The 126,782-nt window shown below is 40.8% G+C and overlaps 2 protein-coding genes across 2 annotated transcripts; both read right to left on the reverse strand.

Moving 5' to 3' along the window:
• Positions 1-33,027: 33,027 nt before the first annotated feature.
• TERB2 (telomere repeat binding bouquet formation protein 2) lies at positions 33,028-72,330 on the reverse strand. Its single transcript, XM_068991610.1, has 7 exons — positions 72,267-72,330; positions 72,071-72,152; positions 71,188-71,327; positions 69,154-69,215; positions 66,865-66,950; positions 42,689-42,777; positions 33,028-33,170 (listed from the first exon to the last, which is right to left on the reverse strand). The coding sequence occupies exons 1-7, from the start codon at positions 72,328-72,330 to the stop codon at positions 33,028-33,030; spliced, it is 666 nt and encodes a 221-aa protein (XP_068847711.1).
• Positions 72,331-78,353: 6,023 nt separating this feature from the next.
• TRIM69 (tripartite motif containing 69) lies at positions 78,354-98,197 on the reverse strand. Its single transcript, XM_068965586.1, has 7 exons — positions 98,126-98,197; positions 93,764-94,240; positions 92,857-92,952; positions 89,982-90,215; positions 89,205-89,227; positions 88,998-89,122; positions 78,354-78,895 (listed from the first exon to the last, which is right to left on the reverse strand). Exons 1-7 carry the CDS (start codon positions 98,195-98,197, stop codon positions 78,354-78,356), a joined length of 1,569 nt encoding a protein of 522 aa, XP_068821687.1.
• Positions 98,198-126,782: the final 28,585 nt, after the last annotated feature.

Below are 126,782 nucleotides of genomic sequence, written 5' to 3' on the forward strand. Positions count from 1 at the left end.
CTCTAGGAGTTGGTGGTGGACAGGGAGGCCTGGTGTGCTGCAGTCCAAGGGGTCGCAAAGAGTCGGACATGACTGAGCAACTGAACTGAACTGGACTAGTTACTTTACACTGTTGTGTTACTTTCTGCTGCATAGCAAAGTGAATCAAAGCCCAAGTAATGGGGGAGATAGAGTGTGTTAAGGAAACATAAAGGACGGGCACTGCCTGGAGAAATTTAGGTTGAACTAAGATCGGATGCGACCGGCACACATAGCATGGCCGAGAGGAGCTACCCCACGTCCGAGGTCAGGGGCAGCGGCCGAGAGTGCCAGGCTGCGACGGCACAGGAACGGCCGGGAGGAGCTACCCCACGTCCAAGGTCAAGGGTGGCAGCCCAGAGTGCCAGGCTGCAACAGCGCAGGAGCAGCCGAGAGGAGCTACCCCATGCCCGAGGCCAGGGGCAGCAGCCAGGAGGAGCAACCCTACGTCCAAGGAGCGGTGGCTACACGGGCACAGGAGGGCCTAGAGGAGCTATTCCACGTTCAAGGTCAGGAGGGGTGACGGTGAGGAAATACCCCTTGCCCAAGGTAAGGAGCAGCGGCTGCGCTTTGCTGGAGCAGCCATGAAGAGATAACCCACGTCCAAGGTAAGAGAAACCCAATTAAGACTGCAGGTGTCACAAGAGGGCATCAGAAGGCGGACACACTGAAACCATAATCACAGAAAACTAGTCAATCTAATCACACTAGGACCACAGCTGTGTCTAACTCAAACTAAGCCATGCCCGTGGGGCCACCAAAGATGGGTGGGTCATGGTGGAGAGGTCTGACAGAATGTGGTCCACTGGAGAAGGGAATGGCAAGCCTCTTCAGTATTCTTGCCTTGAGAACCCCATGAACAGTATGAAAAGGAAAAATGATAAGACACTGAAAGAGGTACTCCCCAGGTCGTTAGGTGCCCAATATGCTATGGGAGATCAGTGGAGAAATAACTCCAGAATAAATGAAGGGATGGAACCAAAACAAAAACAATACCCAGTTGTGGATGTGACTGGTGATAGAAGCAAGATCCAACGCTGTAAAGAGCAATATTGCACAGGAACCTGGAATATCAGGTCCATGAATCAAGGCAAATTGGAAGTGGTCAAACAAGAGACGGCAAGGGTGAACGTTGACATTCTAGGAATCAACGAACTAAAATGGACTGGAATGGGTGAATTTAACTCAGCTGACCATTATATCTACTACTACAGGCAGGAATCCCTCAGACAAAATGGAGTAGCCATCATGATCAACAAAAGAGTCTGAAAAGCAGTACTTGGATGCAATCTCAAAAATGACACAATGATCTCTGTTCGTTTCCAAGGCAAACCTTGGAATATCACAGTAATCCAAGTCTATGCCCCAACCAGTAATGCTGAACAAGCTGAAGTTGAACGGTTCTACAAGACTTTGTAGAACTAACACCCAAAAAAGAAGTCCTTTTCATTACAGGGGACTGGAATGCAAAAGTAGGAAGTCAAGAAACACCTGGAGTAATAGGCAAATTTGGCCTTGGAATACGGAATGAAGCAGGGTAAAGACTGATAGAGTTTTGCCAAGAAAATGCACTGGTCATAGCAAACACCCTCTTCCAGCAACACAAGAGAAGACTACACATGGACATCACCAGATGGTCAACACCGAAATCAGATTAATTATGTTCTTTGCAGCCAAAGATGGAGAAGCTCTATACAGTCAGCAAAAACAAGACCAGGAGCTGACTATGGCTCAGATCAGGAACTCCTTATTGCCAAATTCAGACTTGAATTGAAGAAAGTAGGGAAAACCACTAGACCATTCAGGTATGACCTAAATCAAATCCCTTATGATTATACAGTGGAAGTGAGAAATAGATTTAAGGGACTAGATCTGATAGATAGACTGCCTGATGAACTATGGACAGAGGTTCGTAGCATTGTACAGGAGACAGGGATCAAGACCATCCCCATGGAAAAGAAATGCAAAAGAGTAAAATGGCTGTCTTGGGAGGCCTTACAAATAGCTGTGAAAAGAAGAGAGGTGAAAAGCAAAGGAGAAAAGGAAAGATATAAGCATCTGAATGTAGAGTTCCAAAGAAGAGCAAGAAGAGATAAGAAAGCCTTCCTCACCTACAGTGCAAAGAAATAGAGGAAAACAATAGAATGGGAAAGACTAGAGATCTCTTCAAGAAAATTAGAGATACCAAGGGAATATTTCATGCAAAGATGGGCTCGATAAAGGACAGAAATGGTATGGACCTAACAGAAGCAGAAGATATTAAGAAGAGGTGGCAGGAATACACAGAAGAACTGTACAACAAAGAGCTTCACGACCCAGATAATCACGATGGTGTGATCACTCATCTAGAGCCAGACATCCTGGAGTGTGAAGTCAAGTGGGCCTTAGAAAGCATCACTATGAACAAAGCTAGTGGAGGTGATGGAATTCCAGTTGAGCTCTTTCAAATCCTGGTAGATGATGCTGTGAAAGTGCTGCACTGAATATGCCAGCACATTTGGAAAACTCAGCAGTGGCCACAGGACTGGAAAAGGTCTGTTTTCATTCCAATCCCAAAGAAAGGCAATGCCAAAGAATGCTCAAACTACCGCACAATTGCACTCATCTCATACACTGGTAAAGTAATGCTGAAAATTCCCCAAGCCAGGCTTCAGCAGTATGTGAACTGTGAACTTCCAGATGTTCAAGCTGGTTTTAGAAAAGGCAGAGGAACCAGAGATCAAATTGCCAACATCCGCTGGATCATCAAAAAAGCAAGACAGTTCCAGAAAAACATCTATTTCTGCTTTATTGACTTATGCCAAAGCCTTTGACTGTGTGGATCACAATAAACTGCAGAAAATTCTGAAAGAAACGGGAATACCAGACCACCTGACCTGCCTCTTGAGAAACCTATATGCAGGTCAGGAAGCAACAGTTAGAACTGGACATGGAACAATAGACTGGTTCCAAATAGGGAAAGGAGTACATCAGGGCTGAATATTGTCTGCTTATTTAACTTATATGCAGAATAAATCATGAGAAACGCTGGGCTGGAAGAAGCACAAGCTGGAATCAAGATTGCCGGGAGAAATATCAATAACCTCAGATATGCAGATGACATCACACCACCCTTATGGCAGAAAGTGAAGAGGAACTCAAAAGCCTCTTGATGAAAGTGAAAGAGGAAGTGAAAAGTTGGCTTAAAGCTCAACATTCAGAAAACGAAGATCATGGCATCTGGTCCCATCACCTCATGGCAAATAGATGGGGAAACAGTGGAAACAGTGTCAGACTTTATTTTTTGGGCTCCAAAATCACTCTAGATGGTGATTGCAGCCATGAAATTAAAAGACGCTTACTCCTTGGAAGAAAAGTTATAACCAACCTAGATAGCATATTGAAAAGCAGAGACATTACTTTGCCAACAAAGGTCCATCTAGTTAAGGCTATGGTTTTTCCAGTAGTCATGTATGGATGTGAGAGTTGGACTGTGAAGAAAGCTGAGCGCCGAAAAATTGATGCTTTTGAACTGTGGTGTTGGAGAAGACTCTTGAGAGGGCCTTGAACTGCAAGGAGACCCAACCAGTCCATTCTGAAGGAGACCAGCCCTGGGATTTCTTTGGAAATGCTAAAGCTGAAACTCCAGTCCTTTGGCCACCTCATGTGAAGAGTTGACTCATTGGAAAATACTCTGATGCTGGGAGGGATTGGGGGCAGGAGGGAAAGGGGACAACAGAGGATGAGATGGCTGGATGGCATCACTGACTCGATGGACGTGAGTCTGAGTCAACTCTGGGAGTTGGTGATGGACAAGGAGGCCTGGCGTGCTGTGATTCATGGGGTCGCAAAGAGTCAGACACAACTGAGCGGCTGAATGAACTGAACTGAAAGTGAATCAGCCACATATATACACATATCCCCTCTTTTTTGGATATCCTTTCCATCTAAGTCACCATAGCACTGAGTAAACCTTTCTGTCCTATATAGTAGGTTCTCATTAGTTATCTGTTTTATACATCAAGAGCCTTGTCCTGGCGAAGGGGCTTGCATAACTCAGTGAAGCTATGAGCCATGCCACGCAGGGCCACCCAAGACTGACAGGTCAGTGAAGAGTTCTGACAAAATGCGGTCCACTGGAGATGAGAATGACAATCCACTCCAATAGTCTTGCCTTGAAAACTCCATGAACAGTATGAAAAGGCAGCAGTCCATGGGATCACAAAGAGTTAGATACAACTTGGCAATTGAACAACAAAGTGAATATAAGACTCAATTAGAAAAAAAAAATTTTTTTTTCCTGTTACTTTTACCCCTATCAGTAGGCTGCTAATTAGAGAAAGCAAATGTCTCAAAACTCAGAGTGGCACCAGGCCTCTCACCAACAACATGCATTTTGAGATAACATTGGCACAAGGTGAGTCATCCTGGGCCATAAAACGATTGACATGAATCATGAAGAAAGGCAGGTTTCCAAGTAAATATGTAGTTTCATTAACGTAGATTATGTGAATAATGTATGAGTAAAACATACTGGTTTGTTGAGCATTTATGGATTTTGAGTCTTAAGTGGAAACCAACTTGAACAAAGACCGAGCCTAGGGTAAATACAGAGTTCATTAACATAGCTTAAGAAAAACATTTCCATAAGAAAAACGCATTCGTTAGCTCAAGGTTTGAGAAAAGTTAAGTTCAGGTGGAACCAGGTGTTGTCATGGCAACACAGAATTTTAAGAGAAAGCTTTTAATTTTATATAGAGAAGGGAAAAAATCTGACACTTTTAGTTTGTTTCCTCCTGCCACTTAGGAGAGAGATAAAAAAATGTCTGACACTTGCAACCTATTTCCTCTCTTCGGAGACCCCTGGCCTTCCTGCCTGTTACCCTCTCATTTCCCCCTTTTCTTTTAGGAGAATTATGTTGCCTAGGGAAAGGGGCTGAAGAAGGCAATGGCACCCCACTCCAGTACTCCTGCCTGGAAACTCACATGGGCGGAGGAGCCTGGTAGGTTGCAGTCCATGGGGTCGCGAAGAGTCGGACACGACTGAGCGACTTCACTTTCACTTTTCACTTTCATGCATTGGAGAAGGAAATGGTAACCCACTCCAGTGTTCTTGCCTGGAGAATCCCAGGGACAGGCGAGCCTGGTTGGCTGCCATCTCTGGGGTCGCACAGAGTCGGACACAACTGAAGCGACTTAGCAGCAGCAGCAGGGAAAGGGGCATAGTTCTCATTCCATAACTGATAAGGTGCATTTGTTATGCCCGAAGTCCGAGTCCCCAAAACTGAGAGAATAAGACGTCCACAGCAATGCAAAAGCATAAAGGGGTTTATTGCTAGCTCGAGCTAGGGCTCCCGTCTCATCCAGCGTAGTGGAGTCTTGATGAAAGAGCCCTGAGCTCTGACTCACAGCTGCTTTTATACAGGCGGCTCTTAGTACAGCTGGTGGGTAATGATTGGCTGAGCCATACGCGATTTCCAAATCCCGAATCCCTATCCGGATTGGCTCAGGTTTGGTGCCATCAGGGACTTTCCCAGGGTGTGGTTCCCTGGAGTCATGACTCAGGTTTTAATCCGGTTTGGCGCCAGCGGGAACTCTCCTTGGGTGGGGCTTCCTGGAATTATGACTCATGCTTATAGGAGCCTGAGGCTTGGGCCTGGTGTGGCCTGTTGAGCCTGTCATGGCTCAGGTTAGGTCCCAACACACTGTCCCTAAATTGGTGAGTCAACATACTCTCCTAACCCTCATATTGAGGGTCTCTGATCCAAGGGCCCCAAGTAGTAATTGGAGGAAGCTGCAGCAGGAGCAGGAATTTGAGCAGCCATTTGCAGCTTAAAAGCCTTCACGTGGCTAGAAACAAATCCAGTTACACAGTTAACAGATGCAGGGAGCAAACAGCAAAACCAGAACAATAAGCAAGGTTAAAACTCACATTATGTCCACAGTTAAGGTCCACAAATTGTTGGACCAGTCCATTTTAGGGTTATTAGATGTCATCAGATTAAGAAGAGGCATCACATATGATTGCTGTTGTCAAAGGTATTTGCAGACTTGGAGAAAGTCCTTTCCCTGAAATGGAAAAGCCCAGCAAGGGAAGCCTTCCACTATGGAAGAGGGGAGCACTCTGCAGACCCAGCAGCTAGACTGATTGTGGAATGCAACCTAAGAATGAGCCCAGGACAGGAAGGCATTGTCTTGAGGGTCAAATGGCAGACTCAGGACTTTTGGAGTCAACAGAAGTAGGCTAACATACATTATCAGGCCCATCTGAACTAAATGATGCCACTTAGTTCTGGTCAGGGTGCCACCTCTTAACTCAAGTGTGATATACCCACGAGTCAGTTCCTGGCACTTTGACAGCTGTGGCAGAAGAAAGAATAACCTGGTAAGGGCCTTCCCAGAGGGGCTCAAGGGATTGGCCCCCAAATCCCAATGTTTTCATGAGGACCTCGGTTCCTGGCTCAAATAGAGGCTTGCTTGATTCAGAAGCTGAGTCAGGAGTTCTTTCAATGCCTGTTGAAAAGCTGAGAGCTGAGTTACATAATTAGCTAATTTTAAGGCTTCAGGGTCTAGAACAATGTCTGTACATAAGAAGGGATTTCCAAGAATATATTCAAAGGGGGACAGTCCCTCCTTTTGGTGGGCAGTTTGAGCCCTCATTAAAGCTATGGGTAGAACTTTAAGCCAATTGTCCTGCGTCTCTTGAGTTAATTTGCGTAGATGTCTGTTAATAATGTCATTAGCTTTTTCCTGAGGATTAAGATCTCCAGGAACAGTGTAAGGGATACTCTATCCCTAGAGCTTTTGACACTTCCTGAGTTACGGCAGCTTTAAAGGTGGAGCATTGTTGCTCTGAAGGTTCCGTAGCAACCCAAACCTGGGAATAATATCATGGATTAAAATTTTTATAACCTCCTTAGCCTGTTCACTACAACAAGGAAAAGGCTCAATTCATCCAGTAAAGGTATCCACCGAAACTTGTAAGCAAGAATATCCATTTGCTTTTGGTATATGAGTAAAATCAATTTCCCAGTCCTCTCCAGGATACTTTCCACTTCGCTGTAACCAGGATTTTGATAATGTTCTTTAAAGTGTTCATTACATTTTTACCTTCAAACAAACGAGAAGCCATCTGGCAAGTACTCTCTACACCTAAATGAAATTTCTTAAACCCTTAAGAATTTTCCATTGAGCATTTCCAGGAATTATTAATCATCTATCCTCAGGCTGTAACCACCCTTTATCAGTGACCTTTGCTCCTCTTTTCTCATATCTTTCTGATTCTCCCTCAGTACATCGTGGTTTTCCCTGTTCCACAGGACCTGTCCAGATCTAAGGTGTCTGCAGTGCAGGGGTTTCATAAAGTGCCACCTTTCTGGCTTGACAGTCAGCCAGCTGATTACCCTCAGCTACTTTACTCCATCCCTGCTGTGTCCTTTGCAATGCATAACAGCTACTTCCTTAGCACAATATATAGCAGTTAAAAGTTTCTCAGTCTCTCTGAAATGCTTAATAGATTCTCTTGCTGCCATTTTAAACTGTCTTTCTTTCCATATTGCAGCATGAGCATTTAAAGTCAATAAGCATACTTGGAGTCAGTGTAGATATTTACTCATTGCCCTTTGCTTAACTCTAGAGCTTGGGTCAGAGCCACAAGCTCCGCTAACTGAGCACTGGTTCCCTGGGAGAGAGATTTTGTTTCCGAAACCTGTTCAGCCATCACCACAGCGTAACCTGCTTTACGCTTTTTAACCCAAACAAAAGAACTGCCATCTGTAAATATTTCCAAGTCAGGATTGTCTAATGGGGTATCCATCAGATCTTCCCAAGCTGCATAAAGTTAAAAAACTGGAAACAATTGTGATCAGGTGCTACATCTAATTCTCTGTTCAGGTATCCCATAGGCTGCTGGTGAGGTCCTTGGGGTTGTGTCAAAACTCCCAAGGCCATACCTTTGTTTTAAAAGTGACAAATTAAATTCTGACCCTGTGGGCTAGCTCAAAGTGGGAGCTTGCAGGAAAGCAGTCTGAAGAGCCTTGAAAGCCTTTTGAGTGCCTGGAGACCACACTAGTTTGTTGGTTTGGGCCTGCGGAGTTTCAGTTATAAGTTTATATAAAGGCTGGGCAAGTTCCGCATAACCCAGAATCCAATGTGGCAGTAGCCTGTGATTTCCACAAATCCTCTCAATTGTCTTAAAGTCATAGGTAGGGGATGATTCAGTACAGGGTTAATTCTCTCAGGGCCTATGGCCCTGGTCTCTTCTGATAGGATTAGGCCCAGATATCTAACAGATTATTGACAAAGCTGAGCCTTTTCCCTTCATGCCTTATAACCACAGCCTGCCAGAAAGTTTAAGAAGCCTCCTGAAGCTATTGGACAAGCTTCCTCTGTCTCAGCACAGAGCAGAATGTCACCCACATACTGTAGCACCACTGCCTCAGAGCTATTGAAGTGCTGTAGATCCCATGACAAACAGCCCAAATAGCTGGGGCTATCACAAAATCCCTGGGGCAAAACTGTCCAGGTTAACTGAGAAGCTGGCTGAGTAAGGTCTTCAAAGGCAAACAGAAATCGACCTTCCTCTGCCAAAGGTACAGAATAGGAGGCATCTTTTAAATCAATTACTGAGAAATATTTGGCTTGTTCAGAAATTTCACACAATACAGTATAAGGATTAGGCACCACAGGGTGTAAAGGAACTACAGCTGCATTTATCATCTGTAAATCTAGAACTAGTCTCCATTTATCATTTGACTTCTTTACACCCCAAGATAGGAGTGTCGCATGGACTGTTACAGGGAATTAAGAGTCCCTGCTCCTTTAAATCCTCAATGATGGGTTTTAACCCCTCCTTAACCTCATGTTTCAGTGGATACTGCTTTTGATGTGGAAATAAGTGCAGGTCTTTGAGCTTGACAATGACAGGAATAGCATTTTGCGCTCAACCCACAGATTTTCCATCAGCCACACTCTAGGATTTACATTTTGTTCAATTAATGGGAGAGAAAAGGAGGGCTTCATATTCATGAAAACAGAGGCATGGACCTTGCTCAGTGTACTCCTCTCCAAAAGGGGTGAGGGAGACTGGCACGGTCAGAAACACATGTGAGAAATAGCACAGAGTCCCAGTTGTAGCTTAGAGGACAACTGAAATAATAACATTTGGCTCATCCAGACAGTCCCATCATGGAAGTGGATTGGGGAGAAAGTGGACCAGGGGCTTCAGTAAGCACAGAGTAAGTTGCCCCAGCATCCAAAAAGAAATCAACGGGTTGGCTCCCAGTTATTAATACCTGGGGTCCCTCAGGTGTAATTAGGACAGGAGTTTCTGTGGGGACCCCTGGGCACCTTCAGTCCTGATTGTTTTGAGAGTCTGGCCCCTGAAACCTACGCCTCTGGGGGCAGTCTCCCCTCCAGCATGGTCCCTTGCAGACCAGACATGAAGCCGGGCGGGGGGGGGGGGGGGGCGGCGGGGCGGGGGCAGCTTAGATGCCTGAGGGCTATCCCGCTTGAGGTGCCCCTCCTTTCCACAGTAATAGCAAGCCCATCCCTTTTCACCTGGGTCCCTCTGGGCATTTTTCTCAGGCTGTTTAAGAACAGTTCTGACAGCCATCACAAGGGCTTCCGCCTGTTTCTTGGTCTTTCTCTGCCTTTCTTTTTCTCATATTCCCTGCTGTAACAGACTGTCTGAGCCAGTTGCAACAGATTATCTAAAGACTGATTTGGTCCATATACCTGTTTTAGTAGTTTACAGTGGATATCTGGAGCCAACTGAGTGAGAAATCTATCTTTTAACATCATTCTTCCCTCTTCACTTTTGGGAACAAACAGTAAATCTGCAAAGGGCTTCCCTCAGTCTATCTAGGAATTTACCAGGAGCTTCCTTCTCTTCCTGTTCTATGTTTGCCAATTTGGCCTAGTTTAAAGTCTTAGCATGCACTTGCCTGGGTCCTTCAAGAACACATCTGACAATGACTCTGATCCCATCTTCCTTTAGCGGTGTTATAGTTCCAACCTGGGTCTATAGTTGGGACCTCCTGATTCCCAGTGGGAAGGGTGGCTATCTCATCCTCCCTCCTCCATACTGATTCATCACCAAGCCATTCATCTCCACAAGCAACAGGTTTCCCCAAAACTCGAGTTTTTTAGTTGGGAGTTAGCATTTGCTCCAGGATATATATCACATCCTTCCAAGTAAGGTCATAAAGCAGAGTGAGGAGCTGAAAGTTTCATACCCAAATCTATACCCTTAGGACATAATCTGGCACATTTCACAGAGAGAAAAAGGGCAACACATATGCTACTTCCAATCATGTCCCTTGTTCTCCACAGAACTTGTCTAATTGTCAAACAGTATTATAGACCTTCCAACCAGCCACTGTTCACCATCCTCCAATGGATACTGTGGCCATGTAGTATCACACAGGAAGATCAGGCGTGTCTTCTTTAAGCTCTGGGGATCAAATCTATCCCAGTTTTTCAAAGGAGTGAGGCTGGAGTTGTTAGCTCCCATCTGTAAGAGAGAAAAAAAAGCAGCCAGTGCTACCTTTCTACCAGAGACATCCCTCCCTGCTCTAGATGGGGGTGGAGACAGGTCTTCCAGCTAAGCTTCCTTCCCTGGCTGGAGTTAACCTGTCTCTTACCAACACAGGTATGACACTACTGTCTCTCCCAGTTCACCACACCAGTATAACTGATACAAAAGAGATGGTGAAGGGCTGGCCAGTGAGGGAAAGTGATTTTGTTCTCAAGTTATTAGGTCCAGTCCTTCCAGTTCATTCCCACAGATTCCATAGAAAGAATATCTAGGGATTTGGGACAAAAGCCACTGGAGAGCCTCCTCTGGTCCACTGAGAGCTAGAGTTACCAAAGGGAGAAACCTGCTGTACTTCCTATCTGAATAACCTTTAACCTGAGAAATGCTCCTAAAGCTAGAGTGCCGGGAGCCAGCGTGAGGAATTCCACCCGTGACAAGGTCATGCGGCAGAGCTCTGATGGCAAGGCTAATCAGACCTCAGGTTTTCCCCCTGGAATTTCCTGAGCATCCACCCCCCAAAAAATAAGAATCAGCCTGCCTTTCCACTCTTCTGACATTCTCTGGGAAAAGTCAATTCAGGGCTTTAGTCTTCTGCATTTGAAAGAGCGTTTCTATCCAAAAACCCCTCTGATGGCTTTCTAGCCTGTGTGCAGGACTCCTTCAGCTGCGCATGTGATTGTTTGAGGCCTCCTGACCGCAGGAGGCACCGGAAGCTTAAAACATCCTAGGAATGTAGGGGCTTCCGAGGAGTCAAAATCATTAGAATAGGACTGATTAAAGGTTTCATTTGTTGAGCCAATACTTGCTGCCAAATTTTCATATCCTTTATTTTTAGATATAGTTGGTATATAGAAAAACAAGTAGTAGACCTGGTATTAGCAACATTAGATCTTTGAGTTAAGTACCTTCTTTGTTATAACCCACTGCGCCTTTGTTCTGTAGAGATGTAACTTTAGCGCTTTAAGGAGATGCAGAGTAAAGAAAAACACTTAGGGGAAACGAAATTAACATTCATTAAGGAAGAGAGCCAAAAACTGTTAACAAGCCTCTTGGCCAGAAGATAATGTAAATCACCTGAGACCTTTTGTATACAAAAAGATATACAGAAAGAGTCTGGGCTGCTAACACTACATAATTTTGTATTATCCATTGATCTCTATGTATAATCAAAAGTATATAAGGCCTTGAAGGACAATAGAAGGAGAGCCAGTCACTGGACTGGTTTCCCCCGTGTCTCCTCTTTACTCTAATTTCAGGCTGAATTCCCATCTGGGGCGTGGAGGCTCACTATGTCTACTTACTTGTCCCGGCTTTTAAGATCCGTAAGACAGAGCCCAAGGCGGGGCACTCTCCACTATTCAAACGGGCACCGGCGGCCTAACGTAGATGGTGCAAGCTCCTTGTCTGGAACTTTATTGGTTTTCCACGTAACCCAAGTTAATCAGCCTCTTCTCTCCACTTAATCTTCCTACTACACTATTTCTTCCTAATCTAATCTTATATTAATAAATAAATAAGTTTTCCTCGCCAACTCCGTCCACCCTTCTAATTCCCTGGATCCACTGGGGCTGGACCCCGGCACTAGAGCTCCATCTAGCTTCCGAACTTTCAACCCCTAGAGAGGCTAGGCACTTCCTATCAATCCAAGTTTGGGACCTAAGTAAGAGTACACAGTAACAGCACAAATCACAAGTCCCTTGAAAGTCTATGATCCGACAGTTTAGGTTAGTAGTTCTGATTCCCAGGAAGTCATGAAATGGTCAAAGAGACTGGAAAGTTTAACAGAGAAAGGAGAGTTTGGTCCACATGCTTCATCCATCTCTGGCCATTCCCCAAAGGAGACATTGGGTGCCTCTTGACATCAGCTGCTGCTGCAGCTGCTAAATCGCTTCAGTCGTGTCCAACTCTGTGCAACCCCATAGACGGCAGACCATCAGGCTCCCCTGTCCCTGGGATTCTCTATGCAAGAACACTGGAGTAGGTTGCCATTTCCTTCTCCAGTGCATGAAAGTGAAAAGTGTAAGTGAAGTCGCTCAGTCGTGTCCGACTCCTCGCGACCCCATGGACTGCCGTCTACCAGGCTCCTCTGTCCATGGGATTTTCCAGGCAAGAGTACTGGAGTGGGGTGCCATCGCCTTCTCCGCTTGACATTAGCAGGTCAGTATAATCCCCGACAGGGTTTCTGCCATAAGCCGTATAAGGTCACCACAGAACCGCAGATTAGGAAACAGTTCTTGCTTCATACACGTGTGTCTCTTTCAATCAATCACACACACAAGCACACTGCAGAGTTAGTAAAGTACAGCTGAAAACACGTTTGCCAGGAGAACAAAGAACTAGAGCTCTAAGTAGCATTCTTACCTCGTCCCGAAGAATCCCAGATGAGACCCCAAGATGAAAAGTTGTTGCTGAGCCATGAAAGACACGGGTATTCTTGACCTCTGGAGGAGAGGAATTCAATCCAGGGTCAGTGACGAGGCTTGATCACTCAGAGCTTTTGCGTGATAAAGTTTTATTAAAGTATAAAACAGACAAAGCTTCTGACATAGACATCAGAAGGGGCAGGAAAGAGTGCCCCCGTGCTAGTCTTTAGCTGTATCTTATATACCTATCAGCAGGCTGATAATTAGAGAAAGGAAATGTCTCAAAACTCAGAGTGGCACCAGGCCCTTCACCAACAACATGCATTTTGAGATAACACTGGCACAAGGTGAGTCATCCTAAGCCATAAAACATTGACATGAATCTCAAAGAAAGGCAGGTTTCCAGGTAAATATATAGTTTCATTAACATAGATTAGGAGAACAATGTATGAGTAAAACATACTGGTTTGTTGAGCCTTTATCGGTTCTGAGTCTTAAGCAGAACTGACTTACAGAAAGATAGAGCCTAGGGTAAATACATAGTTCATTAACAAAGCTTAAGAAAAACATGTCCATAAGAAAAATGCATTGGATAGCTCAAGGTTTGAGAAAAGTTATGATTAGGTGGAACCAGGTGTTGTCATGGCAACACAGAATTTTCAGAGAACCCTTTTAATTTTATATAGAGAAGGGAAAAAAACCTGACACTTGTAGTTTGTTTTCTCCTGCTGCTTCACAGAGAGATAAAAAAGTCTGACACTTGCAGCCTATTTCCTCCGTTTGGAGACCCCTTGCCTTCTTGCCTATTACCCTCTCAAAAGGATTACATTTGAATTATTTACCCAGGTGTGTCAAGAGAAAAAAAAATGATTACACTTGTTTACTCAGGACTAGTAATCTAATACAAAACAAAGGAAAACTTGTTCTCAAGCATCGAGGATGACAGAAACATTCCAGTGCCTACTGTGGTTCACTGTGAAAAATAGTACATTTACATCAATAAAAACTAGACTAATGTTTCTGATAACTGTTTCTCAGGAGTAAGTAGATAGATAATCATCATAACTTTGTTTCCAGTGAGACACTCTTGGAGATGAACCAGAGGTGCCTTCTCTAATGAAAGAGGAAGCGCACTGTCTGCTTGGACGACTGTGGGGCTGACCTCCACTCCCTGGCTTTGCTCTCACCTAAAGAGCAGTTCAGACTTCCCAGGGGGCTCAGTGATAAAGGATCTGCCTGCCAAGCAGGAGACATGTGTCTGAACCCTGGGTCAGGAAGATCCCCTGGAGAAGAGAATGACTACCCATTCCAGTATTCTTGCCTGGGAAATACCATCAACAGAGGAGCCTGGTGGGTTACAGTCCATGGGGCCCCAAAGAGTCAGACAACTGAGCAACTAACATTTTCACTTTGAATGAGCAACCACAGGGCAAAGGGAGGCATTCAATCACATCCACCGACCACCAGTGAGACCTGGGCTGTGAGGTCACCCAGCCCTGGACCAGAGGCATGAGATGAAGAGGAGGGGCAATGAGTGCCTGTGTCCTGTGTCGTCTGCCCTCAGGTACGTACGCCTGTGTCCTTTCTACAAAACAACATTCGACATTCAGCGTTTCTGCTGCAGTCCGGTCCCCAGCGACGGTTAGGTGAGCCTGGATTAGCCTGCCCCAGGCCAGCTCCCAACCCTGCATGGATGCACTGTTTCAGGGACCACGTGGAACATCAGAGTTCTCCATGCATCACAGGCATCTCCACCTCCCTAGGGGTGGAGACTGCCCCTCTGCAATGACAAGCCCTCCATCACACCTGCATGGAGTCAGGGGCATAAAGTGTTTGTGAGCCTAAAACAAACATGCCAAGATACAGGGGCACAGTGTCAAGTATCAAGACTAACAAGTGGGACTTTGCCAGTGGTCCACTGGGTAAGCATTCACCTGTCAGTGTAGGGAACGTGGGTGCAATCCCTGGTCTGGGAAGATTCCACATGCTGCGTGGCAACTAAGCCCGAGTGCTACAGCTATTGAAGCCTGTGCAGCAAGAGCCCACAACATGCTCCACAACAGCAAAAAAGAAGCCACTGCAATGAGACACCCTCGCCCTCTCAGGAACTAGAGAGCAGCCCCTGTCACAGCAACTAGACAAGCCGGAGTGCGGCAACAAAGATCCAGCACAGCCAAAAATAAAGTAAAAATAAATCCTAAATAGTAACATTAAAAAGTGGTCTACGCTGTAAGTCTTAAATAGCAAACCTATAATTGTGCTGAAAAGTAAGAATAACATGTTTACTGACTTCAGTGAACTACTCTAAGAAGGGAGTTTTAAAATAAACCATTTTAATGATCTTTGCTGAGTGTTTATATGCTTTTTACAATTTTCTGTTAAACAAGTATTTTCTAATGATCAATAAAGCATGCTAGTACTAACACATTCTTTACAACAGAAAGAATACATTCACATGAAGTATTTGAAAATGGGAAAGTGCTATGTCTTTATTGGTTTTTTTAAGAAAGTCCTATTTTAGGCTGAAAAGGCAAGAGAGCTCCAGAAAACATTTGCTTCTGCTTTCTTGACTATGCCAAAGCCTTTGACTGTGTGGATCACAATAAACTGTGGAAAATTCTGAAAGAGACGGGAATACCAGACCACGTGACCTGCCTCTTGAGAAATCTATATGCAGGTCAGGAAGCAACAGTTAGAACTGGACATGGAACAACAGACTGGTTCCAAATAGGAAAAGGAGTACGTCAAGGCTGTATATTGTCACTCTGCTTATTTAACTTATATGCAGAGTACATCATGAAAAACGCTGGGCTGGAAGAAGCACAAACTGGAATCAAGATTGCTGGAAGAAATAAAATAACCTATGCAGTTGACACCACCCTTATGGCAGAAAGCAAAGAAGAACTAAAGATACTCTTGATGAAAGTGAAAGAGGGGAGTGAAAAAGTTGGCTTAAAGCTCAACATTCAGAAAACGAAGATCATGGCATCTGGCCCCATCACTTCATGGCAAATAGATGGGGAAACAGTGGAAACAGTAGCTGACTTTATTTTGGGGGGGCTCCAAAATCACTGCAGATGGTGATTGCATTAGAAGAAATGGAGTAGCCATCATTGTCAACAAGAGAGTCCGAAATGTAGTACTTGGATGCAACCTCAGAAACGACAGAATGATCTCTGTTCATTTCCAAGGCAAACCATTCAGTATCACAGTAATCCAAGTCTATGCCCCAACTAGTAACGCTGAAGAAGCTGAACAGTTCTATGAAGACCTACAAGACCTTGTAGAACTAATACCCAAAAAAGATGACCTTTTCATTATAGGGGACTGGAATGCAAAAGTAGGAAGTCAAGAAACACCTGGGGTACGAGGCAAATTTGGCCTTGGAGTATGGAATGAAGCAGGGCAAAGACTAATAGAGTTTTGCCAAGAACACGCACTGCATAGCAAACACCCTCTTCCAACAATACAAGAGAAGACTATACACATGGACATCACCAGATGGTCAACACCAAAATCAGATTGATTATATTCTTTGCAGCCAAAGATGCAGAAGCTCTATACAGTCAGCAAAAACAAGACCAAGAGCTGACTGTGGCTCAGATCATGAACTCCTTATTGCCAAATTCAGGCTTAAATTGAAGAAAGTAGGGAAAACCACGAGATCATTAAGATATGACTTAAGTCAAATCCCTTATGATTATACAGTGGAAATGAGAAATAGATTTAAGGGACTAGATCTGATACAGTGCCTGATGAACTATGGATGGAGGTTTGTGACACTGTACAGGAGACAGGGATCAAGACCATCCCCATGGAAAAGAAATGCAAAAAAGCAAAATGGCTGTCTGGGGAGGCCTTACAAATAGCTGTGAAAAGAAGAGAAGCAAAAAGCAAAAGAAAAAAGGAAAGATACAAGCATCTGAAGCAGAGCTCCAAAGAACAGCAAGAAGAGATAAGAAAGCCTTCCTCAGTGATCAATGCAAAGAAATAGAGGAAAACAATAGAATGGGAAAGACTAGAGATCTCTTCAAGAAAATTAGAGATACCAAGGGAACATTTCATGCAAAGATGGGCTCGATAAAGGACAGAAATGGTATGGACCTAACAGAAGCAGAAGATATTAAGAAGAGGTGGCAGGAATACACAGAAGAACTGTACAAAAAAGAGCTTCACGACCCAGATAATCACGATGGTGTGATCACTCACCTAGAGCCAGACATCCTGGAGTGTGAAGTCAAGTGGGCCTTAGAAAGCATCACTATGAACAAAGCTAGTGGAGGTGATGGAATTCCAGTTGAGCTCTTTCAAATCCTGGTAGATGATGCTGTGAAAGTGCTGCACTGAATATGCCAGCACATTTGGAAAACTCAGCAGTGGCCACAGGACTAGAAAAGGTCAGTTTTCATTCCAATCCCAAAGAAAGGCAATGCCAAAGAATGCTCAAACTACTGCACAATTGCACTCAGCTCACACGCTAGTAAAGTAATGCTCAAAATTCTCCAAGCCAGGCTTCAACACTGCGTGACCCATAAACATCCAGATGTTCAAGCTGGTTTTAGAAAAGGCAGAGGAACCAGAGATCAAATTGCCAACATCCTCTGGATTATAGAAAAGGCAAGAGAGTTCCAGAAAAACATCTATTTCTGCTTTACTGACTATGCCAAAGCCTTTGACTGTGTGGATCACAATAAACTGTGGAAAATTCTGAAAGAGATGGGAATATCAGACCACCTGACCTGCCTCTTGAGAAACCTATATGCAGGTCAGGAAACAACATTTAGATTGGACATGGAACAACAGACTGGTTCCAAATAGGAAAAGGAGTACGTCAAGGCTGTATATTGTCACTCTGCTTAGTTAACTTCTATGCAGAGTACATCATGAGAAATGCTGGGCTGGAAGAAGCACAAGCTGGAATCAAGATTGCTGGGAGAAATATCAATCACCTCAGATATGCAGATGACACCACCCTTATGGCAGAAAGTGAAGAGGAACTAAAAAGCCTCTTGATGAACGTGAAAGAGGGAAGTGAAAAGGTTGGCTTAAAGCTCAACATTCAGAAAACGAAGATCACGGCATCTGGTTCCATCACTTCATGGGCAATAGATGAGGAAACAATCTGAATGTCAGACTTTTTTTGGGCTCCAAAATCACTGCAGATGGTGATTGCAGCCATGAAATTAAAAGACGCTTACTCCTTGGAAGGAAAGTCATGACCAACCTAGATAGCATATTGAAAAGCAGAGCTACTACATTGCCAACAAAGGTCCATCTAGTCAAGGCTATGGTTTTTCCAGTGGTCATGTATGGATGTGAGAGTTGGACTGTGAAGAAACCTGAGCACCGAGGAATTGATGCTTTTGAACTGTGGTGTTGGAGAAGACTCTTGAGAGTCCCCTGGACTGCAAGGAGATCCAACCAGTCCCTTCTAAAGGAGATCAGTCCTGGGTGTTCTTTGGAAGGACTGATGCTGAAGCTGAAACTCCAGTCCTTTGGCTACCTCATGTGAAGAGTTGACTGATTGGCAACTGGGATGCTGGGAAGCCGGAGGAGAAGGGGATGACAGAGGATGAGATGGCTGGATGGCATCACTAACTCGATGGACGTGAGTCTGAGTGAACTCCGGAAGTTGGTGATGGACAAGGAGGCCTGGCGTGCTGCTAATCATGAGGTCGCAAAGTTTCGGACATGGCTGACCGACTGAACTGAACTGAAAGAAACAGTATCATGATTATTCATACAAACCAGATGCCATAGTCAAACAATTTAAACTGATGTTTATTTTAAAACAGTTTGTGCTCTGTTCTTCAGCTGATTCACCTGACTTTGCTTCTTACCCATCAACACCACTGACCTTTTGGACCAATTTAGTTGTCATTCTGGATTCCCAGTGAAACTTTTTATGTAAATATACAAACCCAGAATTATTCAAACTATGGAGATATCATTATAGTGCATACATAATGTGACTTTCAGATATCTTCCACTTCTATTCGGCATCAAGATGTCTGTCTAGATAAAAAGAAGTATCTTTAAGCAAAGCAATCTGTATTTCACCCTGAAAGTGCACTAATTAATTTATTTGAGCAGAGACATTGGATTGTCCACAACTTATGTTTACCTGCAGGAGCTAAAAAATATCTTCTGACTTCATTGTTTGATTCTTCTGTGACTCCCAATCTTATTTTTATTTTATTACCATTTTCTTGTTCTACAACACTTGTGGAGAACCGCGTTCAGGTGTTACAGTTTCAGATTTGTTCTAGGTGCTTTCTGTTCTTTTGTTCACACAAGACCAAACATTTCCGAGAGTTTTCAAAGAAGAGACTGGAGTTCATTGAAAAACAGCATATTCTGTGATAACACTTAGCACATGTTAAAGGTGTAAAGAAAAAGTCACTAAGGGAAAACTAAACTCAGGTCATGGGAAAAATGAGAAATCTCTGCCAATTCACAAGTATACACAGAGAAAACAACATATTTACTCAATTTGCTAGGCTTTCTTCTTCCTTAGGCTTTTCTGGCTTCAAAAAAATACCAGAAATGCATGTGGATCCAAAGGTAGATGACAATGAGGTGAAAGGTTCATGTCTGGACGTACTAAAGTCATACGGAGGCACCAGAGATCAAATTGCCAACATCCGCTGGATCATCGGAAAAGCAAGACAGTTCCAGAAAAACACCTATTTCTACGTTATTGACTATGCCAAAGCCTTTGACTGTGTGGATCACAATAAACTGTGGAAACTTCGGAAAGAGATGGGAATACCAGACCACCTGACCTGCCTCTTAAGAAACTTATATGCAGGTCAGGAAGCAACAGTTAGAACTGGACATGGAACAACAGACTGGTTCCAATAGGAAAAGGAGCACGTCAAGGCTGTATATTGTCACCCTGCTTATTTAACTTATATGCAGAGTACATCATGAGAAACGCTGGGCTGGAAGAAGCACGAGCTGGAATCAAGATTGCCGGGAGAAATATCAATCACCTCAGATATGCAGATGACACCACCCTTATGGCAGAAAGCGAAGAGGAACTAAAAAGCCTCTTGATGAAAGTGAAAGAGGAGAGTGAAAAAGTTGGCTTGAAGCTCAACATTCAGAAAACGAAGATCATGGCATCTGGTCCCATCACTTCATGGGAAATAGATGAGGAAACAGTAGAAACAGTGGCAGACTTTGTTTTTGGGGGCTCCAAAATCACTCTAGATGGTGATTGCAGCCATGAAATTAAAAGACGCTTACTCCTTGGAAGAAAAGTTAGGACCAACCTAGATAGCATATTCAAAAGCAGAGACACTTTGCCAACAAAGGTCCGTCTAGTCAAGGCTATGGTTTTTCCAGGGGTCATGTATGGATGTGAGAGTTGGACTGTGAAGAAGGCTGAGCACCAAAGAATTGATGCTTTTGAACTGTGGTGTTGGAGAAGACTCTTGAGAGGGCCTTGGACTGCAAGGAGATCCAACCAGTCCATTCTGCAGGAGATCAGCCCTGGGATTTCTTTGGAAGGAATGATGCTAAAGCTGAAACTCCAGTCCTTTGGCCACCTCATGCGAAGAGTTGACTCATTGGAAAAGACTCTGATGCTGGGAGGGATTGGGGGCAGGAGGAGAAGGGGACAACCGAGGATGAAATGGCTGGATGGCATCACGGACTTGATGGATGTGAATCTGAGTGAACTCCAGGAGATGGTGAGGGACAGGGAGGCCTGGCATGCTGCAATTCATGGGGTCGCAAAGAGTCGGACACAACTGAGTGACTGAACTGAACTAAAAGTCATATAAGAAAGGATTTATTTACCATGATTCCATACTTATTAATGATTGAAACTGGGCACACTTGAAAATCAATTCTGGACAGGGGTAAAGAAATGTATTTCTGAAAGGCAGTGCAACTCCAGGAAGGGAAGATATACCTAGATGCACAGTTACAACTTTTTCTCTCTTCTGAAACAGTTTGTGCAAACACTTTGTGGTTTTAATACTTTAATCATCAGATCACCACTTCAGGGACTTCTTGTGTCGAAGTTAATTTAACTAGATATTTCTTCTCTGATACACGGTTTCAGAGATAATTTTACCCTTAGTTCATCACATTAACTATTGTTTCATTAATAGAAAAATAAAAAAAATTGGATTGTATTACCTTGTTCAGCTCAAAATGGACAGTAACTGCAGTCATTTATTATTGAAAATGGACTTTCCTGGTGGCTCAATGGTAAAGAATCTGCCTACCAGTGCAGGAGATACAGGTTCAATCGCTGGGTTGAGACGATCCCCTGGAGGAGGGCATGGCAACCCAGTCCAATATTCTTGCCTGGAGAATCCCATGGACAGAGAAGCCTGGTGGTCTACAATCCATGGAGTCACAAGAGTTGGACATGACTTAGCAACTAAACAACCATCACCAATATTGAATACTCCCTAGAGCAGAAGAGTTAATGTATTCATTTGCTATTGACTTTAAATGAAAGCTTTAATGAATACACAAACATGTATTCATCTTGTATATGTATTTACTTGCCTTTCTGAATTTTGAAACAATACTTAAAAATAGCCAGGCTCCATGTGAGTTACCAATGACAGCATCTTGAGTCATTTAGAAAGTGTTCATGAGAGAAAAAGCAAAAATTCATAAAGTGATTTTGCTATTGAATCTGCACAAGCCAATAAATATTTGTAAATGTGATCTAATTCTTCTCAAATACTTGTCTTTCTCAAATATATTCTGTTTTAGTGCATGAGATTTCCACCCCCAACCATTGGGAAGGGAAAGGGTTGATGTATAAGTCAGAAAGATAAGCAAAGTTCATGACTTTTCAATTTCTTTCTCATTTAAATTTATGTTATTATTCAGATAATTGAATTTTGACCCATATACCTTCATTACATATTCCAGTGATATTTGGGGGGGGCTGATATTACTTTAAAAAAATTTTTTTTTCGTTTGGAGAAAAATTGCTTTACAGTGTTTTGTTAGTTTCTCCCGGACAGCAATGTGAATCAACCACGAGTACACATATGTATCAGTCTAGAGAGATGGGATGTGGTGGGGCGCAGGAGGGGGGAAATATTTTCATTTTTTACTTTTTCCTGTGCTGGGTCTTCTTGCAGTACACGGCTCTTCTCCGGTTGTGGCTCGTGGGCTTAGTTGCCTGGCAGCATATGAGATCTTAGTTCCCCGACCAGGGATCAAACCTGAGCCCCCTGCAGTGGAAGTATGGAGCCTTTACCACTGGACCACCAGAGAATTCATCTCTCCCTTTCCTTACCTAGAAATAATAGAGAGTATTTTACCTGCCACCTGGATGGCGTGATTTTTTTTAACAAATCAAGTTAAGTTGTAAGAAACAGATAAAAATCACAGACAGCTCAGAAAGGATAAAGTGATGATCAGAAGAAAACTTTGCATAAAACTTAAATAAAAACACGATTACAAAATTAACAAAAAATAATTCATGCCAAATTATCATCCATAATTTAAGCTACAATTATAGAATTCACAAATATGTTGATGTCATGAGATGTACTTAAGTAGAAATTGACTAATTTCAGTAAGAACAACACCAGTAGACATAACACAAAAATATTAAAAGTGAATGATAAAAGAATACATTAGAAGAAAATCCTCAACTATAATCTGCTGAGATGTGTGTCTTGCAAGCCTTCCATAACAGGATTAAGCCAGAGAAGCTGAGCTCACGGAAACAGAGAGAGTATTAATAGATGGTGGTGAGTGTCCGTTACTTGACAATGAGACATTAAACATCAATATCCAACATATCTTTGGTACAATTACATAACAAATTGGAAAAGGCATTTAAAGTGTGTGGTACACAACAAGCACTCAACAGATAACAAAGATTATTATTAAAGAGATGAATGCAAGTAAGATGTCCGTCGTTATCCATGAAGCTGTTATTTCTTTTTGTGGCTCACTTATTAAAAGACTAACTTCAAGGCTTCCCTGGTGGCTCAGGGGTAAAGAATCCACCTGCCAGTGCAGGGAACACGCATTTCATCCCTGGTCCAGGAAGATCCCATATGCTGTTGGGCAACTAAGCCCCTGGGCTACAACTACTGAGAACACACACCACAGAGCCCAGAAGCTGCAGCTTCTGAGCCCACGTGCCGCAAGTACAGAATCCTGCATGCCACAGAAGAGAAGCCGCTGCAGTGAGAAGCCCATGCACTGCAGCTGGGGAGTAGCCCCCCTTCTCCATAACTAGAGAAAAGCCCGCACAGCAGCAAAGACCCCACACAGCCATAAATAGACAAACACATAAATAAACTTTTTTAAAAGTCTAACTCCAATGATCCACGTATGGTTTTGACCCTGTTTGGTTCTGCCTCATCACAGAACTGTTAATATTTAATGGAATCAGCAGTTCAGTTCAGTCACTCAGTCGTGTCTGACTCTTTGCGAGCCCATGGACTGTAGCTTGCCAGGCTTCCCTGTCCATCACCAACTCCCAGAGCTTGCTCAGACTCATGTCCATTGAGTCGGTGATACCATCCAACCATCTCATCTTCTGTCGTCCCCTTCTCCTGCCTTCCATCTTTCCTAGCATCAGGGTCTTTTCCAGTGAGTCAGTTCTTTACATCAGGTGGCCAAAGTACTGGAATTTCAATGGAAGCAACACGAGTGATATCTGTTCACCAAAACCTGTTTGTAAGGCCTTCCTCATAAGCTGCAGAACATCAAAACTAGAGCATTTTTGACTCACCAGATTCTGCTGCTACACACAGCAATTCAAATAGGTCCAACCACACTCTCTAGTAAAAACACATCAAGGGCATGCTTGGAGTTCAGAAAATGAGGTGTCCCATCTGCCCACTAGAAGGTACAGTTCATGGGATGGGAACCTACCTGGTCCATCACACAACATTTCCTCAATAAATACTGGAGTGGCCTTTTTCACCACGTTTCTTGTTTTTGAACTGGCACTTAACTCACATTTAAAGCAAAGTGTTACTTGTGCTTTTCCCTGCTTTGCTTTATTTACCACAACAAAACTCCTAAGACTTCTCTTCTTAAATTCTTCATCATATCCAGACCTAGTCTTCTTATATAGAACCTTAGTTGCCATATTTAGAGCTAACAACTAAATAAAAACTAGGGAAAAAAATATTTTTTCTCCCAATGCATGGGGCCCAGGTTCAATCCCTGGTCAGGGAACTAGATCCCACGTCACAAACAAGACCAGGTGCAGAAAAATAAATAAATATTAAAAAAATAAGTCTCTATTTCTTATGAGATTGTTTCAGAAACATTTCAGACCCATGAAACTGCATTTTCATATGTATATAAAGCAGGTTTTACAATAATCAATGCTATAGCTTCATAGAGCATGACGTTAAGAATAATCCTCACCAAAGACCAGATAGATCTTAAGTGGTATGACATTGCTGAATATACCACAGTCCAATACTGGTCTTCCATTTTGTCTGTATTACAGTAGCAAGAAGTACAAATAAAAGCATAAAGATACCACAGTAAAATTAAGTACTATGGTCAAGAAACTGTGGTCAAAGTCCCTCCGCAGTTTCTCTGGACCCGGAGCTCCTCCAGGTGCCCGGCCCCCACTCCAGCTCCTGGGGACACCCTCAGCCCTCACCCCGCCGACACCAGCTTTTCAGATGAATTCAGGAACCCTAACAGCAGCTCCTCCTAACAGTCATGGGCAACAGTGCAAGTGAGGTGAGTATGTGATGCATTTACATTTTTAAAGCTAAAATTATAAATGTCAATAAACTATTAAATAATATGTGAATCTTCAAGACAAGACTTTAAAATGTGTGAAATTATGAGTGCCATGAGACTGAAGTTTGACAAAATATCCAAGAAGGCTATCACTGCACAGCTTTCATGTTCTGTTGAATGGAAGGGATATTTATATAAATAATTGAAAACAGTGATTTTGCTAAAATGAAGGCAATAAAAGCTTACAAAATATGACTCAATTTTTCTTCCATCTAAACATTACTTTCCCTTCAACAGATCACCTCGATTTGTTCAATGAAAATTAAATTACTTCAACACTATCTTTAAAATTAAAAGATAAATTAGAATGAAAAATAAAAAGAAATCAGAATGACTTATATCAAGCTGAATGTAAATGCTTTTGAAGATGCAATTAAGTCTTACTTATTTTTATAAAGATAAGACTAATGCTTATATAGTTTAATATTATTTACCTGCCAAAATAAATTATGGACGTAACACTCCACTCATATTTCATCTAAAGCTACCAATTTGAGAATGGTGCTAATTGTTTAACATGGTAAAATGTTTGTAAAGTATTGTGGTCCTTTAAGATTGTATGAATTCCATGATAAATTGGGAGAAATTGATACATTAATTCTTCTCGAAGTTTTCCATTTTGTTGGCATTTTTCATTACTTCTTTCAGAATGACTCTACTGCTTTATTTATACAGATCCTGTGCCTTTCTTGTGGACATTGTTTCTAAGCATTTTATTATTGCTCGACATATCATGGAAGGATAGTTTCCCAATTCTATTTCTAGGCATGCCTTGCTACAGATAAATTATTGATTTTTTTGTTTATAGCTTCTGTCAACTTTAGGCTTTAGCAAAATGCTGTCAAAAACCCCACTGACCAGGCAAGGCTGGATTTGCTGAATAAGAAAGGAAAACACCCTGGCTGGGTGACAGATTCTCAGACGAGTCTTGTGAGGTCGGGAACTCCTTGGGATACAGCAGCGTGTGAGACACAATAGCTTTACACGCATGTGCATACAAAACCAAGTTCTGAGCCGAGTCTTTATAATTCAAGTGTTTTTGCTGATTTACAGTTGATATTCAGGACTAAGTATCTCCCAGAGCCAGAGTTACCCTTCTAGGATTAGGGGTAGGCATCATCCTAAAAGATGCTGCTGCTAAAGTGCTGTAGTCAATATGCCAGCAAATTTGGAAAAATCAGCAATGGCCACAGGATTGGAAAAGGTCAGTTTTCATTCCAACCCCAAAGAAAGGCAATGCCAAAGAATGTTCACAATTGCACTCATCTCACACACTAGCAAAATAATGCTCCAAATTCTCTGAGCGAGGCTTCAACAGTACGTGAAACGTGAACTTCCAGATGTTCAAGCTGGATTTAGAAAAGGCAGAGGAACCAGAGATCAAATTGCCAACATCCACTGGATCATCAAAACACCAAGAAAGTTCTAGAAAAACATCTACTTTTGCTTTATTGACTATCCCAAAGCCTTTGCCTGTGTGGATCACAGTTAGTTCAGTTCAGTTGCTCAGTCGTGTCCGACTCTTTGTGACCCCATGAATCGCGGCACGCCAGGCCTCCCTGTTCATCACCCTCTCCCGGAGTTCACTCAGACTCATGTCCATCGAGTCCGTGATGCCATCCAGCCATCTCATCCTGGGTCGTCCCCTTCTCCTCCTGCCCCCAATCCCTCCCAGCATCAGAGTCTTTTCCAATGAGTCAACTCTTCGCATGAGGTGGCCAAAGGACTGGAGTTTCAGCTTTAGCATCATTCCTTCCAAAGAAATCCCAGGGTTGATCTCCTTCAGAATTTACTGGTTGGATCTCCTTGTAGTCCAAGGGACTCTCAAGAGTCTTCTCCAACACCACAGTTCAAAAGCATCAATTCTTTGGTGCTCAGCCTTCTTCACAGTCCAACTCTCACATCCATACATGACCCCTGGAAAAACCATAGCCTTGACTAGACGGACCTTAGTCGGCAAAGCAATGTCTCTGCTTCTCAATATACTGTCTAGGTTGGTCATAACTTCTCTTCCAAGGAGTAAGCATCTTTTAATTTCATGGCTGCAATCACCATCTGCAGTGATTTTGGAGCCCAACAAACTGGAAAATTCTTTAAAAGATGGGAATACCAGACCACCTGACCTGCCTCCTGAGAAATCCGTATGTAGGTCAAGAAGCAACAGTTAGAACTGGACATGGAAAAACAGACTGGTTCCAAATAGGAAAAGGAGTATGTCAAGCCTGTATATTGTCACCCTGTTTATTTAACTTATATGCAGAATACATCATGAGAAATGCCAGGCTGAATGAAACACAAGCTGGAATCAAGACTGCTGGGAGAAATATCAATAACCTCAGATATGCAAATGACACCACCATTGTGACAGAAAGCAAAAAACGAAAGAGACTCCTGATGAAAGCGAAAGAGGAGAGTGGAAAAGTTGGCTTAAAACTCAACATTCAGAAAACTAAGATCATGGCATTCAGTCCCATCACTTCATGGCAAATAGATGGGGAAACAGTGGAAACAGTGGCAGACTTTATTTTGGGGAGGCTCCATAATCACTGCAGGTGGTGGCTGCAGCCATGAAATTAAAAGATACTTGCTCCTTGGAAGAAAAACTATGACAAAACTAGACAACATATTCAAAAGCAGAGACATTACTTTGCTAACAAAGGTCCGTCTAGTCAAAGCTATGGTTTTTCCAGGGGTCTTGGAAGAAAAACTATGACAAAACTAGACAACATATTCAAAAGCAGAGATATTACTTTGCTAACAAAGGTCCGTCTAGTCAAAGCTATGGTTTTTCCAGGGGTCATGTATGGATGTGAGAGTCGGACTATAAAGAAAGCTGAGTGCTGAAGAATTGATGCTTTTGAACTGTGATGCCGGAGGAGACTCTTGAGAGTCCCGTGGACTGCAAGGAGATCCAACCAGTCCATCCTAAAGGAGATCAGTCCTGAATGATGACGGACTGATGTTGAAGCTGAAGCCCTAATACTTTGGCCACCTGATGAGAAGAACTGAGTCATTGGAAAAGACTCCGATGCTGGGAAAGATTGAAGGCAGGAGGACAAGGTGATGACAAAGGATGAGATGGTTGAATGGCATCACCAACTCTATGGACATTAGTTTGAGTAACCTCTGGGAGCTGGTGATGGACAGGGAAACTTGGCGTGCTGCACTCCATGGGGTTGCAAAAAGTCCGACATGACTGAGTGAACTGACTGACTGAGATTTACCCTGTCTTTCATTTTTCTCAGCCTTCACATACTGACAGGAATGTATCTTTGGGATGTATAGTTTCTAATCATGCGGAAAACCAAAACCACATGGGTTTAAAACCTTGTATCTAATTATAAATCATCAAGAACTCACATTAAAAGTAGAAATAAACAAATGAAATCAATTTTAATAAATTATATTAATCCAAAATATTCAAAATATTATTTTCAAAATGTAATCAATATAAATTAATTTTTTATACTACATTTTCAACAATCCACTACATATTTTATACTCATGTACATCTCAATTTAGACCAGCCACATTTCAAGAGCTACATCTGGCTGGTGGCTACTTGCCAATGCTATGAGTCCGCTGGTGAAAACAAAGTTGCTCTTCTTCTGTGTCATCATCATCTATTCCAGTGTCCCTCTTCTTTCTCCCTCCTGAAATCAAGGACTAGTGTTCTCAGAGAATCTCATTTATATTAGAGTACCCATTTCACTTTGCCTTACAGTCAGATGTTTCTGTTTCGAATTCCTGAACAAGATTACTAGTGCCTAATGGCACCTGTCCTATTCCCCATCTTCTCTCTTCACTAGGGTTAGCACTTAGTTTCAATAGATGTTTGTTGATGAATGAAGGAGACAATTCTTACAAGACTGATGAACATGCTTTATGGAAGACTTTGTTTCATCTGGGATATCCAGGTTCATACAACCTATTTCCTGATTAAACAATGAAGCCACTCAGAGCACTGTTGGTCTCAGGCTGGAAAGCAAGGGAAGCACTTGCTTTATCCTCTGGGGTCTCATGTTCATGAATTCAATATAACAAATAGTTCCTGAACAACCTTCATATTCCAGGCACCATGCTGGGTGCTCTGGGAGCTGCAAAGAGAAGCAAGAAACGTCCCTGTCCTCCAGACCCTAAGTATTTAGTAGAGGGCACAAAGAATTACACATTAATCATACACAAATATTTATAATTTTAGATTGAGTAAACAAAGCACTTTTAAAAGTCCTATAAGGAGAGGGCACTTGCGAAAGAGGCTTTATTCAGACTTATCCTTTGAGATGATACTTCAAGGTAAGACAGGATTTGAATAATTGGAATAGAGGGAAGGAAAGAAATAGCTTTAAAAATCTAACAGATGAGGAAGAAACACAATTCAGAGGAGGTATAGTGAAGAGACAAAGAAATTAAATGGACTCCAAAGAGCAGCGTGGAAGACATTACAGTGTGGCAGAGAAAAAAACCCCACCAGAGAGGGCGAGGGCCCCACAGCTCCTTATTTTTGCATTTCTTTCTTTAAAAAAAAATAAAAAGTGAGAGTTCAGCTGCATTCCAGTGTTGCTAGTTTCTGCTGCACAGCAAAGTGAGTCAGCTGTGCAGATACGTGAGCCCTCTCTTTGTGATCGCAGAGCACTGAGTGCTGCCCGGCAGGTTCTCATCAGCCCTCTGCTTTATGCACAGCAGTGTATACATGGGCTTCCCAGGTGGGCAGTGGTAAAGAGTCTGCCTGCTAATGCAGGAAATGCGAGAGGAGGGTTCAGTCCTTGGGTTGGGACGATCCCCTGGAGGAGGAAATAGCCGGTATTATTGCCTGGAAAAGCCCATGGACAGAGGAGCCTGGCAGGCTATAGTCCGTGTAGTCCCAAAGGATTGGACACAACTTAGCAACTGAGCATGCACAGAGTATATATGTCAATCTCAGTCTCCCAGTTCATCCCACCATTCCTTCTTAAGTTCTTATTTAAGAAGGCAATGCTGCAAAGAACTCGACTGGAGGAAAGACAAACCTGGGAATTCTGGGAGGTGGGTAAGTCTGTGCCACAAGCTCAAAGCAGCAGAGGCAGGGACTAGAGGAATGAAGAGCCCTCCAACCAAGGAAGAGCAAATCTAAACAATGTTCAACAACCAGATCTGAGCAAAGGCCCAGAGTGACAAAGTATGAGAAGAGATCAGATAAGCCAAAACGAACTTTATGTAGCACAGGAGACATAGGTGATATTCTGCCCGGATGGTACCATATGCCCTGAGATCACAGAAGCAGTCAGAACAGGAATCAGACAATAATAGCATGGGAAACAGAAGAATAGAAACAGTGATTCACTGAGTTGACATATAAATTACAACCTGTAATAGCCTTCTCCAAGCCACTAGAGTTCAGATTCATGCCTGGAGGTGTGTAGGCAACTCTGCACACAGAGCAACAGACAATAGTTGAAGAGTGGCTCTAAGGCAGGTGTACAAAAGGAGAGCAGAGAGAATCTGGTTTAAGGACAAGACTAATTTACCATCAAATTTATTTTAAAATTTAAGATGCATCTATTCCCCCTGAGCACTTTTACTTCAAAAAAAGAGAAACCAGGCCCTTTTACCTTTCAGAACAGGCACAGCAGGGTGCCCACAGAACGCGTTTTTGCATTCAGTGGTACACACCCAGACTGTGAAGGAGACTCAATGGCCAGCAAACAGAGAGCATGTGCCAACTACCAGGCCATATGCAAAGCACTCCTATCAGAGTTTAATCCTCAAAGCACTCCCTATGACATTACGCTACCTTTTAAAGTCTAATGATGTAATTCCTGGCTGCGCTGGGTCTTCCTTGCTGCGAGGGCTTCCCTCTAGCTGCAGCAAGCAGGAGCTGCTCTGCAGTCTCTCGTTGTGCTGGTTTCTCTGGCTGCGGAGCACAGGCTCTAGGCTCTAGTACGTGGGCTCAGTAGCTGCGGTGCCCAGGCTGTAGGGCACAGGCTTCACAGTCGTGGCATCCAAGCTTCGCTGCTCCAAGGCATGTGGGGCCTTCCTGGATCAGAGGTGGAATCTCTGTCTTCTGCACTGACAGGGAGGCTCTTTTACCACTGAGCCACCAAGGAAGCCCTGACATTGCGTTGTTCTCTTCATTTCTGAGATGGGGAAGCAGGCACATAGCTTGCCAGCACCACAACACCAGTAACTCATGGGGCTATAGGGAGCTTTTTATCTTGTAAATTCGTAATTTTTATAGTTAGAGGACTAATCATATTTCCTATTTTTTGCATGTCAGATTTAGTAAAACAGATTTCCTAGGAATTTAGGTAGCTCATTTAAATATTTGAACTTACTGGCATAAGTTTGGTCAAATTTCTCCCAAAATTTTTAACATTTGGCTTCATTTCTGATACTGGTTTTATGTGCTTCTTTCTCTTTTTCTTAACTAGTCTTGCTAGAAATGTATCATTTTAATTAGTCTTTTCAAAGAAAACATTTTCTTGATTTGTTGTCCCTTTCTATTATAGATTTGTTTCTTATTTCATTAATTCCCCCTCTTATCTATATTATTTCTTCCTTCTATTTTCCTCAGGAGTTGCTGGTGATTTTTTTTCTAGTTTCCTGATATGGATGCTTATTAGATCGCTGATTTTTAGTCCTTGTTCTTGTCTAAAGTATGTATGTAAAACTATACAACTTCCTGAAGACACAGTTTTTTGAGGTAGAAGCCCAATGTGTCTCCCTTTGCCTGGCAAAGCAAAATAGCTATCTTTTTCTACTTAAATGTCCATACAACAGAATACTACTTTGTGATAAAAATAAAGTACTGATACCTCAAAGTGTAATGTGAATAAACTCCACATCATGCTAAGTGACAGACGTCTGTCACAGAAGAGCATGTGTTCCATGACTCCACGAACAAATAATGTCCAGAATGGACAAATCTACAGACGGAAAGTAGACCAGGTGGCTGCCTCCAGTCGGGGGTGGGGGTGTGGGTGTGGGAGAGCGGCGTGGCTGCTGGCCCAATAGGCAAGGAGTTTCTCTCCAGGGCGATGAAAAAGGGCTAAATTAGACTGTGGTAATGGTTGCACAAGTCGGTCACTATACTACAAACCATTAAGTTATACCCATTAAATGGGTGAATTGTGTGGTATGTGACTGTATCTTAATAAAGATGTTAAAGAGAAAAAATGGCTATTCCATTAAATCAATGAAATATGATTTTAAGGTACATTCTATTCATTAATTATTAAACACTGAGTTTATTTTCAGGTTTTCCACATTGCTGAGTAATACTGTAACTAAATACTCCATTTGAAAGAACTATTTTTTTTTTAACTGAAGCTGTTATAAATGTAAAAGACATGCTATGTTATTAAGGTCACCTTTATAACTTCAAGATTAACACTTTACAGATGTAAAGCACTGGTTATCTTCCATACAATTATCTCCCATTAAACAAGGTCAGTAGCCTGTTCTTATGCCTCATTTATGGTTAGTCTGGCAGAAAGAGACACAAAAATAAAGTGCCTTAAACAAAGAAGACATTTTCTCGGTCACATGAAAGTCTAGAGGTAGGCAACCCAGGGCTGGGGTGGCAGATATCTCCACAATGTCCTCAGGACCCCAGGCTCCTTTTAGTCTACTGCTTTGCCAGTCACAGTATGCTCTTATGGTTCAAACAGTAGCTAAAAGAGGACCACGCTCCAGTCCCGGTTTAGCCTCCAGTTAGTCACTCTAAGCAAAACACTTTGTCAGGGCCTTCATTTCCTCATTAAAAACAAACAAGTTGGACCCAATATTCTCTAAGGTCCTTTCTAGCACTGTGATTGTATGGTATCTTGTGGGTTCATTTCAGAAAACATTTGTTTACATGAAATCACTTCTGATACATTGATTATCAGAAACTGTTCATATAATGAACTGTGAATTACTTACTTCTTAACATATTTTTTCAAGCCAGAAACAGTAATTCAACTATCATATTCTGAGATTTTAATCAAAATAAGATGACCAGAATCATAAAACTTATCATTTACAGCATTAAACTTAAATATATATATATATATAGTTAATAGAACATTAAAGTCAAAAGAATATCTGACAGAGGGAGAGACATTGAGAATTCATGAAATATGTTTCATCGATAATTACTCCATAACAACTGTGTACTCAGAATTTGTGGACATAACCTTACAAGCTGGGGGAAAAGGCCTTCCCAAATGTAAAAACAGAGAGCCAAAATGATTCTGAATTTCTAAAGGTACATTCTGAGGAAGAAAGAATTCTTCCCCATTCCCCCAACCTCCTGTCCCAAAGAGGAGAATTTAAAAATATGCACATCTTTGGTAATAGTTTACAGAAAATAAATGTCCAGATAGAAAGACAATATTTAACTTAATACTTATTCTTTAATTTGTTTTTTATTGCAGACATGTTAATTTCATTTTGAACATGGTATGCCAAATAACCTGAACTTCCAGGAATGAAGTCATGTAGCTCCCCAAGAAATTTCTTCATGGCATCAATTGATATATAACCTACAGAATAGAATATATATATATTAGAAATTCATACTATCTCCTTTTCAAGGTCTTTGATTTATTATAGCTAAGATTTCCAAAGAATGTTTTTAGAAAAGAAGTAAAAAGAAGAAATACCAGTGAGAATATTCTCCATAAAACATGGTAACTATCGGGGAACACCTTCCTCGCCTCTTCACCACTACCCCTAGCCTTATACTCTTTTTAAAACACCAGATACTTCATTAGCCACTTTGACTACAGAGAGTGTGATGTACCAGTTAGGGCTGGAACTTAAAAGTACCTAGACCAAAATAACTGGGACATGTGTCTGGCTTAGAATGTAATCACTTAGAACTCCCTATCCAGCTAGCTACTAACACAAACAGCTTTCCCTAGTAGGGCAAGCAACACCTTCCTGCATTGCTAACACTGAGATAACAGTCTTTAATAAAAAATTAAGAGGAAAACGGATATCACAACTTAGTCAACAAAGGTTGTAGGTGTGAGTAATTCCAATGTCATTAATAATCTGAAATAGATATGAGAATCAAAAAGAAAACCTGAATGGAAAGAGCTTACAGACTCAATGATTTTGAGTAATATTACCTTGATAGCAGTTGCTTATCTGAGTGATAATGTTTTATGTGTAATATAAATGTTTGTGGCTTATACTAATATTGAAACCTAATTTAAAAGTAAATACCATATGAAAAAAAATTCTGCTAAAGCTCAGAGATGACTGAATTTAGACCACCACCATCAACAGTATATCTATACAGTTTGTTTATAATAACAGATAAATTCAGTTAATAAATTAACTATGAGGCCAATAAAACTCATTAGAATCTTTATAGATATTTTAAACATAACCATTTACTTTAGAATATCTCTTAAAGCACTATTACTATACCCCATATTGTTCATGGTCCTTGCCTAATGGCTAGATTTCTGTGTAAAATAAAGTAGTGCATTAAAATATTAGCATTTAATTAACTGCACATACATACTATGTGAAGTTTCTAAAGATATGATGGAGGATATAAATGTTTTAAATATTTACTGTATTAATAAAATTATTCCTGCAAGTTAAAGAAGGATAGGACATTTACGATTTAAAACTGGATTATTGTAGCACTTTTGAAGTAGTTAGGACTTCAGGCTGAAATTGACAGACACCCAATTTAAACTAGCTTAGACAGAAACTAATGAGAACCTACTGCACACAGAGCACGGAAAACTCTACTCAGCGTTCTGTGGTGACCTAACTGGAAGGAAATCCAAAGAGGTGGGGATACACATATACACACAGTTGATTCACTTTGCTGTACAGCAGAAACAAAAACAACATTGTAAAATGACTATACTCCAATAAAAATCCATTTTAAAAGATTAAAAAAGAATAAACTAGCTGAAGGTGAGTTTACTGCTGTATCAACCAAACTATGAGAAAGGCATACATATTGCTTAGCCTCAGAAATAACTAGCTCTCATGGCCGTCTCACTGATCTCCAGTTTTTTCCTATACATATTAATTTAAATTAATTTTCTTCTCAACACAAGCTGACTCTCTTTACAGGGTAGAAAATACGGCCACCAATAGCTCTCAAGTTTTTATCTTAGAGGTATGGTCACTTGAATAAGAACGACATGACTTGCTGCGCTCCATGTCTAGAAATCCAAAGAACTGATTGGTCCAGCTCAAGTCAGGTATTCATTCCCAAAGCAACTGTTTGGGGTAGGAACTAGCTCATGTTTTGGAAAATGTAACCCAAAATAATTGGGAAGAAAAGAGAGTTCCTGAGAAAGACATTCTTGGTGGACAATTCTATATGAGTCTGTGGTAGTCAGCCCCTCAAATGGCCCTGAATGATCCCTATCTCCTGGTATTCATAAACTTGTGTAGGCTCCTCCCACTTTGTAATTGGATTGTTCTGTATGACTGACAGCACTTGGCAGAAGTAATGATACGTCCCTTCTGAGAATAGGGTTAGAAAAGACACTGGCTTCCGTCTTCAACACACTCTTTCTTGCATTGCATTTCTCATTCTGAGGAAAGCAAGCTACCACGTTGTGAACAGCCCTTATGGAAGTCCACTTGGTGAGATCTAAGCCTTTTGCCAAAACCAACAAGAACCCAAAGCCTGCCAACAACCATATGCATAAGCTTTGAAATGGATTTTTCTGTCCCTAAAATGACTGCAAACTAGCTGACAAACTGACTGCAACCTTACTAGAGAGATTATTAGACATAAGTATCCAACTAAGGCTTCCCTCGTAGCTCACTCAGTAAAGAATCTGCCTGCAATGCAAGACACCTGGGTTCTATTCCTGGGTCAAGAAGATCCCCTAGAGAAGGAAACAGCAATCCACTCCAGTATGCTTGCCTGGGAAATCCCATGGACAGAGGAGCATGGCAGGCTACAGTCCATGGGGTCACAAGAGTTGGACACAACTTAGCAACTAATCTACCACCATCCAACTAAGATGCTCCTGGATTTCTGGTCCTCAGAAACTATAAAATAATGTGTTCACTGTCTTAAGCAGCTAAGTTTTGAAGCAATTTGTTACATAGCAATATATAAATGGAGAAGGGAATGGCAAACCACTTCAGCATTCTTGCCTTGAGAACCCCATGAACAGTATGAAAAGGCAAAATGACAGGACACTGAAAGATGGACTCCCCAGGGCGGTAGGTGGCCAACATGCTACCGGAAATCAGTGGAGAAATGACTCCAGAAAGAACGAAGAGATGCAGTAGAAGCAAAAACAATACCCAGTTATAGACGTGACTGGTGATGGGAGCCAAGTCCAGTGCTGTAACGAGCAATACTGCTTAAGAACCTGGGATGTCAGGTCCATGAATCAAGGCAAATTGGAAGTGGTCAAACAGGAGCTGGCAAGAGTGAATGCCGACACTTTAGGAACCAGCAATATAAAATGGACTGGAATGGATGAATTTAACTCAGATGACCATTATATCTACTATTGTGGGCAAGAATCCCTTAGAAGAAACGGAGTAGCCATCAGAGTAAACAAGAGTCCGAAAAGCAGTATTTGGATGCAATCTCAAAAAGGACAGAATGATCTCTATTCATTTCCAAGGCAAACCTTGGAACAGCACAGTAATCCAAGTCTATGCCCCAACCAGTAATGCTGAAGAAGCTGAAGTTCAACAGTTCTATGAAGACCTACAAGACCTTGTAGAATGAACACCTAAAAAAGATGTTCTTTTCATTACAGGGTACTGGATGCAAAAGTAGGAAACAAGAAACAGCTGGAGTAACAGGCAAATTTGGCCCTGAAGTACAGAATGAACCACGGCAAAGGCTAATAGTTCTCCCAAGAGAATGCACTGGTCACAGCAAACACCTTCTTCCAACAACACAAGGGAAGACTCTACACATGGACATCACCAGATGGTCAACACCGAAATCAGATTGATTATGTTCTTTGCAGCCAAAGATGGAGAAGCTCTATACAGTCAGCAAAAATAAGACTGGGAGCCGACTGTGGTTCAGATCTTGAACTCTTTACTGCCAAATTCAGACTTAAATAGAAGAAAGTAGGGAAAACCACTAGACCATTCGGGTATGACCTAAATCAAATCCCTTATGATTATACACTGGAAGTGAGAAATAGATTTCAGGGACTAGATCTGATAGATAGAGTGCCTGATGAACTATGGACGGAGGTTTGCGGCATTGTACAGGAGACAGGGATCAAGACCATCCCCATGGAAAAGAAATGCAAAACAGCAAAATGGCTGTCTGGGGAGGGCTTACAAATAGCTGTGAAAAGAAGAGAGGCGAAAAACAAAGGAGAAAAGGAAAGATATAAGCATCTGAAAGTAGAGTTCCAAAGAATAGCAAGAAGAGAGAAGAAAGCCTTCCTCAGCAATCAATGCAAAGAAATAGAGGAAAACAATAGAATGGGAAAGACTAAAGATCTCTTCAAGAAAATTAGAGATACCAAGGGAACATTTCATGCACAGGCTTGATAAAGGACAGAAATGGTATGGACCTAACAGAAGCAGAAGATACTAAGAAGAGGAGCCAAGAATACACAGAAGAACTGTACAAAAAAGAGCTTCACTACCAAGATAATCACAATGGTGTGATCACTCACCTAGAGCCAGACATCCTGGAATGTGAAGAAGTCAAGTGGGCCTTAGAAAGCATCACTACAAAGAAAGCTAGTGGAGGTGATGGAATTCCAGTTGAGCTCTTTCAAATCCTGGTAGATGATGCTGTGAAAGTACTGCACTCAATATGCCAGCACATTTGGAAAACTCAGCAGTGGCTGCAGGACTGGAAAAGGTCAGTTTTCATTCCAATCTCAAAGAAAGGCAATGCCAAAGAATGCTCAAACTACTGCACAATTGCACTCAGCTCACACGCTAGTAAAGAAATGCTCAAAATTCTCCAAGCCAGGCTTCAATAGTACACGACCCGTAAACATCCAGATGTTCAAGCTGGTTTTAGAAAAGGCAGAGGAACCAGAGATCAAATTGCCAACATCCGCTCGATCACTGAAAAAGCAAGACAGTTCCAGAAAAACATCTATTTCTGCTTTGTTGACTATGCCAAAGCCTTTGACTGTGTGGATCATAACAAACTGTGGAAAATTCTGAAAGAGATGGGAATACCAGACCACCTGACCTGCCTCTTGAGAAATCTGTATGCAGGTCAGGAAGCAACAGTTAGAACTGGACATGGAACAGACTGGTTCTAAATAGAAAAAGGAATACATCAAGGCTGTATATTGTCACCATGCTTATTTAACTTAAATGCAGAGTATATCATGAAAAACGCTGGGCTGGAAGAAGCACAAGCTGGAATCAAGATTGCCGGGAGAAATATCAATAACCTCAGATATACAGACGACTTCACCCTTACGGCAGAAAGCAAAGAAGAACTAAAGATCCTCTTGATGAAAGTGAAAGAGGAGAGTGAAAAACTTGGCTTAAAACTCAACATTCAGAAAATAAAGATCATGGCATCTAGTCCCATCACTTCATGGCAAATAAATGGAGAAACAGTGGAAACAGTGGCAGACTTTGTTTTGGGGGGGCTCCAAAATCACTGCAGACAGTGACTGCAGCCATGAAATAAAAAGATGCTTACTTCTTGGAAGAAAAGTTATGACCAACATAGACAGCATATTCAAAAGCAGAGACATTACTTTGCCAATAAAGGTCTGTTTAGTCAAGGCTATGGTTTTTCCAGTAGTCACTTATGGATGTGATAGTTGGACTGTGAAGACAGCTGAGCACCAAAGAATTGATGCTTTTGAACTGTGGTGTTCGAGAAGACTCTTGAGAGTCCCTTGGACTGCAAGGAGATCCAACCAGTCCATCCTAAAGGAGATGAGTCCTGAATGTTCATTGGAAGGACTAATGTTGAAGCTGAAACTCCAATACTTTGGCCACCTGATGAGAAGAGTTGACTCATCTGAAAAGACCCTGATGCTGGGATGGTTGAAGGTGAGAGGAGAAAGGGACAACAGAGGATGAGATGGTTTGATGGCATCATCAACTCAATGGACATGAGTCTGAGTAAACTCCGGGAGTTGGTGATGGACAGGGAGGCCTGGCATGCTGCAGTCCATAGGGTCACAAAAAGTTGGACACGACTGAGCGACTGAACTGAATTGAACTGAATATATAACTAATAAAGTATCTCTTATAAGTTCCCAAGCTTTTAATTATCAGAACTTTTTGGTTTGGGGACTTCCCTGGTGGTTCAAGAGTTAAGACTTCACACTTTAATGCAAGGGGGTCTAGGCTTGAGATTTTTTGCCTGCAATAAATTTATCACTCTTACTTATTCTTTTCCTTTTTATTAACTATATGTGCTCAGCTGCTTCAGTCATGTCTGATTCTACAACCCTGTGGACCATAGTCCTCCAGGCTCCTCTGTCCATAGGCTTTTTCCACCTTGAATACTGGAGTCAGTTGCCATGCGCTCCTCCAGGGGATCTTCCTGACCCGGAGATCACACTGGTGTCTCCTGCATCTCCTGCATTGCAGGCAGATTCTTTACCACTGAGCCACTGGGAAGCCACATATGGAGCTGTTAGTCAGAATTTTTTATTATGGTTATAACCAGTGACAGCAGACTGAGAGAACTTAATTCCAGTCAAAAGCAAAAAAATAAACAAAAAACAGACCAAAAACACTTTGATATTTTATGGGACACTTTTAACACCTGGATATACGTCTGGTTGTCACAACATGGGGGTCATGTGGTGGAGAGGGGCATGTTTCTGGATGGGGTGCTACTGGCATCTAATGGGCACTGGCCAGGGTTGCTCTCTACAACAAAGAATCATCTGGCCTAAAATGCCAACAAAGGTCCATCAATTTCAAACTATGGTTTTTCCAGTTGTCATGTATGGATGTGACAGCTGGACTATAAAGTAAGCTGAGCACCAAAGAACTGAAGCTTTTGAACTGTGGTGTTGGAGAAGACTCTTGAGAGTCCCTTGGACAGGAAGAAGATCCAACCAGTCCATCCTAAAGGAAATCAATCATGAATATTCACTGGAAAGACTGATGCTAAAGCTGAAACTCCAATATTTTGGCCACCTGATGCAAAGAACTGACTGATTTGAAAAGACCCTGATGCTAGGAAAGATTGAAGGCAGGAAGAGAAGGGGATGACAGAGGATGAGATGGTTGGATGGCATCACTGACTCAATGGACACAAGTTTGAGTAGGCCCCAGGAGTTGGTGATGGACAGGAAAGCCTGGCGTGCTGTAGTCCATGGGGTTGCAAAGGGTCGGACATGACTGAGTGACTGAACTGAACTGAAAATGCCATATATGACAGTTCCAGGACTGAGAAACTCTGTTCTAGGGTATAGCTCCAACTTGTATTTTCTAAAACCAGACATCTAATTAGATTTATTTTAAGATATTTAACATTCACTGAGTTGAACTCAACCCATTTTGAGGAAGAGACAGTAAAGTTATAGTCACAAATGTTGCTAATGCTGCCTAAATGAGAATACTGCTGCCCTACATTTTCAATTAGATTACCACTGCCCTATATTTTCAATTAACACATGCTGATTTTCTCAACAGGAAGTTATTTCTTCCTCTACAGGCAAATGAGCATGATAAAAAAGGAAAGACTGTCACTTTATGTCAAAATTAAAGACAATTAAATTATTTTTTAAATAAAACTTTCTTTTAAGAAAGTACTATTTTTAAATTTAATGCAGTATTAGAAAGAAAAAAATAATTATTCAACTTCACAAATTAAAAAATTAGAAGATTTTAGTTCTACCAATAAAATCAATACCAGCTTACCACAGGTTAAAATTATAAAGATGAGTAATGATTATTTTTACAGTTTTTAGTAATTTTATTTGGCTGCACTGGATCTTAGTGGTGGCTCATGGGATCTAGCTCTCTGCCTGTGTGCTAAATTGCATCTGACTCTCTGTGACCCTGTGGACTGTAACCCTCCAGGCTCCTCTGTCCATGGGATTCTCTAGGCAAGAGTGCTAGTGTGGGTTGCCATTTCCTCCTCCAGGAGATCTTCCTGACTGAGGGATCAATCCCATGTCTGGCCGGTGGGTTCTTTACCACTAGCGCCACCTGGGAAGCCAGGGATCAAACCCAGGCCTCTTGTATTGGAAGCACTGAGTCTTAACCACTGGTCCACCAGAGATATCCCCACAGTTCTTTTTTAGTTTGTTTTATATAACACTGCCATGTCTTTTCAAACATTAAGATGGCGATGAGATATAGAATAGCATTGTTACTTGTCCAAGTCTAAGCATATGTCTTTACTGTATGGCTGATTTTAATATTTATTATTGGTCTTTACATTATCAAACAGTCAGTAAATCCAAATAAGCAAAAGACATTTAGTATGTGGTGATGGAGCTGCCTGAAGCAAAATCAGTACCAATACTATACCATAACCATCCATGTTTAAGGTACCTACATCTTATGTGAATATTTAGATCTAGGGAAAATCTAGGCAGCAACCAGCTACTCCCAACCGTAGTACTTAAGTACAGTTGACCCTCCAAATAATGTGGGGGTTAAGGGTGCCAACTCTTTCAGCAGTCAAAAATCCACTTACAGTGTATAGCCCTAGAGATTCAATGTTCCTCTTTATCTGCGGTTCTACATCTGCAAACTCAACCAGCTGCAGATTATGCAGAACTGTAGCATCTATTATTTTAAAAACCCTCATATAAGTGGACCCTAGAAGTTCAAACACTTGCTGTCCAAAGGGCAACTGTACATCCTCTTAGTTCACTGTCCCTTGCAGCCAACAGTTGCCCCTAAGAGTTCCAGAACTGACTTTGCTACTATCATAGTTGGAATAGAAGTTTTCTTTGGTATCTCCAACACTCAGCCCCAAACTACACATTCAAAGTTCTTAATTGCTTTTCTGAAGGCCATTTATATTACTCAAATGAATAGAAGGAAAAAACTAATAAAACAAGTGGATAGATAAACTTAGTTAGAGGAACAGTAATATGACAGAAGACATTTATGAATTTGTAAACTAGTTGCGAGAGGTAATTATGACAATGCTAAAAAAGATAAAACGATAAATATACAAATGATTTTATAATGAAACATCCAAAAGTCCACACATTTTAACTGTAGTGTTTTAAAAACAATTTTTTAATCCTCTATTTTTAAAATTAACGATGACCCTACTAAATACTACCCACATTAAATTATTCAAATAATATTTCCTACTTTGCCTCACTCAGCACTATTCAAATTTCAACGGCCACTTTTCAACTAGTTCCTTTGTTTGCGCCCTCTCAATGTCAGCCTCAATTAACTCTCTTCTTTTTACGCTGGGCACTAGAAAACCTAAATATGGAGTCTTTCAACATCTGGTGACCCATGAAAGGGCTTCTGGGCACATGTGAGCCTCTTTAAATTATATATAAAGTTTATGTGTTACGTTTGTATGTATGTATGCTTAGGGGAAGAGACCTATGTTTCATCAGATTCTCAAAGGAAACTATATAATTAGGGTTGTTCAAGCAATTTATCTAGCTTCCCTGGTAGCTCAGATTAGAAGAATCTGCCTACTATGCAGGAGAGCTGATCCATGAGTCAGGAAGATCCCCTGGAGAAAGGAATGGCTACCCACTTCAGTATTCTTGACTGGAGAATTCCATGGACAAAGAAAACTGGGGGCCTACAGTCCAGGGGGCCACAAAGAATCGGGCATGACTGAGCAACTAACACTAACATTTTATACAATTAATCTTCCAAATTGGGACACTTAAGAGCAAAAGTTGACACCAGGACAACAGGCATAAACTGGAACTGTCTTATGTAAACACGGATGTGTTTCCACCTTACCAGTAGACCAGCGTTTTAACACAGGAAATACAGGGCCTATTTGGGGTCAGTTCTGCAGATTAATTTTTTTAATGTGTGAATGAGGTCTCCTATTACTGTGTATGGCAGGGGAGTTATACTTTGTATAACATATTCCCTTGTTTCTTCCCTACTTGAGTTGACTCTAAATTTTATTTTAAATTACCTGTTACCATGTTGTTCACTGGATAGTGCTGAAGAGGAAAGTATATCTGCTTTTCTACAACTGGAGTCCTTATAAAATGCTTTTCTGTGCTATAAAATGAAACATATAGAAAGTCATATTTATATTTGTTTTTTGGACTTGTTATACAAATTAGAAATTATTCCAGGCAATATGTATAGCAATGTATTGCTCTGTGATAAAACTTCAGTCTTATTAGGTGAAAACATTAACTATGAACTTCTTCTGTGCTTCCAAACAGATGGGGAAACAGTGGAAACAGTGACAGACTTTATTTTGGGGGGCTCCAAAATCACTGCAGATGGTGACTACAGCCATAAAATTAAAAGATGCTTGCTCCTTGGAAGTTATGACCAACCTAGACAGCATATTAAAAAGCAGAGACATTATTTTGCCAACAAAGGTCCAGCTAGTCAAAGCTATGGTTTATCCAGTAGTCATGTATAGATGTGAGAGTTGTACTGTAAAGAAAGCTGAGCACCAAAGAATTGATACCTTTGAACTGTGGTGCTGGAGAACATTCTTTTGAGTCCCTTGGACAGTAAGGAGATCCAACCAGTCCATCCTAAAGGAAATAAATCCTGAATGTTCATTGGAAGGACTGATGCTAAAGCTGAAACTCCAATATTTTGGCCACCTGATGCGAAGAACTGACTCATTTGGGAAAAACCCTGATGCTGGGAAAGATTGAAGGAGGGAGGAGAAGGGGACAACAGAGGATGAGATGGTTGGATGGCATCACCAACTCAATGGACAAGAGTTTGAGTAGACTCTGGGAGCTGGTGATGGACAGGAAGGCCTGGCATGCTGCACTCCATAGTGTTGCAAAGAGTCAGACATGACTGAGTGACTGAACTGAACTGACCAGATATTTTTGGTTTTCTTGACTACTTCAAAACACAAGTATTTATTGAGTAATAGAGACCTAGTCTTTTCCCCAATATTCTTGAAAGCATAATAATTCAATAATACTTTATAATTAGATAAAATACATAAATACACATGTAATTTTAAATACTCTAAAAGAAAAGGCCCCATTTTAAATAATCGTCACATTTACTGCTATTGTGTTCAAATAACTGGAGCTCTATTAATTAGTACTTGCACATTTTAAGCGAAAAATGATGTCTGGGAAAGAACATGAGGTACACTAAGTGACTTCTGAGTTAAAAAGAGAAAAAGTTAAATTATTCTGAGTGTGGTTATATAGTACAATTAATTACATTCTAATTTTTACAGAGCTAAGCAGTTTTCAACTAAAATATCTTATTTTCCTACTGCCAAATAGCAATGTTAACTATATTTAGACTATATATAATCCATAGATAATACAACTGTATGAGAATAAAAACTTCAATAATAAAACATTGAGGTCATCCTTAAATTTATTTTCCTAAAAAATATCTTAAATTATATTGAGAGATAACAAAGACTTTATTTTCAATTTGTTTAAAAGTCCATCTAAAAGAAACTATAGCCTGGAGACTTCCCTGGCGGTCCAGTGGTTAGGACTCTGTGCTTCCACTGCAGGGGCCATGGGTTTGATTTCTGGTTGGGGAATTAAGATCTTGCATGCCATGAGGCATGGCCAATAAATTAAAAGAAAATAAATGAAAATAGAGAAACCATAGCTCATTTAGAAAGAGTCCTACAAATAAAGCAAAACAATGTTCCCAGAAAAGTCAGGGACTAAACAAGGATACCCATTATCATTGTTATTATTTACTATGGCTTTAAAATTTCTGGCCAAGCAGAAAGAGATGGGGGAGGGAAAAGCAAGAAATGCAAGAGATAGCTAGTAAAATAGAAGAGCTATATAGAGAAAAGGAAGAAAAAATACTTTCATTATTAACAAATGATATAAATCTGCATCCTGAAAAGCCAAGAGGAAAAACTGAAATATGTTTAGAATCTTAAAGATTCCAAGTGGGTAAATGTAAGACAAATACTCAAATAAATTTTCTATGTATCAGCGATGACTAATGACAATAAAATGGAAAAAATGATCCAATCCACTATAGCAACAAAGTTCATAAAAATCTAGGAATAACATAATAAGCAGTTCCTGATTCTATCTGTAGAAAAACTAGGGAACCTTACTGAGATATCAAAAAATAAAAACAAAAAAGGCATTGTCTTGGATAGGAGTACTGAAAATTATCAATTATTCTCAAAGGGATTTTAGTGCTCAAGAAGAAATAATTCTAAAATTCACAGGAACAATCACATTAGAAGATCTAACAGGAGGTAAGATTAAATTTATAATAAAATGAAAAAACACCTAGGAATAATCTTAAAATAAATATAAGATTTATATGAAGAAAATATGTAAAAGAATTCTAATATATATCTAGTTATTTGGCTACACCAGATCTTAGTTGCAGCATGCGGGGTCTTTAGCTGCAGCACGTAGGATCTAGTTCCCTGATCAGGGGTCTAACTGGGGACCCCTGCATTGGGAGCACGGATTTTTAGCCACTAGACTACGAGGGAAGTCCCCTGAAAAAAAAATTTTAAGGTCCACAAAAGAAAACTTGTTCTCAGATAGGAAGATTCAGCGTCAAAGTCTCCCTAAATTAAAATATAATTTTTGTAATGTTACTAAAAATAAAAATAGGAATTTTTAATATGAACAGGCTGGCTCAAATTCCATCAAAATTCAGATGGAAAAATAAACCAGGAAGAATAGCTAACTAAGAAAATTTGGAAAAGAGTAAGGAGGAGGAACTAGCTCTAGATATTAAATCATATTATAAATAATTAAAACAGTGGTACTGTTGTATGACAAACAGAATGTAATGGAATATATTAATAATAAAGTCCAGAAATAGACCCAAATACTTAAAGGGATTTAACCTAGGATAAAGGTGGCATTTCAATACAGTGGCAGGGGGGAGATAAATTATTCAACCAACAGACAAAAGTAGGTAATTATCTGAAGAAAAAAAAGGTGAGATCCATACCTCACATCTTACACCAAGATATATTCGAAATGTGTCAAAGATTTCAATTTAAAAATTAAAAAGTATCATTAAGAAAAACCATAGCAAAATAATAACAATAATCTCATAGAAGGCTTTCTTAAAAAATGAAACAAAACGCAAGGAGCCATTAAAGAAAATATTAGTAAGAATGAATACAGGACTTTGTCCAGTGGTTAGGAATCCAAACCTGCCAAAGCAAGAGACATGGGTTCGACCCCTGGTCTGGGAAGATTTCACATGCCATGGGGCAACTAAGCCCCTTGTGCTGCAACTACTGAGCCCTCATGCCAAGCCCATGCCCCACAACAAGAGAAGCCACTGCAATGAGAAGTCCACTCGCTGCAACTAGAAAAAGCCCGTGCACAGCAACAAAGGCCCAGTGCAGACAAAAATAAATAATTTCTTTTAAAAAAGAATGAATACATATAGTACAAAATTTCTGCATGCAAAACCCATTTTTTATTTATGAACTTTATTTTTTTTATAAAAATTACATATTTCTTTGGCAAACAGTCTTCATCTCATTTTACTCATAGCATATCTAGAATGCCACACTACAGGATAAGTCTTAACAAGGTCTATATTTCCAAAGTAGCACGTGTCTATCAGGCACTGTAGAGGAAGATAAAGAAAAGCCAGGATCTGCTGAGGTGAAGAAGAGGGAAGGGGTAATATAAATTAGCAAAAGGCTAATGTGAAGGTAGAAATATGTTATCACACTGTGTCAGAGAAAGTATAAAAGAATGATGACTATCCCAGTTTACCCTGGATTGAAGGATTTCTCAGACATGGGCTTTTCAGTGCTAAAACCAAGACCATTCCAAGCAAATCTGGATGTCTGGTTACCCTAACCATGTAAATACAAAATCAACTGGAATGTAATTTGGTTTAACCTCTTGGAGGGCAATTTGACAAGGCCTATCAAGGATACAAAATGAATACACTCCTGACTCAGCAATCCCCTTCTAAGAGTTACTCTACAGACACTTGCACACATACAAAATGACATTACTTGATCAATCACTGAAGCACTGATTTTAACAGCAAATGAGAAATTACCTCAAGTCCAGTAAAACAGGAAAACAGTTAAATAAATTATGGTAAATCCATATAATAAAACACCACATAGCACAAAAATGAAAATGTTCTTTATGTAGTTAACATGGAATGATCTAAAAGGTAAATTATTAAGAGAAAAGAGGAAAGGTGCTGAGCAACGTTTATAGAATATTACTATCTATGAAGAAAAGGAAGAATATTTACTTGAATTTGCCAGTATATGCATATACAAGAACCTGATAATACTGGTTGCCTCTGGGAGGGAAACGGGCTATTTAGAAGCCAGTATATTTCATCAGTTCAGTTCAGTTCAGTTGCTCAGTCATGTCTGACTCTTTGCGACCCCATGAACCACAGCACACCAGGCCTCCCTGTCCATCAACAACTCCTGGAGGCCACCCAAACCCACATCCATCGAGTCGGTGATGCCATCCAACCATCTCATCCTCTGTTGTCCCCTTCTCCTCCTGCCCTCAATCTTTCCCAGCATCGGGGTCTTTTCAAATGAGTCAGCTCTTCACATCAGGTGGCCAACGTACTGGAGTTTCAGCTTCGACATCAGTCCTTTCAATGAAGACCCAGGATTGATCTCCTTTAGGATGGAGGATCTCCTTTAGGACTGGTTGGATCTCCTTGCAGTCCAAGGGACTCTCAAGAGTCTTCTCCAACAAAAGCATCAACTGTGAACTTCTCCACAGTCAAAAAGCATCAATTCTTCTGCACTCAGCTTTCTTTATAGTCCAACTCTCACATCCATACATGACCACTGGAAAAATCATAGCCTTGACTAGATGGACCTTTGGTGCCAAAGTAATGTCTCTGCTTTTTAATATGCTGTCTAGGTTGGCAAGGGCAGTGGCTGAGAGGAGCTACCTCACATCAAAGGTAAGAGTATATTTCATAGTTTCCCCTATTGTATATCTTGAATTTTGAACCATATGAATATATTATCTATTAAAAATAAAATTTGACAATAGAAAATAATAAGTAGGCATGAGGAACTAAGGAAAAGATTTTTAAAAGGAGAGCAATGAGTTTGGTATTTACATGCCTTGTCGGGGATCAAAATACATAAAATTAAATAACATAAAAGAATATTGTATTTAAGTTATATAACTTAGAAGAATATCAAAACAAATCCACAGATTTATGGAATAAAACATAGCCTAAAAACAGATCTCTAGACATATTAAAAAGAACATATGACGAAGGAAATCACACATCAGCTGGAGATAGAGTTATTCTCTAAAAAACTGGTAGAAGTCAAAAAAACGGGGAAAGAACAATGAATTTTACACTTTCTGTGACAGTTATTTGAGGTATGGATAAAAACTGCTGGAACCATTGCTCACCAAGTTTGTGTTCAATAAACAGAGATGTTTATGACTTTAAAAAAAACTGGTGGAAACTTATTTGTAAGACAGAAATAAATTTTGATCTTCAACTGTTAACATATACCATATAAAAAATGAATATTTGCAGAATAAAAAACCTATTTGATATCTAAATCGGAAAGGACGTTTCTGGACATAAAAGCAGTAAAAGAAAAAGAAAAGTGATTAGTTTAACAATGTAAAAATTCAAAACTTATGTCTCCAAAAAATATAAGCCAGATAAACATCTGAGGAAACAATGTGACAAACTGGATATGTGACAATGTGACAAAAAGTATAATATAGCTATTATGTAAAGATATCAGACAAGTTGATAAGAAAAACAGTAAGACTCCCAGTAGAAAATGAGGAAAGGGTAAAAATAAGTCATAGAAAAGGACATGTAAAATGCTAACAAAAAAGATCCAAACCTACTAGTAATCTAATAAAAAATACAAATTAAACCAAGATCCTATTTTTCATCTATTAAGTTAGCACAAGACTTATGAATATACTGATGAGGATACAGTGAGACAAACACTAGTGGAATTTTTAAATCTGTACTTTTATGGGAAGCAACAGGCATCATGGCATTTAAAAACATTCATGTTTCATTAATATCATAAAATTCACATCTGAGAATTTACATTAAGAAAATCATCTAGGGAATTTCATGGCTGTCCAGTAGTTAGGACTCTGCACTTTCACTGCCAAGTAGCTGGTCGAGAAACAAAGATCCTGGAAGCAACATGGTGCAGCCAAAAAATGAAAAGAACATTATCTAAAAAGTGGAGAAATATTTATTTTTAAAAAGATATTTATGAAGGTGCTACAAGAGTAGCAAATTATAAATTTTTTTAATTTAAAGGGAGGTGGTTAAACGGACGATAAGACTAAATGCCAATACAGCCATTCAGTTCAGTTCAGTTGCTCAGTCGTGCCCGACTCTTTACGATCCCATGAATCGCAGCACGCCAGGCCTCCCTGTCCATCACCAACTCCCAGAGTTCACTCAGACTCATGTCCATCGAGTCTGTGATGCCATCCAGCCATCTCATCCTCGGTCATCCCCTTCTCCTGCCTCCAATCCCTCCCAGCATCAGAGTCTTTACCAATCAGTCAACTCTTCACATGAGGTGGCCAAAGGACTGGAGTTTCAGCTTCAACATCAGTCCTTCCATAGAAATCCCAGGACTGATCTCCTTTAGATTGGAATGGTTGGATCTCCTTGCAGTTCAAGGGACTCTCAAGAGTCTTCTCCAACACCACAGTTCAAAAGCATCAATTCTTTGGCGCTCAGCTTTCTTCACAGTCCAACTTTCACATCCATACATGACCACTGGAAAAACCATAGCCTTGACTAGACGGACCTTAGTCGGCAAAGTAATGTCTTTGCTTTTGAATATGCTGTCGAGGTTGGTCATAACTTTTCTTCCAAGGAGTAAGCGTCTTTTAATTTCATGGCTGCAATCACCATTTAGAGTGATTTTGGAGCCCCAAAAAATAAAGTCTGACACTGTTTCCACTGTTTCCCCATCTATTTCCCATGAAGCGATGGGACCAGATGCCATGATCTTCCTTTTCTGAATGTTGAGCTTTAAGCCAACTGTTTCACTCTCCACTTTCACTTTCATCAAGAGGCTTTTTAGCTCCTCTTCACTTTCTGCCATAAGGGTGGTGTCATCTGCATTTTCCAGGACAACCATTTCTTGAAGGAAAAAAAAAAAAAACACATCTGTTATCTTCTCTAGTCAAGTGAATCACTGGGAGTTACCTTTTAATTTCTATTTCCCAGAGGCCATCCTAAGATGCTAGAGGAATAGGATGGGGAGACCACTTTCTCCCCAACAAATTCATCAAAAGAACATTTGAATGCAGAGTGAATTCCACAAAACAACTTCTGAATGCTGGCAGAGGACATCAGGCACCCAGAAAGGCAGCCCATTGTCTTCGAAAGGAGGTAGGACAAAATATAAAAGATAAAAAGAGAGACAAAAGGGGTAGGGACAGAGATCCGTCCCAGGAAGGGAGTCTTTAAAAAGAGAGAAGTTTCCAAACACCAGGAAACACTCTCTCCAGTGGGTCTGTGGCGAGCCTTGGAATCTCAGAGATCAAAATAACCAGGAGGAAAAATAAATAAATAATTAAAAACTACAGATTATGGTGCCTAACAGCAACTCCCAGTGGAGCAGCACCCCAGACATTGGCTTCCCCCACTAGCAAGCGGGGGCTGGACAGGGAGGTGTGGGCTCATTGCTTTGGGTAAGGACTAGGCCTGAGTACCCCGAGGGCAATCTGAGGGAACTAGCTTGAGACAGTAACCCAGACTGTGAAATAGCTATCCCTGTGAAAAGCCTTAAACTAAGACAACGCCAGGCCCACTCACAGAACAAAGGACTGAGCAGAGCTAGAGGGCTGTGGACCGGCCCATCCCCCACCGGATACAGAGAGGTGAGGGCAGCCACACCCAGAAGGGGGCAATCATGGCCCCAGAGAGGCATCCTATACCAAATTGCAAGCAGACTTCACTGCTAACCAAGACTTCTTGGGATTCTGGATGGTCAACATCCGCCAGGAGGGTCACAGCCAGAGATCAGCTCCCCAGAAGAGACACACAGCACACCTGAGAAGGCACGCCTGTTGTACACCCAGAAAACCAAGTGGCTGGGACAGGGGAGGTGATAAGTCGCAGCCTTCAACTGGGAGCGACTGTGCTCGCCAAGCACACAGTCACCTGAGCTGCTCAGAACTGGGACGGGCACGTAACGCAGGCCCAACCAAGTCTGCGCCTTTGTGGAGTATCTGAGAACCTGAACCTGAGCAGCTCAGACCTGGGGAGTGCCATGTAACCCAGGGCCAGCATCAGACAGTTCCCGGCAGAGCAACCTAGAGCCTGAGCAGTGTAGACTGGGAAAGCACACATGCCATGAGCGGGGTCAAACCCAGTGTGACTGAAGCACTGTGAGCACACACCAGTGATATTTGTTTGCAGTGTTCCTCCCTCCCCACAGCACGACTGAACAAGTGAGCCTAAAAAAAGTGACCATCACCGCCCCGCCTTGTGTCAGGGCAGAAATTAGACAGTGCAGAGACCAGCAAACAGAAGAAGCTAAAATAAACAGAGGGAACTGCTTTGGAAGTGACAGGTGCAACAGATTAAAACACTGTAGTTAGCACTGACTACATAGGAAGGGGCCTACAGACCTTGAGAAGTACAAGCTGGACCATGGAACTAACGGAAAATGAACTGACCCCACACTGTCCAGAACGGCTCCAGAGAATGTCCTAGATATATTTTTACTATTATCATTTTTTAAATTAAAAAAAATTTTTTTTTACTTTTAAGTCCCCTATTACTCCTTTAATTTTCATTTTTATACCCTGCTGCTGCTGCTGCTGCTGCTGCTAAGTCACTTCAGTCATTTCTGACACTGTGCGAGCCCATAGACGGCAGCCCACCAGGCTCCCCCATCCCTGGGATTCTCCAGGCAAGAACACTGGAGTGGGTTGCCATTTCCTTCTCCTTATAACCTACTATTACCTTGTAAAAAAAAAAAAAAAAAAAAGACCCTATTTTTAAAGCAAACTTCGTATACATATTTCATAATTTTTGTGACTTTGGTTTTTTTTGTTGTTTTGTTTTGTTTTGTTTTCGTTTAATATTGTATTTTTGAGAATCTAACCTCTACTCTAGATTTTTAATCTTTGCTTTTTGGTATTTGTTATCAACTTTTAACCTTTAAGAATCAGATCTTCAGTACCCATTTTTACGTGAGAGCGAGATCACTGGCCTGACTGCTCTCTCCCCCTTTTGACTCTCCTTTTTCTCCACCAGGTCGCTTCTATCTGCCCCTCCCCTCCCCCCACCTTTTCTTCTTTACCCAACTCAGTGAATCTCTTTGTGTGTTCTGGACTGTGGCGAACACTTAGGGAACTGATTACTGGCTGGATCTGTCTCTCTCCTGCTGATTCCCCCTTTTATCCTCCTGGCCACCTCTGTCTCCTTCCTCCCTCTTCTCTTCTCTCTGTAACTCCATGAACATCTCTGAGTGGTCCAGACTGTGGAGAGCACATAGGGAAGTGATTACTGGCTAGCTCACTCTCTCCTCTTTTGATTCCCCCTCTTCTCCTCTTGGTCACCTCTATCTCCCTCCTCCCTCTTCTCTTCTCTGTGTAACTCTGTGTACCTCTCCAGGTGTCCCTCACTGTGGAGAAACTTTTCATCATTAATCTAGATGTTTTATCATCAGTGCTATATAGATGGAGAAGTCTTGAGGCTACTGTGAGAATAATACTGAAAACCAGAGGCAGGAAGCTTAAGTCCAAATCTTGAGAACACCAGAGAATTCCTGAATCTAGGGAACATTAGTCAATAGGAGCTCATCAAATGCCTCAGTACCTACACTGAAACCAAGTAACACCCAAGGGCCAACAAGTTCCAGAGCAATACATACCACTCAAATTCTCCAGCAACACAGGAACATAGCCCTGAGTTTCAATATACAGGCTGCACAAAGTCACACCAAACCTGCTGATATCTCAAAACTCATTACTGGACACCTAATTGCACTCCAGAGAGAAGAAATCCAGCTCCACCCAGGAGAACAGCAACACAAGCCTCCCTAACCAGGAAACCTTGACAAGCCACCCATGCAGCCCCACACACAGTAAGGAACCTCCACAGTAAAGAGGAACCACAAAGTGCCAGAATACAGAAAGGCTACCCCAAACTCATTGGAAAAGACTTTGATGTTGGGAGGGATTGGGGGCAGGAGGAGAAGGGGACGACAGAGGATGAGATGGCTAGATGGCATCAAGACACAATGGATGTGAATCTGAGTGAACTCCAGAAGTTGGTGATGGACAGGGAGGCCTGGCATGCTGCGATTCATGGGGTTGCCAAGAGTCAGACAAGACTGAGCAACTGAACTGAACTGAACTGAACTAAACCCCAAACATGGCAATATAAACAAGATGAAAAGGCAGAGGAATACCCAGCAGGTAAAGGAACAGGATAAATGTCCACCAAACCAAACAAAAGAGCAACAGATAGGGAATCTACCTGATAAAGAATTCCAAATAATGATAGTGAAAATGATCCAAAATCTTGAAAACAAATTAGAGTTACAGATAAATAACCTGGAGACAAGGATAGAGAAGATGCAAAAAAGGTTTAACAAGGACCTATAAGAAATAAAAAAGAGTCAATATATAATGAATAATGCAATAAATAAGATCAAAAATACTCTGGAGGGAACCAACTGTAGAATAACGGAGGCAGAAGACAGGATAAGTGAGGTAGAAGACCAGTTCAGTTCAGTCACTCAGTTGTGCCCGACTCTTTGCAACCCCATGAATCGCAGCATGCCAGGCCTCCCTGTCCATCACCATTTCCCGGAGTTCACTCAGATTCACACCCATCAAGTCCGTGATGCCATCCAGCCATCTCATCCTCAGTCGTCCCCTTCTCCTCCTGCCTCCAATCCCTCCCAGCATTAGACTCTTAACCAATCAGTCAACTCTTCGCATGAGGTGGCCAAAGGACTGGAGTTTCAGCTTCAACATCAGTCCTTCCATAGAAATCCCAGGACTGATCTCCTTTAGATTGGAATGGTTGGATCTCCTTGCAGTCCAAGGGACTCTCAAGAGTCTTCTCCAACACCACAGTTCAAAAGCATCAATTCTTTGGCGCTCAGCTTTCTTCACAGTCCAACTTTCACATCCATACATGACCACTGGAAAAACCATAGCCTTGACTAGATGGACCTTTGTTGGCAATGTAGTAGCTCTGCTTTTCAATATGCTATCTAGGTTGGTCATGACTTTCCTTCCAAGGAGTAAGCGTCTTTTAATTTCATGGCTGCAATCACCATCTAGAGTGATTTTGGAGCCCCAAAAAATAAAGTCTGACACTGTTTCCACTGATTCCCCATCTATTTCCCATGAAGCGATGGGACCAGATGCCATGATCTTCGTTTTCTGAATATTGAGCTTTAAGCCAACTTTTTTACTCTCCTCTTTCACTTTCATCAAGAGGCTTTTTAGCTCCTCTTCACTTTCTGCCATAAGGGTGGTGTCATCTGCATATCTGAGGTTATTGATATTTCTCCCAGCAATCTTGATTCCAGCTTGTGTTTCTTCCAGTCCAGCATTTCTCATGATGTACTCTGCATATCAGTTAAAAAGCAGAGTGACAATATACAGCCTTGACGTACTCTTTTTCATATTTGGAACCAGTCTGCTGTTCCATGTCCAGTTCTAACTGTTGCTTCCTGACCTGCATATAGGTTTCTCAAGAGGCAGGTCAGGTGGTCTGGTACTCCCATCACTTTTAGAATTTTCCACAGTTTATTGTGATCCACACAGTCAAAGCCTTTGGCACAGTCAACAAAGCAGAAATAGATGTTTTTCTGGTACTCTCTTGCCTTTTTCCATGATCCAGCGGATGTTGGCAATTTGATCTCTGGTTCCTCTGCCTTTTCTAAAACCAGCTTGAACATCTCGAAGTTCACAGTTCATGTATTGCTGAAGCCTGGCTTGCAGATTTTGAGCATTACTTTACTAGCATGTGAGATGAGTGCAATTGTGCAGTAGTTTGAGCATTCTTTGGCATTGCCTTTCTTTGGGATTAGAATGAAAACTGACCTTTTCCAGTCCTGCGGCCACTGCCCAGTTTTCCAAATGTGCTGGCATATTCAGTGCAGCACTTTCACAGCATCGACTTTCAGGATTTGAAAGAGCTCAACTGGAATTCCATCACCTCCACTAGCTTTCTTTGTAGTGATGCTTTCTAAGGCCCACTTGACTTCTTCACATTCCAGGATGTCTGGCTCTAGGTGAGTGATCACACCATTGTGATTATCTTGGTAGTGAAGCTCTTTTTTGTACAGTTCTTCTGTGTATTCTTGGCCCCTCTTCTTAATATCTTCTGCTTCTGTTAGGTCCATACCATTTCTGTCCTTTATCGAGCCATCTTTACATGAAATGTTCCCTTGGTATCTCTAATTTTCTTGAAGAGATCCCTAGTCTTTCCCATTCTATTGTTTTCCTCTATTTCTTTGCATTGATTGCTGAGGAAGGCTTTCTTATCTCTTCTTGCTATTCTTTGGAACTCTGCATTCAGATGGTTATATCTTTCCTTTTCTCCTTTGCTTTATGATTCTCTTCTTTTCACAGCTATTTGTAAGGCCTCCGCAGATGCCATTTAGCTTTTTTGCATTTCTTTTACTGACAGAATGTGATCCACTGGAGAAAAGAATAGCAAAACACTTCAGTATTCTTGCCTTGAGAACCCCATGAACAGTATGAAAAGGCAAAATGATAGGTCACTTAAAGATGAACTCCCTGGGTGGGTAGGTGCCCAATATGCTACTGGAGATCAGTGGAGAAATAACTCCAGAAAGAATGAAGGGATGGAGCCAAAGCAAAATCAATATCCAGTTGTGGATGTGACTGGTGATAAAAGCAAGGTCCGATGCTATAAAGAGCAATATTGCATAGGAACCTGGAATGTTAGGTCCATGAATCAAGACAAATTGGAAGTGGTCAAACAAGAGATGGCAAGGGTGAATGTCAACATTCTAAGAATCAGTGAACTAAAATGGACTGGAATGGGTGGATTTAACTCAGATGACCATTATATCTACTACTGCAGGCAGGAATCCCTTAGCATAAATGGAGTAGCCATCATGGTCATCAAAAGAGTCTGAAATGCAGTACTTGGAAGCAACCTCAGAAAAGACAGAATGATCTCTGTTCATTTCCAAGGCAAACCATTCAGTATCACAGTAATCCAAGTCTATGCCCCAACCAGTAATGCTGAACAAGCTGAAGTTGAATGGTTCTATGAAGACCTACAAGACCTTGTAAAACTAACACCCAAAAAAGATGTCCTTTTCATTATAGGGGACTGGAATGCAGAAGTAGGAAGTCAAGATACACCTGGGGTACCTGGCAAATTTGGCCTTCGAATACAGAATGAAGCAGGGCAAAGAGTTTTGCCAAGAGAACGCACTGGTCATAGCAAACACCCTCTTCCAACAACACGAGAAGACCCTACACATGGACATCACCAGATGGTCAACACCAAAATCAGACTGATTATATTCTTTGCAGCCAAAGATGGAGAAGCTCTATACAGTCAGAAAAACAAGACCAGGAGCTGACTGTGGCTCAGATCAGGAATTCCTTATTGCCAAATTCAGAGTTAAATTGAAGACAGTAGGGAAAACCACTAGACCACTCAGATATGACCTAAATCAAACCACTTATGATTATACAGTGGAAGGGAGAAATAGATTTAAGGGACTAGATCTGATAGATAGAGTGTCTGATGAACTATGGACAGAGATTTGTGACATTGTACAGGAGACAGGGATCAAGACCATCCCCAAGGAGAAGAAAAGCAAAAAAGCAAAATGGCTTTCTGGGGAGGCCTTACAAATAGCTGTGAAAAGAAGAGGTAGAAGATAGAATGGTAGAAATAAATGAAACAGAGAGGAAAAAAGAAAAAAATATTAGAAGAAATGAGGACAACCTCAGAGACCTCTGGGACAATGTTAAATGCCCCAACATTCAAATCATAGGAGTCCCAGAAGAAGACAAAATGAAAGACCATGAGAAAATACTTGAGGAGATAATAGTTGAAAACTTCCCTAAAATGGGGAAGGAAATAGCCACCCAAGTCCAAGAAACCCAGAGAGTCTCAAACAGGATAAACCCAAGGCAAAACACCCAAAGACACATATTAATCAAATTAACAAAGATCAAACACAAAGAACAAATATTAAAAGCAGCAAGGGAAAACCAACAAATAACACACAAGGGGATTCCCATAAGGATAACAGTTGATTTTTCAATAGGAACTCCAGGCCAGAAGGAATGGCAAGACATACTTAAAGTGATGAAAGAAAATAACCTACAGCCCAGATTACTGTACCCAGCAAGGATCTCACTCAAATATGAAGGAGAAATCAAAAGCTTTACAGACAAGCAAAAGCTGAGAGAATTTAGCACCATCAAACCAGCTCTCCAACAAATGCTAAAGGATTTCTCTAGACAGGAAATACAGAAAGGGTGTATAAACTCAAACCCAAAACAATAAAGTAAATGGCAATGGGATCTTACTTATCAATAATTACCCTAAATGTAAATGGGTTGAATGCCCCAACCAAAAGACAAAGACTGGCTGAAAGGATACAAAAACAAGACCCCTATATATGTTGTCTAGAAGAGACCCACCTCAAAACAAGGGACACATACAGACTGAAAGTGAAGGGCTGGAAAAAGATATTCCATGCAAATAGAGACCAAAAGAAAACAGGAGTAGCAATACTCATATCAGATAAAATAGACTTTAAAACAAAGGCTGTAAAAACAGACAAAGATGGATGCTACATAATGATCAAAGGATCAATCCAAGAAGAAGATATAACAATTAAAGATATATATGCACCCAACATAGGAGCACCCCAATATGTAAGACAAATGCTAACAAGTATGAAAGGGGAAATTAACAATAACACAATAATAGTGAGAGACTTTAATACCCCACTCACACCTATGGATAGATCAACTAAACAGAAAATTAACAAGGAAACACAAACTTTAAATGATACAATAGACCAGTTAGACCTAATTGATATCTATAGGACATTTCACCCCAAAACAACAAATTTCACCTTTTTCTCAAGCATACACAGAACCTTCTCCAGGATAGATCACATCCTGGGCCATAAATCTAGCCTTGGTAAATTCAAGAAAAATGAAATCACTCCAATCACCTTTTCTGACGACAATGCAGTAAGATAATATGTCAATTACAAGAGAAAAACTATTAAAAATTCCAACGTATGGAGGCTGAACAACACGCTGCTGAATAACCAACAAATCACAGAAGAAATCAAAATATGCATAGAAATGAAAACACAACAACCCAAAACCTATGGGACACTGTAAAAGCAGTGCTAAGGGGAAGGTTCATAGCAATACAGGCTTACCTCAAGAAACAAGAAAAAAGTCAAATAACCTAACTCTATACCTAAAGCAACTTGAAGAGGAAGAAATGAAGAACCCCAGGGTTAGTAGAAGGAAAGAAATCTTAAACATTAGGGCAGAAATAAATGCAAAAGAAACAAAAGAGACCATAGCAAAATTCAACAAAGGCAAAAGCTGGTTCTTTGAGAGGATAAATAAAATTGACAGACCACTAGCCAGACTCATCAAGAAACAAAGGGAGAAAAATCAAATCAACAAAATTAGAAATGAAAATGGAGAGATCACAACAGACAACACAGAAATACAAAGGATCATAAGAGACTATTATCAGCAACTATATGCCAATAAAATGGACAACTTGGAAGAAATGGACAAATTCTTAGAAAAGTACAACTTTCCAAAACTGAACCAGGAAGAAATAGAAAATCTTAACAGACTCATCACAAGCACATAAATTGAAACTGTAATCAGAAATCTTCCAACAAACAAAAGCCCAGGACCAGATGGCTTCACAGCTGAAGTCTACCAAAAATTTAGAGAAAAGCTAACAACTATCCTACTCAAACTTTTCCAGAAAATTGCAGAGGAAGGTAAACTTCCAAACTCATTCTATGAGGCCACCATCACCCTAATACCAAAACCTGACAAAGACGCCAAAAAAAAAGAAAACTACAGGCCAATATCACTGATGAACATAGATGAAAAAATCCTTAATAAAATTCTAGCAAACAGAATCCAACAACATATTAAAAAGATCATACATCACGACCAAGTGGGCTTTATCCCAGGGATGCAAAGATTCTTCAATATCCACAAATCAATCAACATAATACACCACATTAACAAATTGAAAGATAAAAAGCATATGATTATCTCAATAGATGCAGAGAAACCCTTTGATAAAATTCAACATCTACTTATGATAAAAGACCTTTTAGAAAGCAGGAATAGAAGGAACATACCTCAACATAATAAAAGCTATATATGATAAACCCACAGCAAACATTATCCTCAATGGTGAAAAACTGAAAGCATTTCCCCTAAAGTCAGAAACAAGACAAGGGTGCCCACTCTCACCACTACTATTCAACATAGTTTTGGAAGTTTTGGCCACAGCAATCAGAGCAGAAAAAGAAATAAAAGGAATCCAGATTGGAAAAGAAGAGGTAAAACTCTCACTGTCTGCAGATGACATGATCCTCTACATAGAAAATCCTAAAGACTCCATCAGAAAATTACTAGAGCTAATCAGTGAATATAGTAAAGTTGCAGGATATAAAATCAATACACAGAAATCCCTTGCATTCCTATACACTAACAATTAGAAAACAGAAAGAGAAACTAAGGAAACAATTCCATTCACCATTGCAATGAAAAGAATAAAATACTTAGGAATATATCTACCTAAAGAAACAAAAGACTTATACATTGAAAAGTATAAAACACTGCTGAAAGAAATCAAAGATGACACAAATAGAGGGAGAAATATACCATGTCCATGGATCAGATCAATATAGTGAAAATGAGTATGCTACCCAAAGCAATCTATAGATTCAATGCAATCCCTATCAAGCTACCAAGAGTATTTTTCAGAGAACTAGAACAAATAATTTCACAATTTGTATGGAAATACGAAAAAACACAAATAGCCAAAGCAGTCTTGAGAAAGAAGAATGGGACTGGAAGAATCAACCTGCCTGACTTCAGGCTCTACTACAAAGCCACAGTCATGAAGACAGTATGGTACTGGCACAAAGACAGAAATATAGATCAATGGAACAAAATAGAAAGCCCAGAGATAAATCCATGCACCTACGGACACCTTATCTTCAACAAAGGAGGCAAGAATATACAATGGAGAAAAGACAATCTCTTTAACAAGTGGTGCTGGGAAAGCTGTTCACCACTTGTAAAAGAATGAAACTAGAACACTTTCTAACACCATACACAAAAATAAACTCAAAATGGATTAAAGATCTAAACTTAAGACCAGAAACTATTAAACTCCTAGAGGAGAACATAGGCAAAACACTCTCCAACATAAACCACAGCAGGATCCTCTATGACCCAGCTCCCAGAATATTGGAAATAAAAGCAAAAATAAACAAATGGGACCTAATTAAATTTAAAAGCTTCTGCACAACAAAGGAAACTATAAGCAAGGTGAAAAGACAGCCTTCAGAATGGGAGAAAATAATAGCAAATGAAGCAACAGACAAAGAATTACTCTCAAAAATACACAAGCAACTCCTGCAGCTCAATTCCAGAAAAATAAATGACCCAATCAAAAAGTGGGCCAAAGAACTAGACAGACATTTCTCCAAAGAAGACATAGAGATGGCTAACAAACACATGAAAAGATGCTCAACATCACTCATTATCAGAGAAACGGAAATCAAAACCACAATGAGGTACCAATTCACACCAGTCAGAATGGCTGCGATCCAAAAGTCTGCAAGCATAAATGCTGGAGAGGGTGTGGAGAAAAGGGAACCCTCTTACACTGTTGGTGGGAATGCAAACTAGTACAGCCACTATGGAGAACAGAGTGGAGATCCCTTAAAAAACTGGAAACAGAACTGCCATACGACCCAGCAATCCCACTGCTGGGCATACACACCAAGGAAACCAGAATTGAAAGAGACACATGTACCCCAACGTTCATCACAGCACTTTATAATAGCCAGGACATGGAGGCAACCTAGATGTCCATCAGCAGACGAATGGATAAGAAAACTGTGGTACATATACACGATGGAATATTACTCAGTCATTAAAAAGAATACATTTCAATCAGTTCTAATGAGGTGGATAAAACAAGCCTATTATACAGAGTGAAGTAAGCCAGAAAGAAAAACACCAATACAGTATACTAATGCATATATATGGAATTTAGAAAGATGGTAACAACAACCTGTATGCGAGACAGCAAAAGAGACACAGATGTCTAGAACAGTCTTTTGGACTCTGTGGGAGAGGGCGAGGGCAGGATGATATGGGAGAATGGCATTGAAACATGTAAATTATCATATGTGAAACGAATCACCAGTCCAGGTTCAATGCATGATACAGGGTGTTCAGGGCTGGTTCAGGGGACGAACCAGAGGGATGGGATGGGGAGGGAGGTGGGAGGGGGGTTCAGGATGGGGAACACATGTACACCCATGGCAGACTCATGTCAATGTATGGCAAAACCAATACAATATTGTAAAGAAAATAAATAAATAAAACTGAAAAAAATAAAATAAAAAATTTCCTTTTCCCATTCTTCTCTTACAAGGACGCTTGGGATAACTATTCCCTCCTTTACTAATTCCTTAATATCTTCATGGTCTCACCTTTTCAATTTCATTTTTCTTCCTAACCTTACCAGTTTCTTATCTCAAAAAGCATAACAAGTTCAAAGGAGTTCTATGAATAGAGATTCAGTTCAGTTCAGTTCAGTCACTCAGTCATGTCCAACCCCATGAACTGCAGCACACCAGGCCTCTCTCTCCATCACCAACTCTCACAGTCTAGCCAAACCCATGTCCATCAAGTTGGTAATGCCATCCAACCATTTCATCCTCTGTCGTGTCCATCTTCTCCTGCCCTCAATCTTTCCCAGCATCAGGGTCTTTTCAAATGAGTCAGCTCTTTGCATCAGGGGGCCAAAGTACTGGAGCTTCAGCTTCAGCATCAGTCCTTCCAATGAACATTCAGGACTGATTTCCTTTAGGATGGACTGGTTGGATCTCCTTGCAGTCCAAGGGACTCTCAAGAGTCTTCTCCAACATCACAGTTCAAAAGCATCAGTTCTTCAGTGTTCAGTTTTCTTTATAGTCCAGCTCTCACATCCATACATGACTACTGGAAAAACCACAGCCTTGACTAGACGGACCTTTGTTGGCAAAGTAATGTCTCTGCTTTTTAATACAAAGATCTAGAACATGGATATTCAAACTTAAGTGGTGGATTATCTATAAGTCACAGGACCATGAGGCAATAGTTCACTAAAATTAATACACAACTTTGTGCTAAATCAGGTAACAATGTATATCAAATTAAGGAAAACCATATAGGAGGTACAAAAGGAACAAGAAAAAATTATGGGAAAAAAAAACTTGCAGGTAAAAAAACTACACTATATAAATTAAACTCACTAATTTTTATATTGAAGAAAGATCATTTTATTTCAGCAGCTAAATCCCATACTTTCAATAGTTAATACTTCCTATGAACATCTAGAAGCCACTGAAGTGGAAAATATAGTATTGGGACTAGATAATGAATAAGCCTGAAACAAGGGTTCATCTCACAGATTAGCCCTAACACAACACCAAGTCCATGTTTGTTTGTCTTCTAAAATATAACTTTAATTTCTTAAGCCAAAGTAGCCACATTATAAACAATGTGTAAAAGAAAGAGGGAAATCCTCTTTCTAATCCTCCAATCCTAATAACATTACTAATATTTAGTTTATTTCCTTATTATTATTATATATATTAAAAATAATATCACAGTAATCAAAAAAATCCTGTTTCTTTTCTGTAAGGCTAGGCTAGCATAATATGGTTAAATGCACGGGTTCTGGAATTAGACTGACCCAGTTAAAATCCTGCTTCTCCCCATTTAATAAAAGTTTGTGTGACTTTGGGGAAATAACTTCATCTACCTACACTTGTGTTCCCTCCCTGTTGTTTGACCTGAGGCCAGTCTATGGTGGAGGTGATGAGGATAACAGTGACCTCTTTCAGAAGGGTCGTGCATGCACCACCGCACTCAGTGCCCCCGACCCTACCGCACGCCACCACTGACCCATGCCTCCACCAGAGATGCCACGACACTCACAGGCAAGTCTGGGTCAGTCTCTTGTGGGGTCACTGCTCCTTTCTCCTGGGTCCTAGTGTGTGCTCAAAGTTTTGTTTGTGCCCTCCAAGAGTCTGTTTCCCAGTCCTGTGTAAGTTCTGGCCATTCTGTGGTGGGGTTAATGGTGACCTCCTCCAAGAGGGCTTAGCCATACCCAAGGAGGGAACACAGTCGTGCCCATCAGAACAGGACCCAGTTTCCCCCTCAGTCAGTCTCTCCCATTAGGAAGCTCCCATAAGCCCCTTATCCTTATCCATCAGAGGGCAGACAGAATGAAAACCACAATCACAGAAAACTAATCAAACTGATCATATGGACCAAAGCCCTGTCTAACTCATTAAAAGTATAAGCCATGCTGTGTAGGGCCACCCTATACGGATGGGTCATGGTGGAGAGTTCTGAAAAAATGTGGTCCACTGGAGAAGGGAATGGCAAACCACTTCAGTACTCTTGCCTCATGAACCCCAGGAACAGTATGAAAAGGCAAAAAGATAGGACACTGAAAGATGAACTCCCCAGGTCGGTAGGTGCCCAATAGGCTACTGAAGAACAGTGGAGAAATAACTCCAGAAAGAATGAAGAGACAGAGCCAAAGCAAAAACAACACCCAGTTGTGAATGTGACTAGTGATGGAAGTAAAGTCCGATGCTGTAAAGAACAATATTGCATAGGAACCTGGAATGTTAGGTCCATGAATCAAGGTAAATTGGAAGTGGTCAAACAGGAGATGGTAAGAGTGAATACTGACATTCTAGGAATCAGCGAACTAAAATGGACTGGAATGGGTGAATTCAACTCAGATGACCATTATATCTACTACTGTGGGCAAGAATCCCTTAGAAGAAATGGAGTAGCCATCCTAGCCAATGAAAGAGTCCAAAATGCAGTACTTGGATGCAATCTCCAAAACGACAGAATGATCTCTGTTCATTTCCAAGGCAAACCATTCAATATCACAGTAATCCAAGTCTATGCCCCAACCACTAATGCTGAAGAAGCTGAAGTGGAATGGTTCTATGCAGACCTATAAGACCTTCAGAACGAATACCCAAAAAAGATGTCCTTTTCATTTCAGGAATGCAAAAGTAGAAAATCAAGAGATACCTGGAGTATCAGGCAAGTTTGGTCTTGGAGTACAAAATGAAGCAGGGCAAAGGCTAAAAGAGTTGTGCAAAGACAACGTACTTGCCATAGCAAACACCCTCTTCCAACAACACAAGAGAAGACTCTACACATGGACATCACCAGATGGTCAACACCAAAATCAGATTGATTATATTCTTTGCACGTGAAAATGGAGAAGCTCTACATAGTCAGCAAAAACAAGACCAGAAGCTGAATGTTGCTCAGACCATGAATTCAAAATTGCAAAATTCAGACCTAAATGAAAGAAAGCAGGGAAAACCACTAGACCATTCAGGTATGACCTAAATCTTATACAGTGGAAGTGACAAACAGATTCAAGGGATTAGATGTGAGAGACAGAGTGCCTGAAGAACGATGAACAGAGGTTCATGACATTGCACATGAGGCAGCGATCAAGATCATCCCCAAGAAAAAGAACTGCAAAAAGGCAAAATGGTTGTCTAAGGAAGCAAAAGGAAAGGGGGAAAAGGAAAGATATACCCATTTGAATGCAGAATTCCAAAGAATAGCAAGGAGAGATAAGAAAGCCTTCCTTAGTGATAAATGATAAATTAGAGGAAAAGAATAGAATGGAAAAGACTAGAGATTTCTTCAAGAAAATTAGAGATCCCAAGGGAACATTTCATGCAAAGAAGGGCACAATAAAGGACAGAAATGGTATGGCCCTAACAAAAGCAGAAGATATTAAGAAGAGGTGGCACCAATACACAGAAGAAGTATATAAAAAAGATCTTAACGACCCAGATAACCATGATGGTGTGATCACTCACCTAGAGCCAGACATCCTGGAATGTGAAGTCAAGTGAGCCTTAGGAAACATCACTATAAGCAAAGCCAGTGGAGGTGATGGAATTCCAGTTGCGTTATTTCAAATCCTAAAAGATGATGCTGTGAAAGTGCTGCACTCAGTGAGTGAGTGAGTGAAAGTCGCTCAGTCATGTCCGACTCTTTGAGACTCCATGGACTGTCCCTGGAATTCTCCAGGCCAGAATACTGGAGTGGGTAGCCTTTCCCTTCTCCAGGGGATCTTCCTAACCAGGGATCGAACCCAGGTCTCCCGCATTGCAGGTGGGTTCTTTACCAGCTGAGCCACAAGGGAAGCCCAAGAACACTGGAATGGGTAGCCTATCCCTTCTCCAGAGGATCTTCCAAGCCCAAGAATCGAACCGGGGTCTCCTGCATTGCAGGTGGATTCTTTTAAAACTGAGCTATGAGGGCTCAATATGCCAGCAAATATGGAAAACTCAGCAGTGGCCACAGGACTGGAAAAGGTCACTTTTCATTCCAATCCCAAAGAAAGGCAATGCCAAAGAATGCTCAAACTATCACACAACTGCACTCATCTCACATGCTAGCAAAGTAATGCTCAAAATTCTCCAAGTCAGGCTTCAACAGTACATGAACCATGAACTTCCAGATGTTCAAGCTGGATTTAGAAAAGGCAGAGGAACCAGAGTTCAAATTGCCAACATCCGCTGGATCATCGAAAAAGCAAGAGAGTTCCAGAAAAACATCTGCTTTATTGACTACACCAAAGCCTTTGACTGTGTGGATCACAAAAAACTGTGGAAAATTCTTCAAGAGACGGGAATACCAGACCACCTGACCTGCCTCCTGAAAGATGTATCTGCAGGTCAAGAAGTAACAGCTAGAACCAGACATGAAACAACAGACTGGTTCCAAATTGGAAATGTACGTTAAGGCTGAATATTGTCACTCTGTTTAGTTAACTTATAGAGTATATCATGAGGAATGCCAGGCTGGAGGAAGCACAAGCTGGAATCAAGATTGCCAGAAGAAATATCAGTAAGCTCAGATATACAGTTGACACCACCCTTATGGCAGAAAAGTGAAGAACTAAAGTCTCTTGATGAAAGTGAAAGAGGAGAGTGAAAATGTTGACTTAAAACTCAACATTCAGAAAACTAAGATCACGGCATCCAGTCCCATCCTTCATGGCAAATAGATGGGGAAACAATGGAAACAGTGACAGACTTTATTTTCAGGGGCTCCAAAATCACTGCAGATGGCGACTGCAGCCATGAAATTAAAAGATTCTTGCTCCTTGGAAGAAAAGCTATGACCAACCTAGACAGCATATTAAAAAGCAGAGACATTACTTTGCCGACAAAAGTTTGTCTAGTCAAAGCTATGGTTTTCCAGTAGCCATGTATGGATGTGAGAGCTGGACTATAAAGAAAGCTGAATGCCGGAGAATTGATGCTTTTGAACTGTGGTGTTGGAGAAGACTCTTGAAAGTCCCTGGGAATACAAGGAGATCCAGCCAGTCCATCCTAAAGGAAATCAGTCCTGAATATTCATTGGAAGGACTGATGCTGACGCTGAAGCTCCAATACTTTGGCCACCTGATGCAAAGAACTGACTCACTAGAAAAGAACCCTGATGCTGGGAAAGACTCAAGGCAGGAGGAGAAGGGGACAACAGAGGATGAGATGGTTGGATGGCATCACCGATTCTATGGACATGAGTTTGAGCAAACTCTGGGAGTTGGTGATGGACAGGGAAGCCTGGCGTGCTGCAGTCCATGGGGTCGCAAAGAACTGGACACGACTGAGCAACTGAACTGAACTGACCTGACCTATACTTCATCTCTTTTTCTGTAAAATGGCAATGGTGACAATGATGCCAATGTCATAAGAAGACTGCAGATTAAATGAGATTAAGACACAGTGTTCAAAGGTGTCTATATTGAATGACGTATACAAATCAGTGAAGTATACAAATTCAGTACCTTCTGGATAAGTCTTTCCTGTGATCTGTTGCTAGTACACTGCTTTCCCTAAAGGCCTTTAGTTCATTTGATGTTACTTCATCTTGCTGTGGACAGCAAAAGAAATCACATTTTAAAAAATCAGCCATATCAATCATGCAATTAATATCAATTTTTTAAAAAGTAAATTGGCAATATATATATCAACAGTCACAAAGGTATCTACAGACTCAGATCCATTCCATTTTGTTTCATAGGAAAAACTCACAAAATTTTGTATATACACACACAGAATTATCTATTTTTAGAGATACATAAAGAAAGGAGACCTGGATTTTTCAAATATATGCTATGCTTGCATTAGATAGTAAAACTGACTGATTTTATTCTCTTACTGATTTCTGAAATTTTCCCTAATGTGGTCATATAACTCTTTGGTTTTTTTTAAAAAAAAGAAGCTAAAAAAAGTGTTATTGATCTAAACTTTCTTAAAATCCTTGACATAAAAACTCCTAGGCATCCTACAAGTTGCAAATCAAAAATATGAAGTAAGTTGAACAAATTCTTTCCCCTTCAAAATTAAAGAAACATTTAGCTATGGAGTTACAAAAGAACTAAACATATATAAAGCTTTTCCAAAAGATTATGTTAAAGTTGACAAACCTCAGATTCTGGTATCTGTAACAATATATTTACATAATATTCCATTAGGAAATTTCTATATATAGGTTGCAAGCCCACTCTAAATAATAATTATGTTTCCCAAATTACTTTCCAGATTTACCCTTGCTATTGCCATTAAAAGAGGTAACTTCTACTTACAAATTTTATGGTTGTGTTATTATAATTAGTTAATATTCAATATCAATCAATATTTGAAAGAACAAAATCCTTTATCATATAATCATACAATTTCTAGAGTCAACAGTCAATACAGGCATATGCTACTAATACATTAGAAAAAACACTGGATTGGGCTGGAGCTGAGAAAACTTGGTTCCACTTTGCTAATATCTGGCTATGTGAACTAAGTCAGAGGTCTTTCCTTCTTACCTCAGTCTTCTCATTTCTAAAGCAGAATAATTAATGATCTTCAAGGGTCTTTTGGTATACTCAATAATTTTATCAAATAATAACCATTCTACCACCATTTATGTCCCTGGAACATTCTAACAAGTCAAGGATTAGAGTATTTTCTCATAATTAGATTCAGAACTTTGAACAAGAACACAAGATAATACTGTGTTTTCTTGATGTTGTTTTGGCAGCTCCTGGGATCTTATTTCTCCGACCAAGGATTGAACCTGGGCCCTCAGCAATAAGAGTGCGGCGTCCTACTGGACTGCCAGGGAATTCCCTATACAGTGTCCTTTTTATTATATCACATTGAGCTGAACGTAACAAGAGGTTGTTTCAAACTGGTGATGCTAAATTTGATCAGTTGGTTAAGACGGTGTCTGCCAGATCCCTCCATTGTAAAGGTACAAGCAATGCTTGCCTTTGTAATCAATAAGTAATCTGTGAGGTGATCATTTTAGATAATGATTTTAGCATCCATTTATAACCCTTGCCTAAATCAATTATTTTATTGGGAGTGGTAAAGTGCAAATTTTCTACCCTATCATCCTTTCTACATTTTTTACCTTTTTTACTGAAAGGAAATCTTCCCTACCCCTCTTTTACTTCTCTCCTTCCCTCTTTCCTTTCTTCCTTTTTTCCTCCTTTTTTTCCTCTGTTCTTTTTTTTCTTTCTTTATGCTTTTGGAGTATCATTGTGGAATCATGGATTTTTTTTTTTTAATTTTAAGTATTATAATCCATCACCATCATTATTCTTTTTGGATAAATTCTTATCCCAATTTTGCCTTTGCATAAAGATTCTGAAGTAAATAAAAAACATGGCAAATGTGAGGCAGGATGACAAAAGTTAAAAAACTTACAGTACTGCATACATTTACTGAGGTATTATTCATAACATTTAACAAATAGTACAAGAAATTAATCAAATAGCATCTACACTGGCAGCAAAGAACCGGTAAATACTGTATACCTATTATTCCCTCACTATTACTGAGGCAAATTTTCAAGCTTTTTATTTTATTCATACAAAAATCTCAATTTCACTAATGTTACTAGCGTAAGAACAATGCCAAATGAGATAATGTTCCATAAAAAGCATGCCCTCTACATTTCTTACTCTGGGTCACTGGAACTAACACATCACTAGTACATATTTTAAAGATTACACTGCTTTCAAATTGTCTTGAAACTGTACATTCTGTATCAACTGTATACCTTAATTTACTCTTACCTTTTCTATCAGAAAATGTTGGTCTTGTTCCCAAATAAAACTACCAATTTTTCTCCTTATTTCTATAGTAAGAAAAATAAATCCAATATTATTTTTCAAAAAGTAACTTTGTAGAATTCACTGAATTTTGTTTAGGTTTCAAATTTCTAGGTCAGCATTATTCCACTTGTATCAAAAGTACCTGAGATACTTGTTTAAAATGAGGACTCTTATTGAACCAGATTGTTGAGAAGCTGGGAACTTGCATTTCTAACAAACTCCAGATGATTCCAATGCATTATGTAAATCACTGTTCTAAACTTTTTCTGCTATGATATTTTCATAAGGTGTCAGTGTGTTTAGGCCAAGCATTAATAAAGGTAACTGTCCAGTCAAAATAGAAGGCATAAAATTCCTAAATTTGTGGAGTGCTTAATTCAATAGTTTAGTTTGTTAAAAGAAGGTAGGATGAGCAACATGTCAGTTGGGCATGATAGTGCAGGAATTCTACAATGTTCAGCATGTCAAAGGACTGACATCATCTTAAATCAATGATGTCAGGTTTCCACAGTAGCCCACTCAAGGATAAAATAGTTAACATTCCTCTAGACCTAAGCTGTCTAGATTCCTCTAGACCTAAGCTACCTAGATAAATGTGGGTACATATTTGAAATGTGTAGTTAGTCCAACTTGAGATGTGCTCTACGTTTAAAATAAACACTGGAATCAAAAAAAAAAGAACACAAAAATTTATCTATAATTTTATACTGATTATATATTGAAATAATATTCTAGTTATGTTAAATAAAACATATTCTTAATATGAATTTCATCTTTTTTATTACCTTGTGGGTAACATGAAACCTAAAATTAGTATGTTGCTTACATTTGCCTTTCTTGCTTTTACTAGACAAGCCCGGTCTAGGTGAATAATAATGTATACTTTTAATTTTTTAAAAGGAGCATGTTTTCATTTAAAACGGATTTTTTTTTTAAGTCGAATACATTTTAATGTAAGTTGTTAAACTCAAAGATTTAATAGGAGTGGTAACTTAGATCAGATAGTCATTCCATAATATAAGCTCCCTGAAGGTAGGTATTCACTGATTTTAAGTAAATCAATTCTCCTATCCAGTCATTAATTTATTTGCATAACCACTTAAAACAATTTATTTTTTAAGTTATAACTAGGTTTTTCCAGGACATCAACTATGGAAGAAAGCCAATCCTCGAAGCTCCCAAAGCTCTTCTACAGAAATATTTTTCAAGTTGTTTTTTTTTTTATAAATACTCTGCTCGCTGGGAATTTGTACTATTTTCAGTCTGTCTTTCTAGGGATGGACACATACACATCAAGAACTGGGTAATAATAAGATCTAAAAAATGGGATATTTAATGCTAGTTCGTAAAATATAGGTAGGATTTGGACAGAACAGGCTAAGAATGTGTGTTCCTAGCAGGGAAAACTGAAAGAACCAATCTCAGAAGCAATTTATTCATTTGCTCTATACTTCATACTAAATATAATACTAAATACTAAAATAATGTGCAAGTTCTTTAAATAATATAAAACAATACAAATACATGGATTTATTATCACAATGAATCTTGAAATATCAGTGGGCAAGGGGACAGAAAAAATAACGGTGAGAGCCAAAACTAGCAACGAGCATTTATTATATACTCACAGGTCAGATTACTTAATATATTATCCTCAAAACAACTGAGGAGAAATTGCTGGAGGCCACAAAAATTAGTTACGTGCTGGATTCTCGCCAGTGGACAATGTGAGGACAATATTTGCATCAGTCTTATTCACCACTGAATCCCCAGCGCCTTGGTTGAAACGTGGCACAGTAGGAGCTCGGTGAATGTAAGACTGAATGATAAACAAATCGAGAATACACACCCAAAGCAATCTGATCCAAAGTACATGCTTTTCTGTTTATACTAAATGATATAAAACAAAAAGCTCTGATGAAGAACAAATATCAGTAAAGTTGGATGACATAGCCGGATTTCGGAGTTTAACAGCGATTAAAGATCTTTGCTAACCTTTTTGCAGGCTTGCAGGAGGAAGAATGAAATGACCTAAAGCCACCGAGTTTTTTATTTCAGCATTGGCTACAGCAGAGAGATAGTAGGCATGAAAAACTGTAGCATTATCTTCTATGTAATCAAGACTCTGATATATTCTAGGAGAAAGGAAATAATTTAGGTTATGAAATAAACAATCTATTCAACATTTCAAAAGAAAGAATAAATGAATGGAAACAAACAGAATTACTGTCGGTGATCAGGAGACTGGAGGGTGGGAAGTGAAGGGGTGAGAAAGGGAGGGAGCCAGAACCGTGATCAGGCCTCCGTTCTGTAAACATAATCCCACTGCAATGTTAAGGGGGCTCACAGGTGGGCAGACTGGAATCAGAGCAACCTCCCAGAAAGTTCTTGTGATATCAGGGCAAGAGGCAATTTACGGTGTGTACTAAAATAGCGGCAGCAGTACACGGTGTTTGACCTTGGATTAACTGGATTAATTAACAGACTAATGGAAGTAGGAGTTCTTACTCAAAAAATTACCAACATTTTCAGAACACAACGTTTAAGATAACAGGCAATCAGATTTTGTTTAAATATACTGAATAGGAGAGCTCTACAAGGCATCACATGGATGTGGGAAAGTCTGCTGGAAAAACACAACTTGAAGTCGGGAAGACGAGGCGTAGTTAGGAGGCCAGGCCTTAGCGGCAGAAAAAAGGGACTGTGAGCTATTCCCGCGCCTGCCCCTCCCCCTCCCTGCACATCCAGACGGGACTGAAAATTTGCTCGTTTCCAGCCTCTCTTCATATTATCAATATTCATTAGCCGACGGCAACTGCCAGCGACAACTCCTGGTTCCTGATGACCCAAAAGGTACCCCCAGGTGACCTTCAGGTACCTCAGCGTGTCTGGGTGTGAGGCATCGCAGCTGAACAAGAAGTCGGCGGCCCTCGGGTCACTGATGGTCCCCCCTTCAGCCACTGTGGAGGCAAGAGCACACGGTGAGCCTAGCAAGTGCCCTGGGGCCAAGGTACCAGAGGGAGGGGCGGTGCTCTCCTCACCACCTCACCCACCCCTGCTGCCCAATCTCCTACCCCAAAACTGCCTCAGGTCGTGGCTGACGCTGCCACAGAACCAACCCCGCTGCCCTTGAAACATGGCGCTGCCTCACGCTTCTCACACGCGAGGACTCGGGGAGGGGGGGGCGGGGCGGAAGGTGAGGTCACTGATTGGTCCCGGGTCCGAAGCCAAGCTCCATGATTGGTTGTCAGAGTAATACCTCCGAAAAGCCTGAGACAAGACGGAGAAGGTTCTGGTCTCTACCAGCTGTGCGCAGCTGCCTGTGGAATTGTGAAGAGTCGTCTAAGCTTTCCCTGACTCGGCAGAGGAGGAAGGTGTCCTGCTTGTGAGTTTTAAGCCCTTAGCATTAAGAAAGGTTTTGTGCTGTGTCATATTTTGAAACAAAACCCATTTTATCTCTTTTAAATAAATGTTTCAGTTGGAGTCTCTAAAAGAGAAGAATTCTTAAACAAAAATATCATCATCACATTTTAAAAAGGACTTCCCTGGTGGTCCAGTGGTTAGGATTCCACAGCTGCCGTTGCAGGCCTAAAAAAAGCAAAAAACGAAAACCCAAAAACCTTTTTTAAAAAACTTGTTTAATATACTAATGTATCACCGGTGTTCAAGTTATGTTATTCTTTGGTATTCCCCCACATCAGTTTTGATAAGCTACATTGTTCCTGCATGGGGTCAATTTATTCTAAAATTTAAATATTGATATAAAGTTGAGCATTGCCTGCGAAATTCAGTGAACAAAGAAGCCAGGCGGATTACAGTTCATAGGATCACAGAGTGTCACACATGACTGAGTGACTGAGCATGCAATAAAAACTTCTATGATGCTTTGTAATGTCAGGCTCTGTAGCAGTGGTTCCATTTTCATTTGTGATACTAGTTACTTGTGCCTTCTTTTCATTTCTTAGTCTTACTAGAAGTTTGTAGTTCTTGTTAGCCTTTTCAAAGAACAAACTTGTGACCTTTTTGATACTTTCATATGTCTCATTTGTATATCATTAATTCCTGCCCTTATAATTTCCTTCTACTTTTCTTGGCTTTAAATTGCTATTCTTTTTCTAATTTCTTGAAAGAGATGACTTTTTTCATACTTTGTTTTGCTAGTATGCATATATAAGATTATCAGTTTCCTTTAAACTGCCAGTTTTTCAGATATTGTTTTTTATTATCATTCAATTAAAACTATTTTCAGATTTTGAATAGGATTTTTTTTATCCATGGGTTATTTAAAATACTAAAAATTTCCAAGTTCATGTGACTGTTTAGTTATCTTGTTATTGATACCTAGTTTAAATGACTTAAGATCAAAGAATATAACTGGTGTGATTATAATCCTTTTAAATTTGTTGAAACTTTCCTTCTGACTGAAATATATGGTCAGAGTCCTGTGTGTGTTTACAAAGAATGTCCTGCAGCTGTTGGATGTTCTCAGATGTTGGGTACAGTGTTCTATCTAACCTATGTTCATTGAGTCAAATTTGTTAATCATATTGTCTGATTCTTCTATCAATTACCGAGAGAGGCATATTAAAATCTCCCAAGTTATTTGCAGATTTATTAATATATTGTTAATTTTTGCCTTATATGTTGAAATTATGTTTTCAGGTGCATGCACATGTATACTTGTTACTTTCTAGCTGATTGACTAATTAAACACTTACATATAAAAGGCAAAACTTTATAATATGTAGAATAAAACACAGGAGACTATCTCTGACCTGTGAGGAGAATTTTTTAAAAATGAGACAAAAGTATTAAGCTGTACGAGAAAGTATTTGCAGTGCAGACAACCAACAGGATTGGTATCCAGAACATATAAGTAATCTTATGAATCAATGAGAGACAATCTTATGCAAAAATTGGGCAAACAATTGTATAGGCATTTCACAGAAGAGGAAACTTAATGGATAGTAAACTTTCCAAAAGATGCTCAGCCACAGTGGTAATTAGGGAAATGCAAGCTAAAACCATGAGATACCATTATGTATCCACCTTACATATGTACCCTCCTACTAATAAAAATGACAAGAGAAAGTGAAAGTCGCTCAGCCGTGTCCAACTCTTTGCGACCCACGGTTCTCCAGGCCAGAATACTGGAGTCGGTAGCCTTTCCCTTTTCCAGGGGATCTTCCCAACCAAGTGATGGAACCCAAGTCTCCTGCATTGTAGATGGATTCTTTACCAGCTGAGCCACAAGGGAAGCCCTAGATTAATGGGGATTCCCACTGCTAGTGATGGTGTAAATTGGCACAATTTGACCCACTGTTGAGCATTACTTACTTGAAGATGTGCATGTCCTATATGCTGCTGCTTGTTACATATAAACCTAGACAAATTGTTGCTCCCATTTACTGGTACACATATCCAATAATGTGTATGCCAGCATTGTTGCTAATAAGGATAGCAACAGAGATCATTTAAAAAATAAAACAACTAAAAACAACTACTTACTTATTAACAGTAGTTTGGATTATTTAAATTGTTTAATTTTCATACACTGGAATACAACAAAAGTTTGAATTTAAAAAAGCTATGGAAGTCATGCAGCATGATTCCATTTATTTAAAGTTCAAAGAACAGACATAATGAAACTATACTTTCTAGGAATACATACATGGGAAAACTAAACATACATGTATAATGGGAAAACTAAACAATACATTTGTTGAAAAAAAATGTATTTATGAATTATTTACAAACAGGAAGAAACAGACACAAAACATAGAATAGTGATTAACTCAGGGCTGGGAGAGATACACAGGGGCCTTCAAAGGTTTTCAATACTGTTGTATTTCCAAAGCTAGATAGTGAATTAATGAGTGGGATTTTTTTGTATTCTTCTCTAAACTGTCCATTGCATTACATATACTCTTCAAAATGGATTTTACAAGGCATTTTCCTTTTGAGGTTCTCACCTCAGTGAATCCCAACACACTGACTGGTGTCTTTTTATCCTCTACTTCATTTTCTGATTATTATCAGCCTCATCTGTGGCATGAGAGAAAACAGTATATAAGATAGCCCTAGTCATGCTTCTTAGTGAAAACTATTCTGAGTCTGGGCTTCCCAGGTGGCACTAGTGGTAAAACCCACCTGCCAATGCAGGAGACATAAGATACGCAGATTTGATCCTTGGATCAGGAAGATCCTCTGGAGGAGGAAATGACAACCACTCCAGTATTCTTGCCTGGGTAATCCCATGGACAGAGCAGCCTGGCAGATTATAGTCCATGGGGTCAGAAAAGAGTTGGACACAACTGAAATGATTTAGCACGCATGCATTCAGAGTCTGTTTCCAACAGGGCAGTCTTATATTGGTATTTTATAATTCATACTCCTTAAAAAATTCCTACTTTTAATTGTAATCTGAGTTCTCAGTAACTGGGTTGTTCAAATTATGCAATATAGAACAACCAGTTATCTGGGGAAACTGTGGGAAAATTTGTGTCATCTATGTTCAGACAAACACTGGAAAGCTGAAGTAGCATATCTGAAAAAGTGTTAAAGGTTGGTTCCTGCAGATAGTGTAAGATATGTGTGCACCTGCGACCTGTTGTAATTCCCCTGGTGATCTGAATAAAACACTCACTATTCTCTTTCCCTTTTATAAAAACACTTTATTGTGTATAATCTACTTCCCATAAAAGTTGCCCATTATGTTTGCAGCTCACTTATTCATAGCATGGGCTTCCCTGATGGCTCAGCAGGTAAAGAGTCTGCCTGTAATGCAGGTGGAGAGTATATGGGCGCTTATCATAGAAGCATGCGATTTTTCTCTATGTTTAAAGTTGTTTGTTTGTTTGTTTTTAAGATTTAAGAAAGAGAAATCATGTTCCTTTAGTTCAGTGGTTCTCTGCCCTGGACACATTAGAATCTGCCTGTGGGTTTGCTGCCGGGGTCAGGAAGATTCCCTGGAAAAGGAAATGGCTACCCACTTCAGTATTCTTGCCTGGAGAATTCAGAGGAGCCCAGCAGGCTACAGTCCATGGGGTTGTAAAGAGTCAGACATGACTAAGAGATTAACACTATTTATAGTATATTTGTGTGGCTATGCAGCCATTTCCACAAAACATTGATTTTTAAGAAATACATTTTCCAAGTCTAGATTAGAATTTACATTCATTCCTACTTATCTTTCATTTTGTCTAACTTAATCACATCTTTTCCTTTGAATTTTCTCCTCCTCTACTGGTGAATATTGACCTCCCCTTTCTATGAACTCTGTAGCACTGTCTGTCCCTAAGGACAGACTTTACATGTCAGTTATCTAAAACTTTGCCTGTATATGACTTAACTAGACCCTCATCTTTCCCCCAGATTCTTTGTCATATTACTTGAGGGTTTTTTTTAACCATAGTGCCTAAAATCCCACCATTAGAAATATTTACTTATTTATATGGACTGTATATTAGCTAGTAAGTAGTATTGTGTTGATGTTAAGTTTTCTGAATTTGATAATTTAGTACTGTGATTATGTAAGAGAATATCTTGGTTCTTAGAAGATACTTGCTGACGTATTTAGGAATAAGAATCCTAATGCCTGCAACTTAAAGTAGTTCAGCAAAAATGACATTAGTAATAATTATTGACACACACAAAATCACGTGGGATGGATGTCAGGAAGAGAGACTAAGAAAATATGGCAAAATGTTAATGATTGGTAATGTAGGTGGAGAGTATATGGGCGTTTATCATACAAGTATGCGATTTTTCTCTATGTTTAAAGTTTTGTGGGGTTTTTTTAAGATTTAAAAAAGAGAAATCATGTTCCTTTAGTTCAGTGGTTCTCTGCCCTGGACACATTAGTAAGCTTTTAGAAACTATAAATGCCTGGGCCCCAACTGCTAGAGATTCTTATTTAATTGATCTTAAATGGGGTCCCGGCACCTGAATTTCTTTTAAGTCCTCCTAGGTGAACCTTTTTTTCTTTTTATACTTTTATATCCTTCAAAACATCCAGCAAGGTTCCAGGTACAGAATAGGTCTTTATTACATTCCAGTTTAAATGAATTCATTAAAAAAAAAAAAAATTTCTTAAATGAAGCCTTAACATGTCACGGCTGTTTGCCCAAATCAGCAGTTACAAATGTATGTATATTGTGTATTCCAACACTACATAAATATTACCTGTAGTGTAGGTATCCTTCCACTATGACAGATAGGATAGGGGGCTTTTACCTTGCCAAAAGAGCTGTGCTGATTGTAATTTTAGAGGGCCATGCTGCAGATCCTAAGCACTGCTCCCTTGCCCTCCATCCCGCCCAAAAAAACTGTCAAATATAGAGAATGAAGCCAGATGGGAGTTCTGTGGAAAGGAGACAGGGATGGTTCCTCAAGGGTACTGCTGAGGTTAGTAATGCTTAGAAAGAAGCAACAAGCTAGAGAATGAATATATTGGAGAGTACAAGATGAAATACACTGCTGTTTAAATTATAGGCAGGAATGTGTACAAGGACATAGTCTAAAGTAAATGGATATACTTAAATATATTTGAATACAGAAAAACAAATGCTCCACAGGTAGGTAAAGCAAGAAAAAGAGACTGAGAAAGAGTCAGAGTTTAGCTGGACTAAAAAAGTATCTTGAGAGAATTCAAGACCAGATTATAAACAAACCCAGTCCATCTTATTTTTTAAATCTCAGGAACAGTTTTCTTTTAATTAAAGTAACAGTTTCCAGGAAATAAATGTCTTGTAAAATGTGCATAAGAGCATAATTAAATAGGAAGAAGAGTGCACGTCTAAAAATAATCTGTTAAAAGTCATTATGTTGGAGAATAAGGACTGCATGATAGAATTTCTGATCATGTTTGAAAAGGGTTCCTGATCATCACAAACTCAAGTTGCATTTTGCTCTGGTGAAAAAGGATGATGAGCATGCTCATGAAAGTGGCTCCTGTGTCATAGTAGACCCCAGAGAATTAGAATAACATCTCAAAAAGCTCCAATGAAACCCATTAAAATACTGAGAATGGAATTCAATTTGTGAATCCTCTTTTCATTTTCCAGAGTTCCCCATACATTGGGAAGAGAAACCAGTGAGACTGGTAAACTGTTTCAGTACCTCTTTAATAACTCTCTGAATTTACACAATAGTATGACAGATTACTGTGGATGTAAGATATGCAATGGTTCTTTATTCTCTCCACCATCATTAAGGCAAGGGCAGAAGTAGGGGTAAAGTTTCTCCATGAACATGCTACTGAAGGTGTAAATGTGGGTCATAGTTTTAGCATTGTAGAAGGACACTTGTCCTCCCTCATAATCTAGATATATGCCCACCTTGTTGAGGTTGTTAGTCAGTTTCAGACTGCAAGAAGGAAAATCCAGAGCCTTTAGATCAGTTTGGTTCCTTAGTCTTAAAAGCCAGAATCCTCGCTCAGGAGTTAGAGGACAGCTGCCCTTCCGAAGGATGGATTCTCTGACAACTCCAACTGTCCATTTTGTCTTCTTTGCTACTTCCACTTCCCAGTACCACTTTCCAGATGTGAAGCCTTTTGAGCCCAGCACAGCCACGCTTGAGTCAAACCTCTCTGGATCATCAGGCATTACCTGTTTAATGTCACCATGCCACACACTCGTTCGGTTTTTGGAGAGCACTAGATTTGGGTGAGCAGTTTTAGGGTCCAGAGTTAATGGAGATAGGCCTAGTAAGAAAACAAGAGAAAGCAGGGCATGGGGAAAAAGGGATGAATGCAGGTTCCCATAAACAGTATTTATGTGCTTTATCTCCCCATGCTGTATATGCTTAGATGGGCAGGTAAGCTTATATACTCTCTCTGTATATATTGTTTTGATATCCATGTGGCTACATTCTAGACATTTTTTATATTTGTGGTAAAAAATCAGATTTTACTCTGAAGCAATTTATACTCCAATAAAAACTACAGATAAATAAATCTGTAGTAATACATATAAGAAAATACAAATGCTGAAAGGATAAAGATTCGGCAAGTGTGCCCAAAAAAGATTTCTAAAGCAGTAAGTATTTTAGTTTGATGTAACATGTATGAGGTGTATCAGGATGCTTTGGGTAAACAATGGCAAAAACAGAATGGGTTAAAACCAGTAGCTTGCATGATAGAGAAGATAAGAACTTGCCTGTTAGGAGCAGGTGAGACTGAACTAACTGATACAGAATTTAGAGGACAATGGTGGTAAGTTTGCATTTGGTTTAATAGACACTGGAACTTTTGAGGTCTAGAATGGTTAATGCCACTGATGATCCAACTGTGATTCACAAACTGTATAATTGCCAGTCTGGGACAGGATGGTAGAGAAATTAAGAGTAAGTTCTTAGAAACTGTCATAGAAATCTGACAGAATAATTTTATGTCAATCAATTTAGTTAAAAAACTGGGCTTGCACTTTGCAATTTTTTTAACTCCATTCTTTCAAATAACATTTATATTCTACAAACATCAGTTTTTTTTAAAACTGGTCCTTCATCACAGGTAATTTGACAATGGTTTAGACAGATCAATGGACAGCAGTATAAAAAGGGAATTTCTAAATGAAGAGAGGTTGGAAGCATATTAGCAAGAAGGTGACACAAATTCTAAATGTGAGATAATTGAGCCTTGGCACAAAATTTGATAAAGGAAACACAAAAACTGTTCAAATCATGGACAAGGATACAAATATGCATTTGTATTTGTAACACATTTGTTGTTAATGGATTTATTTATCCTGGAAGCAAGAACTATCCACCCTCTCTCTCTCTTCTCAGAAAAGCTTGAGTCTTTTCCATCATCTCAGAGACTTTTTCCTTCTAACAAAGAGACTCTGAAGAATCCTGAAGATTTTCCATGTAGGCCAAGTCTTCTCACTCTCACAGATCGATGCTCATTCATGTAGGGTTGTTATTTTTCCGGATGTGAGCACTATAATTTCTTTGGAGGTATCATAAAGAATTCCTGCTAACCTTTTTAGAACCCCAGTCTGCTTTCATCACCAAGCCTCTGACATCTCCAGCTAGCTCAGCCTGCCCTCGCTTTGAGGATTCCTAGGAGTCAGCTTTGCATACCAGCTTTTCTTCTTATGCCATATTCAATCCAACAGTAAATTCTTTCTGTCAGCTCCACCTTCAGAATATATTCTGAGCCTGCTCAGAATATATAGACATAACTTCCACAAATACCAATGTCTTGGAACTACTGTAGTAGCTTTTTAATTGTTCTGTTTCCACTCTTGCCTATCTGAAGCCTATTCTGCCAATAAGAAGAATGAGATCATCTAGTTCTCCACTCAAAATACTCTTATGCTTCCCATCATCCAAGGTAAAATCCAGAGTCCTTACTGAAGAGACAAGACCTGTATGACTTACCCACTTCTCTGACCTCATCTCCCACCACTTGCCACCTCCCTCCCCTCATTCAGTCTGGTCCAGCCACCCTTGCCTTTTGGCTGTTCTTTGAACATACTAAGTTCATTCCTACTTCAGGGTCTGTACACTTTCTATTCCTGGCCCTGGACACTCTTTGCCCACATTGTTTACTCCTTAATATCATTCAGACCTTTATTCATGCAAGTGAATAGAATGTTATTGATAGAATCTAGCTAGGTATAGAAGTGTTTACTGTAAAATTCTTCTAACTTTTCAGTATATTTAGAAATGTCTACAATAAAACACAGGGAGAACCTGCTCAAAGAGATTTTCTCTAGGCATTCTATCTAAAGTAGCATGTTCATCCGTCTATCTTGGTTTATACTCTTATCCTGCTTTCTTTTCTCTCATAAATAATTATTTGTTGAGTGTATCATGCTTTGTTTTCTTCACAATAGTTATCAGTATGTGAAATTACTTAATTGTCTCTTCCACTAGAGTGTAATCTCTGGAAAGGCAGGGACTTTGTTTTGTTTCCTCATCTATCTTCAAAATTTGAGACTGTTCCTAGGTATTCAAGTGACTATTTATTAAACAATTAAATAAACTGCAATTAGAGTTCCATATGAATCTTTGACACCAACTAATTTCACCATGCCTTGTATTCCTGTTATGCTTCACATAAACACACAGATGGTAGATCTCTCTAATGATTTAATGTCTACTGTACTTTTATCCTCATTATTCTGTTCTTTACTTCCTCTGCCTTCACCCATCCTCCAGCTGTTCCCACCCAACCATTTCCACCCTGCCCTTTGGATCTACTTCCCCATTTAACTCTCGCACATCTTCAGTTTTCAGAATTCTCTTATCACCTCCTTAATTTAACGTGCTCCAGACTGATTCTTCCAAAAAAAAGAAGCTAACTGAATAACAGCTTCCAGAAGTTCAAGAGACTATTCATTTTCCAAAATCAGATGCTGGAGATCAGGTAGCCACCACCACCACTTCCAGACCTGTGCTCTATTCCTCAATCTCATGTTAAAAAATCGTTCTTTGTTTGAGGCTCTTGTCATTCCTTTTCACATTTCCCTCTGTCTCTGTTTAATGCCATCACCTACAAACTTTTCCTGGCTACACCCCCGCATTTCGGGCTGGCCTCACTTCCCGCATCGGGTCCAGCCCGCCATCCTGGGGCTCTGCTGTCCTCTGGGCGTAGCTGCCCGTCGCTTCTTCCATGGCTTCGACTTCACTGCTCATGACTTTTGACCTCTTTAGATCTAAGCCGCCCATATCAGTGCCTATGTTCTGGAGCTTGTAGTCGCCAGGAACTGTTCATTCTCTAAAATCTTCAATTCAGGTATGACAGACTCTTATTTTTTGAGCTTTCTCACTCCCATCTCTCCCTACAACCATTACTTGACTTCATTAACATCTCTAGTCTCCTATTTCTCTTTATTATTCTAATCTCTTTGCTTCCTGGCTTAAAATTCTTCCCTAAACAGTTTAGCATTGATAGCTTCGTTGCCAATAACCTCAACACTTTTGTCCTCTCATGTTTCTTGTTTCTGCAGCATCTGCCATGCAACTCTCCAACCTTGGATCTATTCAGCTATTCAGATTCACATCCTAATTCCTCACCATTGCAGGATGAAAATCACAGAATTATGCATACAGATACTGCTACAAATTCATTATTTCTACTCTATGCTTGGCCATCAGCACTGCCCCAAACTCTTCTATTTCTTCTTATATTTCCCAAATCAAACCTTCTCCACTTCCTCACAGCAGCAATTTCAAACCTTCAACTCCTCCTCAAATCACTGTTCCACCACTTTGCTCCTCACTTCCAGGCAGAAGGCTTCATCTCCTGTTTCACAGAGAAACTACAGTACATTTTATAAATGAATAGATGAATGAAGAGATGAACCCCCTCAATTCTTCCTACTCATACTGCAAACCTTATCTCACAAAATTATTTGCTTCTGCTGTCTTTATCTCCTCCCCAGGTTTGGAGAGAGCTGTGTAAAGTCAGCACCTCTCTCTTCTGTAGCTCTCACTCTTCCCAGCACTCACCAGTCATTCCCTTTCGTTTCCTGCTGGTTTCTGCCCTTCTACAGGCTGCCTCCCTTCAGTTTTTAGAAGTCCGCTTTTGTCTTTGCTTCTACATGCACACCTGCCCTTCTTATTCAAACTTCTCAAATGAGTGATCTATTCCCTTCATTACTGCCTCATTCCAAATTCTTCCTGAACCCTAGACAATATATAATAATTTATACTCATTCCACTCTTTTGAAATCACCCCTATCAAAGCCACCAATTTTTTTTAATTTATTTTAATTGGAGGTTAATTACTTTACAATATTGTATTGGTTTTGCCATACATCAACATGTATCCACCACAGGTATACACATGTTCCCCATCCTGAACCCCCCTCCCTCCTCCCTCCCTGTACCATCCCTCTGGGTCGTCCCAGTGCACCAGCCCCAAGCATTGTATCATGCATTGAACCTGGGCTGGCGACTCGTTTCATATATGATATTATACATGTTTCAACCACCAATTGTTAAAAGCATCTCTTTTCCAGTTATTTTCTAAATTGATCTTTGCATTTGGTATGAGTGACCATTCCCTTCTCCTTGACACTCTCTTTGCCTTAGATTCCATGGGGACTTTATTTCCTGTTTTTTCTCTTATTTCTCTTTCCAGATAATTCCTCCGTCCCTTCTGAGGCTTAATTGACCTTCATCTGTTGTTATTCTCTATAACACGTTCTCTCCTTGACTGTATGTTCTCATTCTCCTTAGGCAATCTCATTTATATCAATAGCTCAGCTACCCCCACTCAATATTATTTGTTCCAGCTCTGGCCTCTCTCCTAAGCTCTAGTTAGAATAATTATCCATTTGAATATATTCATTTAATTGTTCTATAAGTCAACACAACATGGCCAAAATTGAACTCATCAGCCCCCTCCAAAATCTGCATCCCCTGTATTTCCATCCTTGACATCACCTTTCTCTATGCCTTACCACTCATTACTGTCCGGTGTATTTCAGCTCTCAGAATTCTGTCTCTGCAATCTATTCTTTATGTTCCATTACCATGCCTCTGGCTTACATCTTAATAATTTTTCACCTAGAAGGTTGCTGCAGACTCTAACTTGGTCTTCGAGACTCTCCTGGGGAGCGGAAACTGTGTCTCTTATTTCTGTATCCTTGGAGCCCAGCTTAATGCTCAGCATGTAGTAGGCCCTCTCTGAGTATATCAAATGAAGGAGTGAACTTTGGTGATATTTTATTGCTACACACAAAACTAAAGAAAATATATTAAAATATGTTAAGATAAAAACAATTCCCTGCACTGAAATACACGGGTGGCCATATTGTCCATGGGTGCTTTCTCACTACAGTGGCATAGGTAAATAGTTTGACAAGACCAAACAACCCCCAAAACCAAAAGTATTTACTATCTAACTCTTTACAGAAAAAGTATGAGCCCCTGAATTAAAGCAATAGCCTCATTTATAAGGCAGGAAAGAAGAAAATAAGAATCTGCAGAATAAGAATAAGCAAAGGCCTAGAAATAAGAAGTCTAAAGTATATTTTACCAAGGTTTGACCGTAGTTACATTATTATTAAAATAGCCATATATTAAATAAATCCCATTTGATTTTCTTAAATGTAAAATTATACCAAAAGTAAGGAAAAAGTCAGTTTGTGCTTTAAATGATGCTAGAAGTGAAGTTTGGGGGCAAAGAGTACAAGAAGAAAAACACTGTGATCTTGAGAGAGCTAGAATTTTCAGGGTAGAGTAAGAGAGGAGGGAGCTGCATAGAGACATCAAAACATCTACAAAGGGATTCCCTCAAGGTTGTGACTGAGTATCGCCACACGACTACAGTGAAACTCATTAAATCTAGAGAGTGAATCTCCAGAAAGCAGAGCTCACGCAAGACTGGGAATAGTTTTCAATCCTGCCAGTCAGAATGGAAAAATATTTTAATATGCGGAACATCAGACAGAGTACTCAGAAGGGTGATATCTTAGAAAATTGGCAGAGTTAGCCCCAGATTAAAGGCTTCTCTTGAAACACGCTAACAAAGCTTAAAGGCTCAACAAAGCTTAAAGTGTCGAAAGGAGCAAAGTTATTTCAAATAACTTCGCTAAATGCCAGTTAAATCAATAGAGCTTAAAGGATTACACCAAAATTAGCAAATAGCAATGTAAAACAGATCATGTTTGACAGCCAGAAGAGACAGATTGCATAACTACCCATTCCTTCAGTGTGAGCTGCACATAGTGAGCTGCTTCCACAGTATACAGTATGGAAAAGAGAGGGGAAATAACTTACACTACCTCAGCCAGGTGATTAAAGCCAACATCAACAGTCATAGACTATGCCGACAGAATCTATGCTTGATATGATGAAAATGACACTTTAACTCCATGGTCTTCCTCGCAGTAAGTCACAGCCCTAGCATTATAGTGAGAAAAACATCAGACAAATTGCACTAACGTGGCATCCTACAACATACAGAACCAGCAGTCCTCAAAAATGTCAAAATCTTCAAAAAACAAGGAAAGCCTGAGAAATTGTCACAGCCAAGAAGAGCTTAAAGGAACATGACAGCTCAGTGTAATGTTGCACCTTTGATGGGATCGCGGAATGGGAAAATAACATTAAATAAAAACTAAGGAAATTCACTCCGGGAGTTGGTGATGGACAGGGGGGCCTGGCGTGCTGCAATTCATGGGGTTGCAAAGAGTCGGACACAGCCGAGCAACTGAACTGAACTGAACTGAAGGAAATTCAAATGAACTATTGTTTTTAGCTACTAGTAATGCATTTGTAATGGTTCATTAATTGTAAATAATGTATCACACTAAATATAAGATAATATAAACTAGGGATGAGGTATATGAAAACTCTCTAGTATATTTTCAATTCTTCTGTAAATCTAAAAGTATTCTAAAAAATAAAGGTTTTTAAGAAGAAAAAAATATATCAGCCATGCAAAGTGGCAGGAGAATATAACCCACAGTCAGGAGATAACACACACAGTAAAAACATGCTAGAAATTACAACAGTGGTGGTATTAGCAGACAGAGACATTAAAACAGACATTATAAATATCTCTCATTAGCCTGAGAATGTAGATGAACAATGAACATGTTAAAGAGAGAAACTGATGATATAAAAAGATGCAACTTTTTGAAGAAATGTAACTGAAATGAAAAACATCCTAAACAGGATTAACAGAAGATTAGACAGTGCAGATGAAAAGATGAGAGAACTTGAATAGCAATAGCAACTCTGTTTCAAAATGAAACACAGAGAAAAGGCTTAAAAAATGCTGAACATCAATGAGAAGTGAGACAATTTTAGGTGGTCTAATGGACTGTGAAGAAGGCTGAGCGCCGAAGAATTGATGCTTTTGAACTGTGGTGTTGGAGAAGACTCTTGAGAGTCCCTTGGACTGCAAGGAGATCCAGCCAGTCCATTCTGAAGGAGATCAGCCCTGGGATTTCTTTGGAAGGAATGATGCTAAAGCTGAAACTCCAGTCCTTTGGCTACCTCATGCGAAGAGTTGACTCATTGGAAAAGACTCTGATGCTGGGAGGGATTGGGGGCAGGGGGAGAAGAGGACGACCGAGGATGAGACGGCTGGATGGCATCACGGACTCGATGGACGCGAGTCTGAGTGAACTCCAGGAGTTGGTGATAGACAGGGAGGCCTGGCGTGCTGCGATTCATGGGGTCGCAAAGAGTCGGACACGACTGAGCAACTGAACTGAACTGAACTGAACTGAATGTGATTGAAGGCAGAAGAAGAAGGGGGTGACAGAAGATGAGACGGTTGGATGGCATTACCGAGGCAGTGGACTTGGGCAAACTCCAGGAGATGGTGAGGGACAGGGAAGCCTGGTGTGCTGCAGCCCATGGGGTTGTGAAGAGTCAGACACGACTTGGTGACTGAACAACACCAACATGTGTAAAGTTAGAGTTCCAGAAGTAGAGAAGAAAAGATGGAGAGGTACAACACTGCTAAAAGATAATAGCCAACATTTTTCCAATCTTGATGAAAATCATAAACCCGTGGATCCAAGAAAACACACCAAGACCCAGCATAATCAACTTGGTGGAAAAAAAGTGACAAAAAACTAAATCTTACAAGTAACCCATGAGAAAAAAAGATAGTACATACAGAGAAATGATATAAAAATGATAATAAACATCTCATCAGAAACTGTACAGGTGAGAAAACAATGGAGTGGCTTTTCTAAAGCAGTAGAGTCTATCAACCCACAATTCTATATGAGGAAAAATATTTTCTTCAAATAAGGTAAAATAAAACTGTGGTGGTATCCAAACATTGTCATGGTAAAACTCAATGTGTAGTAAAAGATTAAAAAGACATAAAAATGGAGACTGATATTAAGAGAAACAAAAGGAGTCTTCTAGACCAGCATGGATATCACTCCATGCTGGATGAACCAGAGGCAGGAAAAAAAAAAGGCTGAAGGCAAAGTGCAAGAAAGGAAAGTGGGAAAGCAAAGCAAAAGCAGTAAAGGCAATGAAGGGTTTAGCCTGGTAGACCCTTAAAAGAACTTGAAAAATGCCACATGGAATAGATCCAACATATACATTGGTTTCAGCGTCCACCAAATGAAAACTTTACTTCCATGTTTTAACTTGGCTTTTTTCAATTTAAATCCAGCATAACTTCTCAAATTTGTTTTGGGAGCCTGAACAAAATATTTTCTTTGATGGATTTAAAACAACCAGAAAGATAGACATTATCAAACTTTGGCAAGGATTTGAAGAAACTGGGACTCTCATCCATTGGAGGTGGGAATTAAAATGATTCCACCATTTAAGGGAAAAAAATGTGATAGTTTCTTATAGTTAAGCATATACTTAACACACAACCCAGCAATCCCATCATTAGATATTTACACTGAAAAAATTAAAGCATGGATGTCCCTGGTGGTCCAGGGGTTAAGAATCCAACTGCCAATTCAGGGGACACAGGTTCAATCCCTTGTCCAGGAAGATTCCACATGCTGTGGAACAACTAAGCCCGTGCACCGCGACCACTGAGCCCAGGGGCTGCAACTGACGAAGCCCATGCGCCCTAGAGCCCGAGCTCTGCACCGAGAGAAGCCCCTGCTCACCAAAGCTAGAGGCAGCCCAGGTGCAGCGACAAAGACCCAGCGCAGCCAGTGACTCAGTTAAATGAAAATTAAATTTAAAAAAGAAAGCGAAAAGATTTATAAACAAATATTCAGTCAAGTTTCTTCATACTAGCCATAAACTAGAAACTATCCAAATGTCCATCAGTTGGTGAATGAATAAGCAAATTGTGATACATCCATAAAATACAGCGACTGATACATGCAACAACATAGGTGATCTCAAAAAGCATTTTGCTAAATGAAAAAAGCCAAAAGGAAAAAACCACATAATATATGCATGAGATTTTAGAAAAGACGAAGTGAAATAAAGTAGATCAGTGATTATCAGCAACTGAGGATAGAAGAAAAAGATTGTCCAAAAAGGGTTATGCAGGAACTTTTGAGGATGACAGAAATTTTCTGTATCTTGATTTTGGAGATGTTAACATAAGTGTGTACATTTGTCAGACTCATCAAATTGTACATTAAAATTAGCGAATTTTCTTCTATGTTAATTATACCTCAGTAAAGCTGATTTTTCCCATTGTCAGCTACCTGGAAAAATTAGCAGGGGTAGATGTGTGATTTTCATTAAATCAGTAATCACAAATAATAATGTCTATAAAACACTTTATTTAGAGCTCTATTTCTGTAACTTTTTATTTAGAACGTCGTTTTATGTTCTTGAAATGTTGTTTGTGTTCTTTTGTCCTGTCCTGTCCAGTTGTTTTTTTTTTAGTATCTGCAGGATGACAAAAACTTAGTCACAGCTATTGAAATAATTGGTTTTCTTTTGAAGCACTTAAGATCTGTAAACAATCTCCTAAGATGATATACTCTATGTTATGAACATTAACCACAAGAGGAACTGTACTCATACATATGATGAATATGTATAGTAACTTCCACCTTCAGGGCAGAGATGCCTCAGAGACTTACATAACTGTTTTAGAAAAATATTAAAATATTGGTTGTTACATTTGATAGAACAGTCAAGCAAAATCATAGGCTGAGAAGTTAGTTCTGACACCAGACTCTATTCACAAGTATAAGATCCTGCATTCCTAGATAACAGTAAAAGAAATTCAGTCATACCAACTAGCCTTTTGGCTAAACTTCACCCCTCCCTCCATCTAGACTCAGACGTACTGTTAGGGCCACAGAAGAGGTCCTGAGAATGAAACATTAAATCGGGAGCCCCGGGAACTCCTGGGGCCCCTACCCCAGGCTCCTGTCCACTGATACCTGGAGAGAGGGTGGCCTGCATGCCCCTCCACATCGTGTACTGGATGGGCCCTTGAAACACGCCTGGGCTCAGCTTTCTGGAGACAAGCTCCTTGGGCGTCAGCACTCTCATTCCTTGCTCCAAGCTGCAGGGGACGTAAACTGTTTACTCTTAGACATCCTCCAGGGACTGAAGGCAGGCTGTTAATACCACAAGGAAACACTTACCTATCCAAGAGAGGTATGATGTCCTAGAAGAGGAAAGGAGAAATGGAAAGGTTAGATGCATGTTCATCAGCTCCAGAAATTTGTTTGGTGTTACTGGCCACCATCGGAATCTGATGGTCAAAACTGCAGTCCTGTGCAGATGGCCCCCATCCGATTGCCACCACCTCCTCTCATCCTCCAAATGCCTTTTCTGATCTTCATCCTTCATCTATCCCAAAACAAACTGGCTTACTTTCCTCTGATTTTCTAGAGTTTCTTGTTACAGGAAACAAAAAAATTAAGGTTAAGCTGTTTTTACCTATACTGCCACTTAGTCTCAGGAGAACAACACAATAGATATTCCCACCCCAAGTCCACTTTCTTTACAATGGCTAAATTAAGCTTCTGAGTCCTAAGGTAGTAACCAATGCCACTTTAGAGGTGAAGCGTCAGGTAGCAAAGATTGGCAAACAGCTTTTCAAACAGGTCAATTTACGATTACTGAGAGCCAGTAAAAGATACAGTTTAGGTGGCAACATTATTTTTGAGAAATAAAGCTTCAGAGTTCTTTATGGGGAAATATTAAAACCTATTGCTTTTAATGGCATCTTACTATCTTCTTTACTAGGCAATTGAGTCTAAGGCAAAAGGAACCTTCTGCTTTTCTCCCAGGGAATCTTAAAATCACTACAGCAGATTTCTTTACCCTCCTGGAAGGGAAAATCTGCTTGTACATTCTTTCCAACCCTCTCTTCCCCCCTCTGTTGTACCCATAGTCATGTCGGTGTGGAGTCTCACTTTGAGAAAGTCGAAGGGGTTCTGCTGCTCCATCCGTGCCTGGATGCTCACCAACATCTCCTTGGCTAGGAGACACTGTTCCTGAATGTGGCTCAGATTCAGCTCCATCTCCTCATTCAACGCTTTCCCCTCTTCTCGGAGCTCACTTAAAAGGTCCTTTTCTTTGCTGTGCAGGAACTGATGCAGCTTTAGAAACTCCAGGGAGATGTGTTGCTGCAGATGTAGCTTGTTTTCCTGGAAACCTCCATGATCATCACCATGGTAATTACTGAGACTAGCGTTTAGGGATGGGGGCCCACACCACCAGCACTCCCACAACTTGGGAAATACCATAACAGGAAATGCATGCAAACACTGCATATCAACATCCAACTGTGCTAAAAGGAGGCCTTTGGGAAACTTACTCTGTCTTTCCCAGCTAGTTTAATAGTTAGGGTTGGAATAGTCAAAAGTCATGCCTAGGTTCCTGTTGCAAAACTGAGGTGGTAACCAATGCCATCTTAAATAAGACTGTGGGGTTAATCAAACATTTTTAAATGAACAATAATACCCTTTTATCCAGAAGTACAAACCAGTATCTACCAAGTGATGCTGTTAGACGGGGTCCATAGGAGGCTGGAAGAACTGCCCTTTTTCAAGAAATCAGAACGAAGGAGGCACCATTCCTGCTGCCAGGACAATACAAAAGAAGCCAGAGACAGGTGATGTCTGCAGCACTTGAAATCGGTAACCGTTACACTGGCAGCTCTTTCCCTAGGTGACTTCAGCTTCCTCATGGGCAAGCCATCTGACATCCTGGCTTCTCAGTTCATCATCATCATTTCTAGTGGTTTTTACCTGTATCTACTCATTCTTTTAGTCACATTGAGGGTTTTATCTTCCTCAGCAATTGTACCATCCCCAGAATTACTTTTTATGTTTGCTTACCCAGGTTCCACTGTTGCAACAGTTATTGGATTTCATAGAATCCTCCTATTCATTGACCCCTCCGTTTCTGTTCTTCAACTTCTCTGTCTTTATGTTCCCTCTTATCCAGCTTATAGTCTATGGTCAAGCACTGTAATTGTACTCTTTAAAATAGTCTTAACTCTCACTGTCCTCTAGGTCAGACATTTCCATTTTTCCTTTTACCTATTCCACCGCTATTTCTCAGTCTCATTTGTTAGTTGTGTCTCTAACCAAGCTTTGAATATTAAATTACTTGATATTCTGTCCTAGGCTCTTTCCCTTTCTCGTTCTACACTCTCGTTCTCGGTAATAGCCTCTGCTCTCACAACTTTGAAGTGCAGTCTGTACGCTGATGTCTTATTTTCAGCCTAGACCAGCTTCTCAACTCCAGGTCCATACATCCAGTTGTCCATTTGATATCACCACTCGCCTCTCACATCTAATCAGTCACCACATGCAGGTAGTTTTTCTTTCCAAAGCATATGTTAAAGCCGTTTATTTCTTTCGGTCTCTACTGCCATTTTAGTCCAAGCCATCATCGTTCTCTGGGATCACCTAGGTAGTCTTCTTCTAACCGTTATCCTTATTGCCTTTCTCCAGTCCACACTCCACACAGCCACCAGACTGATGCTTTCAAAATGAGATGAGACTATGTCCTGTTTAAACCCTTTAATGACTTCTCAATTATGCACAGAATAAAATTCAAAATTCATGACATTATCTACAAGGGCCTACATGATTGGGCCTTATCTGCCTTTTTGGTCTCATCTTGCCTACCAAGATCCATCTTAATTGGCCTTCTTTCTGTTTAACATAGTAACTAGCTTCCTGTCTCAAGAACTTTTCTATAATGCTCTTTCCTCTTCATAGAACATTCTACAGGCCATTTCCTTCATATTCCCCTCACCCAGTTCACTTGGCTAAAGATAATACTTATCCTGTCAATTCTCATTTTTTAATAAGAAATTTTTAATTTCAATTTTTAGTACGTGACCTCTTCAGTGTAGATTAGGCCCTCCATTTATATACTCTAATATACTGTATATTTGTAATCATTTATAGTAATTATCATGGTGATGTTTCATTATTGGTGGGATTATTTAATTAACATCTGTCTCCCACCATAGTTGGAATACAATATCTAGCATAATGCTGCACCACTCAAATATTTGTTGAATGAATGAGTGTTGACTGTAATAGCTGAACTAAGAACTCTTAAAACAGGAACACCATTCTCTTGAGACATCTTTATTTCCATCTAGCCTTCTTCTTTCCCTCATTGTATTTGTTTCTTCTTCCAGATGCCAAATGCCAGAGAAGACTCTCCTCTATAGGATAATTAATGAAGAAACAGAACTCCCAAATTATTCCCCCAGCCTAGGAACTGATTTGCCAAGTCCCTACCCATTAATGTTGTCCTAGAGCTCCTGTGAAGTTGAAAGTATAAGCAGTAGTTTTATTTAGTTTGGGAAAAGCTAAGAAGGATTAGATCACAGAGAAAAGCCAGCAGTCTAAGAGACCTTGGTTCAGAGAGGCCTGGTTTTAAGCCCAAAGGAAAGAAAGTTATTTCTTTGAACATAACAATCTTTAGTGGATTTTTTAAAAATAAATTCCCTATTTTACCATAGATAATAGGGAAGATCAGACAGATCACAGCCCCAGAGCAATCACCTAGGGACTGCACCATGAAAAGGATCAGCTTATCTAGGGGAAAGGTCAGTCTGCTCTCTCTATTGATCAGCTATTGGGAACCTACTCCACTGCCATATTTCTTTCCACTCTACAGTGTCTGTTTTCTACTTCTAAGGCCAGATGCCATTTAGCATTTTGTTGTATATGTAAAGGTACCTTTCCACCCACATAGCTGAAGTTACAAGGAGGGTACAATTCCAGTTCTGTCTCATGATCCCTCTACCCTGCTCCTCACCTTGTGAGCAGCAATAGCATCCTTCTGCATATTCTTCAGGGACTGAAGCTCCTTCAGGGTTGCCTCCAGTTGACCCTGATGGATGGTAAGCTCCTCCTGGGGATACCATAAAGAATTAACCCATGCTAATTGGGAGATAAAGGGCCATGAAGAACATCTACCCCAAAGCCCCAGGGTGTCAGGGGGAAAGAAAGCAAGCTCCTGCTACAAAAGTTTCCTTTTCCCTTGTATCATAATTCCTGTCTCTTCCAAAAATGGTGAAGAAAATTACAAACTGCAGAAAAACTAAGTTCTATCGTCTTCTTAGCTAACTACGGGGCTTTGAGGGAGATAACAGAACTCTGAACATTTTCTACTATATTTACACTGCTCTTGCTATCTCTACTTTTACTTACATTGTTCTCAGAACACTCGTTTCTTCCTTCTATCCATCCAAATTCAAATAATTGCCCCCCCTTCAAGCTTTCTTTCACCATGCCTCCCCTGACTATTTCAGTTTTCTCTAATCTCTGAAACAAATGTGACGAAAATTTAGCTCTCAACAGTAGACTGTCTTATATTCCTTCTGTTGTTTTGTTCACTTTAAACTTGACTACATTTCAAGACTTTGATAACAAAAGCAATATTTTACATGTCCATGTTCTGTACAGTGCCTAGTAGAATGCTGTCAAGGCAAGGTTTAGGTAAATGTTTGATTGATTGAGGAAGTAGGCCAGAGCTCCTTTACTGCTTCCCTATAATTGACAACTACAGAGAAAGAACTTTGCAAGATATGTTGTATTTTTTGAGCACTCTGAGCTTTCTAATAATCACTTGAATGAGGGGTGGTATTGAAAGAAGTCCAACAGTTTTTCCCAGCCTTCCTAAGGAACTGCTCAAGACTGTTCAAAACCCAGGGCTCACCCACCGTGAAGAAACGGACAGCATCCGAGATCTGCAGGAATTCTTTAGACTGCCCTATGGACAATCGAGCATCTTTGCATTGAAAGCATATTAGTCTCCCATCTGGCTTACTGAACAGTTTCAGGCTCTCTCCATGCTCTGGGCACCGTGGATGGCCCTTGAGCAGGGGTAGCTTCTTAATCTTCTCCACCAGCTTCTCCAGTACAAGGTTAAATGTACAGTTGCTGTATTGACATAACATCTTACACTCAGGACAGAATGTTTCATTTGCTTGCTGCTTCCAAAAGTTTTGGATACAAGATTGGCAGAAGTTGTGGCCACAGCTTAGCATTAGTGGATCACGAAACCAGTCATTACACAATGGGCAGTGTAATTCCGTAGTAATGTCTTGTATCTGCACTTTGGAGGATATTTGGGTGATCACATCATTCACTTCAGCGTAGCTGTCTGAGTCAGTTTTGGAGGAGAGGTTGGAAGATACCTTTGAAAAAGAACAGCTAAAATGAGTTTCTCTTTCTTGTTGCCCACTTCAGGGTAGTGGGCTCTGTTCCTAAAGGAGCTGAGAACTGGTGCAGCCAGAGGAAAAGCACTATCATCTCTTCTCTGAAAGTGATCAGTAAACTCAGTGTTCTCTAACATCAGAGCTCATTCTACTCCCAGCATTATTAGACTTAATAGAGAACCAAGGCAGAAGACGAAAGAGCACCCAATCAAAAAATGTATTTCATTTCAAAAAATGTATATCACTTCTTCCACTCACTTTCTCCTTATATCAGTTGAAAGTTTTACTTTAAACATCTGTTCTATTAGTTATTACCTTTCATTTTGTTTTCTAGAAGTCATGTGCAAAGAATTGGAAGATCAGTCAGATTCCTAAGTGAATGCCATAATATCATCAACCATAATATCATCCAGGCCCTTCACCCTTCCTTTTTAAAAAACACGTTCCAGAAATAACATTTTACAGAAAATGTAGAATCATAAGGGTACAGATCAATGACTTCTCACAAAATGAACATATCTGTGTAATCATAACCCTGATCAAGAAACAAAACATTTTCAGGATAACCAACAATGTCCTACTGTATAGCCTAGGGAACTCTGCTCAAAGTTATGTGGCAATCTGAATGGAAGTGGGGAGATTGGGGGGGAATGGATACATGTGTATGACTGAGAGTCCCTTCACTGTCCACCTGAAGCTGTCACAATGCTAATTGGCTATACTTCAATATAAAATAAAAATAAATTTGAAAAAAAATAAAATTGAAAACAGCATTAAAAAAAGAAAAACATTTTCAGCATCCCAGAAGCGCCCCCCCATTGTCTGCTTCAAGTCACTATCCCTCATTAAGACTGACCCCCATCCTGACTTCCAACACAATATACTACTTTTATCTGTTTTTTAATTTTATATAAATGCAAATATATACTCTTTTGTTGCTGACCTCTTTTGTCAACTTATATTTGTGAGGTTTATTCATATTCTATATAATTTTGGTCCATTCATCCTCATTGCTGCATAATATTCAGTGTGTAAATATGCCATAATTTATTTCTCTGTTCTACTGTTGATAGACTTTTTGAGTAGTTACCAGTGCAGAGCTATTATGAATAGTGTTGCCAGGAACATTCCTGCTCATGTTTTTTGGTGAACATATATTTTATACAGACATATGTTGGAGATGCTGTGGGTTGGGTTCCCGGCAACCACAATAAAGTGAATATCAGAGTAAAGGGAATCACATGGCGTTTTTGGTTTCCCAGTGCCTGTGGAAGTAGTTTTAATTTATTACATGTGCAGTAGTGTGATGACTAAAAAGTACGTATCTTAATTAAAAATACTTTTTTGTTAAAATATGCTAACCATCATTTGAGCCTTCAACAAGTGGAGTCTTTTTGCCAGTGGAGAGTCTTGCCTCTGTGTTGATGGCTGCTGACTTCTCAGGGTGATGGTTGCTGAAGGCTGGGGTACCTGTGGAGGTTTCTTGGAATAAGTAGTGAAGTTTGCTTCATTGATTGACTCTTCCTTTCACGAGTGATTTCTCTTTAGCATGTGGCACTGTTTGATTCCATTATACCCACACTAGAACTTCTTTCAAAATTGGAGTCAGTCCTCTCAAACCTTGCCTCTGCTTTATCACTAATTTTATGTCATAGTCTAAATCCTTTGTTGGAATTTCAACATTCTTCATGGTATCTTCACCTGGAGTAGATTTTATCTCACGAAACCACGTTTTCCCCTCATCCATAAAAAGCAACTTCTCTTCTATTAATTTTTTTTTTAATGTGGACCATTTTTGAAGTCTTTGTTGAATTTGTTATAATGTTCCTTCTGTTTTATGTTTTGGTTTTTTGGCCACAAGCCATGTAGGATCTCAGCTCGCTGACCAGGAATCAAGCCCACACCCCCCACATTGGAAGGTGACTGCCACTAGACCACCAGTTATTGTTGTTGTTCAGTGGCTCAGTTGTGTCCCACTCTTTGCAACTCCATGGGCCGAAGCACACCAGGCTTCCCTGTCCTTCAGTCTCTCCTGGAGTTTGCTCAAACTCTTGTCCATTGAGTCAGTGATCCCATCCAACCATCTCATCCTCTGTCGTCCCCTTCTCATCCCACCCTCAGTCTTTCCCAGCATCACGGTCTTTTCAAACGACTCGGCTTTTTGCACCAGGTGGCCAAAGTATTGAAGCTTCAGCTTCAGCATCAGTCCTTCTGATGAATATTCAGGGTTGATTTCCTTTAGGATTGACTGGTTTGATTTCCTTGCTGTCCAAGAGACTCTCAAGAGTCTTCTCCAGCACCACAGTTTGAAAGCATCAATTCTTCAGTGTTCAGCCTTCTTTATGGTCCAGCTCTCACATCCATACATGACTACTGGAAAAACCATAGCTTTGACTATAATACGGACCTTTGTCGGCAAAGTAATGCCTCTGCTTTTTAATACGCTGTCTGGGTTTGTCATAGCTTTTCTTCCAAGGAGCAAGCGTCTTTTAATTTCATCACTACAGTCACCATCCACAGTGATTCTGGAGCCCAAGAAAAGAAAGTCTGTCACTGTTTCCATTTTTTCCCCATCTATGTGCCATGAAGTGATGGGACTGGATGCATGATCTTAGTTTTCTAAGTTGGATTTTTTTAGTTGGGTTTTAAGCCACCTTTTTCTCTCTCCTCTTTCACCTTGATCAAGAAGCTCTTTAGTTCCATGAAATTGCAGTCAATTGAGTCATATCTCTAGGCTCCACTTCCAGTTCTAGTTCTCTTGATATTGCACCACATCCACAGGTACTTCCTCCGCTGAAGTTCTGAACCCCTCAAAGTCTTCCTTGTGGGTTTTAATCAGCTTCTTCCAAATCCCTGTGTATGCGATAGTTGGCCTCTCCCCACAAACCGTCAGTGTTCTTCATGGCGTCTGTAGTGGTGAATCCTTTCCAGAAGGCTGTCATTCTACTTTGCCCAGATCTATCAGAGGAATCACTATCTAATGCAGTTATAGCCTTATGAAATGTACTTCTCAAATGGCAAGACTTATAAGTTGAAATTATCCTTGTTCCATGTCCTGTTGGCAGGCATGAAAACAGCCTGAATCTCATTGTACATCTCAATCAGAGTTCTTGAGTAATCAGACAAATTATCAATGATATTTTGAAAAGAATTTTTTTCTGAGCAGTAGATCTTAACAGTGGGCTCAAAATATTCAGCAAACCATGTTGTCGGCAGATGTGTTGTCGTGGGCCTTGTTTATAGAACACCGGCAGAGTAGATTTAATGTAACTCCTAAGGGCCCTAGGATTTTCAGAATGGTAAATGAGCACTGGCTTCAATTAAAAGACACAGATGTGTATAGCAGACTTTTGGACTCAGAGGGAGAGGGAGAGGGTGGGATGATTTGGGAGAATGGCACTGAAGCATGTATACTATCTCGTAAGAATCGAATCACCAGTCTATGTCCGATGCAGGATACAGCAGGCTTGGGGCTGGTGCATGGGGATGACCCAGAGGGATGTTGTGGGGAGGGAGGTGGGAGGGGGGTTCATGTTTGGGATCGCCTGTACACCCATGGTGGATTCATGTCAATGTATGGCAAAACCAATACAGTATTATAAAGTAAAATAAAGTAAAAATAAAAAGTTAAAAAAAAAAAAACTTGAGAACCTTTGCACCAATAAATAAATAAATAAATAAAAAATAAAGTTACCAGCTGCATTTGCCCTTAGCAGGAGACACGTCCTGGCCTTTGAAACTAGGGACCCAGCCACTGACTGCCCCTCGAGCTGTGAGAGTCCTTGGTAGCATCTTCTTCCAACATAAGGCTGCTTCATCTGCACTGAAAATCTGTTGCTCAGTGTGGCCACCCTCACTACTGACCTTAGCGAGAGCTTGTGGACAGTTTGCTGTAGCTTCTACCTCAGCATTGGCTGCTTCACCTGGAACGTTCATGTCTTGGCGATGGCTCCTGGAGCCACTCTTCTTCTGCAGCCCCCTCACCCCTCCCAGCCTTCCTGAGATCGAAGAGTTAGGGCCTTGCTTGGATGACGCTTTGACTTGGGGGTTGTTGTGGCTGGTTTGATCTCTTACCCAGACCCCCAAAGCTTCCTCCATTATCAGCAGTAGGGCTGTCTTGCTTTTTTACGTTTCACAGCTTATTGGACTCACACTTTTAGTTTCCTTCAAGAATTTTTCTTTGCATACACAAGTTGGCCACATGGCACAGGAAGCCCAGCTTTCAGCCTGTCTTGGCTTTTGACATGCCTTCTTCACCAAGGCTTAATCTTTTGTAGCTTTTGATTTAAGACACGTGACTCTTCCTTCCCTTTGAACACTTAGGGGTCATTGTAGGGTTATTAGTCAGCCAAATATCAACATTGCTATGTCTCAGGGAAGAGGCAGGCCCAGGGAAAAGGAGAGAGACAAAGGAATGGCCCATCTGCAGCAGTCAGAACACACACAGCATTTATTAAGTATCCTTGTCTTACGCAAGTGTGATCTGTGGGGCCTCAGAACAGTTACAACAGTAACATCAGAGATCACTAATCACAAATAATATAACATCTGTGATAGGAATTTAATAGTACATATGCTTATATATTTAATATATAATATGTAATATCTCAGATATTAATATACTAATTTAAAAGCTTGAAATATTACAAGAATTTTCAAAATGTGGCACAGAGACACAAAGTGAGCAAATACTTTTGGGAAAATGGGACCAATATACTTGGACAGAGCAGGGTTGCCACAGACCTTCAATTTGTAAAAAAAAATGCACAATCCTATTAATGACATTCTTACATGTGTTATTATATGTCTTTTCTGTATTTTTTTGTGGACATGTGTAAATTTGTGCATTATACATGTGGAAATAGCATTGATAGATCATGGGATATGAACACCTTTACCTTTACCACATAGTACCAAACTGTTTGCCAAAACAATGGTAGGAATTTATACTCTACTAGCAGAACATGAAACTTTTGGTTGCTCCACATCCTCACCAACGTCTATTTTTGTCACATTTTCTGTCTTATAACAAACCAACTGGTGTGTAATGGTACCTCAGTATAGCTTTAGTTTGCATTTTTGTGATTACCTAATGCAGCTTAACCAAAGAAGGCAATGGCACCCCACTCCAGTACTCTTGCCTGGAAAATCCCATGGATGGAGGAGCCTGGTAGGCTGCAGTCCGTGGGGTCGCTAAGAGTCAGACACGACTGAGCGACTTCACTTTCACTTTTCACTTTTCATGCATTGGAGAAGGAAATGGCAACCCACTCCAGTGTTCTTGCCTGGAGAATCCCAGGGACAGGGGAGCCTGGTGGGCTGCCATCTATGGGGTCACACAGAGTCAGACACGACTGAAGTGACTTAGCAACAGCAGCAATAGAGTTTAACATTTTTCACGTATTTGTGGATCATCTTTTGTTAAGAGAAGTGTCTTAAGTCTTTTGTTCATTTTTTTAATGAGTTGTTTGTCTTATTGATTCAGAGTAGTTCTCTATATATTCCAGATACTAGTTCTATTTTGGTTGTTTTATAAATATCTTCTCCCACCTCTGTTTTCATCCCCATTATAGTGTCTTCCCAAGAAAAGAAGTCCTTAATTTTAGTGTAATTCAGTGTAATTTCAGAGAAGGCAATGGCAACCCACTCCAGTACTCTTGCTTGGAAAATCCCATGGACAGGGGAGCCTGGTGGGCTGCCATCTATGGGGTCGCATAGTCAGACACGACTGAAGCGATTTAGCAGCAGCAGCAGTGTAATTTAGTATAATTTAGTTTATGAATCTCTTCTATTTTATATTTTGCCTAGATTAAAGGCAAGTCCCTACAGGGAATATCTGTGTTTATTTCTGCTTGGAGATCCAAATTACACCAACCCTCCACCATTTTATGTTAATATTATTGGTTTCAAATCTGTAGCTCATAGCGTGCATGCTAAATAAGTTGCTTCAGTCGTGTCTTACTCTTTGTGACTCTATGGACTGTAGCCTGCCAGGCCCCTCTGTCCATGGGATTCTGCAGACAAGCATACTGACGCGGGCTGCCATACCCTCCTCCAGGGGATCTTCCCGACCCAGGGGTAGAACCCGCTTCTCTTGCATCTCCTGCATTGGCAGGCGGGCTCTTTACTGCTAGCCAGCTCATGGAGTTTCCCTGGTGGTTCAGACGGCAAAGCGTCTGCCTACAATGCAGGAGACCCGGGTTCGATCCCTGGGTTGGGAAGATCTCCTGGAGAAGGAAATGGCAACCCACTCCAGTATCCTTGCCTGGACAATCCCACGGATGGAGGAGCATGGTAGGCTGCAGTCCATGGGGTCTCAAAGAGTCGGACACGACTGAGCGAGCTTCACACAGCTTCACACAGCTTCACAGCTCATAGAGGGGATTGTACATTTTAAGCCTAACCCTGTAGGAGGGCAAGCTTGTGGTTAAAAATTCTCCACAGACACTCTTGTTTATCGCTCAGACCCCAGATCAAGATAGTAAAGGTCCTTTATTTTTTTTCTTTGCCACTCCTTCGCTGAGGATGTAACCCTTCAAATGTGTTACCATTATTTAGGGTCTGAGGTCCAACTCCCTACTTGATATGAGTCTAAAGATTGTTAAATCAATTTTCCACAAGTTAAATGAATAATTTTTTTTAAGTTGTTAAATCTTGGTTTTCCTGAGATACACAGAAACTCTCAGTGCTGATACAGCTCTCAGTGACTCCAGCCCATCTCGCTGTTTTCCAGTCTGTATTCTTTGGAATGTCTCTTTACTTTCTTGTACACTCAGGTATGCATTACAAAGGATGTTTGTGGCATTTTGAGATGTTTTATAGTGGCAGGTTTTCCAGGATAAACGGTTCACAGTATTGCCAGATATTTCCCAGAATAAATGATTCACAGTATTATAGCTGCTGTTATTAAATAGTAACCAGCAGAAGTGGATTTGATATCAGTACCTAAGAGTCTGATGAAGTAAACATTCAATAATTCCAGCTCTGTTCTAATGCCCAAACTTGTTAGGGCATAGATGTGGGTAAGATAGAGGCTCTGCCCTTGAACTGCTCCCATCTGGGTTTTCACTAGCATTTGTAGGTCAAGGCAAAGTACTGCTCGAAGTCCCTGGCCCATTCTTCTTAACCTCCCAACTCCCTTACCCTATCCCATACCTCATAAGCATGTATGTGGAAAGCCTAGCCCACACAACAAAGCTCCATACATGCATACACACACACCCCTATACACAGCTGCCCTTCAGGTACACAGTTGCCTATGGGAGCCATGGAGGTCCCAACAGTGGACACAGAATCTCTTGAATAGAGAATTTTAAGAGTCCTGGATGCATGGCATGTAATTTAAAATATTTATGGGAGAGAGCATGTGTTCTGTGTCCAGTCCTGGCCTCTTTATCTTATAAAGAGGAATATAGCTGGAGGAGGGTCAGAGTGGGAGCCTTGCCCAGGTCTAGCAGTGGCACTTCCCTGCCCACTCCACTCACTTTTATTCTGCCTCATCTGAGCACTAGCCATGGGTTGAGCCTGTCTCTGTTCTGGAATCAGCAACAAAAGGGTGGCCTGAAACCAAATCTGGAGTTCCATCTCACAGGTGGTATCTTTACCACAACTGAACTTCTGGAGTCTCAGGGCCCTGTGGGGTCTGTCTGACTTAGCTGTGTGGAGGACCTTGTCACCATTGACAGCCCAGGGCTCTCCTTCCTCCAGAGTTTTCTGCCAGGATTCCGGAAATGACTTTGCCCCCAGCTTAGACTTTTCAAATGCCAGGATCCACTGCTCCCAGCATATACCATTACCAGCTCTGTGTATTCTTACCCTTTCCTAAATGCTAAAGCTGAAATGCTATGATTCAGGAGCATAGAAATGGAGACTGAGATGAAACCTCTTCAGAGCAGGAGGATAATTTGTATAGCTGAGCTAAGTATTTTTTCAGTTCAATTCAGTCACTCAGTCATATCTGACTCTTTGCGACCCCATGAACTGCAGCACGCCAGGCCTCCCTGTCCATCACCAACTCCCGGAGTTCACTCAAACCCATGTCCATCGAGGCAGTGATGCCATCCAGCCATCTCATCCTCTGTCATCCCCTTCTCCTCCTGCCCCCAATCCCTCCCAGCATCAGGGTCTTTTCCAACGAGTCAACTCTTCACATGAGGTGGCCAAAGTATTGGAGTTTCAGCTTCAGCATCAGTCTTTCCAATGAACACCCAGGACTGATCTCCTTTAGGATGGACTGGTTGGATCTCCTTGCAGTCCAAGGGACTCTCAAGAGTCTTCTCCAAACACCACATTTCAAAAGCATCAATTCTTCAGCACTCAGCTTTCTTCACAGTCCAACTTTCACATCCATACATGACCAGTGGGAAAACCATAGCCCTGACTAGACGGACCTTTGTTGGCAAGGTAATATCTCTAGTATGTTTTAGGAGAGCATAATAGATGGGTCCTTGATGTATGACTAGGGGCTGTGGTCAGTGGAAATATATAGGCTATATAAGACGGGACTCAAAAGATCAGATCTTAGGCAGACAAAAGAGAGGAACATTATTATGGGAGAAAAAAGAAATGTTAAACGTACATACACTATTTTTCAGTTTGCATATTGTGTCCTCCAAAGGATGAAAAGCTTAAATATAGATGGAAAATTTATTCTGAGGCAGAATCCCTGATGATTAGTCCATAGGTTACTCTCATGCTCTTGAAAGGAAAACTGGAATTCAGAATTTGCTCTGACACTCAAGTCAGTCATAGAATCAAGGGAGTCCAAAGGGCTCTGGCCCTAAGACCTCAGTTGTCCCTATCTGCTGCACATCCCTCAAGGATCTAAGTATCCAGAACTCTTAGCTCTTCATTTCTAACCCTCCATTACCTGTCATAACTTTGTGCTTGCCTCTACTTGTAAAGTTAGTTTCACTCATATTCAGATCTGTTCTAGCCAAGAGAACATGGCTAAAAATGCTTTGCCTCACCATTCATCAGATTCCATACTCATCAATAACTCTTCTGCTCTCTTTCCACACTTATACTTTCACCTCTTTCTCCCCAAATGCTTTGCTTGAGTTCCTAGACCTTTGCTCCCTAGTGTCCCTGTGTTGCCTGTGTCCTTTACCCCTGACACTTGATCTCCTCAAACCTGGGTCTTGCCTGCCTGGACCTAATAGAGCCATCTCTCTTGGAATATTACCCCTCCACCATTCTCCTCAGTCTTTCTGAAACGTCTATCAGGCAAATGTAGGAGCCTCTCCCTTTAGCCCACATTTCTCTTAATTTCCTTCTCATATTCTCTAATTCCAAAGTTCTCAGTGCTTTGCTCTGGACATTTTTCCCCACTCTTTTTTTATGGATGCTACGTATTTTTTGCTTTTTTTAAATATTGAATGAGCTGAGTTCTTCATCGGCTGTTTGCAAGAGACTTTCAGGAGGATGGAGGCAGGAGCATATTTAAGGTCATTTACTCCATGAACCAGTATGTGCTAGTGCTTGCTTTTCCCCATGATTAGCATTTCAGGGTTTCTTACGACGCGGAGTCCATGTCCTTCACTATTCCTTACCAACAGACTGCTTTTTACAGGCATGACTGTTTGTCCTTGTTCAGCTTCACCTTCCCAATACTTCAAATCTTTGTGGCAAATGGAAATTTTTTTTATAAAAAGCTCCAACTTTGGCCTGCTTGCCTGTTCTTGTTGTTCAGTACAAGAGCTTTTTGGTCTTGGGTCACTTTCTTTGGAGAGCAATATTACTCTCACATTGTATAAAATCTGCATCCCTAGGCATCCATTATCACATTCCTGTTTGACTTTTGCTATACTGGGCTGTAGTCATAGGCTGTAGCCCAGGCTTACAGACTATTTTTATCTGTTTTCATTTATCTATTTTGTCTGATTTTCATTCTCTTTATAGTTTTGAGTTGGGTGGATTTCTGAGAGAAGAAAGCAAATCAGTTTTTATTCTAACACTTGAAAACCAACACTTAAATTGTTTTTGACCATTTATCAAATCCTTTTATGTATGTAGAAAAGGGCTGGGGAGAGGGTAGAGGAGGATATTTCAATATGTCTTTCATACACCATCTTAATCAGATTAAGTAATGGACTTTCAGCAGTCATCAATGTAGATGCCTGTCTTCAAATATTACAAGTTACATTTCCTTCCAGCAACAGGTATAGGGACTCAAAGTCAATATTAAGCAGTGTTATAGAAAAGGCTGTGCTCTGTCCTTCCCACAGCTGGATTTCTAAACTAAGATTCACCCCCAGGACCTACTAGATACATCGATACAGTTGCTGTCATTCCCATAGTCCATGCTGAAGGTCAAGCCTCTGTATAGCTTGTGACCTCCACTGACCTTCTCCCAAGTGATTAAAATACAAGTCAGCTTCCAACCCATTCCATAGGCTGTTCAACAACCCAAGATGTGGCTCAGTGAAAAAAGATGGTATGGGAAAAACAGAACCTCTTGTGAATTTAGCTCTGGAAACAAGAGAGAGAATCAGGAAATTGACAATCGAAGCAGAAGCTTTAAGGTTTCCATGAGGTAGAGTTTGAAACAAAAAGGTCACGCCATGGAGAATCGTAAAGAAACAGAATCTAGAAGATGAATTTTAAACGTAAGGCCAAAAAAAAAAAAATGCAGATATGTAGGGTGGAATGTGAAGTCAAGTGGGCCTTAGAAAGCATCACTACGAACAAAGCAAGTGGAGGTGATGGAATCCAGATATGGAGATGACAACACCCTTGGGGCAGAAAGCGAAGACCTAAAGAGCCTCTTGATGAAAGTGAAAGAGGAGAGTGAAAAAGTTGGCTTAAAATGGCATCTGGTCTCATCATTCATGGCAAATAGATGGGGAAACAGTGGAAATAGTGACACACTTTATTTTGGGGGGCTCCAAAATCACCACAGATGTTAACTGTAGCCATGAAATTAAAAGACACTTACTCCTTGGAAGAAAAGCTATGACCAACCTAGACAGCATATTAGAAAGCAGAGACATTACTTTGCCAGCAAAAGTCCGTCTAGTCAAAGCTATGGTTTTTCCAGTATGGATGTAAGACTTGGACTGTAAGGAAAGCTGAATGCCAAAGAATTGATGCTTTTGAACTGTGGTGTTGGAGAAGACTCTTGAGAGTCCCTTGGACTGCAAGGAGTTCCAACTAGTCCATTCTAAAGGAAATCAACACTGATTATTCATTGAAAGGACTGATGCTGAAGCTGAAACTCCAGTACCTTGGCCACCAGATGCAAAGAGCTGAATCATTTGAAAAGACCCTCATGCTGGGAAAGATTGAAGGTGGGAGGAGAAGGGGATGACAGAGGATGAGATGGTTGGATGGCATCACCGACTCAATGGACATGAGTCTGAGTACACTCTGGGTGTTGGTGAGGGACAGGGAGGCCTGGCATGCTGCAGTCCATGGGGTCGCAAAGAGTTGGACACAGCTGAGCAATTGAACTGAAGTGAACTGATAAACACAAACAATAAATGTTGAAGAGTGTGTGGAGAAGAGGAAAGCCTCCTGTATTTTTGATGGGACTGTAACTTGGTATAACCACTACGGAGAACAGTATGGATGTTCCCTAAGAAACCAAAAGTGGATCTGCCATGTGATCTAGCAGTCCCACTCCTGGACATACATCAGGAGAAAACCCTAATCCAAAAAGATACCATGCACCCCCACTGCTTACAACAGCCACGACCCAGCAGCACCCTGAATGTCCATCAAGAGAGGGATGGATAAAGAAGGTGTGCATATATACAGGGGAATATTACTCAGCCATAAGAAGGGAATAATGCCGTTTGCAGCAACATGGAAGGACCTAGAGATTATCACCCTAAATGAAGTCAGTCAGAGAAAGACAAATATCATCGAATATCACTGGCATGTGGAATCTAATTTTTTAAATGGTACAAATGAGCTTATTTACCAAACAGAAACAAACTTTTGATTACCAAAGGGGAAATGCCGGGGCGAGGGCAAATCCAGAGCTTGGGATGAATATGCAACACTACTGTATATAGAAGATAGATAACCAGCAAGGACCGGCAGTTGTATAACGCAGGGAACTCTACTCAATATTCTGTGAGAGCCTGTAAGAGAAAATAATCTAAAAAAAAAAAAATATGTGTGCATGTATAACTGAATCACTTTGCCATACAACTGAAACTAATACCACATTGTAAATCAACTATACACCAGAAACATTACAATTTTAAGACTTAAGTAGCCTAGTTGTTGCTAGGGCTGGAGCAAGGGGGAAAGGAGGAGTGACTGCTAATGGTATGGAGTTTCTTTTGGAGTGATAAATGCATTCTACAGTTAGATAATGGTGATGGCTGTATAACTTTGTGAATATGCAAAAAGCCACTGACTTGAACACCATAGAATGGTGAATTTTGTGACATGAAATATATGTTTTTCATGTGAATTCATCTTGCCAGTTGAGGTTTTGCCAGTTATCCTGACTTTCAAGAGTATAGCCACTGCTATAAAAGAAGGGATTCTCTTAATCTTATTAGCGAATATTTATTGATCTTTCATTGTGTAAAATACTGTGTATAAATGAATCCTCATAAAAATCTATATAGAGTCCGCAAAGAGTTGGACATGACTTAGTGACTGTACAACCACAAGTTTATGAGATAGATTTTTTTCCATTTTTACGGAGATTGAAGATTGTGTGTTAAGTCACTCCAGTCGTATCTGACTCTTTGCAACCCTAAGGACTATAGCCCACCAGGCTCCTCTGTCCATGGGATTCTCCAGGCATGAATGCTGGAGGTGATTGCCACGCCATCCTCCAGGGAATCTTCCCGACTCAGGGAGCGAACCCACATCTTTTACATCTCCTGCACTGGCAGGCGTGTTCTTTACCACGAGCACCAACTGACATTGAAGCTTAGAGAGGTTAAAGAACTTGCCAAGGTTACATAGTAATTAAGTGATGAAGCTTGGATTTGGTCTGTTTGTATGACCAAGAACCCATTATCCTAATAATCATTTAGTCACCAGAAAGCCAACCAGTTTTTTATGCAGTTGAATTTATCAAATGGATCAAATTTGTGAGGCAAAAAACCTATAAAAACCTCCTACTGCTCTAGAGGGAGGAATGTAATTGGAAATCAAAGAAGTTTCTGACGTTGCTCTACCTGGAAATCTTAGGAAATCACACCCACTGACAGACCCTTATGGAAAGTCACCCAACCTTAAGGCAGAGGGAGGGAAATCCAAGTCGGGAATTGATTTCATCCTTCTAAGCCTGTCTAAGAAAGCCATCCTTCTCCACTCACCAAGCACATTCTTCTAGAACAGAGAAAAGGCAAGGAGTAATGAAGTCCTTGGAAACTTGCAGAAGAAATACTTAGTTTTTCCCTGAGATTTTTTTTTCCTGATTTTTAAATTGTGATTTTTGAAATTATGATTAATAAAATATTTAAGGGAATTTGCTGTTTGGTAAGGACTTTTGTTGCATTATTTAAGAGCATTTTTTCTCAGTTTTTATTACCTCAAAGTAATTTTTTAAAACTTTGATGGGCAGATTTTCTGAAGAATTAACCAAAAGAACAGAGAAATACAATTCATCTGTGCAGGACAAATCACATAGCAGAGTTACCACACTAGCGAGACATATGCTTCACAAATCCCTCCATTTTCACATAAGAGGGGAGAATTATGAATTTTTTTAACTTATCAGAGCTCAGAATTGAAAGAGATCTTAAGTCATTTAATTCACTCCTTTCTAGCTTCTGCTTGAAATTTTGAAATAAGGGGAGGTTCACAATTACACAATTTTTGTTTATTATTAGAAAAAAGCATCTATTTTTACTGACCTCACTGTAAAGGAACAAGAACGTAGTAGGAATAGGGGACCAGCCCTGGGATTGCTTTGGAGGGAATGATGCTGAAGCTGAAGCTCCAGTACTCGGGCCACCTCATGAGAAGAGTTGACTCATTGGAAAAGACTGATGCTGGGAGGGATTGGGGGCAGGAGGAGAAGGGGACGACAGAGGATGAGATGGCTGGATGGCATCACTGACTCAATGGACGTGAGTCTGAGTGAACTCCGGGAGATGGTGATGAACAGGGAGGCCTGGCGTGCTGCGATTCACGGGGTCGCAAAGAGTCGGACATGACGGCGCGACTGAACTGAACTGAACTGAACTGAGGAATAGGGAATAATGGAAACTTTTTTCTCTAGAAATTATAAACAAAATACTTACACCTTTTTTGTTTCAGCAGCTAAGGACAGAGAAGGGTAAGAGCAAATCTAAAGGTCCTGTGATAGGGGAAATTAGAACCTGATCTTAATGATTAATATACATCTAATTTAAACTATATAAGAAGTGGTAACTAATGGAAATGATAATTTCAGTCATAGTTTCTTGTTGATGAATCTTAGTGAGTTTTTTTTTTACTTTCCTGTAGTTGTAGTAAATAAACATCTTATATCTATATGACAATCAAGAAAACACTAACTTCAGAGTCTAACTGCATTATTTTAGCTCTGAAGAGATCTTGAAGGAATTCAATTTAACATGTTTAGTCAATTCAACTTTAAGTGTTAAATACCAAGTGTGATAGTATAATGAACAAATTAAATTTTTAAATATAAAATTATAATAACATGATTACATTAAGAAGGAAAGTATATTTTTGTATAGTTAATTTTTCTCAAAAGTTTGTGGTGGATTTCAATACTTCCTACCATACTCTCTTCTCTAAATTCTCTATTATTCAGGGCCTAGAAAGAATATAGAAGCTATAAACTGCCACAAGTTAACTCTTTCCCTGAATTTTCTTTCATGCTGTAAAATCCATGCCCTCTTCTGTGATCCAGTTTTCCACATTATACTCAGGAAACCAGCTAACTTAGAGAAAGGTTGCTCACCTCCATGACGCTCTATCATCAAGCCACCAGGGGGCAGAGATAGACACTTGGACCAGAGCTCAACAGGCCTCCAGGATGGCTGCAGATCAGGAGTCAGAGACTTGTTAGTTTGCTAAGAATGGGCCCAGAGCATGAGAGAAGGAGGGAAAGTTCAGGAGCTGGGGAGGCAGGAAGGCCAGTGTGAGGTCTGGCAGATTCCGTGACAGTTTGTCAGTTGCTTTGGTCATCGTTAGCTTAAGAGAAAGAGAAACCCTGATTGGAACAGCCTCCCTGCCCACCGTTTTTTGGCAAGGAATGGAAAACAATTCATTTAGATTCAAAGTGGCAGTCTAATCTTAAGGGTCACATACCCCCATTTCTGGCCTACATTGCTGCCTGAAAGTGGAACGTCGTCATTTGCCTGTAAGACTAATGCATGAGGGATAACCACTTCATCCCTGCTCCTGATTTCATCACAGCGTTGAGACCCAGCTGGGTGGCGTTAGTAGAGAGCTGTTCCACCTGAGAGCTTATATTCCACTGAAACAGCCTATGCATTGTGTCTCTGAGAAAGTAACATGCCTGGAGAACCCCAGACCATAAGGACGCAAGATGAGAGAAGTCTCATTTTAGGCACTTCGACAGTCTCCGCTGGCAGCGGCCAGCCCCTGGCCTGTGCTCCTGAGTGGCCTGTTAAGCACAGAACAGGACCCACAGTTCTCACAGTGGCTCCTCCAGCTCCGTCTGTTTTCTCCTGTGTCAGCTCCGTGACCCTCCCACCGGTGTGTGCGATTGCCTACATCTGCTGCTTCTGTGGCTGTGCACGTGCTGATTCTTCCTCTGGGGGCCCACCCTCCCTCACCCCAATCTTGAGCTCTTCAGTAAACTCTTCCATAGCCAGTCCCTTGTAGAAAATACTCTGCTGCCTGTACACCACCTCAGCCTCAGCCCTGCTGACAGTTTGGGCTGCCTAAGTCTTTGTTGTTGGGGAGCTGACCTATGAATTCGAGGGTGTTTAGCCACATCTCTGGCCTCTGCTCACTAGATGCCAGTATCACCCCCACCCCCAAGCTGTGAGAATCAAGATCATCCCCTAACACTGCCAGACGTCTGCTGGGGATGTGGGAGTGTGCCCCGTCCTCCAGCTGAGAGCCACTGCTTCACACATTCGCATAGCACAGTCGGCCTCTGACCATGTTTGTACATAGTTATTTTAACTGTTTGACTGCACGTCTGCCCCCTCCCTAAGTTATGAACAGCTGCTGGGTTATGCTGTGTCATGCTTACCTTGATGGTACACAGCATTCATTGGATCAAGTTCTTTGGCAAATAAATGGCTATGAAATGCTGATGACCACCTAGAAATCATGTTCCCCAAGGTAAAAAAAAAAAGTTTGTTTCATCTTGAATGTTTTGTTGTTGGTTACAGTGTTTAACAATGTTTAGTAAAGATGATTGTACTAAACATTGAAGTCAGCACATTCTTGAGTCTTTGACCCTGGGGCGAGAATAGTGGGTTAGGAGAGACAAGCCTTGTCTCCCTCCAGAACGATGAGTAACCTTGGCTAAGATGTCTAACTCCTCTGGAATCAGTTCTTCCATCTGTAAACTATGAACTCCTGAGGCTTCCCTTCCACCTCTGAAGCTTGTTATTTCAAAACCTATTTAGCAAGAGGTCCAAAATCTCACAAAAAGGCATTTCGAGATTTTATTTCATTATTCAAAAATAAAGTTTTGAGCAAGGGGGCAGTAGACAGTGGTGTTTAATAAACTACATACCAGCTCTGTGATGACCTAGAAGGATGGGATGGGGGGAGTGGGGTGGGAGGGAGGTCCCACAGGGAGGGAATATATGTCTACATATGGCTGATTCATGTTGTCCTGCAGCAGAAACTAACACAACATTGTAAAGCAATTATACACTAATAAAAAAATAAACTACATACCAGGTTTTACCATATAATTGGTAATCGGGGGTAGTAAAAAATGAAAATGTAGTCATAAGCCAAAGTTGCTTTTCTTTTCCAAGCCTTAATTTTATCATATGTAAAATGGAGATGATAGGGAGTTCCCCAGTGGTCCAGTGGTTGGGACTCTGCCCTTCTGCTGCAGACCACACAAGTGCCATCCCTGGCTGAGGAACTAAGATCCTGCAAGCCATGTGGCAAGGCCAAAAAATTTTTAAATAAATAAAAAGTAAAAGAGAGATGGTAATACAAACCTCAGAGGATTGTTTCAAGGATTAAATGAGATAATTTATGTAAAGTACTGAGCAGTATCTGGCATATAGTAAGCACCCAATAAATAGCCATAGCTATCGTTACTGTTATTGCACCAACATTGATACAGAAAATAGTTTACAAAACGAAAGCCCCTTCAAATTAACTTTGTCTTGAAATATAACAAGAGATACAAGTATCTATAAGAGGTATTAATCTTAACAAGAAGTATTAACCTTCAAGAACTCCAGTGGAACTTTATATAAATTGGAAGTTCCATTTTCCAACTCCAGGGAAGCCACTGAGAAGTCAGTTATTTCCTCTTTTATGCCCCGGCAGCACCTAGCAGAAGCTTCCGTCTTGGATTTTATTTCACTGCATCATTACTTATTTCTTAAAGACACAACTTACTTACTGCCTCTGCTGTGTCTGCGTGGCTGCATGGTTTTCTCTAGCTGTGGCGAGCAGGGGCCACTCTCCATCGCAGTGCTCAGGCTTCTCATTATGGCGGCTTCTCCTGTTGCGAGCAGGGACTCTAGGCGCGCCGGCTTCAGTCACTGTGGCACGTGGGCTCAGGAGTTGCGGTTCTTGGGCTCCAGGGCACAGCTTCAGCATTGTGGAGCACCGGCTTAGTTGCCCCTTGGCACGTGGAATCTTCTCAGAGCAGGGACCTCATCAATGTCCCTTACATTGCAGGGCAGATTCTTAACTACTGGACCAGCAGGGAAGCCCTTCACTACATTCTCTTCCCCCCCTAGTTGTGAGCATCGTGAAAGTGAAAGTCGCTCAGTCGTGTCCCACTCTTTGCGACCCAGAATTCTCCAGGCCAGAATACTGGAGTGGGTTGCCTTTCCCTTCTCCAGGGTATCTTCCCAACCCAGGGATCAAACCCAGGTCTCCTGCATTACAGGCAGATTGTTTACCAGCTGAGCCACCAGGGAAGCCCAAGAATACGGGAGTGGGTCACTATCCATTTCTCCAGCAGATCTTCCTGACCCAGGAATCATGCCGGGGTCTCCTGCATTGCACGTGGATTCTTTACCATCTTGGATATGATCTTATTCGTCTTTTTAACAACATAGGTCTATCATACTATCAAAAACCATTTATTTTAAATTGGAGGATAATTGCTTTACAATGTTGTGTTGGTTTCTACCACACAAGAACATGAATCAGCCATAAGTATATATATGTCCCTTCCCTCCTGAACCTCCCTCCTACCCTCCACCCTACTCCACCCCGCTCCTCTAGGCTGGCACAGAGCACGGGGTTGAGCTCCCTGTGTTATACAGCAGCTCCCCACTAGCTAGCTGGTTTTCATATGGCCATGTATGTTTTCAATGCTGCTCTCTCAATTAGGTCCCTCTCCTTCCCTGGCTGTGTTCATAAGTCTGTTCTCTATGTCTGCATCTTTATTCCTGTCCTGCAGATAGGTTCATCAGTACCATTTTTCTAGATTCCATATACATGCATTAATATATGGTATTTGTTTTTCTCTTTCTGACTTGCTTCACTCTATAACAGGCTCTAGGTTCATCTACCTCCCTAGAATTGATTCAAATTCGTTCCTTTTTATGACTGAATAATATTCCATTTTATATATGTACCACATCTGCTTTATCCATTCACTTGTCAATGGACATCCAGGTTGCTTCCATGTCCTAGCTATTGTAAATAGTGCTGCAGTGAACATTGGGGTACATGTGTCTTTTTGAATTATGGTTTTCCCAGGGTATATGCCCAGTAGTGGGATTGCTGGATCCTATGGTAGTTCTATTCCTAGTTTTTAAAGAAATCTCTGTACCATTCTGCATATGGTTATATCAATTAACAGTCCCACCAACGGTGCAAGAGGGTTCCCTTTTCTCCATATCCTGTCCCCCATTTATTGTTTGTACATTTTTTGATGATGGTCACTCTGACCGTGTGAGGTGATACCTCATTGTAGTTTTTAATTTGCAAAGAATCTGCCTGCAGTACAGGAGACCCGGGTTCTCTGGGTTGGGAAGATCCCCTGGAGAAGGGAAAGGCTACCCACTCCAGTATTCTGGCCTGGAGAAGTCCATGGCATCACAAAGATTCGGACACAACTGAGCGACTCTCACTTCCACTTTTCGTTTCATCTGACAGTGAGCGATGCTGAGCATTTTTTCGCGTGTTTATTGGCCATCTGTATGTCTTCTTTGGAGAAATGTCTTTTTAGGTCTTTGACCCATTTTTTGATTGGGTTGTTTGTTTATCTGATATTCAGCTGCATGAGCTGCTTGTATATTTTGGAGATAATCCTTTGTTGGTTGCTTCATTTGCAATTATTTTCTCCCATTCTGAGGATTGTCTTTTCATCTTGTTTACGGTTTCCTTTGCTGTACAAAAGCTTTTAAGTTTAATTTCCCTGGTGGCTCAGACGGTGAAGAATCTGCCTGCAGTGGAGGAGACCAAGGTTCAATCTCTGGATCGGGAAGATCCCCTGGAGAAGGAAATGGCAACCCACTCCAGTATTCTTGCCTGGAGAATCCCATGGACACAGGAACCTGGAAGGCTACATAGGGTCGCAAAGAGAGAGACTTAACACTTTCACTTCTCAGGTCCCATTTGTTTATTTTGGTTTTTATTCCCATTATTCTAGGAGGTGAGTCATAGAGGATCTTGCTTCAATTTATGTCAGAGGCTTCTGCCTATGTTTTCTTCTAAGAGTTTTATAGTTTCTGATCTTACATTTAGGTCTTTAATCCATTTTGAGTTTATTTTTGTGTTTGGTGTTAGAAAGTGTTCTGATTTCATTCTTTTACACTAGCTCTCCAGCTTTCCCAGCACCACTTATGGAAGAGACTGTTTTTCCCCATTGTATATTCTTGTCTTCCAGTGGCTACTGGAGCAGGCAATATAATACTATTAGAATTCTTTTCTAGCCACTGGCAGCTGACACTCAGAAGGCCGCCCTGGCAGGTTCTTCCCTGTTGCTCAGAGGTACCCCTGATTGGGGTCCTTCTCAGTTGTTCAGTGCAGCAGGCGCTCAAAGGGCAACACTTGCTGGGGTCTTTCTCCATTGGTCAGCTGCAGGCGCTAACAGTATGGGAAGAGAGAGGCTACAGCCATGGTGACTGTAGTGACTACTGCTGCGTGTGACTCAGCAGTAGGGCCCTGCCTCCATGGATGCCCAACTTTCCCTAAAGGCATTTTTTCCCATAAAGCAGAGATCAAAAACTCAAATGTCTGCATAAGGAAAATATGGCTGGGTAGAGCACATAAGGGAGAGTCAAGGGCTGCTGGCAAGCTGGAGAAAATAGGCCCTTTTCCCTAATCACATGGGCATGTGCATGTATGCTGAGTCACTTCAGTTGAGTTCAGTGGCTCAGTCGTGTCCGACTCTTTGTGACCCCATGAATCGCAGCACGACAGGCCTCCCTGTCCATCACCAGCTCCCGGAGTTCACTCAGACTCGCGTCCATCGAGTCCGTGATGCCATCCAGCCATCTCATCCTCTGTCGTCCCCTTCTCCTCCTGCCCTCAAACCCTCCCAACAGCACAGTCTATTCCAGTGAGTCAACTCTTCGCATGAGGTAGCCAAAGGACTGGAGTTTCAGCTTTAGCATTATTCCTTCCAAAGAAATCCCAGGGTTGATCTCCTTCAGAATGGACTGGTTGGATCTCCTGGCAGTCCAAGGCACTCTCAAGAGTCTTCTCCAATACCACAGTTCAAAAGCATCAATTTGGCGCTCAGCCTTCTTCACAGTCCAACTGTCACATCCATACATGACCACAGGAAAAACCATAGCCTTGACTAGACCGGCCTTAGTCAGCAAAGTAATGTCTCTGCTTTTGAATATGCTATCTAGATTGGTCATAACTTTCCTTCCAAGGAGTAAGCATCTTTTAATTTCATGGCTGCAATCACCATCTGCAGTGATTTTGGATCCCAAAAAAATAGAGTCTGACACTGTCTCTACTGTTTCCCCATCTATTTGCCATAAAGTGATGGGACCAGATGCCATGATCTTCATTTTCTGAATGTTGAGCTTCAAGCCAACTTTTTCACTCCCCTCTTTCACTTTCATCAAGAGGCTTTTTAGTTCTTCTTCACTTTCTGTCATAAGGGTGGTGCCATCTGCATATCTGAAGTTATTGATATTTCTCCCGGCAATCTTGATTCCAGCTTGTGTTTCTTCCAGCCCAGCATTTCTCATGATGTACTCTGCATAGAAGTTAAATAAGCAGGGTGACAATATACAGCCTTGACGTACTCCTCTTCCTATTTGGAACCAGTCTGTTGTTCCATGTCCAGTTCTAACTGTTGCTTCCTGACCTGCATATAGGTTTCTCAAGAGGCAGGTCAGGTGGTCTGGTATTCCCATCTCTTTCAGAATTTTCCACAGTTTATTGTGATCCACACAGTCAAAGGCTTTGGCATAGTCAGTAAAGCAGAAATAGATGTTTTTCTGAAACTCTCTTGCTTTCTCCAAGATCGAGCGGATGTTGGCAATTTGATCTCTGGTTCCTCTGCCTTTTCTAAAACCAGCTTGAACATCTGGAAGTTCACAGTTCACGTATTGCTGAAGCCTGGCTTGGAGAATTTTGAGCATTCCTTTACTAGCATGTGAGATGAGTGCAATTGTGCGGTAGTTTGAGCATTCTTTGGCATTGCCTTTCTTTGGGATTGGAATGAAAACTGACCTTTTCCAGTCCTGTGGCCACTGCTGAGTTTTCCAAATGTGCTGGCATATTCAGTGCAGCACTTTCACAGCATCATCTACCAGGATTTGAAAGAGCTCAACTGGAATTCCATCACCTCCACTAGCTTTGTTCATAGTGATGCTTCCTAAGGCTCATTTGACTTCACATTCCAGGATGTCTGGCTCTAGGTGAGTGATCACACCATTGTGACTATCTCGGTCGTGAAAATCTTTTTTGTACAGTTCTGTGTATTCTAGCCACCTCTTCTTAATATCTTCTGCTTCTGTTAGGTCCATACCATTTCTGTCCTTTATCAAGTCCATCTTTGCTTGAAATGTTCCCTTGGTATCTCTAATTTTCTTGAAGAGATCTCTAGTCTTTCCCATTCTGTTGTTTTCCTCTATTTCTTTGCATTGATGCTGAGGAAGGCTTTCTTATCTCTTCTTGCTATTCTTTGGAACTCTGCATTCAGATACTTATACCTTTCCTTTTCTCCTTTGTTTTTTGCCTCTCTTCTTTTCACAGCTATTTGTAAGCCCTCCCCAGACAGCCATTTTACTTTTTTGCATTTCTTTTTCATGGGGATGGTCTTGATCTCTGTCTCCTGTACAATGCCACAAACCTCCGTCCATAGTTCATCAGGCACTCTGTCTATCAGATCTAGGCCCTTAAATCTATTTCTCACTTCCACTGTATAATCATAAGGGATTCGATTTAGGTCATACCTGAATGGTCTAGCGGTTTTCCCTACTTTCTTCAGTTTAAGTCTGAATTTGGTAATAAGGAGTTCATGATCTGAGCCACTGTCAGCTCCTGGTCTTGTTTTTGTTGACTGTATAGAGCTTCTCCATCTTTGGCTGCAAAGAATATAATCAATCTGATTTTGGTGTTGACCATGTGGTGATGTCCATGTGTAGTCTTCTTTTGTGTTGTTGGAAGAGGGTGTTTGCTATGACCAGTGCATTTTCTTGGCAAAACTCTGTTAGTCTTTGCCCTGCTTCATTCCACATTCCAAATTTGCCTGTTACTCCAGGTGTTTCTTGACTTCCTACTTTTGCATTCCTGTCCCCTATAATGAAAAGGACGTCTTTTTTGTGTGTTAGTTCTAAAAGGTCCTGTAGGTCTTCATAGAACCGTTCCACTTCAGCTTCTTCAGCATTACTGGCTGGGGCATAGACTTGGATTACTGTGATACTGAATGGTTTGCCTTGGAAACGAATAGAGATCATTCTGTCGTTTTTGAGGTTGCATCAAAGTACTGCATTTCGGACTCTTTTGATGACCATGATGGCTACTCCATTTCTTCTGAGGGATTCCTGCCTGCAGTAGTAAATATAGTGGTCATCTGAGTTAAATCCACCGATTCCAGTCCATCTTAGTTTGCTGATTCCTGGAATGTCGAGGTTCACTCTTGCCATCTCCTGTTTGACTACTTCCAATTTGCCTTGATTCATGGACGTGACATTCCAGGTTCATATGCAATATTGCTCTTTACAGCATCGGACCTTGCTTCTATCACCAGTCCCATCCACAACTGGGTGTTGTTTTTGCTTTGGCTCCATCCCTTCATTCTTTCTGGAGTTATTTCTCCACGGACCTCCAGTAGCATATTGGGCACCTACTGACCTGAGGAGTTCCTCTTTCAGTGTCCTATCATTTTGCCTTTTCATACTGTTCATGGGGTTCTCAAGGCAAGAATACTGAAGTGGTTTCCCATTCCCTTCTCCAGTGGACCACATTCTGTCAGACCTCTCCACCATGATCCGCCTGTCTGAGAAACAGACAAATAAACCAAGGAACAGAACACAGTGGCCAGAAATGAACCCACATTTTATAGGCAAATAATCTAGGCCAAAGGAAGCAAGAATAGTAAAGTAGAGGAAAGATTGCCTCATCAGTAAATGATGTTGGGAAAATTTAACAGCTATATGCAAAAAAACAACTGGAAAAAACTACTTTCTCACAGTATACACAAAAATAAATTCAAAATGGATTAAAGACATATATAAGACCTAAAACCACAAACCTCTTAGAAGAAAGTAAAGGCAGTAAGCTGTCTGATATCACTCTTAGTAATATTTCTTTGGATATGTCTCCTCAGGCAAAGGAAATAAAAGCAAAAATATCCAAATGGGACTTCATCTAAGCTTTTGCATAGCAAAGGAAACTATTAACAAAATGAAAAGGCAACCTACTGAATAGAAGGTATTTGCAAATTTATATCCAATAAGGGGTTAATATCCATAGTATACAAAGGACTTACATAACAAAAGATAAAAAAGAAACTGATTTAAAAGTGATCAGAGAATCTGAATAGACATTTTTCCAACAAAGACATACAGATGGCTACAGACATAAGAAAAGATGCTCAACATTAGTAATCATCAGAGAAATGCAAATCAAAACTGCAATGAGATATCACCTCACACATCAGATTGGCTAGTATCAAAAAGATAACAAGTAAGACATGTTGGCAAGGATGTAGAGAAAGGGGAACCCTTGTGAACTGGGAATGTAAATCGGTACAGCCACTGTGGAAAAGAGTATAGAAATTACCCCAAAAATGAAAAACAGAACTAGAACTACCTCATAATCCAGCATTTCCTCTCCTGGGTATTTATCCAAAGAAAACAAACTTACTCAAAGAAAACTAATTAGAAAAGATATATGTACCTCTCTTGTCATTGCAGCATCATTTACAGCAGCCAAGATATGGAAGCAGCCTAAATGCCCATCAGTAGATGAATGGATAAAGAAGTTGCGGCATATATATTTATATAATGGATATTACTCAACCATAAAAAAGAACGAAATCTTGCTTTTTGTGACAACATGGATGGACCTAGAGGGTGTTGTGCTAAATGAAATAAGTCAGAGACAGACAAATACTGTCTGATTTCACTTATATGTGGAATCTAAACTTCAGAACAAATGAACAGACATAACAAAATAGAAACAATTCTAATTACAGAGAAAAACTGGTGGTTGCCAGAGAGGAGGGAGTAAGGGAGGAAAGAAATCAGTGAGGGAGATGAAGAGGTACAAACTTCCAGTTGCAAAATAAGTCATGGGTACAAAATGTATAGTATAGCTATGTGACATCTTTGTATGCTGACAGTATAATCACGGTTACTGTCTTGAAGTGAATAGAAATATCGAATCTCTAAATTGTGTAACAGGAACTAATATAGCATTTTCAATTATACTTCAATAATAAACTCATAGGAAAAGAGATCATATGTGTAGTTACTCAGAGGCAGGGGGTTGTGGAAGGGAGAATTCAGTGAAAGCAGTCAAAAGGTACAGATTTCCAGTTATATGTAAAGGGATTAACTGCACATGATAAATATAATGAACAGTAGGATGTTATATATAAAAGTTAAGAGAGAAAATCCTGAGTTCTCATCACAAGACAAACATTTTTTCTATTTCTTTAATTTTGTATCCATATGAAATTATGGATGTTCACTAAACTTATTGTGGTATAATACCTTAAACTTATGTGCTGCTGTATGTCAGTTATATCACAATAAGATGGGAAGAGAAAAAGATGTTGGCACGTATGTAGGAAAATTGGGACTCTCATATGCTTCTAGTGGGAAGGTAAAATGGTATGGCACCTTTGGAAAACAGCCTGGCAGTTCCTGAAAATGTTAAAGATATAGTTACTATATGACCGAGCAATTCCACTCCTAGACAGAATTCCACTCCACCCAAGAGGACTGAACACTCGTACATGCATGTTGTACATGCATGTTGATGGGGCTTCCCAGGTGGTGCTAGTGGTAAAGAAACTGCCTGCCAGTGCAAGAGACATGAGAGATGCGGGTTCAATCCCTGGGTCAGGAAAATCCCCTGGCAGAGGGCATGGCAACCCATTCCAGTATTCTTGCCTGGAGAACTCCATGGACAGAGGAGACTGGCAGGCTACGGTCCATAGGGTCACACAGAGTTGGACATGACCGAAATGACTTAGCACACATCAGTTCAGTTCAGGCATGCATATAAAAGTCGATAATAGTATTTTTAATAGCCAAAAAGTCGAAACACCAAAATGCTCATTAACTAATGAATGACTAAACAATATGTAGTGTAATATACAATGGAATATTATTCAGCAATAAAAAAAAAGTGTCAATAGTTGCTAAAATGGATGATCTTTGAAAATACTATAGCAAGTGACAGTAGCCAGTCACAGAAGACCACATACTGTATGTTTCCATTTGTATGATTTATCAAGAATAGGCAAATCCATCCAGATAGAAGGATTAGTGTTTCCTTAGCCTGAGAGTGGTTGGGGAGAAATGGGTAGTGATGGCTAATTGGTACAATGTTTCTTTTTGGACGTGATGAAATGTTTTAATATTGAGAAGATAGTTTCACAGTTCCATGAATATACTGTAACCCACTGAAGAACATTGTAAATAGGTGAATTTTACGGTTTGTGAATTATTCCTCAATAAAGCTTTAATGAAAAAAAAAAAAAACACCTAAGATGCCACAGAAGTGATACACACAACAGTGTGAGATATTTAGATTTAGATACAAGTCCTTGAACCTAGTGAGGAAGGGTGGCGCCCCAGAGGAGAATGGTGGGAGCCCAGAGGGGACAGTGCCCAGTGCTTAATGCTCCACTTAAAGCGCTGACCTGCTGACTCAGGCGGTCCTTACCTTGGACCCACAAACGCCTGTCTCCCAACAGACCACTGACCTCGTGACCAGGCTGCCCCTCCTCCGCTCTGCCCAGGAAAAGAGAACCCTCGGGGTGACACCAGGCAGCCCTGCAAAGCCCTGCCCAGCGTCCTCAACCCCCACCGGCGCACCCAGCAGCTTATCAACGACCGTGGCGTTGTCTCCTGTTTCTCCCTGTGCCGTCTGGGAAGCTGTCGTGTGAGAACAGAACAGGAAGCCTGCGCTCCTGCGGCTGCCAGTGTCTGGCCTCGCCGCGGCTTGTTGGTCTGCTCAAGACTGAGCTTGAACAAGCCGAGCCCGGGTGCCTAGCTACACTGCGCGGGCAAAGAGTACCGAGGAGCCAGAGGTCGCGGCTGAACGGAAGAAGCAGAGCGCGGGGCGGGCGGGCGCGCGCGGGGTCTCAGGGTGAGCGCGTCGGGCCCAGAGGGGAACAGAGCCAAGGTCGCGGCGCGAGAGTCAGGGCCCCCATTCCCACCAACCCGTTGGCAGAAATCACAGGCTTTCTCTCCTTTTCACCCGCTAGTTTAGTTTCTCAACTGCCCAATCAAAATCCAAGCCCGTGGTAGCTTGTCACAAGTCTCCGGGCAGAAAGCGCTGTTTCAGGTTAGAAAGGGGGCTTTGCAGTCCGGAGTCTTTCTCTGAAGTCTGTTTTCCGAGAAAGGGGAGGGGCCAAGTTGGTTGCCTTGTTTGTTTGTTTTTGTTTTTGTTTTCTCCCCTTGTCATTAGATTAGCGACTCTCATTTTCTGGAAAACTGGTTCCTAATGGTATTATGTCTCTCTGGGAGAAGTTTTGAAAATTAATAGGGCTGCCTTTGCTTGTTCCGGGGATGGGGTCCCTCTGGATATTTAAGGGCTGAGCCAGGGACCCCAGCCTATACACGACTGTTTCTTTCTTCCTCTCCATCTTTGAAAACCCTGCTTGTAATCTGGGCTTTACAATCACATGATGAAGTGAGTTTTGTTTTTCAATTATTTTAATTTTTTTCCTTGATTATTTACTGATCATTTACTATGCCAGACCCATATACACTGAATTTTCCAAGACGGCAACTACCAGGCAACTCAAAGGAAGATATGTATTTGGGTTTTTCTTGTTTGTTTGCTTTTGGTTTTCTACCTAGAGATTTTTCACCGTTTCAGAGAATCACACTGCAGCAAGCAGTACCATATCTGAGCTGGAGCCACGCATATAATGCAGCTCTCAGGCAGCAGTGCCACGGGTGACGGAGACCCTAGGCCAGCTGCGAGCACCTGGCGCTGCTTTACGGCAGCTAGTGCAGCCGGGCTAGAGCGTTCACACCCTGAGTCGCTCAGCTTTCATGATCGAATTAGCAAAAAGATGACCATTGACCAGTTGCTATAAACAGGAGGTGCCAGATGTGACTGGAGTTGGAGCCTCTCATCCACACTGGAGCCCTAGGGACTGTGCCCACCTCAGTCTGCCAAGCCTGAACTTGACTGCCAACTCCCTCTCCTAGAGCTCTAACAGGTAATCACTGGTTAGTAGCTGAGAACTGTTCATTTTACAGATAAGGAAACCAATGATAGGAAATGTTAAGAGATTTGAAAAAGGATCAACTGTGACAGAGGCAGGTCTAGACACTCTGGAAACAACTCTAGTTGGTTTTTTTCCCCCAACCAGCTCTGTACGAAATTTTTCCTTGTATCTCCTGCTGTGGTTTAGGCAATTTTATGTGTTCCAGTGAGCTGTGAAAATAAATAACCACTGGAAATAAAGCAGTTGCCTAGAGCTTTACATTTTACAGAGCTCTTCTTACCACTGTCCCCTTCTCAGAATAACCCTAGAACAGAACCTGACTCAGAGTAGATACTCCATATTCACTGAATGAATGATTGACCAAATAAATAAGTAAACGTTTGATGTAAAGATGATTCTCCCATTTATGGATTTGGTGACAAAGAATCAAGATAGTAATAATGACTTTTCCAATTTCTTTTGTGGAGTTAGAATTCAAACTTAAACAGAAACATGACTTTTCCCATTCCATTTGTGGAATTAGGGTTTAAACTCAAGTCTGAGTTCAGTGGCATTCACTCACACTTTAATGCTTTGTTTTTGGTGTTCAGTCACCAAGTTGTGTCCGACTCTTTGCAACCCCATGGACTGCAATACACCAGGCTTCCCTGTCCCTCACCATCTCCTAGAGTTTGCTCAAGTTCTTGTCCATTAAATCGGTGATGCCACCCAACCACCTCATCCTCTGTCGTCCCCTTCTCCTTCTTCCTTCAATCTTTCCCAGCATCAGGGTCTTTTCCAGTGAGTCAGCTCTTCGCATCAAGTGGCCAAAGCAATGAAACTTCAGCTTCTGCATCAGTCCTTCCAATGAGTATTCAGGGTTCATTTCCTTTATGATTGACTGGTTTGATCTCCTTACAGTCCAAGAGACTCTCAAGAGTCTTCTCCAGCACCACAATTCGGAAGCATCAGTTCTTTGGCACTCTGCCTTCTTTATGGTCAGAAACTTATAACTTACAGTGGAAGTTTGTGATTACATGTGCTGTGCACCCACCAGAGGAAGTTCACAAGAAACCCACAGTAGCAAACTGATGCCCCACCCATGGCTGTGAGTCCATCCCCAGCTTTTTCATATTTTGCTGCTCTAAGGTAGCATGTGCGCGTTACCCCTAGGGCTGCAAATTACCCTCAGGCAGTGGAGTGAGCTGGAAGTACCTGGGCATTCTGTGTTTCACCCCTCACACTCCTGGCCTCACCCAAGCAAAGCCAGGCTGATGTGGAATACCAGAGCGCAGCTCCTTTGCTACAAGGCAGGACAGTCTCTGATGTGCACTTCTGCGTTCTGAGCTCCCATGGGCCTGGGTTGAGGGTAGGATTTTTGAAATCACACCCTCATTTGGCTTCTTCTCATTTCCTATCCTTCATCCCCACACCCTCTTTGGTTTCTCCTGGAAGCCCTAAGTCACAGATTAATACATCCAGATCCTTGACTCAGGGCCTGCTTCTGCAAGAACAAGATGTAAAACATTCACTGACTCTTCAGATGAGGAAAATGGTATGCACAGTTGCAGACGGCTTAATATACCTAGAAACCCACTTCAAGTAACAGTATGGCATTGTGTGGCATCAAGAGTCCTCTCTGGTTTCTAAGTGAAAAACAGTAAAAAGAGGAAGTGGCCCATGGGGGAGGGGAAGATTGCACATCATTGCCGTCTTCAACTGGGCCTGTGTGCTATAGAAATATAACATCTCCTTCAGTTCAGTTCAGTCACTCAGTCGTGTCCGACTCTGCGACCCCATGAACTGCAGCACGCCAGGCCTGCCTGTCCATCACCAACTCCCAGAGTCCACCCAAACCCATGTCTGTTGAGTCAGTGGTACCATCCAACCATCTCATCCTCTGTCATCCCTGTCTCCTCCTGCCCTCAATCTTTCCCAGCATCAGGGTCTTTTCAAATGAGTCAGCTCTTCCCATCAGGTAGCCAAAATATTGGAGTTTAGCTTCAACATCAGTCCTTCCAAAGGAGACCCAGGACTGATCTCCTTTAGGATGGACTGGTTGGATCTCCTTGCAGTCCAAGGGACTCTCAAGAGTCTTCTCCAACACAATTCAAAAGCATCAATTCTTCTACGCTCAGCTTTCTTTATAGTCCAACTCTCACATCCATACATGACCATTGAGAAATGGTCCACCTTGACTAGACGGACCTTTGTGGACAATGTCTGCTTTTTAATATGCTGTAGTTTTGTAGAATTTGTGATCATCTGTGTTGTGGAGGACTAAGGAAGATAAATAATTCTGTATCCAAATAATGAGAGGAGACGTATGGGATTTAGTGCATAGTAAGTACTTGGGCTCCCCTCATAGCTCAGTTGGTAAAGAATCTGCCTGCAGTGCAGGAGACTCAGGTTCGATTCCTGGGTTGGGAAGATTCACTGGAGAAGGGATGGGCTACCCACTCCAGTGTTCTTGGGCCTCCCTTGTGGCTCATCTGGTAAAGAACCCACCTGCAGTGTGGGAGACCTGGGTTCAATCCCTGGGTTGGGAAGATCCCCTGGAGAAGGAAAAGGTTACCCACTCCAGGATTCTGGCCTGGAGAATTCCATGAGCTGTATAGTCCATGAGGTCCCAAAGAATTGGACACGACTGAGTGACTTTCACTTAAGTAATTGACATGTGATCAAAGTGTGATTTGTAATTACATTTACTACTTGGTTTTTTTTTTTTATTAAGCCCTTCTTGTGCTCTCTGAAGTATCAGAATATTTTCTAATGCATAACATTTCCAATTAAGGTACTCACAGATAACTTTATTTCTTTTAAGATATCTGGGACCCCAATTTTAGTCTTCAGGGTTTTTTTGTGTGTGTGTGAAAGCTTACAATTCAAGGAAAAAGTGAGGCAAAATCTTGATGGCTACATCACAGAGAAAATGCTGATTTTATTAAACGCTTTGAGTTTTACCTCAAGTTTAAAATATAAGAAATATAAGTAAAAGCAACAGCGCAAACATATTGGGACAGGAGTTGTCGACAAAAACTGCTGCCGAGTCGCTTCAGTCATGTCCAACTCTGTGCGACCCCATAGACGGCAGCCCACCAGGCTCCCCCATCCCTGGGATTCTCTAGGCAAGAATACTGGAGTGAGTTGCCATTTCCTTCTCCAAAAACTAGATATGAACATTTGCCAGGCCTCTGTACTGCTTCCTTTTATGCCATGTTTTCACTGGGGACAATGGAAACAAAGTGAGATATAACAATTATTCCAAAAAATTTAAAAATAATAAGTGACCAATTTTTAAAAGATAGAACAAAAGTTAAAATCTCCTGAAAAACTAACCACACTAGGGACTTCTGGTAGTCCAGTGGCTAGACTCCACCCTCCCAGTGCAGGGGACCAAGGCTCAATCCCTGGTTGGGGATCTACATCCCACATGCCACAGTAAAGATCAAAGATCCTGTGTGCCACAACCAAGACTCGGTGCAGAAAAATAAGTAAAAATATTTTTTAAAACTAATCATACCAAAATAAACATCATCTCTGGGCAGTAGAATTCACAAGTTGGTTTTGGGGTGTTTTTTTTTTTTTTTGCCTATACAGACTTTGTGTTTTTCAAAAATTATGAACATACATTCAAATAATAAAGGAAGTATGTAGAATTATATTTTAAAACTCTGTCTTCATGTTCTCCTCACATCTTGGCCCTTGCCCCTAGATGAACATCATTAAGAGATTGTTGTATACATTTCTGGACCTTTTCTTGTTGGTGTTAATCTGCTTAGAGAGGTTGAGAAAAAAAATTAAAAGGTAAATATGGTTTGCTTTAAGCCTATATAAAAATGGGATCAGAGGTAGCACCTCAGCGTGGAATACCTGAGATGGTAAATACTGATGCTCTGAAACGAATGAGCAGGCTGACTGCCACGTTGCCAAGATCTGAGCACCATTCTTGAGGAATGTTATCCACAAACCACTAAGTTAGAGTCACAGTCTCATCTCTTGATGTTTCCTTATAGGTCCTTGGGTCAACAGAGCAGTTCTGTTAAAGTTGTTGAATTCTAACCTGTGTTTCTGTGTTTCTTTATAGACTCTTCCAGGTATTTTTTTCTCCCTTTACTATGGTTTATTGCCTTTAGTCACAGCTCCCACCTTACAGCTTTTTCTCAGTATCACTTGCTTTGGTCAGTGAAGTTATGGGGTTCTCTCAGGCTGCCCTGCAGTTCTAAAACTTGCATCCAATTCTGTGCTGTCTTTCTCTAGTTTCTTGGATCTTTCTAAATTCTCCAAAGTGGGAAATTACAAGGAAATGCAAGGAGAATCTATTTAACAAAGATCTCTGTAACATAAAATGGAGAATGATGGGTTGAGAGAAGCCAGTGGGATCCAAAAGGTGGTTCTCTCAGTCGTGTCCGACTCTTTGCAACCCTGTGGACTGTAGCCTACCAGACTCCTCTGTCCGTGGGATTCTCCAGGCAAGAACACTGGAGCGGGCTGCCATTTCCTTCTCCATAAGAGAAATTACAAAGGTTTATAATACTTTCTTTATTTTCATTACTTGATGATGTGTGTGTTATGTGTGTTGTCGCTCAGTTGTGTCCG

The sequence above is a fragment of the Capricornis sumatraensis genome, chromosome 2, assembly GCF_032405125.1.
Source record: "Capricornis sumatraensis isolate serow.1 chromosome 2, serow.2, whole genome shotgun sequence".
In the NCBI taxonomy this organism is placed as follows: domain Eukaryota; kingdom Metazoa; phylum Chordata; class Mammalia; order Artiodactyla; family Bovidae; genus Capricornis; species Capricornis sumatraensis.

Coding starts and splice junctions, on each gene's coding strand:
- TERB2 (XM_068991610.1), bottom strand. CDS start 72,330: ATGTTTCAAGGGCAGCGGGGTTGGTTCTGTGGCAGCGTCAGCCACGAC. Junction 72,153..72,266: donor CGACCTGAGGCAGTTTTGGG/GTAGGAGATTGG, acceptor TTGCCTCCACAG/TGGCTGAAGGGGGGACCATC. Junction 66,951..69,153: donor AACATTTTCTGATAGAAAAG/GTAAGAGTAAAT, acceptor TGCTGTCCACAG/CAAGATGAAGTAACATCAAA.
- TRIM69 (XM_068965586.1), bottom strand. CDS start 98,197: ATGAACGTTCCAGGTGAAGCAGCCAATGCTGAGGTAGAAGCTACAGCA. Junction 94,241..98,125: donor GTCCACAAGCTCTCGCTAAG/GTCAGTAGTGAG, acceptor TCTTTTTCAAAG/GTATCTTCCAACCTCTCCTC. Junction 92,953..93,763: donor ATGCTGTCCGTTTCTTCACG/GTGGGTGAGCCC, acceptor TGGTATCCCCAG/GAGGAGCTTACCATCCATCA.